The sequence below is a fragment of the Bombina bombina genome, chromosome 7, assembly GCF_027579735.1.
Source record: "Bombina bombina isolate aBomBom1 chromosome 7, aBomBom1.pri, whole genome shotgun sequence".
Classification (NCBI taxonomy): domain Eukaryota; kingdom Metazoa; phylum Chordata; class Amphibia; order Anura; family Bombinatoridae; genus Bombina; species Bombina bombina.
This window is the reverse complement of record NC_069505.1, coordinates 216,886,770-217,030,948: the sequence shown is the minus strand read 5'-3', so window position 1 is coordinate 217,030,948 and position 144,179 is coordinate 216,886,770.

The window sequence follows — 144,179 nt, the reverse complement described above, 5'->3', positions numbered from 1 at the left end:
TATATTAGTGTATTTAGATTAATTTTGTCTTTTCTATGTATATATCATATTGTGTCTAGTATTCATTAACATTCAAAAATTGTATTGAATTAGATTTCCATTTCTTATATCAAAAATTGGTTATTGATGACAATTCATAAAAATGTTCTCTATTGTTGTGCTAGCTAAATCTAGATATAACTCAGTAGGCGTTTCTTTGATTTTACTGCCAATCAGAATTTTGTATGTGTCTTAAATCATCTGTAAGGCACAGCACCTACAGGCTATGATTACGGCTAACCAGCCGAAACACGTAAGCCCAGGTGTTGCGCCTGCTGTGTGTCAATTTTGAAGTTTCTGTATGTATTTTTAATGGAGTAATAAAGTATCGTTTTATCTTTTACAAAGAGGAATCCAGCATTTCTTTATTTCTTATATGTATATACACATAAATATATATGTATATACACATACTAACACATAAATATATATGTATATACACATATTAACACATAAATATATATGTATAAACACATATTAACACATAAATATATATGTAATACACATATTAACACATAAATATATATGTATATACACATAGTAACACATAAATATATATATATACACATATTAACACATAAATATATATGTATATACACATATTAACACATAAATATATATGTATATACACATATTAACAGATAAATATATATGTATATACACATAGTAACACATAAATATATATGTATATACACATATTAACACATAAATATATATGTAATACACATATTAACACATAAATATGTATGTATATACACATAGTAACACATAAATATATACATATATATATATATATATATATATATATATATATACACATATTAACACATAAATATATATGTATATACACATATTAGCACATAAATATATATGTAATACACATATTAACACATAAATATATATGTATATACACATAGTAACACATAAATATATATGTATATACACATATTAACACATAAATATATATGTATATAAACATAGTAACACATAAATATATATGTATATACACATATTAACACATAAATATATATGTATATAAGCATAGTAACACATAAATATAAATGTATATACACATAGTAACACATAAATATATATGTATATACACTAACGGCTAGATTTAGAGTTTTGTTGGTAAGGACCCGCGTATCTAACGCTGGCTTTTTTCTGGCCGCACCTTTAAAAAAACTCTGGTATTGAGAGTCCACAGAATGGCTGCGTTAGGCTCCAAAAAAGGAGCGTAGAGCATATTTAACGCAACTTCAACTCTCGATACCAGAGTTGCTTATGGACGCGGCCAGACTCAAAAACGTGCTCGTGCACGATTCCCCCATAGGAAACAATGGGGCTGTTTGAGCTGAAAAAAAACCTAACACCTGCAAAAAAGCCGCGTTCAGCTCCTAACGCAGCCCCATTGTTTGCTATGGGGAAACAATTCCTACGTCTGCACCTAACACTCTAACATGTACCCCGAGTCTAAACACCCCTAACCTTACACTTATTAAGCCCTATTCTGCCGCCCCCACTATCGCTGACCCCTGTATATTATTTTTAACCCCTAATCTGCCGCTCCGTAAACCGCCGCTACTTACATTATCCCTATGTACCCCTAATCTGCTGCCCCTAACACCGCCGATCCCAATATTATATTTATTAACCCCTAATCTGCCCCCCACAACGTCGCCTCCACCTGCCTACACTTATTAACCCCTAATCTGTCGAGCGGACTGCACTGCTATTATTATAAAGTTATTAACCCCTAATCCGCCTCACTAACCTATAATAAATAGTATTAACCCCTAATCTGCCCTCCCTAACATCGCCGACACCTAACTTCAATTATTAACCCCTAATCTGCCGACTGGAGCTCACCGCTATTCTAATAAATGTATTAACCCCTAAAGCTAAGTCTAACCCTAACACTAACACCCCCCTAAGTTAAATATAATTTTAATCTAACGAAATTTATTAACTCTTCTTAAATAAATTATTCCTATTTAAAGCTAAATACTTACCTGTAAAATAAATCCTAATATAGCTACAATATAAATTATAATGATATTATAGCTATTTTAGGATTAATATTTATTTTACAGGTAACTTTGTATTTATTTTAACCAGGTACAATAGCTATTAAATAGTTAAGAACTATTTAATAGCTAAAATAGTTAAAATAATTACAAATTTACCTGTAAAATAAATCCTAACCTAAGTTACAATTAAACCTAACACTACACTATCAATAAATTAATTAAATACAATTCCTACAAATAAATACAATGAAATAACTAAAGTACAAAAAATAAAAAAGAACTAAGTTACAAAAAATAAAAAAATATTTACAAACATTAGAAAAATATTACAACAATTTTAAACTAATTACACCTACTTTAAGCCCCCTAATAAAATAACAAAGACCCCCAAAATAAAAAAATGCCCTACCCTATTCTAAATTACTAAAGTTCAAAGCTCTTTTACCTTACCAGTCCTGAACAGGGCCCTTTGCGGGGCATGCCCCAAGAAGTTCAGCTCTTTTGCCTGTAAAAAAAAACATGCAATACCCCCCCAACATTACAAACCACCACCCACATACCCCTAATCTAACCCAAACCCCCCTTAAATAAACCTAACACTAAGCCCCTGAAGATCTCCCTACCTTGAGTCGTCTTCACCCAGCCGAGCCAAATTCTTCATCCAAGCGGAGCAAGAAGAGGTCCTCCATCCGGTAGAAGTCTTCATCCAAGCGGGGCAGAAGAGGTCTTCCATCCGATTGAAGTCTTCATCCAAGCGGCATCTTCTATCGTCATCCATCCGGAGCGGAGCGGCAGCATCCTGTAGACCTCCGATGCGGAACATCCATCCTGGCCGACGACTGAACGACGAATGACGGTTCCTTTAAATGACGTCATCCAAGATGGCATCCCTCGAATTCCGATTGGCTGATAGGATTCTATCAGCCAATCGGAATTAAGGTAGGAATATTCTGATTGGCTGATGGAGTCAGCCAATCAGAATCAAGTTCAATCCGATTGGCTGATCCAATCAGCCAATCAGATTGAGCTCGCATTCTATTGGCTGATCGGAACAGCCAATAGAATGGCTGCTCCGCTCCGGATGGATGACGATAGAAGATGCCGCTTGGATGAAGACTTCAATCGGATGGAAGACCTCTTCTGCCCCGCTTGGATGAAGACTTCTACCGGATGGAGGACCTCTTCTTGCTCCGCTTGGATGAAGAATTTGGCTCGGCTGGGTGAAGACGACTCAAGGTAGGGAGATCTTCAGGGGCTTAGTGTTAGGTTTATTTAAGGGGGGTTTGGGTTAGATTAGGGGTATGTGGGTGGTGGGTTGTAATGTTGAGGGGGTATTGTATGTTTTTTTTTACAGGCAAAAGAGCTGAACTTCTTGGGGCATGCCCCGCAAAGGGCCCTGTTCAGGGCTGGTAAGTTAAAAGAGCTTTGAACTTTAGTAATTTAGAATAGGGTAGGGCATTTTTTTATTTTGGGGGTCTTTGTTATTTTATTAGGGGGCTTAGAGTAGGTGTAATTAGTTTAAAATTGTTGTAATATATTTCTAATGTTTGTAAATATTTTTTTATTTTTTGTAACTTAGTTCTTTTTTATTTTTTGTACTTTAGTTAGTTTATTTCATTGTATTTATTTGTAGGAATTGTATTCAATTTATTTATTGATAGTGTAGTGTTTAGGGATAGGCACAGACAAAGGCTGTGGCGGACATTTTCCAAAGTATAGACTTTAGTGAAGGACACCAAGGTACATTTTAAATTAAAAATATTATTTTATAATGCTTGGTGTTATTATACTGATGCAGATACCAATGATCCTATAACCAGCCCTCCTCTGGCTATACCCATGAGCCAGTGTCACTACTGTGTCTTTGTATAGTGCTTGGTGTTATTATACTGATGCAGATACCACTGATTCTATAACCAGCCCTCTTCTGGCTATACCAATGTGCCAGTGTAACTACTGTGTCATTATATAGTGCTTGGTGTTATTATACTGATGCAGATACCGATGATCCTATAACCAGCCCTCCTCTGGCTATACCCATGAGCCAGTGTCACTACTGTGTCATTATATAGTGCTTGGTGTTATTATACTGATGCAGATACTGATGATCCTATAACCAGCCCTTCTCTGGCTATACCCATGTGCCAGTGTCACTACTGTGTCATTATATAGTGCTGGGTGTTATTATACTGATGCAGATACCACTAATTCTATAACCAGCCCTTCTCTGGCTATACCCATGTGCCAGTGTCACTACTGTGTAATTATATAGTGCTGGGTGTTATTATACTGATGCAGATACCACTGATCCTATAACCAGCCCTTCTCTGGCTATACCCATGTGCCAGTGTCACTACTGTGTAATTATATAGTGCTGGGTGTTATTATACTGGTGCAGATACCACTGATTCTATAACCAGCCCTTCTCTGGCAATACCCATGTGCCAGTGTCACTACTGTGTCATTATATAGTGCTGGGTGTTATTATACTGATGCAGATACCACTGATTCTATAACCAGCCCTTCTCTAGCTATACCCATGTGCCAGTGTCACTACTGTGTCTTTGTATAGAGCTGGGTGTTATTATACAGATGCAGATACAAATCCAGTATTTCACTTATATAACTTATCACCCAATATCACTAACAGTCTCTTGACAAGCCACTAACTTTATTCACACTACATATTTTTTTTTCTTCCTATTTTCTAATCAGAAAGAAAATATATACTAAGGTTGTGGCGGACACTGCAAGGGCTGGTCACGGACACCAGTGTCCGTGTACGGACACCTTGCCTATCCCTGGTAGTGTTAGGTTTAATTGTAGATACTTATAGGTATTTTATTTAATTTATTTATTGATAGTGTAGTGTTAGGTTTAATTGTAACTTAGGTTAGGATTTATTTTACAGGTAAATTTGTAATTATTTTAACTATTTTAGCTATTAAATAGTTCTTAACTATTTAATAGCTATTGTACCTGGTTAAAATAAATACAAAGTTACCTGTAAAATAAATATTAATCCTAAAATAGCTATAATATCATTATAATTTATATTGTAGCTATATTAGGATTTATTTTACAGGTAAGTATTTAGCTTTAAATAGGAATAATTTATTTAAGAAGAGTTAATTAATTTTGTTAGATTAAAATTATATTTAACTTAGGGGGGTTTTAGTGTTAGGGTTAGACTTAGCTTTAGGGGTTAATACATTTATTAGAATAGCGGTGAGCTCCAGTCGGCAGATTAGGGGTTAATAATTGAAGTTAGGTGTCGGCGATGTTAGGGAGGGCAGATTAGGGGTTAATACTATTTATTATAGGGTTAGTGAGGCGGATTAGGGGTTAATAACTTTATTATAGTAGCGGTGCGGTCCGCTTGGCAGATTAGGGGTTAATAAGTGTAGGCAGGTGGAGGCGACGTTGAGGGGGGCAGATTAGGGGTTAATAAATATAATATAGGGGTCGGCGGTGTTAGGGGCAGCAGATTAGGGGTACATAGCTATAATGTAGGTGGCGGCTCTTTGCGGTTGGCAGATTAGGGGTTAATTATTGTAGGTAGCTGGCTGCGACGTTGTGGGGGGCAGGTTAGGGGTTAATAAATATAATATAGGGGTCGGCGGTGTTAGGGGCAGCAGATTAGGGGTACATAAGTATAACGTAGGTGGCGGTCGGCAGATTAGGGGTTAAAAAAATGTAATCGAGTGTCGGCGATGTGGGGGGCCTCGGTTTAGGGGTACATAGGTAGTTTATGGGTGTTAGTGTACTTTAGAGCACAGTAGTTAAGAGCTTTATAAACCGGCGTTAGCCCAGAAAGCTCTTAACTACTGACTTTTTTCTGCGGCTGGAGTTTTGTCGTTAGATTTCTAACGCTCACTTCAGACACGACTCTAAATACCGGAGTTAGAAAGATCCCATTGAAAAGATAGGATACGCAATTGACGTAAGGGGATCTGCGGTATGGAAAAGTTGTGGCTGAAAAGTGATCGTTAGACCCTTTTTTGAATGACTCCAAATACCGGCGGTAGCCTAAAACCAGCGTTAGGAGCCTCTAACGCTGGTTTTCACGGCTACCGCCAAACTCCAAATCTAGGCCATAGTAAGTTAACTCATAAATATATATGTATATACACATATTAACACATAAATATATATGTAATACACATATTAACACATAAATATATATGTATATACACATATTAACACATAAATATATACTTATATACACATATTAACACATAAATATATATGTATATACACATATTAACACATAAATATATACTTATATACACATATTAACACATAAATATATATGTATATAAGCATAGTAACACATAAATATATATGTATATACACATAGTAACACATAAATATATATGTATATACACATAGTAACACATAAATATATACTTATATACACATATTAACACATAAATATATATGTATATAAGCATAGTAACACATAAATATATATGTATATACACATAGTAACACATAAATATATACTTATATACACATATTAACACAAATATATATGTATATACACATATTAACACATAAATATATATGTATATACACATATTAACACATAAATATATATGTAATACACATATTAACACATAAATATATACTTATATACACATAGTAACACATAAATATATATGTATATACACATATTGACACATAAATATATATGTATATACACATATTAACACATAAATATATATGTATATACACATTTTAACACATAAATATATATGTATATACATATATTAATACATAAATATATATGTAATACACATATTAACACATAAATATATATGTATATAAACATAGTAACACATAAATATATATGTATATACACATATTAACAGATAAATATATATGTATATACACATAGTAACACATAAATATATATGTATATACACATATTAACACATAAATATATATATATGTATATACACATATTAACACATAAATATATATGTATATACACATATTAACACATAAATATATATGCATATACACATATTAACACATAAATATATATGTATATATAAACATAGTAACACATAAATATATATGTATATACACATAATAACACATAAATATATATGTATATACACATATTAACCCATAAATATATATGTATATACACATATTAACACATAAATATATACTTATATACACATATTAACAGATAAATATATACTTATATACACATATTAACACATAAATATATACTTATATACACATATTAACACATAAATATATATGCATATACACATATTAACACATAAATATATATGTATATACACATATAAACACATAAATATATATGCATATACACATATTAACACATAAATATATATGTATATACACATAGTAACACATAAATATATATGTATATACACATATTAACACATAAATATATACTTATATACACATATTAACACATAAATATACAGGTGGCCCTCGTTTTACAACGGTTCAATTTACACCGTTTCAGAATAACAACCTTTTTTTCCAGTCATGTGACTGCTATTGAAAAGCATTGAGAAGCAGTGCATTTATTAAAATAGCCAGTATTTGGAGCTGTTCGCTTGTGTTGCAGCCAAGCAAGCTGAAATTAATCCGTTTAACCAGATCTGAGCTATCAAGCAGATTTCAAAGGAACAAGATCTTCCTGTCTATAAATCAGATTGGAATACATAGAAAGAACTGTTTGCAGAAAAATGCAAGTGAAGTCTGTGTTGTGTGATTATTTTATTCGGTTTATCATGCTGTTTACCAAATATTTTTGTTCATTTAACTTAGTTTAATTATATATTTTGTGTTGTGTGATTATTTTATTAGGTTTATAATGCTGTTTAGCATTTAAAGTCTTCATTTCAAAGCTTTTAAAATAATGTATTAGGTGTTACTTATGACAATTTTGAGAGGGGCCTGGAACCTATCTCCCTCACTTCCCATTGACTTACATTATAAACTGGGTTTCAATTTACAACCATTCCTTCTGGAACCTAACCCTGGCGTAAACTGAGGGCTACCTGTATATGCATATACACATATTAACACATAAATATATATGTATATACACATAGTAACACATAAATATATATGCATATACACATATAAACACATAAATATATATGTATATACACATAGTAACACATAAATATATATGCATATACACATATTAACACATAAATATATATGTATATACACATATTAACACATAAATATATACTTATATAAACATATTAACACATAAATATATATGTATATACACATAGTAACACATAAATATATACTTATATACACATATTAACACATAAATATATATGTATATACACATAGTACCACATAAATATATATGCATATACACATATTTACACATAAATATATATGTATATACACATATAAACACATAAATATATATGCATATACACATAGTAACACATAAATATATATGTATATACACATACTAACACATAAATATATATGTATATACACATAGTAACACATAAATATATATGCATATACACATATTTACACATAAATATATATGTATATACACATATAAACACATAAATATATATGCATATACACATAGTAACACATAAATATATATGTATATACACATAGTAAAACATAAATATATATGCATATACACATAGCAACACATAAATATATATGTATATACACATAGTAACACATAAATATATATGTATATACACATAGTAACACATAAATATATATGCATATACACATATTAACACATAAATATATATGTATATACACATAGTAACACATAAATATATATGTATATACACATAGTAACACATAAATATATATGTATATACACATAGTAACACATAAATATATATGCATATACACATATTAACACATAAATATAAATGTATATACACATAGTAACACATAAATATATATGAATATACACATAGTAACACATAAATATATATGTATATACACATAGTAACACATAAATATATATGTATATACACATAGTAACACATAAATATATATGTATATACACATAGTAACATATAAATATATATGTATATACACATAGTAACACATAAATATATATGTATATACACATAGTAACACATACATATATATGCATATACACATATTAACACATAAATATATATATGTATATACACATACTAACACATAAATATATATGTATATACACATAGTAACACATAAATATATATGTATATACACATAGTAACACATAAATATATATGTATATACACATAGTAACACATAAATATATATGTATATACACATACTAACACATAAATATATATGTATATACACATAGTAACACATAAATATATATGTATATACACATACTAACACATAAATATATATGTATATAAGCATAGTAACACATAAATATATATGTATATAAGCATAGTAACACATAAATATATATGTATATACACATAGTAACACATAAATGTATATGTATATACACATAGTAACACATAAATATATATGTATATACACATAGTAACACATAAATATATATGTATATAAGCATATTAACACATAAATATATATGTATATACACATATAAACACATAAATATATATGTATATACACATAGTAACACATAAATATAAATGTATATACGCATATTAACACATAAATATATATGTATATACACATAGTAACACATAAATATATATGTATATACGCATATTAACACATAAATATATATGTATATACGCATATTAACACAAATATATATGTATATACACATATTAACACATAAATATATATGTATATACACATAGTAACACATAAATATTTATGTATATACACATAGTAACACATAAATATATATGTATATACACATAGTAACACATAAATATATATGTATATACACATAGTAACACATAAATATATATGTATATACACATAGTAACACATAAATATATACTTATATACACATAGTAACACATAAATATATATGTATATACACATAGTAACACATAAATATATATGTATATACACATATTAACACATAAATATATATGTATATACACATAGTAACACATAAATATTTATGTATATACACATAGTAACACATAAATATATATGTATATACACATAGTAACACATAAATGTATATGAATATACACATAGTAACACATAAATATATATGTATATACACATATAAACACATAAATATATATGTCTATACACATATTAACACATAAATATATATGTATATACACATATAAACACATAAATATATATGTATATACATATATTAATACATAAATATATACGTATATACACATAGTAACACATAAATATATATGTATATACATATATTAATACATAAATATATACGTATATACACATAGTAACACATAAATATATATGTATATACACATAGTAACACATAAATATATATGTATATACACATAGTAACACATAAATATATATGTATATACACATAGTAACACATAAATATATATGTATATACACATAGTAACACATAAATATATATGTATATACACATAGTAACACATAAATATATATGTATATACACATAGTAACACATAAATATATATGTATATACACATACTAACACATAAATATATATGTATATACACATAGTAACACATAAATATATATGTATATACACATAGTAACACATAAATATATATGTATATACACATACTAACACATAAATATATATGTATATACACATAGTAACACATAAATATATATGCATATACACATAGTAACACATAAATATATATTTATATACACATATAAACACATAAATATATATGTATATACACATATTAACACATAAATATATAGGTATATACACATACTAACACATAAATATATATGTATATACACATATAAACACATAAATATATATGTATATACATATATTAATACATAAATATATACGTAAATACACATAGTAACACATAAATATATATGTATATACATATATTAATACATAAATATATACGTATATACACATAGTAACACATAAATATATATGTATATACACATAGTAACACATAAATATATATGTATATACACATAGTAACACATAAATATATATGTATATACACATAGTAACACATAAATATATATGTATATACACATAGTAACACATAAATATATATGTATATACACATAGTAACACATAAATATATATGTATATACACATAGTAACACATAAATATATATGTATATACACATACTAACACATAAATATATATGTATATACACATAGTAACACATAAATATATATGTATATACACATAGTAACACATAAATATATATGCATATACAGATATTAACACATAAATATATATGTATATACACATATTAACACATAAATATATACTTATATACACATATTAACACATAAATATATATGTATATACACATAGTAACACATAAATATATACTTATATACACATATTAACACATAAATATATATGTATATACACATAGTAACACATAAATATATATGCATATACACATATTTACACATAAATATATATGTATATACACATATAAACACATAAATATATATGCATATACACATAGTAACACATAAATATATATGTATATACACATACTAACACATAAATATATATGTATATACACATAGTAACACATAAATATATATGCATATACACATATTTACACATAAATATATATGTATATACACATATAAACACATAAATATATATGCATATACACATAGTAACACATAAATATATATGTATATACACATAGTAAAACATAAATATATATGCATATACACATAGCAACACATAAATATATATGTATATACACATAGTAACACATAAATATATATATATATACACATAGTAACACATAAATATATATGTATATACACATAGTAACACATAAATATATATGTATATACACATAGTAACACATAAATATATATGCATATACACATATTAACACATAAATATATATGTATATACACATAGTAACACATAAATATATATGAATATACACATAGTAACACATAAATATATATGTATATACACATAGTAACACATAAATATATATGTATATACACATAGTAACACATAAATATATATGTATATACACATAGTAACACATAAATATATATGTATATACACATAGTAACACATAAATATATATGTATATACACATAGTAACACATACATATATATGCATATACACATATTAACACATAAATATATATGTATATACACATAGTAACACATAAATATATATGTATATACACATAGTAACACATAAATATATATGTATATACACATAGTAACACATAAATATATATGTATATACACATAGTAACACATAAATATATATGTATATACACATACTAACACATAAATATATATGTATATACACATAGTAACACATAAATATATATGTATATACACATAGTAACACATAAATATATATGCATATACACATATTAACACATAAATATATATGTATATACACATATTAACACATAAATATATACTTATATACACATATTAACACATAAATATATATGTATATACACATAGTAACACATAAATATATACTTATATACACATATTAACACATAAATATATATGTATATACACATAGTAACACATAAATATATATGCATATACACATATTTACACATAAATATATATGTATATACACATATAAACACATAAATATATATGCATATACACATAGTAACACATAAATATATATGTATATACACATACTAACACATAAATATATATGTATATACACATAGTAACACATAAATATATATGCATATACACATATTTACACATAAATATATATGTATATACACATATAAACACATAAATATATATGCATATACACATAGTAACACATAAATATATATGTATATACACATAGTAAAACATAAATATATATGCATATACACATAGCAACACATAAATATATATGTATATACACATAGTAACACATAAATATATATGTATATACACATAGTAACACATAAATATATATGTATATACACATAGTAACACATAAATATATATGTATATACACATAGTAACACATAAATATATATGCATATACACATATTAACACATAAATATATATGTATATACACATAGTAACACATAAATATATATGAATATACACATAGTAACACATAAATATATATGTATATACACATAGTAACACATAAATATATATGTATATACACATAGTAACACATAAATATATATGTATATACACATAGTAACACATAAATATATATGTATATACACATAGTAACACATAAATATATATGTATATACACATAGTAACACATAAATATATATGTATATACACATAGTAACACATAAATATATATGTATATACACATAGTAACACATAAATATATATGTATATACACATAGTAACACATACATATATATGCATATACACATATTAACACATAAATATATATATGTATATACACATACTAACACATAAATATATATGTATATACACATAGTAACACATAAATATATATGTATATACACATAGTAACACATAAATATATATGTATATACACATAGTAACACATAAATATATATGTATATACACATACTAACACATAAATATATATGTATATACACATAGTAACACATAAATATATATGTATGTACACATACTAACACATAAATATATATGTATATACACATACTAACACATAAATATATATGTATATACACATAGTAACACATAAATATATATGTATATACACATACTAACACATAAATATATATGTATATACACATACTAACACATAAATATATATGTATATACACATAGTAACACATAAATATATATGTATATACACATAGTAACACATAAATATATATGTATATACACATAGTAACACATAAATATATATTTATATACACATATTAACACATAAATATATATGTATATACACATAGTAACACATAAATATATATGTATATACACATACTAACACATAAATATATATGTATATACACATACTAACACATAAATATATATGTATATACACATAGTAACACATAAATATATACTTATATACACATATAAACACATAAATATATATGCATATACACATAGTAACACATAAATATATATGTATATACACATAGTAACACATAAATATATATGTATATACACATACTAACACATAAATATATATGTATATACACATACTAACACATAAATATATATGTATATACACATAGTAACACATAAATATATACTTATATACACATATTAACACATAAATATATATGTATATAGACATAGTAACACATAAATATATATGTATATACACATAGTAACACATAAATATATATGCATATACACATATTAACACATAAATATATATGCATATACACATATAAACACATAAATATATATGCATATACACATAGTAACACATAAATATATATGTATATACACATAGTAACACATAAATATATATGTATATACACATATAAACACATAAATATATATGTATATACACATAGTAACACATAAATATATATGTATATACACATAGTAGCACATAAATATATATGTATATCAGCATATTAACACATAAATATATATGTATATAGACATAGTAACACATAAATATATATGCATATACACATATTAACACATAAATATATATGCATATACACATATAAACACATAAATATATATGCATATACACATAGTAACACATAAATATATATGTATATACACATAGTAACACATAAATATATATGTATATACACATATAAAGACATAAATATATATGTATATACACATAGTAACACATAAATATATATGTATATACACATAGTAACACATAAATATATATGCATATACACATAGCAACACATAAATATATATGTATATACACATAGTAACACATAAATATATATGTATATACACATAGTAACACATAAATATATATATGTATATACACATAGTAACACATAAATATATATGTATATACACATATAAACACATAAATATATATGTATATACACATATTAACACATAAATATATATGTATATACACATAGTAACACATAAATATATATGTATATACACATAGTAACACATAAATATATATGTATATAAGCATATTAACACATAAATATATATGTATATACACATATAAACACATAAATATATATGTATATACACATAGTAACACATAAATATATATGTATATACACATAATAACACATAAATATATATGTATATAAGCATAGTAACACATAAATATATATGTATATAAGCATAGTAACACATAAATATATATGTATATACACATAGTAACACATAAATGTATATGTATATACACATAGTAACACATAAATATATATGTATATACACATAGTAACACATAAATATATATGTATATAAGCATATTAACACATAAATATATATGTATATACACATATAAACACATAAATATATATGTATATACACATAGTAACACATAAATATAAATGTATATACTCATATTAACACATAAATATATATGTATATACGCATATTAACACATAAATATATATGTATATACGCATATTAACACAAATATATATGTATATACACATATTAACACATAAATATATATGTATATACACATAGTAACACATAAATATTTATGTATATACACATAGTAACACATAAATATATATGTATATACACATAGTAACACATAAATATATATGTATATACACATAGTAACACATAAATATATACTTATATACACATAGTAACACATAAATATATATGTATATACACATAGTAACACATAAATATATATGTATATACACATATTAACACATAAATATATATGTATATACACATAGTAACACATAAATATTTATGTATATACACATAGTAACACATAAATATATATGTATATACACATAGTAACACATAAATGTATATGTATATACACATAGTAACACATAAATATATATGTATATACACATATAAACACATAAATATATATGTCTATACACATATTAACACATAAATATATATGTATATACACATATAAACACATAAATATATATGTATATACATATATTAATACATAAATATATACGTATATACACATAGTAACACATAAATATATATGTATATACATATATTAATACATAAATATATACGTATATACACATAGTAACACATAAATATATATGTATATACACATAGTAACACATAAATATATATGTATATACACATAGTAACACATAAATATATATGTATATACACATAGTAACACATAAATATATATGTATATACACATAGTAACACATAAATATATATGTATATACACATAGTAACACATAAATATATATGTATATACACATACTAACACATAAATATATATGTATATACACATAGTAACACATAAATATATATGTATATACACATAGTAACACATAAATATATATGTATATACACATACTAACACATAAATATATATGTATATACACATAGTAACACATAAATATATATGCATATACACATAGTAACACATAAATATATATTTATATACACATATTAACACATAAATATATATGTATATACACATATTAACACATAAATATATATGTATATACACATACTAACACATAAATATATATGTATATACACATATAAACACATAAATATATATGTATATACATATATTAATACATAAATATATACGTATATACACATAGTAACACATAAATATATATGTATATACATATATTAATACATAAATATATACGTATATACACATAGTAACACATAAATATATATGTATATACACATAGTAACACATAAATATATATGTATATACACATAGTAACACATAAATATATATGTATATACACATAGTAACACATAAATATATATGTATATACACATAGTAACACATAAATATATATGTATATACACATAGTAACACATAAATATATATGTATATACACATAGTAACACATAAATATATATGTATATACACATACTAACACATAAATATATATGTATATACACATAGTAACACATAAATATATATGTATATACACACACATAGTAACACATAAATATATATGTATATACACATAGTAACACATAAATATATATGTATATACACATAGTAACACATAAATATATATGTATATACACATAGTAACACATAAATATATATGTATATACACATAGTAACACATAAATATATATGTATATACACATAGTAACAAATAAATATATATGTATATACACATAGTAACACATAAATATATATGTATATACACATAGTAACACATAAATATATATGTATATACACATAGTAACACATAAATATATATGTATATACACATAGTAACACATAAATATATATGTATATACACATAGTAACACATAAATATATATGTATATACACATACTAACACATAAATATATATGTATATACACATATTAACACATAAATATATACTTATATACACATATTAACACATAAATATATATGTATATACACATATAAACACATAAATATATATGTATATACATATATTAATACATAAATATATACGTATATACACATAGTAACACATAAATATATATGTATATACATATATTAATACATAAATATATACGTATATACACATAGTAACACATAAATATATATGTATATACACATAGTAACACATAAATATATATGTATATACACATAGTAACACATAAATATATATGTATATACACATATAAACACATAAATATATATGTCTATACACATATTAACACATAAATATATATGTATATACACATATAAACACATAAATATATATGTATATACATATATTAATACATAAATATATACGTATATACACATAGTAACACATAAATATATATGTATATACATATATTAATACATAAATATATACGTATATACACATAGTAACACATAAATATATATGTATATACACATAGTAACACATAAATATATATGTATATACACATAGTAACACATAAATATATATGTATATACACATAGTAACACATAAATATATATGTATATACACATAGTAACACATAAATATATATGTATATACACATAGTAACACATAAATATATATGTATATACACATACTAACACATAAATATATATGTATATACACATAGTAACACATAAATATATATGTATATACACATAGTAACACATAAATATATATGTATATACACATACTAACACATAAATATATATGTATATACACATAGTAACACATAAATATATATGCATATACACATAGTAACACATAAATATATATTTATATACACATATTAACACATAAATATATATGTATATACACATATTAACACATAAATATATATGTATATACACATACTAACACATAAATATATATGTATATACACATATAAACACATAAATATATATGTATATACATATATTAATACATAAATATATACGTATATACACATAGTAACACATAAATATATATGTATATACATATATTAATACATAAATATATACGTATATACACATAGTAACACATAAATATATATGTATATACACATAGTAACACATAAATATATATGTATATACACATAGTAACACATAAATATATATGTATATACACATAGTAACACATAAATATATATGTATATACACATAGTAACACATAAATATATATGTATATACACATAGTAACACATAAATATATATGTATATACACATAGTAACACATAAATATATATGTATATACACATACTAACACATAAATATATATGTATATACACATAGTAACACATAAATATATATGTATATACACACACATAGTAACACATAAATATATATGTATATACACATAGTAACACATAAATATATATGTATATACACATAGTAACACATAAATATATATGTATATACACATAGTAACACATAAATATATATGTATATACACATAGTAACACATAAATATATATGTATATACACATAGTAACACATAAATATATATGTATATACACATAGTAACACATAAATATATATGTATATACACATAGTAACACATAAATATATATGTATATACACATAGTAACACATAAATATATATGTATATACACATAGTAACACATAAATATATATGTATATACACATACTAACACATAAATATATATGTATATACACATATTAACACATAAATATATACTTATATACACATATTAACACATAAATATATATGTATATACACATATAAACACATAAATATATATGTATATACATATATTAATACATAAATATATACGTATATACACATAGTAACACATAAATATATATGTATATACATATATTAATACATAAATATATACGTATATACACATAGTAACACATAAATATATATGTATATACACATAGTAACACATAAATATATATGTATATACACATAGTAACACATAAATATATATGTATATACACATAGTAACACATAAATATATATGTATATACACATAGTAACACATAAATATATATGTATATACACATATTAACACATAAATATATATGTATATACACATAGTAACACATAAATATATATGTATATACACATACTAACACATAAATATATATGTATATACACATAGTAACACATAAATATATATGCATATACACATAGTAACACATAAATATATATTTATATACACATATTAACACATAAATATATATGTATATACACATATTAACACATAAATATATATGTATATACACATACTAACACATAAATATATATGTATATACACATATAAACACATAAATATATATGTATATACATATATTAATACATAAATATATACGTATATACACATAGTAACACATAAATATATATGTATATACATATATTAATACATAAATATATACGTATATACACATAGTAACACATAAATATATATGTATATACACATAGTAACACATAAATATATATGTATATACACATAGTAACACATAAATATATATGTATATACACATAGTAACACATAAATATATATGTATATACACATAGTAACACATAAATATATATGTATATACACATAGTAACACATAAATATATATGTATATACACATACTAACACATAAATATATATGTATATACACATAGTAACACATAAATATATATGTATATACACACACATAGTAACACATAAATATATATGTATATACACATAGTAACACATAAATATATATGTATATACACATAGTAACACATAAATATATATGTATATACACATAGTAACACATAAATATATATGTATATACACATAGTAACACATAAATATATATGTATATACACATAGTAACACATAAATATATATGTATATACACATAGTAACACATAAATATATATGTATATACACATAGTAACACATAAATATATATGTATATACACATAGTAACACATAAATATATATGTATATACACATAGTAACACATAAATATATATGTATATACACATACTAACACATAAATATATATGTATATACACATATTAACACATAAATATATACTTATATACACATATTAACACATAAATATATATGTATATACACATAGTAACACATAAATATAAATGTATATACACATAGTAACACATAAATATATATGTATATACACATATTAACACATAAATATATATATATATCTATACACATATTAACACATAAATATATATGTATATACACATACTAACACATAAATATATATGTATATACACATACTAACACATAAATATATATGTATATACACATAGTAACACATAAATATATATGTATATACAGATAGTAACACATAAATATATATGTATATACATATGCTAACACATAAATATATATGTATATACACATAGTAACACATAAATATTTATGTATATACACATACTAACACATAAATATATATGTATATACACATAGTAACACATAAATATATATGTATATACAGATAGTAACACATAAATATATATGTATATAAGCATATTAACACATAAATATATATGTATATACACATAGTAACACATAAATATATATGTATATACACATAGTAACACATAAATATATATGTAAATAGACATAGTAACACATAAATATATATGTATATACACATAGTAACACATAAATATATATGTATATACACATAGTAACACATAAATATATATGTAAATAGACATAGTAACACATAAATATATATGTATATACACATAGTAACACTTAAATATATATATATATCTATACACATATTAACACATAAATATATATGTATATACACATACTAACACATAAATATATATGTATATACACATATTAACACATATATATGTATATACACATAGTAACACATAAATATATATGTATATACACATAGTAACACATAAATATATATGTAAATAGACATAGTAACACATAAATATATATGTATATACACATAGTAACACAGAAATATATATGTATATAAGCATATACATTTATATTTCAAAATGCTGCCCATCACTGCACTACTTACCCCTTTCGCTGCGCTAGTTCTCATGCTGTGTCTCAAGGCATGAGAACAAGGCTCTAATTGGAGCCTATAAAAGCACACTTTCATGAGAGCAATGATTCCTAGTAATTCAAACTCAAGCTCGATCTTGCAATCATACCCGTGGGACAGATCTTGCCTCACATAGCTGAGTTCCATGTTGTCATATATGTTATGTACCTATGTACCTTTAAGATGATTTCTCCTCCTTCACATTTACCTTTAAAAGGATGTTCATTCCCCTTCCTCTTTGCTTGATAATTAGTGCATATTCAGTGCATCTGTCTCTCACTGCTCTCTGAGCCAAATGGGTCTACTTTGAATCCTGATCTCTTTGAGACGTTTACCTCTCTGCTTCGTGGGACCCTTCGCTACTACAAGTTTGCCTTTTCAACTTGAATTGTTTTATGCATTGATCATCATCATATGTGCTTACTTACTGTTTTCAACTATTTACCAAATACTAAATTGAATCAAGTTTACTTTCAGTTACCTTTGCTACTCAATCTACTTTGCTACGGTCTTATCCGATTCACAGAGATACAACTAAGTTGTGTTGACGTCAAGAGCCTCGCTTCCAACTCCGCTCACTGCCGCAACTTACACAGTTACTCTCTGTTGCAGCAAGTCGGTACATCCGATACAGGTACTCTGCATTCCTTTTGCTTAAAGTGATATAAGTACTTACTGTGAAATACTATTTATGTTCATATTCATATACATCTGGGACAATACATTGTAACTGAATTGAAGTCTTTATCTTGGTACTTGGATTAGGTAAACTTGATAACAAGCACTTAGAACTGCATTAATTCATTATTGTGCTTTCTCTAAATACAATCTGACATGAAGGTATAAGCCATGAACTTAATGAATATGTTATTACAGATAGCAATTGCTGAAAAATCACATTCACTTTATAATTTACTTAATATATTCAAGTCTTTTTTTCCCCCCAACTTCTTGTTAAACCCAGCTTGTGCTGATTACATTTAACCTAATTTTATCTAGAGACTAAATGCTTCTCTTTTTCAAAGTTCAATCCTTCAATATTGAATTTAATAACTTGAGAAGCTACAAAACCATAACTAACCTCTAACTAAAGAGGTTAAAACCTTACACATGTTGAGGTTACCACTGTTGGTTTGTGCTGCAGTTCCAGCTTCCTGATTGGTTTGGTGGAGGACATGTGCTATGGAGGGCTCTGTTGATCGACCTGTTGAGAGAGGAGGTGGAGCACATTCATAGGGGCCTCTCCTGAGCTGGGTCTCCAGAGTTGAAGAAATACGTCTGCTATACACACTCGGCTCTCCTTCTCCATCTTTGCAAAATAATCAATTCCCTTGAGAATAACCTCAAATAGGGGTGTCTATCTGTTTCCAAATGCAAGCTATATGTATTATTGCTGCAAAAATAAATACAGCAGAGAACTTAGTAGGCATAACATTAAATAAGCCTACCTCTGGAACATTCCCAAACTGTGACATAGATCAAATACTTGTATTCAAATTGGTACTAGCTTAGGGCAACTCCACCAAATATAGACATCTGATCCTATTTCGGCAAAATTCCTGCCGCATTTAGAAGAATGAGAAGGAATCATTGGAAAAAGTCTTATGGCTAAATTTAGAGTTTTGTCTGTAACGACCCGCGTAGCTAACGCTGGCTTTCCCCCCCCCCCGCACCTTTTAAATACCGCTGGTATTTAGAGTTCACAGAAGGGCTGCGTTAGGCTCCAAAAAGGGAGCGTATAGCATATTTACCGCCCCTGCAACTCTCAATACCAGCGGTGCTTACGGACGCGGCCAGCTTAAAAAACGTGCTCGTGCACAATTCCCCCATAGGAAACAATGGGGCTGTTTGAGCTGAAAAAAATCCTAACACCTGCAAAAAAGCAGCGTTCAGCTCCTAACGCAGCCCCATTGTTTCCTATGGGGAAACACTTCCTATGTCTGCACCTAACACGCTAACATGTACCCCGAGTCTAAACACCCCTAACCTTACACTTATTAACCCCTAATCTGCCGCCCCCGCTATTGCTGACCCCTGCATATTATTATTAACCCCTAATCTTCCGCTCCGTACACCGCTGCAACCTACATTATACCTATGTACCCCTAATCTGCTGCCCCTAACAACGCCGACCCCATATTATATTTATTAACCCCTAATCTGCCCCTCCCCAACGTCGCCGCTACCTACCTACACTTATTAACCCCTAATCTGCTGACTGGACCTCGCTGCCACTATAATAAATGTATTAACCCCTAATCCGCCTCCCTCCTGCCTTAATAACCCTATAATAAATAGTATTAACCCCTAATCTGCCCACCCTAACATCGCTGACACCTAACTTCAAGTATTAACCCCTAATCTGCCGACCGGACCTCACCGCTACTCTAATACATTTATTAACCCCTAAAGCTAAGTCTAACCTTAACACTAACACCCCCCTAAGTTAAATATAGCTACAATATAGCATTCTATTGGCTGTTCCAATCAGCCAATAGAATGCGAGCTCAATCTGATTGGCTGATTGGATCAGCCAATCGTATTGAACTTGAATCTGATTGGCTGATTCCATCAGCCAATCAGAATTTTCCTACCTTAATTCCGATTGGCTGATAGAATCCTATCAGCCAATCAGAATTTGAGGGACGCCATCTTGAATGACGTGCCTTAAAGGAGCCTTCATTCGTCGGTAGTCCGTCGGGGAAGAAGGATGTTCCGCGTCGGCGGAATGAAGATGGATCCTGAAGAAGAAGATTGAAGACCCCGCTTGGAAGATGACATCGCCAGGATGGAAGACTTCTTCAGCGCCGCCCGGAGGATCACTTCTGCCACTCCGGATCTCCACTTCAGTTCCATCGGTGGCTCGGCTGAGTGAAGACGACTCAAGGTAGGATGATCTTCAGGGGGGTAGTGTTAGGTTTATTTAAGGGGGGTTTGGGTTAGATTAGGGGTATGTGGGTGGTGGGTTTTAATGTTGGGGGGGGTTGTATTTTTCTTTTACAGGCAAAAGAGCAGTTTTCTTTGGGGCATGCCCCACAAAAGGCCCTTTTAAGGGCTGGTAAGGTAAAAGAGCTTTGAACTTTTTAAATTTAGAATAGGGTAGGGCATTTTTTTATTTTGGGGGGCTTTGTTATTTTATTAGGGGGCTTAGATTAGGTGTAATTAGCTTAAAATTGTTGTAATATTTTTAAAATGTTTGTAACTTATTTTTTTTATTTTTTGTAACTTAGCTTTTTTATTTTTTTGTGCTTTAGTTAGTTTATTTAATTGCATTTATTTGTAGGTATTGTATTTAATTAATTTATTGATAGTGTAGTGTTAGGTTTAATTGTAGATAATTGTAGGTATTTTATTTAATTAATTTATTGATAGTGTAGTGTTAGGTTTAATTGTAACTTAGGTTAGGATTTATTTTACAGGTAATTTTGTAATTATTTTAACTAGGTAGCTATTAAATAGTAAATAACTATTTAATAGCTATTGTACCTGGCTAAAATAAATACAAAGTTGCCTGTAAAATAAATATAAATCCTAAAATAGCTACAATATAATTAGAATTTATATTGTAGCTATATTAGGGTTTATTTTACAGGTAAGTATTTAGTTTTAAATAGGAATAATTTATTTAATAAGAGTTAATTTATTTCGTTAGATAAAAATTATATTTAACTTAGTGGGGTGTTAGTGTTAGGGTTAGACTTAGCTTTAGGGGTTAATACATTTATTATAGTAGCGGTGAGGTCCGGTCGGCAGATTAGGGGTTAATAATTATAGGTAGGTGGAGGCGACGTTGGGGGCAGCAGATTAGGGGTTAATAAATATAATATAGGGGTCGGCGGTGTTAGGGGAAGCAGATTAGAGGTTCATAGGGATAACGTAGGTTGCGGCGGTGTATGGAGCGGCAGATTAGGGGTTAAAAATTTTTAATAGAGTGGCAGCGATGTGGGGGGACCTCGGTTTAGGGGTACATAGGTAGTGTATGGGTGTTAGTGTACTTTAGAGCACAGTAGTTAAGAGCTTTATAAACCGGCGTTAGCCCAGAAAGCTCTTAACTACTGACTTTTTTCTGCGGCTGGAGTTTTGTCGTTAGATTTCTAACGCTCACTTCAGCCAAGACTCTAAATACCGGCGTTAGAAAGATCCCATTGAAAAGATAGGATACGCAAATGGCGTAGGGGGTTCTGCGGTATTGAAAAGTCGCAGCTGCAAAGTGAGCGTTAGACCCTTTCCTGACTGACTCTAAATACCAGCGGTAGCCCAAAACCAGCGTTAGGAGCCTCTAACGCTGGTTTTGACGGCTAATGCCAAACTCTAAATATAGCCGTTAGAGAATTATAATGTCAGTCTAGCAAGATTTTTATAGAGAGTTCTAGGGAGTTGGCATGAGGTAAAGTTTTTTTAGTAAATGTGACCACCCAAAGCAGTATCTTATCAGAGATTATGATGTAGAGAACCCTCTCTCAAGTCCCAATCTGCCATACCCTTCCCATTCTCTCGCCCATCATAGAGTCTCATAGTAAATACATAGCGGTCTATACATCTTGATTGCTATCTTCCAACATTTTCCCCAAAATGTTAAATTTTGTAGAGTATCTTTAGGGAAACCCCAGAATAGCAAAAAACTATACAATCTGGGAAATTCATATTTAAACCAATTTGGTGGATGAGGAATATCTGAGTGCAACTGACCTGACTTCAAAAGATAATTCTGAACTTACAACTGGGAAACCAATGGTAATCCCCAGAATCTCTAGTGACTAACATGTAAATGTGATTGGCCAAACAAAAACCCATTAAAATAATGAACTGGTGAAGGGAGGATGCTACCTCTGAGGAATGCCTTAAAGTTTTCCAAATGTCTAGATTCTGTTTAATAAACTCTTTAGGAATCCCTATATCATACCATTTGTTGAAATCCAGGGTAAATCCTGTAATTGTATCCCATTCAGGAGAGAAGCTTGTTCAAGCCTTTTCCACCTTGAAACCTCTCCTATTATATTCCAAACAGTAATATTCTCCTTTTTTTACCTTGCCAAAAATGGCAAAAAAAAAAGGGATTACAATTTTCAAGTATATTAGCAGGTTTATTAATCGGTAAACACCAAAACAGATGCAGAATTTTTTGTAAGATCGTCATCTTAATTGAGGTAATTCTGCCCAACCAAGAGACTTCACGGAAATTCTAAGAGGTCTTTAAGAATATATATATATATATATATATATATATATATATATATATATATATAAAACAATAGTGACACAATTTTGTCTCTACTCATACATTTTGTTTTAGACTCCATTTTAAGATGAGTTCATTATATTTCTTCATAATTAGTGATGTCACGAATTGTTCGCCAGCGAATAGTTCCCGGCGAACATAGCTTGTTCACGTTCGCAGCGGCGGGTGAACATATGCGATGTTTGATCCGCCCCCTATTCGTCATCATTGAGTAAACTTTGACCCTGTATCTCATAGTCTGCAGACACATTACAGCCAATCAGCAGCAGACACTCCCTCCCAGACCCTCCCAGCTCCTGGGCAGCAGCCATTTTAGATTCATTCTGATCCTGCATTGTTAGTGAGAGGAGGGACAGTGTAGCTGCTGCTGATTTTTTTGGGAAATTGATAGCTAGGCTAGTGTATTCAGTGTCCACTACAGTCCTGAAGGACATCAGTCTGCTAGTGTAATCTAATTGCAGTTGCCTGCCTGCCAGCGTGTGTGCCAGGCCCACTTGCCAACTAGTGCCACCACTCATATTTGTTGTAACAGTAGTGCAAATATTAAAAAAAAAACTTTTTTGACTGTGAAACATCAGTCTGCTAGTGTAATCTAATTGCAGTTGCCTGCCTGTCAGCGTGTCTGCCCGGTCCACTTGCCAACTAGTGCAACCACTAATATCTGTTGTAACCGTAGTGTAAATATTTAAAAAAAAAACTTTTTTGACTGTGAAACATCAGTCTGCTAGTGTAATCTAATTGCAGTTGCTTTCCTGCCAGCGTGTGTGCCAGGCCCACTTGCCAACTAGTGCCACCACTCATATTTGTTATAGCAGTAGTGTAAATATTTAAAAAAAAACTTTTTTGACTGTGAAACATCAGTCTGCTAGTGTAATCTAATTGCAGTTGCCTGCCTGCCAGCGTGTGTGCCAGGCCCACTTGCCAACTAGTGCCACCACTCATATTTGTTATAGCAGTAGTGTAAATATTTAAAAAAAAAACTTTTTTGACTGTGAAACATCAGTCTGCTAGTGTAATCTAATTGCAGTTGCCTGCCTGCCAATGTGTGTTCCAGGCCCACTTGCTAAGTGCCACCACTCATATCTGTTGTAACAGTAGTGTAAATATTTTTTAAAAAAACTTTTTTGACTGTAAAACATCAGTCTGCTAGTGTAATCTAATTGCAGTTGCCTGCCTGCCAGCGTGTGTGCCAGGTCCACTTGCCAACTAGTGCCACGACTCATATTTGTTGTAACAGTAGTGTAAATATTTAAAAAATAAACTTTTTTGACTGTGAAACATCAGTCTGCTATTGTAATCTAATTTCAGTTGCCTGCCTGCCAGCTTGTGTGCCAGGCCCACTTGCCAACTAGTGCCACCACTCATATTTGTTATAGCAGTAGTGTAAATATTTTAAAAAAAAACTTTTTTGACTGTGAAACATCAGTCTGCTAGTGTAATCCAAATGCAGTTGCCTGCCTGCCAGCATGTGTGCCAGGCCCACTTGCCAACTAGTGCCACCCCTCATAATTGTTGTAACAGTAGTGTAAATATTTTAAAAAAAAACTTTTTTGACTGTGAAACATCAGTCTGCTAGTGTAATCTAATTGCAGTTGCCTGCCTGCCAGCGTATGTGCCAGGCCCACTTGTCAACTAGTGCCACCACTCATATCTGTTGTAACAGTAGTGTAAATATTTAAAAAATAAACTTTTTTGACTGTGAAACATCAGTCTGCTTTTTTGTGTCAGGCTCACAGCGTATACTGTGCCCACTTGCCCAGTGGCACCACTCATATTTTGTTTAATAGTAGTGTAAGTGTACATTAAAAAAAAATGACAGGCAGAGGCTGGCCACCCCGCAGGTGCCGTCGTGGTTGTGGTGCTGTGATTCCCTTTAACCCTACAATAATGCATTTAAAAAAAAAATAACTTTTTGGATTGTGAAACATCAGTCTGCTTTTTTGTGTCAGGCTCACAGCGTATACTGTGCCCACTTGCCCAGTGGCACCACTCATATTTTGTTTAATAGTAGTGTAAGTGTACATTAAAAAAAAATGACAGGCAGAGGCTGGCCACCCCGCAGGTGCCGTCATGGTTGTGGTGCTGTGATTCCCTTTAACCCTACAATAATGCCCAGTGTTCAGAGGCCACATACCATGAACGCGAAAAGTTCTGAGGAGGACCTAGTTGACTGGCTAACACATGACACCCAATCTTCTACAGCTTCCGCTCGGAACCTTGACACACCATCCCCCTCCAGCTTAGCTTCGGGCACCTTTCAAGTGACCACTCGCCCGCCTGCTACCACCACCAACACTAGCACCACAGCCGCTTCACTTGATCTGTCAGAGGTGTTATTGACACATCAGTTTGAAGAAATGAGTGATGCGCAACCATCATTGACAGAGGATATAGATAACAGTAATATGTCTCAGTCAGGCAGCATTACAGACATGGATGTACGGTGTGATGATGATGATGTTGTACCCGCTGCTGCTTCCTTTGTTGATTTGTCAGATACAAGTGAAGCGGTTGATGATGATGCGTCCGTGGATGTCACGTGGGTGCCTGCTAGAAGAGAAGAAGAAGAGGGGGAAAGTTCAGATGGGGAGACAGAGAGGAGGAGGAGGAGACGAGTTTGAAGCAGGGGGAGGTCGTCGCAAGGAGCTAGTGGTACAGTCAGACAGCATGCATCGGCACCCGGGGTCAGCCAGACAGCACGCCAATCAACACATGCTGTTGCCACCACCAGAATGCCATCATCGCAGAGCTCAGCAGTGTGGCATTTTTTTTGTGTGTCTGCCTCTGACAACAGCGATGCCATTTGCAACCTGTGCCAAAAGAAACTGAGTCGTGGGAAGTCCAACACCCACCTAGGTGCAACTGCTTTGCGAAGGCACATGATCTCACATCACAAACGCCGATGGGATGAACACATGAGTAGAAGCAGCACTCAAACTCAAAGCTGCCATCCTCCTCCTGGTCCAGCATCTCTGGCCACGTCAACCACTGCTGTCCTCCTTGCCCCCTCTCAACCATCCGCCACTCCGTCTCTCTTCCGTAGCAGTTCCTGCTCATCTGCCCACACTCAGGTGTCTGTCAAGGACATGTTTGAGCGTAAGAAGCCAATGTCACAAAGTCATCCCCTGCCCGGCGTCTGACAGTTGGCTTGTCTGAACTCTTAGCCCACCAGCTTTTACCATACAAGCTGGTGGAGTCTGAGGCGTTCAAAAAATTTGTAGCTATTGGGACACCGCAGTGGAAGGTACCCGGCCAAAATTTCTTTGCACAAAAGGCAATCCCCAACCTGTACTCGATTGTACGAAAGGAAGTAATGGCATGTCTGGCACACAGTGTTGGGGCAAGGGTCCATCTGACCACTGATAGCTGGTCTGCAAAGCATGGTCAGCGTAGGTATATCACCTACACTGCGCATTGGGTAAACCTGCTGACGACTGCCAAGCATGGAATGCGTGGCTCTGCAGAGGAGTTGGTGACACCGCCACGACTTGCAGGCAGGCCTGCTGCTACCTCCTCTACTCCCCCTACTCCATCCTCTTCCATAACCTCTTCCTCGGCTGAGTCCTCTTCTGCTGCTGCATTTTGCTCCACATCAATGGCACTCCACCAGCTCCGCAGGTACTATTCCACATCCCGGATACGGCAGTGTCACGCCGTCTTGGGGTTGACTTGCCTGAAAGCAGAGAGTCAAACCGGAACAGCACTTCTGTCCACCCTGGATGCACAGGTGGATCAGTGGCTGACTCCACACCAACTGGAGATCGGCAAAGTGGTTTCTGACAACGGAAGTAATTTGTTGGCTGCATTAAAATTGGGCAAGTTGACACATGTGCCGTGCATGGCACATGTGTGTAATCTGATCGTAGAACGCTTTGTGCATAAGTACCCAGGCTTACAGGACGTCCTGAAGCAGGCCAGAAAGGTGTGTGGCCATTTCAGGCATTCCTACACGGCCATGGCGAATTTTGCAGATATCCAGCGGCGAAACAACATGCCAGTGAGGCGCTTGATTTGCGACATCCCGACACGTTGGAATTCAACTCTCCTAATGTTCGACCGCCTGCTCTAACAAGAAAAAGCCATTAACGAGTATTTGCATGACCGCAGTGCTAGGACAGCCTCTGCGGAGCTGGGGATTTTTTTGCCAAGTTACTGGACGCTCATGCGCAATGCCTGTAGGCTCATGCATCCTTTTGAGGAGGTGACAAACCTAGTCAGTCGCACCGAAGGCACCATCAGCGACATCATACCATTTGTTTTCTTCCTGGAGCGTGCCCTGCAAAGAGTGCTGGATCAGGCCGTAGATGAGCATGAAGAGGAAAAGTTGTGGTCACCATCACCACCAGAAACAGCCTTATCAGCATCACTTGCTGGACCAGCGGCAATGCTGGAAGAGGATTGTGAGGAAGAGGAGTTAATGGAGGAATGTGGCTTTGAGGAGGAGGAGGAGGAGGAGGAGGAAGACCAACCACAACAGGCATCCCAGGGTGCTCGTTGTCACCTATCTGGTACCCGTGGTGTTGTACGTGGCTGGGGGGAAGAACATACCTTCAGTGAGATCACTGAGGACGAGGAACGGGACATGAGTAGCTCGGCATCCAAATTTGTGCAAATGGGGTCTTTCATGCTGTTGTGCCTGTTGAGTGACCCTCGTATAAAAAAACTGAAGGAAAACGATCTGTACTGGGTGTCCACCCTACTAGACCCCCGGTATAAGCATAAAGTGCCTGAAATGTTACCAAATTCCCGCAAGTCTGAAAGGATGCAGCAGTTCCAAAATAAATTAAAAAGTATGCTTTACACAGCATATACGGGTGATGTCACAGCACAATGGGAATCTAACAGGGGAAGAGGTGAAAGTAATCCTCCGACTCCGACGACCACGCCGGCAAGGACAGGACACTTAAAAGACATGTTGTTGATGGAGGACATGCAGAGCTTTTTAACTCCTATGCATCGCCACAGCCCTTCGGGGTCCACCCTCAGAAAATTACTCGACCGACAGGTAGCAGACTATCTCGCCTTAACAGCAGATCTCGACACTCTGAGGAGCGATGAACCCCTTGACTACTGGGTGTGCAGGCTTGACCTGTGGCCTGAGCTATCCCAATTTGCTATAGAACTTTTGGCCTGCCTTGCTTCAAGTGTCCTGTCAGAAAGGACCTTCAGTGCTGCAGGAGGTATTGTCCCTGAGAAGAGAAGTCGGCTAGGTCAAAAAAGTCTAGATTACCTCACCTTTATTAAGATGAATGAGGGATGGATCCCGAAGGGACTGACATTGGGCGATACATTCGAGTAAAAAAGGCCTAATGAGATGATCTGCCTTGGGCTATAAATGGTCCACAAGCTGCTGTATGTTATCTTCGAATGCCGGATGACTTGCGTGACTTATCCTCCACCAACTAGTGTTCAAGCCGCAATGTTTTAGGGCACTTTCTGCCAGGGAAACAAACATCAATTTTTCTGGCCGCTGCTACAGCAGTGGCTGCAATAATACCTAATTTTTCAGGCATGTGTACATGCCAAATTTTTCTTGCCTCTAGTGCTGCACTGTGGCTCGTAACAGGGATTAAAGTGATAGGAATAGTACTACTTAACACACCACTCATATCTGGTGGCACAGTAGATTGCATGTGCAGTGCCCCAAATAGGAGGACCTACCAAGCATCATTTTCCATCTCCCGGTTCCTAAAATCCATGCCATATATACGTCCCCTGATAGGGGACACCGTAGTGGAAGGTACACGGCCGAAATTTCAATGCACAAAAGGCAATCCCCAACCTGTACTCGATTGTGCAAAAGGAAGTAGCCTTACCATGGGTCCCAGACCGCACGTCTTGTAATTCTTTGTCTGGGAAATTATCTATCTATCAAATCTATCTATTTATCTATCAAATCCATCTATCTATCGTATCTATCAAATGTATCTATTGCATCTATTGATCTATCTATCTAATCTATGTATCTATCTATCTATCAATTCTATCTATCTTGTGGCCGGACCGACCAAGCATCTTTTTCCATCTCTCGGTTCCTAAAATCCATGCCATATACACGTCCCCTGATAGGGGACTCCACAGGGATTAAACTGATAAGACTAGTACTACTTAACACACGACTCATATCTGGTGGCACAGTAAATTGCATGTGGTGCTCTGACAAAATGCAGAAGGACATTTGGCAGACGGACATTTGGCAGACAGACATTTGGCCGACAGATAGAAAGCTAAAGAATGTTCCGATTTCAGCCGAGGGCAGATACATTCCAGAGTGCTCTGTTCTAATCAGAGCCTCGGGAACCGCAACTGCCTCTGGGAACCTTACCAAGGGTCCCAGACTGCACGTCTTGTAATTCTCTGTCTGGGAAATTATCTATCTATTAAATCTATCTATTTATCTATCAAATATATCTATTTATCTATCTATCGTATCTATCAAATGTATTGCATCTATTGATCTATCTATCTAATCTATGTATCTATCTATCAAATCTATCTCGTGGCCGAACCGACCAAGCATCTTTTTCCATCTCCCGGTTCCTAAAATCCATGCCATATACACATCCCCTGATAGGGGACACCGCAGTGGAAGGTACCCGGCCAAAATTTCTTTGCACAAAAGGCAATCCACCCCAACCTATACTCGATTGTGCAAAAGGAAGTAACCTTACCATGGGTCCCAGGCCGCACGTCTTGTAATTCTCTGTCTGGGAAATTATCTATCTATCAAATCTATCTATTTATCTATCAAATCTATCTATCTATCGTATCTATCAAATGTATCTATTGCATCTATTGATCTATCTATCTAATCTATGTATCTATCTATCTATCAATCAAATCTATCTATCTCGTGGCCGGACCAACCAAGCATCTTTTTCCATCTCCCGGTTCCTAAAATCCATGCCATATACACGTCCCCTGATAGGGGACTCCACAGGGATTAAACTGATAAGAATAGTACTACTTAACACACCACTAATATCTGGTGGCACAGTATATTGCACGCACAGTGCCCCAAATTTGAAGTTGGAGGACCGACCAAGCATCTTTTTCCATCTCCCGGTTCCTAAAATCCATGCCATATACACGTCCCCTGATAGGGGACACCACAGGGATTAAACTGATAGGAATAGTACTACTTAACACACCTTATAATAATGCAGAGAGAGGCAACGCAGAGAGAGGAGTCTGAAGAAGAGGAGTCAGAGGAGGAAGGTGGCTTTGAGGAGGTGGAAGACCAAACCCAGCAGGCGTCCCAGGGGGCTTGTTGTCACCTTTCGGGGACCCTTGGTGTTGTACGTGGCTGGGTGGAGGAAGAGACCTTCAATGACATCAGTGAGGACAAGGAACGGGACATGGCTAGCTTGGTATCCAACCTTGTGCAAATGGGGAGTTTGTGGTTGTGCAAATGGACTGTTTGCAGTTGTTTGCAGTGCTAGACTGCAAGTCTGTCAAAAGAACTGAAAAAGGGGCAGTTTGCAGAGGCTTAGATACAAGATAATCACAGAGGTTAAAAGTATATTATTATAAATGTGTTAGTTATGCAAAACTGGGAAATGGGTAATAAAGGGATTATCTATCTTTTAAAACAATAAAAATTCTGGTGTAGACTGTACCTTTAAACGGGGAGTTTGGTCTGTCACTGTGAAGCGGGCGTAACCCTTACACTACATGATCGATACAACATCATACCTTATGTTTTAAAGCACGTTATTCCAAACAATTTAGGAATGTTAGGTGATTTATGCCCTTTATGGCTTAAAACCAGACTCTGCATCAACTATGTAATTTTCCATGGGAGTTTTGCCATGGATCCCCCTCCGGCATGCCACAGTCCAGGTGTTAGTCCCCTTGAAACAACTTTTCCATCACTATTGTGGCCAGAAAGAGTCCCTGTTGGTTTTAAAGTTTGCCTGCCTATTGAAGTCATGGGTGGTTCGCCCGGTTCGCTGGTTCGCGAACAGTTGCGGAAGTTCGAGTCCGCCGTTCGCGAACCAAAATATTTAGGTTTGCAACATCACTAATAATGTGTGTTATTCTGCTGTAAGAACATATGCTGACATTAGATTTCAGTTTCAAATGCAACAATTGTATCTCAAGAATGGCCTTGCTATGTCCTGGCGATGCGCTCAGATACAGTTCGAGTCCGCCGTTCGCGAACCAAAAATTTTAGGTTCGCAACATCACTAATAATGTGTGTTATTATGCTGTAAGAACATATGCTGACATTAGATTTCAGTAGCATATGCAACAATTGTATCTCAAGAATGGTCTTGCTATGTCCTGGCGATGCGTTCAGATACACCGTTATCTAAAACTGTTTGTTTCTCAGTATAACTCCTTTTTTTCAATATTTTAACTGTTCTTCTTTGTTCTAATTTATGCTGTGTAGAATGGTGTGATTATGATACTTTATTTGTTTAACCCCATATACTGTAACCATTGTCTATAAAAGTATGTGATTCCTTATAACAAACAGAACAGTGATTAGACTTTACTTGCTCCCTGTCTGATTGTTGTTCCCGAGATCTCGCCAAGTAACCCATTCAGTTCCAGGCAGTAGCTAAGTGTCAAGTGATAACCCCGGTTATAAGATAACGCCTAACAATTCTGGTGTCAGAGCATGGGATTCACACAGGGGTAAGTAGATAAGTGTTTTTATTCTGCTTTTCCCTCTTTGAATCTGAACCCAAAGTCTGGACGGCGTTAGTGATATAAAAGGGTTAAAGTCCCTTTATAAGGGGTTAAACTCCCCTGGACAGGTTTGAGTCCCGCAGTTAAGTGTGGGGTTTGCGTAGGTTTGAGTTCTAGCCCAAGTTATAGTGTGAGTTAAAGTCTCACCTTATTTGAGTCTTGCGTTAACGGAAGTTAAGTCTTTCATTTTAAGGATTTTAAGGGTTTAAAGGGTTAAAGTCCCGTATATAAGCATATAGTATAGTTTAGTTTAAATATCACTGGAGCTGAATGGTCACTTGATGCTTGTTGCTTAATTGCTTATTTCATTGCTAATCATATTGTGCTGTGAATGTGGTGTCTGTTCAAAGGGCTTAGTGATAAGTGCTGTAGCTGTTTGTTGAATACTGTGCTCATGGAGAAAATTTAATGGCTCCATGTACATAATGTTGTAATGTGACATGACAGGATGTATTTTGAAAAATAGCTTGGTATGTGAAAATGTTTTTTTTTAATGGTCTTTGCAGTAATGAAATGAAGATTCTGTGTAATGGAGATTCTGTGTAAGAGGTGTTTGTCTGATGTTTCACTGTGTCTCATGTTATGTGTTAAAGGTTTACTCCCTACTAAATATCTGAGGATTTATTTTCTTGTCTAAATATAATTTGTTAGACAATGGCCATTCTTTGTAATTTCGGGTATTCTTAGATACATTTTAAATTTGATGGAGAGTATATCTTTTTGTGTTACTAATGCCCCTGATATGTTTTCCTTAAAGAGATAGAACGTTAATAAAATGTGTTTCCTGTGTCACTAAAAGTTTGATGTATGTTAAAATTGCTTATGAATAAATGTTGGGTAGTGAATTCAGTGAGTGAAATATTTACGGTATGCAAGTTGAGATAAGTTTGTATTTCTTACAATCGCTGCAAAAGCTGACCTTGGTGCTTCTTTTTTTTATCTGTTTTCTGACTGGTAATTAATTTAACTGTGTATGTATCAGTGTTTCTTAGCTAAGAAATCTGATACTTTAATGATTTGCTTAAAGTGTTATTGCTGTAACTTGTTTTTAAAGTTATTTAATAATAAAAATGTGTACAATGCTTAATTATGTGTGCCAATAATAGGATTGATGAGAGATTTAATGTATCTAAGGCATATAAATATATTGTTTATGCAAGTGAACTAACTAAGGAATTTGTAAGTGTGATGATGTTCGTGATTTTAGGTCTGGAAAATAAAAGTTAATCTTTCTGGCAAGTGATTAATAGGTTGATTTAAGTATGTCTAATATTTATGCAAGGAGTTTGTGAAAAAAGAGAAAAGAAAAGACTATACTCTGTATGTTAAATATTAAATGTATCTATAGTATTTGGGTCTGTTTCTTTTGCAAGTAGAGTTATTCAGTAGACTTTTAATATAAACTGGTAACATATTGCTGTGTAATATTATTTATGCTGTGATCGCTCTCATTTAAATATATGTAGGTTATGATACAGTAAAGAAGTAGAATTTTTATGGTAAATAATACAAGTTTCCCATTCATGGCTAGGTTATATATGTAATATATATGTGATAAATGGTCAGCCCTTAAAGGGACAGTACACTGTATGTTGATGTATTTTTAATGATTTGTTACACCAGCTGTATAGTATTAAATGTAGGAGAAATTACATTTTCAGGTTTATTTGTATATATGAATTAGCTGCTTTTGTGCTTTTAATCCACAGCATATTACAATGGGTTGAGTTTCAGGTAATAGCAAATCTCATTGTCCTTATCTGATCATTGTCTGGAAAACTAAAGCACAATACTTAGACAGAACAATGGAAATTGTAATTTTATTACTTAACTATCCTATACCACACTGAGAGTGTAATTACTTCTTCTGGCTGTGTTTACTTCTGGCTATTATATAGATGAGACTCCAGTATACAAACTTTTACTATAAGTGGGTATACCACAGGCTAAATCAGCTATTTCAAATGCCAAAATAGGGGTGAAGGAGCTACTTGTAAAAAATGAAATACACTCCATCAGGTAAAATGGATCATTTGGAACAATTTAAAGGGGAGAAAAAGGTTTGGGTAAACTGTCCTTTTAATCTATTAGTGTAAATTATTATTATTTTCAGAAATTTCATTTTGTTGTATAAAATTGTTATATTTAGTCAGAGAGCTGCAAAAATGTTAAATATCAAATTATATATACAAATTAAATCAAATAATTGTGTATTTAGTAAAATCCTTATTATAATAAAGTATAGCATAGCATGTAACGGCTATGTGGCTGGTTACTGCCACCAATAGACTGAATTCTAATGGGTAAATTTATCATGGTGCGGACAGACATGATCCACTATAGCGAATCATGTCCACCACAAATCGATAGCGCAGCCATTACAAGTTTTCAAACAGCCGGCTTGTGCGTGCGATATGGTGTTTTTAAGCTCCATAACACACACAATTCAAGCACTGTTTTGACGTGCTCATGCACACTTTCCCCATAGACATCAATGGGGAGAGCAGGCTAAAAAAAAAATGAACACCTGCGATAGCGGAAAGAAAAGCTCCGTAATGGAACCCCATTGATGTCTATGGGGGAAAAAAACTAACGTTTAAACCTAACACTCTAACATAAACCCTGAGTCTAAACACCCTTAATCCGCCCCCCACTGACATCGCCGGCACCTACAAAATGTTATTAACCCCTAATCTGCCGCCCCCAATATCGTGCCATCTAAATAAAGCTATTAACCCCTAATCTGCCGCTCCCAATATCGCCACCACTATACTAAAGTTATTAACCCCTATTCCCCTGCACCCCATTAGGGGTTAATAATATTTAAATAGTGTTTGCTATGTGGGAGGGCAGCGGTTTAGGGATTAATAACTTTATTATAGTGGTGATGATGTCGGAGAGCGACAGAATAGGGGTTAATAACTATTTTAGTGGCGGCGATGTCGGGATCAGCAGATTAGTGGTTAATAACTTTAATATAGTACTGGCAATGTGGGAGGGCCTCGGTTTAGGGGTTAATAGGTAGTTTATGGGTGTTTAGTGTACTTTGTAGCAGTTTAGTTATGAGTTTTATGTTACAGGTTTGTAGCATAAAACTCATAACTACTGCTTTTAGATTGCGTAACGGATTTTGTTGTTTTAGGCTGTAACACAGGTTTTTTAACCTCACCGCAAAACTCGTAATGGCAGCGCTATGGAAGTCCCATGAAAAAACGGCACTTTTACGTGTGCGGGACTGACGCGGTACAGGCTAAAAGGCTTGCGATACAGCTATACCGACAAGACTTGTAATGGCTGCGGTGCTGTTTTAACGCTGAAATTAGCGTTAAAACACAAACACAAAACTCGTAATCTAGGTGTAAGTTATCAGCGTTTACCTTTATATTTTTTGATAAGCTACCTTTTTATAATTTCTAGAGCTCTATATCTGTTTACTGTATTAAATGTTGTACCAGGATAGTGGAAATCCTGCTTTTACTTTTGACCTGGTTTCATATCTGAATGTAACATGGTTTTTACAGATCACAACAGATATGAGTAGTTATTTCACTATGTCAGATATATATTGTGAGTTTTGTTTATTTTATTCAAGAACAGAAATGTTTCATTTCTGCTTTTGACTCAAGCAAAACTTTGCGGTTATTTAACGAGCTACAGACAATTTCAACTTGAAAGAAGACACATAAGCAACTCGATTGAATAATTGTTATATTGTTCTGTATATCCAATCTCAAGGGTCCTACTGTGCAATGTTGTTTTTGCATTATGTATCACTATTAAAATTGTAATACATATATTAAAAAAGTAATATTTTTTATAAATTTGCATGGTATCAATATCATGAATGATCTTCAGTTTGATACATTTTGTTTCTACTATTAAGAAAGATTTATTAATGGCATTTAAATAGGCTTGCTTAAAAGTTTCCAACATGTATGATAATGTAAATATATGATTACTAATTATTTTTAGTAGGAAAATCTATTTTTTAAAATGTTTGTTAAAGACAATAATGTTAAATATATATTATGTTCCTTCTTGTATATATATATATATATATATATATATATATATATATGTATATATATATATATATATATATATATATATATATATATAAAAAAAAATATATATAGAGAGAGAGAGACCAAGGGGGGTAGTTATCAAGCCGTCTACTTTTCTGCCTTCGCCGGCCCAATACGCCCGCCTAAGCTCGCCTACCTTCGCCACCGCGGACCTTGAATACGTTCGCCTAAGTTATCAAAAAAAGCTGTCAAAAAGCCGCGGGGCGATGAGCAGCGGACTGTGAGAGTTATCACTCATCCGATCTCGCTGCCCTTCGGCTTTTTCCCAGCTTTATTGCTAGCCTGTCACTAAGCACTCACACTAAACTACACTGTTCTATCCCTATACCGGCGCCCCCGGAGCCCCCCGCAACTAAATAAAGTTACTAACCCCTAAACCGCCACTCCTAGACCCTGCCGCAACTCTTATAAATGTATTAACCCCTAAACCGCCGCTCCTAGACCCTGCCGCAACTCTTATAAATGTATTAACCCCTAAACCGCCACTCCTAGACCCTGCCGCAACTCTTATAAATGTATTAACCCCTAAACCGCCGCTCCTAGACCCTGCCGCAACCTATATTAAACCTATTAACCCCTATCCTGCCCCCCTACACCGTCGCCACCTATAATAAATTTATTAACCCCTATCCTGCCCCCCACTACGCCTCCGCCACTGTAATAAAATTATTAACCCCTAAACCTAAGTCTAACCCTAACGCCCCCCTAACTTAAATATTAATTAAATCAATCTAAATAATATTTTTATTATTAACTAAATTAATCCTATTTAAAACTAAATACTTACCTATAAAATAAACCCTAATATAGCTACAATATAAATAATAATTATATTCTAGCTATCTTAGGATTTATTTTTATTTTACAGGTACCTTTCAATTTATTTTAACTAGGTACAATAGCTATTAAATAGTTATTAACTATTTAATAGCTTACCTAGCTAAAATAAACAGAAATTTACCTGTCAAATAAATCCTAACCTAAGTTACAATTACACCTAACACTACACTATACTTTAATAAATTATTCCTATTTAAAACTAAATACTTACCTGTAAAATAAACCCTAATATAGCTACAATATAAATAATAATTATATTGTAGCTATTTTAGGATTTATATTTATTTTACAGGTAACTTTGTATTTATTTTAGCTAGTTTGAATAGTTATTAAATAGTTATTAACTATTTAATAACTACCTAGCTAAAATAAATACAAAATTACCTGTAAAATAAATCCTAACCTAAGTTACAATTAAACCTAATACTACACTATCATTAAATTAATTAAATAAATTACCTACAAATAACTACAATTAAATACAATTACATAAACTAACTAAAGTACAAAAAATAAAAAAAGCTAAGTTACAAAAAATAAAAAAATAAGTTACAAACATTTTAAAAATATTACAACAATTTTAAGCTACTTACACCTAATCTAAGCCTGATCTCCTGAGGAATGAAATGAACAAAACATTTTACTTGGCCTGTTATTTCCCTTAGATTTCTTGTCCTGATAGAAAAAAGCTAATTTTCCTCCAGTAACAGTATTATTAATTGAGTCCATATCATAATCAAATAGAATCTTCCCTTGAAGTTAAAGAGTCTTTAACCTATTTTTTCATACCATGTCTGCTGACCATGATGTTAACCATAAGGCCCTTCTTGCAAGGAAAATCAAAGACATATTTGTGACATCCATCTTGATTATATCCATTAGTGTGTTGCATATAAAGGCATTAGCTATTTTAAGGGCCTTAATGCAATTCTAGAGGTCCTCAGCAGAGAATCTAGAGGTCCTCAACAGAGAAACCCAAGCGTCCTTGACTGACTGAAACCAGGTCTTCTGGAAAAGACTTAGTCTGCCCCGTACCATACAGATTCTGGTCTGGGGTGGCACCTTAATGCAGATTTGGTGTGAGTGTTGGAATTCTTGGACTGATTTTTTTTTTCTCAAGAAGAATCAGGCTACCAGGTTAGCTTGGAGGGCTCAGAATTTTGACAAGAAGTGACAAGAAGAGGACTACTGATCTCCTGGGGAATGAAATGAACAAAACATTTTACTTGGAGGCGGAGCAAGCGGCTAACCAAGATGGTCGCATGTAACTGAAGCTCCTCACGCAGGCTGGGCAAATTAGCTCATAACCACAGACAACAACGGGGCACAGAGATATAAAACCTCTAACTGAGGATCGGAATATACAGAGAACATTTGCTGAGATTTTGGTCCCGATCCGTATGCTATTACGGACACTATTTGAGCCGTCTACAACTGCGCCACGAGGCCTTTAAGCTCCGCGCTACAGTCAAGATGTAACACAGACCGCTACTCAAGTCCACATACCGATCCAGATCGCCTAACATAACGGATACAGGTGAAATGTTTAGCTTTATGAAAGAGGCAACAATGCTTACACTAGTTGCTGTTCAGTTTACTAACTGAAAATAAGGAGCAGACAGCGCTTTAAGATCCACCCTATCCACATGACACAAGGCCGAAATTTAGCAAAGGGGATATTTTTTGCCTTTAATATACGCATGTAATTCAATGCCATATTAAGCCCACACACATGAACTGAAATGCTGCATTTGGGCTGAAGTACCTAACTTACATCGTTTCTCAGGCTTATCATATATCTATCTGTGAGACATAGGTTGCAGCCGCTAACCGAACTGACCTATACAGCAAAGTCCATGCTGACACCCTGACTCATCTCAACACACATCAGATGTAGTCTATCTCCTTATAGACAAAAGTAAAAAAATTTATGCAGCTGTAACTTGTTTTCTGTTCTCCCAGTGGTTGGACACCAGACGCTCAAATCTAAAACTGAGCAGCTAGCTGAGAAGAACACCCTCCTATCCCTCTTCCCACTGTTCTAAGTAGCAGTGGGTCGAATCCACCACCTTTTCCCGAGATCGCTCTGTGAGGGCAAAAACCCCAGGGAGAGGTGTTCCGATTTACCTAGTCTCATCATTACTATATAATAAATATAATTGAACACCTGCTATAACCTACCAAAAACCTCTATGATGTCGCAGAGAAAATTGACCAGAAGTGATAAATCTCAAAAACTGCCTTTAACAACCCAGGGAGCCATGAACTCTTTTTTCAAACAAGCCGACAAGCAAAAAAGCAATAAAGCTCTAGACACCACACTAAGCTCACACGATGAAAGCTCTTGTGAAGCTGCAGATCCCATGTCAGACCTACAACCTACAACTGCAAATGTTGGAAAAGATGATATTATCACTTATGGCGCTATGGAAGCTCTGATAGAACAGGTTAAAACTTGCATTAAAAATGAGTGCGCAGGTTTGAAGAAGGATATTTCGGACTTATGCTATAGAGTTGATACTTTAGAAGAGCATGAATACATATCATCTCAGAAGATTGCAAACCTGTCCTCTAAAGCCTTTCAACATCATCATCGTATGACAGACCTAGAGGATAAATTAGATGATTTAGAAAATCGCTCCAGAAGGAGCAATCTACGCTTCAGGGGAATCCCTGAGACCATACAAAACAATGAGATACAAGATTATCTACAGTCCTTTTTTGCAGACCTGGTAAAGAACAACTCTGGCACTCTATCTGACATCATCTTGGACAGAGCACATAGAGCCCTACGTCCCAAGCCATCAGACAACTTACCTCCTAGGGACATTATAGTGCATTTTCAAAACTTCCACCATAGGGAGACTATCTGCAACTATGCAAGGAAACAATCTTCTATCCAGTTCCAGGGTCACCGAATTCAGATATTCCAAGACTTATCTGCAAGAACACTCCAAAAGAGAAGAGATCTTTCCTTTTTCACCTCCCATCTGCGTGCTTTGAAGATCCAGTACAGATGGGGATTCCCAACTTCAGTTATTGCTGTTAAAAATGGAAAAAAAATCGAATGCTCTTACCCACAGGATGCAGAGCATTTCTGCCAACAGTTGGGGATTCCGCTACCTGACCCCCAAACCTCTACTGTGCAATCCTCTACATCAAGTAAACAGGAAACCTCTAAATCGCAAAGAAGACCCTGGACGGACACTACAATCCCTCTAAACAAGCGGCGACAAACCAGTAACGAGGAAGATGAGGTTCAACCACCCTGAAGGAGACACGTAACTATATGTGATTGTCTATGCTGACTATGCAACATTTGTTTGTAGACTTTTTCTCCTTTTATTTCAGGTTTCCACGGAACTGTTTTCAATCACCCTTCAAGCTATATTACACTAGACTTTATGTGCTTAAGGGATCTCTCCTCTATGTTTTATGTTCTATGTTTTGATGTGTTTTGGTCAGTTATTTTGTTATTCTTAGACCATATGTTTTGCACATATATACCTATGTAACTGTATGATAATAGTCATGTTTATATTCAGTAATACGATATAATAGTTTATGATTGAATTGTTGAATGACCCCATAAGCTAGCTGTTAACTGCTAAGACAGGAATAGTCTAAACCATAACTGAATATAAAGTCCCCACTTATTCTCTATCTCACTTATTACTACATCTCAAACAGAGATAGTAGCCCCTTAAATGTCTTAAATTTCTTCAATGTATTAAATGCCTTAATCCCCAGAAACTAATTAGACATTAACCTATCCATTATCTGCACACTCTATTTTGCGAAACAAAACTGCTTTAGATAACAATAGTACAGAGATATCCACTAGATTCACTTGTTTCCCTGAGTTTATAAATGTAAGATATGCACTGTTGAAGCAAATTATGCCACCTTGGTTCCCTAAAGTGGATACAAAAATACAAGAATGTCCTGTTCTATAGAAAATTCTATATTATTCACAATGCTGCTATGTAGATATCTGTTTATATGAAAGTTTTGCTTAGATCTGGACGGATTTGACACCTTACACATAATATACCCCTTATCCCCTCTCCCCTCTTTCCCCCCCCCTTTCCCCAGCTACCCTCTTATCATTCCATGTGCCTCCTACACGCTCATCACAATACACCAGTGGACATTTGCCCAGCTTGCCCAGAAGCCTCCACCAATTCAATTCAATTTAAATTCTCCTACCCCTACTATATACCACCTTACTAAACTCTTAACCATACATTTTCCATTCCATTTTCATACATTGGTTCCCCTGTACAAATCTCTAGTTCCTCTATTTTAGAGGACACACACTCATATCCTTTGCAATGCCTACCCATCCACATGAAGGATCAATATCAATAGCCACCCAAAATGTGAAGGGATTCCTATCAGCTGAAAAACGTTCAATTGCTCTCCATGACTTTTACAAGAGAAATCTTGATATCATTATGATTCAAGAGACACATTTTAAAAGAAACCATGAGCCTACACTCTCATCCAAATACTACGATAAACACTACTTTAGCTCAGGCCTGACCAGACATAACGGTGTATGCACCCTATTTAGACGCAATACTTCTTTTGACCTACTACAACAATTCAATGATCATGAAGGTAGAATTTTAATACTAGTAGGACTCTATTATGGTAAGCCTATTACTCTCGCAAACATATACGCCCCCATCAGACCCACCCCCTGTTTTTTCAGAAAAGTTACCAACAAACTCCTAGATATTGCCAAAGGCCCAATCATATTAGGTGGGGATTTTAATTACCCTTCGGACCCTATACTGGACACTTCAACAGGTCACTCCTACCTAAGAAACTCACAGATTAGGAATAATAACACATCTCTCCGCACACTGAAGCTGTTTGATACCTGGAGAACGGTACACCCCTCCATCAGAGATTACACATTTTTCTCTCACCCGCAAAAATCTTATACCAGACTCGACTACATATTCTGTGACCAAGCCTCATTGACGAATTTGGTCGACTCAAAAATCTCACACACTACATGGTCAGACCATAGTCTAGTTAAATCTATCTTTAAATGGACGAGTAAACCTAGTCACAGTTTAAACTGGAGATTAAACGAGTATATTCTCACAGACAATGAAATCATAGACCAACTCATTAAATTTACAGACGAATATTTTGTATTTAATATATCTGCAGACACGAACACTGCAAACAATTGGGAATCCTAAAAGTGTTATATTAGGGGAGTTATCATACAACTAACAGCGAAACTTAAAAAGCAGAGATCTGCTCAATTCGACACCTTGTCTAACTCTCTAGAGAAAAGTGAAGCTATACATAAAAAAGACCCAAAATCCCCACAAAAATTATCCGCAGTCATGGAAGCTAGGGAAAGCCTTAATAAATTCCTGGTAGAAAATGCACATATGCGCGCCCTGACAACAAAAGCTAAATTCTATGCTGAATCAAACAAAGCCGGAAAAATGTTAGCCAGATCTTTAAAAAAAAAAAAGGCTTTCCTCTCATATTCAATCCATTAAACAAAGCACAGGAGTAGTTTGCACTAAAAACGAAGATATAGCTGACAGCTTCGTTACATACTACACCTCACTTTACAACATAAACAACACAAATGATCAGGGGAGTAGAGACAAGCTACAAACGTATTTAGACTCTATAGATATTCCCTCTATCCCTGAAGAAGACGTGTCTATGCTAGACTCCCCCATCTCTTTACTAGAAGTGGTCAACACGATTAAATCCATGTCCAATGGAAAATCACCAGGTCCAGATGGCCTTACAACCAAATTTTACCAGTTATTAATAGGTAATCTTGCCCCACATTTACAAGAGCTATTTCTCTCTATAGACCAGGGTCTTACATTCCCCCAATCTCTTTTAAATGCTATGATAACAGTAATTCCGAAACCAGATAAACCCAGAGATCTTGTTAACAACTATAGACCGATTTCTCTCTTAAATGTGGATATTAAAATATATGCTAAGATTTTAGCTAATCGTCTTGCTCGAGTCCTACCGAAGGTCATCCACCCTGATCAGGTGGGATTCGTTAGTGGCCGTGAAGCAAAAGACAATACCACTAGACTCCTACATACATTATTAACCTCACACGAACAAACAAGCCCCCTAGTGCTGCTGTCTACTGATGCTGAGAAGGCCTTCGACAGGGTCGACTGGCATTTTATGTGGTCGGTCCTGTCGAAATTCGGCATCTCAGACATATTCTTGTCCAGAGTACAAGCCTTATATCACAACCCTCGAGCCACTATTAAGGTTAATGACATAATATCTCAATCCTTCCCTATCTCTAATGGCACTAGGCAGGGTTGTCCGTTATCCCCTCTTCTATTCGCTCTCACAGTAGAAATCTTAGCTATTCAAATCAGAAACAATCCAAATATTTTGGGAATTAAGGTAGGTAACATTCAACAAACATGTCTCCTGTTTGCAGACGACATCATCTTCACTCTGCAGGCACCACTAACTTCCATTCCAGCCCTGATAAGAGATCTGGAGAGTTATAAACAATTTTCCAACTATTCAATTAACATGAATAAGTCGAGCATTATCCCCATCCACACAATCTCAATGGAAATGGACTATATTTTACATAAAACTCCCTTCCCTGTCGTAAATACCCTTAGATACCTAGGACTAAATATACCAAAGAACCCTAAAAATTTATTCCAAGAGAACTATATTACACTTCAAACTCATGTCTTCTCCCTATTACATACATGGCATAAACAAGGGCACCTTTCCTGGATAGGCCGCATAAACACAATAAAGATGATGATACTCCCTAAATATCTATACATATTCCAAGCTCTTCCAATATCATTACCGAGACACTACCTTCGTACGCAACAAAAGATGCTAGATTCTTTTATTTGGGCTTACAAAAAACCAAGGGTGTCAAAGAATTCTATGTATTTAAGCAAGGAGGAAGGTGGCCTAAATGTCCCAAATTTATTTCAGTATCACAAAGCGACACATTTAACACGAATAGTCTCATGGTCTCACAACCCCTCCTCCAAACTATGGATCCAAATGGAAGCTGCCTCCCTTGGCTTAAGCGGGATGTGAGATCTTTGTTGGCTCCCTAAATCATCCAGACCCCCCATAACTAAGGCTAATGAATGCATAAAAACTACCTTAACCATATGGGACTCCCTTATTCGAAATCCAAACACTCTCTCTACCCCAATCTCTCCAATGACTCCTCTGTTAAATAACACCCTTTTTTTATCCCAACACCAGTTCAAATTTGAACCAGAAGATTCCTCCCTGAAAAATATGCCTATATTTTTACTCACAGAAAACTCCCAAATAAGGGATAGAATTGCCTTAAGGGAATCAATAGGCTCTCCCTTCCATTGTTGGTTTCCCTATCTCCAAATACGCCAAGCAATTATGGATAACCCTCATAAAAATGATTGCCTCCGTCCGCTTATCCCATTTGAGAAGCTATGCAATACAAAAGACACTCAGAAATCCCTTCTCTCTCTCACACATAAACTCTTAAGAGCTATACACACAGTCAAACTACCCTCATATACCACCAAATGGGAAACTGAACTTCGAGTTCAGCTCCCAAAAGACACCTGGCTAAAATGTTTTAACACAGTCCACTCCTCCTCCTCCTCACTCATTCTGACCGAACTTAATTATAAGATCATCTCGCGCTGGTATCTTACACCTCAAAAATTGAATGAAATATATCCAGGAGCTAACTCGAGCTGCTGGAGACGATGTGGGGAAGTGGGCACACTTTCCCACATATGGTGGTCCTGTAATAAAATGTCCACTTACTGGGCTCAAATCGAGCATAGCATCAATCTTACATTAAACACACAAATATCCCTTTCGGCAACCATGATCTTACTAAACCAAATCCCTAGATTGGAATGTGTCTACCGAAGGAAACTCCTTCAACTGATGTTAACTTGCGCTAGACGCGTTGTCCCTCAGTATTGGAAACAAGCTCATCCCCCTACTTATGAACACTGGGTATCAGAAGTCACACACATACTAGCTTTAGAGAAGAGACATTATTGTTTTATAGGAAAGAGAGATTTTATACTAGATATAATTTTCCTATGGGAACAAAGAACACCATGACTCTACAAAACCGACCCTTCTTCACTGCTAAATACCACAGGCTCCATAATTCTTCGAAGTATGTATTTCATTCTTTGCAAGGATTAATTGCAAAGGATTTACATGGAACCACACTATAATATACTATATTATTCTATAATTTATCTTTACATATTTTTATGTTTGTCTACTTCCTCCTATCCCTTACCGTCACCTGTCCGAACCCCTCTCCTACTCCCCCTCAGACCTCCCTCCCCCTTCTCACTTTAAGACACGACAAAGACTCAAGGTAGCTGGAGAATGTTCGCTGATTTTTGCTGTCTAATTATTTATCCAGGTTACACCTAAAAAAAAAGACAAACGCAAGGAAATTACGTTATATTGTATTTTACCATGACATTATGTACCCCTGTATATCTGTATTCTTTTATTTTTGCTGTTTATCACCCGACTGATTTCTATTGCTGCACGCTCTAACCCTTTCCATATCCCTCCTTAACCATCCTCTCTCCCTCTCGTCCCCTATATTCCCCCCCCCCCTCTTGTTACATACCTTTTTACTTTTTACTAATCCCTATTATTATCTGCCCTAACCCTCTCCATACCCGTCCTCTGTCCACCTCTCTCCCTATTACCCAAAGAACTTATTTTTAATTTGCTTTTTGCTTTCCTCAAATAAGGGAAAGAAATGATCACTAAGATATTACAATACCTTACTGTAATTGAAAAACAATTATTGGTTTATGTTTGTTGTTCATTATATGTCTATGTTTTTTCCTAAAAAATCAATAAAAATTATTTAAACAAAAAAAAAACATTTTACTTGGCCTGTTATTTCCCTTAGATTTCTTGTCCTGACAGAAAAAGCTAATTTTCCTCCAGTAACAGTATTATTAATTGAGTCCATATCATAATCAAATAGAATCTTCCCTTGAAGTTAAAGAGTCTTTAACCTATTTTTTGATACCATGTCTGCTGACCATGATGTTAACCATAAGGCCCTTTTTGCAAGGAAAATCAAAGACATATTTGTGACATACATCTTGATTATATCCATTAGTGTGTCGCATATAAAGGCATTAGCTATTTTAAGGGCCTTAATGCAATTCTAGAGGTCCTCAGCAGAGAATCGTTCAGCAGCCATTTTGGATAAGGAATCACACCAGAGAGCCCCTGCCACAGTCACACAGGTAATAGATACTGCTGGTTTAAGTAGAAGAATGTTCTGAAGAAATAGTGAAAATAAATCCATCAACCTTGGTTATGGTTTCTCACAATTCCATGGTATGTTCTGGAATCTGGTACATCCTCCTAAACCTACAAGAAGGAGCAAATTGTATACAGTGTTTTTCCATTCCTTGACTATATGGTAAGAAACCAAATCTTGAACCTGAAATACCTCTGAAATATTAGAAGGAGCTTTAAAAAACAACATTTAATTGAATTACAGGCTTGTTTTCAGCAGGTGTTTCCTCAGAAATTCCCAGAGTTCTCAAAACCTCACGCAACAAGGTGTGAATATGCTTCACTTAAATTCTGAAAACATTGTCAAATTCAGGGTCAGGAGCAGGGCTCTGTTCACTAGATGACACTTCCCCATCTGAACTAAATGAAATTTAGTCTGCAGAGTTAGATCTCTGAAGTAGGACAGGAATTCACGGTTGAGCTGAAGGAGCTTGCAATTTCAAATCAAAAGATTAGGTAAATCCCTATACATACACTGTGGCAGGGCATAATTCCTTAGAGGAAGTAAACGGATGAGACTGATTTGGATGCAAAAAAATTGGTACACAACTATGACAAATTAAGTGTTAATAGTAGTTGACTCTTCCAAAGGGTTTGACATAGTTTCAGTGGGGACAGATTCACTGGTTTCCATTATATGCAGTAGAGTAGAGTATGAACAAACACACATACACTGTTAAATAATAATGATAGCTAGCCCCCTACACTTGCCACACGCTGTCGGTGCCTCTAAAAAGGCATATTCTTCAAAAACATGCATTATAATAAAGTTTATAAAAACACTAATAAACATACCACAAAACTTTCATTTTGTACTGCAGAGCCAAACCACATGTTTGTTGAGATACATTTTGACTGCACAGAGCAATCAGTTGTTTTCTTAAAGAGCCATACCACTATGTTTTGTAAAGCTGAATGGAGGGTCCCAGGACTGCCAAAGGGTACAAAAACGGTGTCAATGTCCTATGTCTGCCCTCCTAATTGAGGTAGGGTAGTCATGTACCTGAAATCAGGAAACAATTATGTCAGTAGGAGAGTAGGCTAAGTCCCATGGCTATTCTGTACCTGTGTGAAAGTACCCTGTGGGCTGTGTATGTTCTGTGATAAGAGACTTACCTGTCGCTCCCCTCCACTGGCTTAACAGGCACCAAACTGCAGCAGTATCATGTAGAGAGCCCATCCAGTGCTTGTACAAGTACCATTATCCCACAGGGAGAGGCTAAGGAACATATCCCCTCGACACCTGAGGGTAGTTATTGCTAAAATCCCTAAGGATATACTGTGCACATAAAAGTGTATTCCTATGTCTCTGTATCACTCAGCATCCTGGAAATCTCTTCTTTCTTCTCTCTGAATGACATGTCCCAAGGATAAAGGGTCTCACATTGATCTGAGCTCCCATATATAAATCCATAAGCAAGTACCTAGAACACGACCTTCTTCTGGGAGGCCAAGAACAAAATTGAGGAGAGATGGGATTTAAGCTCTTCTGTGGGTTATTGGCCTCCTCCAGGTGGCGGGAATTATATCCCACATGTTATGGAGCCCTATGGACTATTGTTATCATAGCACAGAAAAGAATGCTGATTACAACACCCTGATCATATTCAGAAACACTTCAGCTTCTGTCTTTGCCTTCTGTGAAACAAGCATGTGGAACTGCATCATGCAGTCTATGATTGCTTATATCATCTAGTGCCTTGATTTTTTAATTTTTTTAATTTTTATTTTATTCAGGTGTTTAGCAAAAAATCAATTTTAAATATAATTTGCCACAGTTCAATACAAACAGGTATAAGAACAATGTTTGTAATTTAATGAGAAAATATACAAAACAGTGACAACTTGGTGAGAATATAGTCGCCAACTATAACAATATAGGTACTACAATCCAAATATATTCAAATAATAACCTGCAGACCAAGGAATGAAAGGCAAATTCAACCGAAACCTCCTTTTATATATTTATAGGAACCTCCTATGCTATTAGAAGGCCACTCTTGGACCCATGCGTAATATCAAATATTGATGGAGGTAAACTAGCGTGATATATCATTTTATAAACCTCACAAGTAGTGTATGGGCTACTCATGAACCAATACAATAGATCTTAGATGGCTGGAGGTGAAGAAACTAGGGTGATATACGGTCATTTTTGGACCATGGCACATCATTTATAATCTGTAAATAACTAATAGGCGATATTTTGCGTGATAAAATATAATATAGACTTTAAGCCATGTGGATACATAAGAGCTTATATATAATATGGAGCAGTATCAAGCTTACTATGCTGAAATATAAGCAATACAACTATAGAACTACAACATATCCAAACATGAAGTAGCTATTATCATTTTAACTAACATGTCATTACAGAGACTGAATATTTAGTTTGATTACTAGCGACAAGTATAATACAAGAGCAACAGAACTGTGGGGGCAAGTTATATGATATATTAAAAGTTGTCATCTTGCATCTAACAAACTTAAGTCGTTCTGATAGCCTATATTATATATTTTCTGAGTAACCTGAGAAAGACCGCAGATAGGTCATTAATTGCTTTTATAGCACACTATCCATCTGGAAAGGAACCTCAACGAGAATACTAAGGGATTGAGTTACTACTGATAAAATGCACCTCAAGTTATCTCTCTGCATAGATAAGCAATTAATAAAAAAAAATGTTTTCAATTAAAGTTTTTATTATTGAGAACTTCACACATCACAACAACCAAATCAGCCATTTTTTACATGTATAAACCATATAATCCAAACAGTATGGAAGCCACCGCTTCCTATACTTGTGCCGAGTCTTATGGTAAGAGCATCTTACGACACCTGTTCATAATACATAAATACATAAACCCTCTCGGCATTCCTTATTTATAAAATATTTACTGCAACCTTACAAAGGAAACCTTAAAATTTGACATAGTAGTCCCCATTGTCTTGGCCGCTGACACGTGTGCCACCACTAATACGTCAGATGTTGTTAAGTACCTTATTATACTGTTAATAGAGAGATTTCAAAGGTTGTGCATAAACAATGGGGTTTCTATTGTCTTAATACTTTGACTAGCTTACGGCTAGATTTAGAGTTTGGCGGCCAAAGGGGTGCGTTAGCTACGCATGCTTTTTTTCCCCCCGCACCTTTTAAATACTGCTGGTATTTAGAGTTCACAGAATGGCTGGGTTTTCAGTGCGTTAGGCTCCAAAAAGGGAGCGTAGAGCATAATTTAATGCCACTGCAACTCTCGATACCAGCGGTGCTTATGGACGCGGCCAGCTTCAAAAACGTGCTTGTGCACAATTCCCCCATAGAAAACAATGGGGCTGTTTGAGCTGAAAAAATGACGTCATCCAAGATGGTGTCCGTCGAATTCCGATTGGCTGATAGGATTCTATCAGCCAATCGGAATTAAGGTAGGAAAATTCTGATTGGCTGATGGAATCAGCCAATCAGATTCAAGTTCAATCCGATTGGCTTTTCCGATCAGCCAATAGAATGCGAGCTCAATCTGATTGGCTGATCGGAAAATAACAATTAGAATTATAGTCTCTGATCATAAAATAATGTATTGAAGTTAAAGCATCATTAAATAAGTCTCTGTGAGCTTTGGGTTTCTTTATGAGCTGTAACACATTAAATATTGTTTACTGCATTGAGTGAAGTTTGACCCAGTAAATTCTAACATACCATTTAGCTACTCTTCCTCCTATCTGGACTCTTGATAAACTCTATAGACAGTCCATCATATACAAATGAAAATGTTCACAAGCAAACTCACTAAGCAAATAATTGTCATGTCACATTCTGTTTATCTTTAAATAAGGCATTATCTGTGAGTCTTCTGATGTATGACTGTTTAAATAAACATACAAAATATAAACCACATTGAGAGTAACTAAACCTATGATGTCCAGCATGGCAACAAGGAGCTCTATATATTCTACAATATCATTTAAAGGAGTACATTTTTGGGTTCACCAAAGACACAGGTAAAATGTATTAACAAAATGACCTACGTATGAAAAATACAGGCTTTTTTTTTCCTTCAATGGTTCCCAAAATCAGTTTAGTTTAATACAAATAAATAAACCTATAGGGGCATATTTATCAATGTGCGAACGGACATGATACGAAGTGAGAGTATCATGTCCGCCACACATCGATAAATGCAGACAGCATTTATCATTGCAACAGCAGTTCTTGTGAAGTGCTGGTGCAATGCCAACCCCTGCAGATTTGCCACCAATCGGCCGCTTGCACACACACCTCACAACACAGCTTTTTTTTTAACTCACTTGTCTTTTATTTTCACAATCTCATCCCAATGTTTTGGTCCAGGCACTGGACCTTTGTCAAGGGTATTACTTGAATTCACAGCATATTCCTGTTTGAAATATGCTGTGAATTGAAGTAATACCCTTGACAAAGGTCCAGTGCCTGTTCCGAAATGTTGGGATGAGATTGTAAATATAAAAGACAAGTGAGTTAAAAAACAAGCTGTGTTGCAAGGTGTGTGAAGCTGTTATATTAATTTGGATCTCTACTAAAAAGAGGTAGTGCAGTATATATACAGTATATATATATATATACATATATATATATATATATTACACAACTATCAGAGGTATCTATATTCCATGTCAGGAAAAGCTTATCTTATTATTAAGACAATCAGTGTAATTGGAAAGCTGCTGTTCTCCATAGCGGGTGATATTTTTCTTTCTTTTATCATAGACTGTGTAAGAGAAAGCTGTTGTCCTTTTTCCCTAATATCCCAAAATCCATAAATCCCTGTTTTGCACTAATGATATGAGATAAATCAAATGTCTTATTTAAAGACTTTAGTTAAATGGAAAGTTGTTTAAAATGACATGCCCTTTCTGAATCATAAAAGTTTAATTTTGACTAGACTGTCCCTTTATGTAAGACATAAAAATGTTATTTTATTATCACACTGAATTATCTGTTTAAACATGTAAATAAAATAAAATATATGAAACTCTTAATAATATAAGATAACCCAAAAAATATTTAAGTGCTAAATGTGTGCGTAATGAACTAATGTTCCTGTAATGCCATATAATAGGTAATTCAAGTGGTATTGCTCATTTAAATGCATCGAGGCTAAGAAAAAAAAGAAAAATTTGCATTTGTCCGAAGCCCAAATGAACATTTCTACTGTTAACCCTATATGCAAGCTCAAGTATCTTGTTTGCACTTTTTTTCTTAGCCTCAGTGCATTTAAATTGAGTCATTTGAGATACGAACAGCCGTACACTATTAGTTGGAACGGATGAAAAACAACTGACTGATTGACAAAATCGATTTGTTCATGATGTTTGGCACCAAAAAAGGTGCAGGAATGGGGAAGGAGTTACATGGTTGGGTTAAAAAGCTACTTTGTTTGTAATGATGTACAGGGGGTCTTACCATTCATTTGTCCATTGTCCCCTGTCCAATCCTGCAATAATATTACTAATGACTGGCCGGTCAGGCACTAAATGCTGGATTTTAGTAATACAGAAGTTGTATGTTCCTTTATCATTGAAAAATAGGTTCTTTTAATTGTTCCAATCCTATACAGGGTTTTTTTATATGAATTGCCTATATTAGCTGTTTCCATTAAAAATAATGGTAAAAAATCCAAATCCAATATTTGTCTGAACCGACTGTCTCCATGGATGAAATTCATCTGAGCGAAACATTTAAAAAAACTGAAGCACATCTTTCAGCCGAAACTCATTTTTCGCCCGTACTTCAGCTGCATGTACAGTAAAATTATGTAAAAAAAAATAAGAAGTATACTAAATTACCTATGTGAAATATCTTGGTATTCCAAAAATAAATAATAATCAGCTAGATTATGAGTTGAGCGTTATGAGTTAAATAGCAGCGTTGTGGCCCATAACGCATCATTTTCCCTAATGCAGCCATTACAAGTCTTGTCACTATAGCTGTACCGCAAGCCTTTTAGCCTGTACCGCAACGTCAGTAACGCACTCTTAAAAATTACAGTATTACACCACGACAAGATCTGTAACGCCATCTAAAGTCAGTAGTTATGAGTTTTACGCTACAAATCGGTAACATAAAACTCATAACTAAAGTGTTAAAAAGTACACTAACACCCATAAACTACCTATTAGTGATGTCGCGAACATAACATTTTGGGTTCGCGAACGGCGAATGCAAACTTCCACAACTGTTCGCGAATGGGTGAACCAGGCGAACCGCCATTGACTTCAATAGGCAGGCGAACTATAAAAAAAAAGTTGTTTCAAGGGGACTAACACATGGACTGTGGCATGCCGGAGGGGGATCCATGACAAAACTCCCATGGAAAATTACATAGTTGATGCAGAGTCTGGTTTTAATCCATAAAGGGCATAAATCACCTAATATTCCTAAATTGCTTGGAATAACGTGCTTTAAAACATCAGGTATGATGTTGTATCGATCAGGTAGTGTAAGGGTTACGCCTGCTTCACAGTGACAGACCAAACTCCCCGTTTAACGCACCGCAAACAACCGCAAACAATCCATTTGCACAAGGTTGGATACCAAGCTAGCCATGTCCCGTTCCTTGTCCTCACTGATGTCATTGAAGGTCTCTTCCTCCACCCAGCCACGTTCAACACCAAGGGTCCCCGAAAGGTGACAACAAGCCCCCTGGGACACCTGCTTTGTTTGGTCTTCCACCTCCTCAAAGCCACCTTCCTCCTCTGACTCCTCTTCTTCAGACTCCTCTCTCTGCATTGCTTCTCTCTGCATTATTATAAGGTGTGTTAAGTAGTACTATTCCTATCAGTTTAATCCCTGCTACGTCCCCTATCAGGGGACGTGTATATGGCATTGATTTTAGGAACCAGGAGATGGAAAAAGATGCTTGGTCGATCCTCCTACTTCAAATTTGGGGCCCTGTGCGTGCAATCTAATGTGCCACCAGATAGGAGTGGTGTGTTAAGTAATACTTTTCTTATCAGTTTAATCTCTGTTACGTCCCTTATCAGGGGACGTGTATATGGCATCGATTTTAGGAACCGGGAGATGGAAAAAGATGCTTGGTCGGTCCTCCTACTTCAAATTTGGGGCACTGCGCGTGCTCTCTAATGTGCCACCAGATAGGAGTGGTGTGTTAAGTAGTACTATTCTTATCAGTTTAATCCCTGTTACGTCCCCTATCAGGGGACATGTGTATGGCATTGATTTTAGGAACCGGGAGATGGAAAAAGATGCTTGGTCGGTCCTCCTACTTCAAATTTGGGGCACTGCGCGTGCTCTCTAATGTGCCACCAGATAGGAGTGGTGTGTTAAGTAGTACTATTCTTATCAGTTTAATCCCTGTTACGTCCCCTATCAGGGGACATGTGTATGGCATTGATTTTAGGAACCGGGAGATGGAAAAAGATGCTTGGTCGGTCCTCCTACTTCAAATTTGGGGCACTGTGCGTGCAATCTAATGTGCCACCAGATAGAAATGGTGCGTTAAGTAGTTCTATTCTTATCAGTTTAATCCCTGTTACGTCCCTTATCAGGGGACGTGTATATGGCATCGATTTTAGGAACCGGGAGATGGAAAAAGATGCTTGGTCGGTCCTCCTACTTCAAATTTGGGGCACTGCGCGTGCTCTCTAATGTGCCACCAGATAGGAGTGGTGTGTTAAGTAGTACTATTCTTATCAGTTTAATCCCTGTTACGTCCCCTATCAGGGGACATGTGTATGGCATTGATTTTAGGAACCGGGAGATGGAAAAAGATGCTTGGTCGGTCCTCCTACTTCAAATTTGGGGCACTGCGCGTGCTCTCTAATGTGCCACCAGATAGGAGTGGTGTGTTAAGTAGTACTATTCTTATCAGTTTAATCCCTGTTACGTCCCCTATCAGGGGACATGTGTATGGCATTGATTTTAGGAACCGGGAGATGGAAAAAGATGCTTGGTCGGTCCTCCTACTTCAAATTTGGGGCACTGTGCGTGCAATCTAATGTGCCACCAGATAGAAATGGTGCGTTAAGTAGTTCTATTCTTATCAGTTTAATCCCTGTTACGTCCCCTATCAGGGGACGTGTATATGTCATCGATTTTAGGAACCGGGAGATGAAAAAAGATGCTTGGTCGGACCTCCTACTTCAAATTTGGGGCACTGCGCGTGCAATCTAATGTGCCACCAGATAGGAGTGGTGTATTAAGTAGTACTATTCCTATCAGTTTAATCGGTGTTATGTGCCTTTTTTTGGTTTGGTTTTTGAAGCCACAGTGCAGCACCAGAGGCCAGAAAAATTAGGCATGTACACATGCCTGAAAAATTAGGTATTGTTGCAGCCGCTGCTGTAGCAGCTGCCAGAAAATTGATGTTTGTTTCCCAAGCAGAAAGTGCCCTAAAACATTGTGGCTTGAACCCTAGTTAGTGGTGGATAAGTCACGCAAGTCATCCGGCATTCAAAGATAAAATACAGCAGCATGTGGACCATTTTTAGCCCAAGGCAGCTCATCTCATCAGGCCTTTTTTAGTCAAATGTATCGCCCACTGTCAGTCCCTTTGGGATCCATCCCTCATTCATCTTAATAAAGGTGAGGTAATCTAGACTTTTTTGACCTAGGCGACTTCTCTTCTCAGTGACAATACCTCCTGCTGCACTGAAGGTCCTTTCTGACAGGAAACTTGAAGCGGGGCAGGACAGAAGTTCTATAGCAAATTGGGATAGCTCAGGCCACAGGTCAAGCCTGCACACCCAGTAGTCAAGGGGTTCATCGCTCCTCAGAGTGTCGATATCTGCAGTTAAGGCGAGGTAGTCTGCTACCTGTCGGTCGAGTCGTTCTCTGAGGGTGGACCCCGAAGGGCTGTGGTGATGCATAAGACTTAAAAAGCTCTGCATGTCCTCCATAAACAACACGTCTGTAAAGCGTCCTGTCCTTGCCTGCGTGGTCATGGGAGGAGAAGGATTACTTTCACCACTTCCCCTGTTAGATTCCCGTTGTGCTGTGACATCACCCTTATACGCTGTGTAAAGCATACTTTTTAATTTATTTTGGAACTGCTGCATCCTTTCCGTCTTGCGGTAATTCAGTAACATTTCAGGCACTTTATGCTTATACCGGGGGTCTAGTAGTGTGGACACCCAGTACAGGTCGTTCTCCTTCAGCCTTTTTATACAAGGGTCCCTCAACAGGCACGACAGCATGAAAGACCCCATTTGCACAAGGTTGGATGCCGAGCTACTCATGTCCTGTTCCTCGTCCTCAGTGATCTCACTGAAGGTATGTTCTTCCCCCCCAGCCATGTACAACACCACGGGTACCAGATAGGTGACAACGAGCACCCTGGGATGCCTGTTGTGGTTGGTCTTCCTCCTCCTCAAAGCCACATTTCTCCTCTGACTGCTCTTCCTCACAATCCTCTTCCAGCGTTGCAGCAGGTCCAGGAAGCGATGCTGATAATTCTGTTTCTGGTGGTGATGGTGACCACAACTCTTCCTCTTCCTCTTCACGCTCATCTACGGACTGATCCAGCACTCTTCGCAGGGCACGCTCCAGGAAGAAAACAAATGGTATGATGTCGCTGATGGTGCCTTCGGTGCGACTGACTAGGTTTGTCACCTCCTCAAAAGGATGCATGAGCCTACAGGCATTGCACATGAGCGTCCAGTAACGTGGCAAAAAAATTCCCAGCTCCGCAGAGGCTGTCCTAGCACCCTGGTCATACAAATAGTCATAAACGGCTTTTTCTTGTTGGATCAGGTGGTCGAACATTAGGAGTGTTGAATTCCAACGTATCGGGCTGTCGCAAATCAAGCACCTCACTGGCATATTGTTTCACCGCTGGATATCTGAAAAGTGCACCATGGCCGTGTAAGAACGCCTGAAATGGCCACACACCTTCCTGGCCTGCTTCAGGACATCCTGTAAGCCTGGGTACTTATGCACAAAGCGTTGTACGATCAGATTACACACATGTGCCATGCACGGCACATGTGTCAACTTGCCCAAATTCAATGCCGCCACCAAATTTCTTCCGTTGTCACAAACCACTTTGCCGATCTCCAGTTGGTGCGGAGTCAGCCACTGATCCACCTGTGCATTCAGGGCGGACAGGAGTATCCGGGATGTGGAAAAGTACCTGAGGAGCTGGGGGGGGGGTGCCGTTGATGTGGAGCAAGACGCAGCAGCAGAAGAGGACTCAGCCGAGGAGGTTATGGAAGAGGATGGAGTAGGAGGAGTAGAGGAGCTGGCAGCAGGCCTGCCTGCAAGTCGTGGCAGTGTCACCAACTCCTCTGCAGAGCCACGCATTCCATGCTTGGCAGCCGTCAGCAGGTTTACCCAATACGCAGTGTAGGTGATATACCTGCCCTGACCATGCTTTGCAGACCAGGTATCAGTGGTCAGATGGACCCTTGCCCCAACACTGTGTGCCAGACATGCCATTACTTCCTTTTGCATAATTGAGTACAGGTTGGGGATTGCCTTTTGTGCAAAGAAATTGCTACAAATTTTATGAACGCCTCAGACTCCACCAGCTTGTATGGTAAAAGCTGGTGGGCTAAGAGTTTAGACAAGCCAGCTGTCAGATGCAGGGCAAGGGGGTAACTTTGTGACATTGGCTTCTTACGCTCAAACATGTCCTTGACAGACACCTGACTTTGGGCAGATGAGCAGTAACACGGAGTGGCGATGGTTGAGAGGGGGCAAGGAGGACAGCAGTGGTTGACGTGGCTGAAGATGCTGGACCAGGAGGAGGATGGCGGCTTTGAGTTTGTGTGCTGCTTGTACTCATGTGTTGATCCCATAGGCGTTTGTGATGTGCGATCATGTGCCTTCGCAAAGCAGTTGTACCTAGGTGGGTGCTGGACTTCCCACGACTCAGTTTCTTTTGGCACAGGTTGCAAATGGCATCCCTGTTGTCAGAGGCAGACACACACAAAAAATGCCACACTGCTGAGCTCTGCAATGATGGCATTCTGGTGGTGGCAACAGCATGTGTTGATTGCCGTGCTGTCTGGCTGATCCCGGGTGCCGATGCATGCTGTCTGACTGTGCCACTAGCTCCTTGCGATGACCTCCCCCTGTTTCCAACTTGTCTCCTCCTCCTCTCTGTCTTCCCATCTGAACTTTCCCCCTCTACTTCTTCTCTTCTAGCGGGCACCCACGTTACATCCACAGACTCATCGTCATCATCAACCGCTTCACTTGTATCTGACAACTCAGCAAAGGAAGCAGCAGCGGGTACAACATCATCATCATCACAGCGTACGTCCATGTGTGTAATGCTGCCTGACTGAGACATATCCCTGTTATCTACATCCTCTGGCAATAATGGTTGCGCATCACTATCACTCATTTCTTCCAACTGATGTGTAAATAACTCCTCTGACAGATCAAGTGAAGCGGCTGTGGTGCTTTTTTAAATCTACACTACTGTTACACCAGATATAAGTTGCACTGGGGTGACACTGTGCCCTGGCAGGCAGGCACTGAAATGCACACGTGTGAAGGAAACTGACTGCTATTATTTAACACAGTCAAAAAAGTGTTGTTTTTTTTTAAATCTACACTACTGTTACACCAGATATGAGTTGCACTGGGGTGACACTGTGCCCTGGCAGGCACTGAAACGCACACGTGTGAAGGAAACTGACTGCTATTATTTAACACAGTCAAAAAAGTGTTTTTTTTTTTTAAATCTACACTACTGTTACACCAGATATGAGTTGCACTGGGGTGACACTGTGCACTGGCAGGCACTGAAACGCACACGTGTGAAGGAAACTTACTGCTATTATTTAACACAGTCAAAAAAGTGTTGTTGTTTTTTTTAAATCTACACTACTGTTACACCAGATATGAGTTGCACTGGGGTGACACTGTGCCCTGGCAGGCACTGAAACGCACACGTGTGTTGGAAACTGACTGCTATTATTTAACAGTCAAAAAAGTGTTGTTTTTTTTTAAATCTACACTACTGTTACACCAGATATGAGTTGCACTGGGGTGACACTGTGCCCTGGCAGGCACTGAAACGCACACATGTGAAGGAAACTGACTGCTATTATTTAACACAGTCAAAAAAGTGTTTTTTTTTTTTAAATCTACACTACTGTTACACCAGATATGAGTTGCACTGGGGTGACACTGTGCCCTGGCAGGCACTGAAACGCACACGTGTGAAGGAAACTGACTGCTACTATTTAACACAGTCAAAAAAGTGTTTTGTTTTTTTAAATCTACACTACTGTTACGCCAGATATGAGTTGCACTGGGGTGACACTGTGCCCTGGCAGGCACTGAAACGCACACGTGTGAAGGAAACTTACTGCTATTATTTCACAGTCAAAAAAGTGTTGTTGTTTTTAAATCTACACTACTGTTAAACCAGATATGAGTTGCACTGGGGTGACACTGTGCCCTGGCAGGCACTGAAACGCACACGTGTGAAGGAAACTGACTGCTATTATTTAACACAGTCAAAAAGTGTTTTTTATTTTTAAATCTACACTACTGTTACACCAGATATGAGTTGCACTGGGGTGACACTGTGCCCTGGCAGGCACTGAAACGCACACGTGTAAAGGAAACTGACTGCTATTATTTAACACAGTCAAAAAAGTGTTTTTTTTTTTAAATCTACACTACTGTTACACCAGATATGAGTTGCACTGGGGTGACACTGTGCCCTGGCAGGCACTGAAACGCACACGTGTGAAGGAAACTGACTGCTATTATTTAACACAGTCAAAAAAGTGTTGTTGTTTTTAAATCTACACTACTGTTACACCAGATATGAGTGGTGACACTGGGCAAGTGGGCACAGTATACGCTGTGAGCCTGACACACACGCTGGCAGGCAGGCAACTGCAATTAGATTACACAGGAAAAGAAAAAAAAAAGCAGACTGATGTTCTAGCCCTAAAAAGGGCTTTTTGGGGTGCTGTCCTTACAGCAGAGATCAGATGAGTCCTTCAGGACTGTAGTGGACACTGAATACACTAGCCTAGCTATCGATTTCCCTATTAAATCAGCAGCAGCTACACTGTCCCTCCTCTCACTAAGAATGCAGCTTCCTAATGAATCTAAAATGGATGCTGTCCAGGAGGTAGGAGGGTCTGGGAGGGAGGGTCTGCTGCTGATTGGCTGGAATGTGTCTGTTGACTGTGAGGTACAGGGTCAAAGTTTTACTCAATGATGATGAATAGGGGGCGGATCGAACATCGCATATGTTCGCCCGCCGCTGCGAACGCGAACAAGCTATGTTCGCCGGGAATTATTCGCGGGCAACTATTAGCGACATCACTACTACCTATTAACCCCTAAACCAAGGCCCTCCGGCATCACAAACTCTATAAAAAACGTATTAACCCCTAATCTGCCGTTCCCGACATCGCCGCCACTAATAACATTTATTAACCCCTATTCCACCACTCCCCGACATTGTCACCACTATGCTAAAGTTATTAACCCCTAAACCGCTGCCCTCCCACGTGGCAAACACTATTTAAATAGTATTAACCTTTAATCTGCCGTCCACCCACATCGCCCCCACTATACTAAAGTTATTAAGTCCTACACCGCTGTCACTTTAATAAACCTATTAACCCCTAAACTGCAAGCCCCCACAACGAAATATACTAAATAAAACTATTAACCCCTAAACAAAAAGCACCCCACATCAAAATAAACTAAATTAAACTAGTAACCCCTAAAATTAATGCCCCCTAATTTTATATTAAATTTACAATTTCCCTATCTTAAGTTAAACTTAAACTTACTTGTCAAATTAAAAAAACTAAGTTTAAACTAACAATTAAACTAATATAATTATTAAACTAAAATTCAACTAACTACCAATTAAATAAACTAAACTACACATCCTAACAATACTCTAAAAATTACAAAGTATCTAATTACAAAAAAAATTATTATAAGTTACAAAAAATAACAAACACTAATTTACAGAGCATAACAAACAAAATTATTCAAAATAAAAAAGAATTACACCTAATCTAATAGCCCTATCAAAATAAAGGGCATTTAGCTCTTTTACTGCCCAAACCCTATACTAAAAAACAAAAACACCCAAAAAAACATTAAACAAAGCCTAACACTAACCCCCGACAATCCACTTACAGTTTTTGAAGTCCCGCTTGAACGATCTTCATCCAGGCGACGAGAAGTCTTCATCCAGATGGCCTCTTCAATCTTCATCCCGGCGTTGAAGTCCTCATTTAATCGGCAAGAAGTCTTCATCCAGGCGGCCTTTTCAATCTTCATTTCAGCCAATAGGTATGCAAGGGATGCCATCTTGAATCGCATCTCTTGCATTGAAGATTCAGTGTACGGTGGCGACCATATGAAGAGGATGTCTTCAGGATGGACCTGCTCCGCACCGCCAGGATCAAGATAGAAGATGCCGCCTGGACGAAGATTTAAGAGGCCGTCTGGATGAAGAATTCTTGCCACTTGGATGAGGACTTCAATGTCGGGATGAAGATCATTCAAGCGGGACTTCAAAAACTGTAAGTGGATTGTCGGGGGTTAGTGTTAGGCTTTTTTTAAGGGTTTTTGGGTGTTTTTTTTTTAGTTTAGGGTCTGGGCCGTAAAAGAGCTAAATGCCCTTTTAAGTGCAATGCCCATACAAATGCCCCTTTGAGGGCAATGGGTAGCTTAGGTTTTTTTAGAATAAGGTTTTTTTATTTTGGGGGTTGGTTGGGTGGTGAGTTTTACTGTTGAGGGGGTCTTTGTGTTTTTTTTACAGGTAAAACAGCTGATATCTTTGGGGCAATGCCCCACAAAAAGCCCCTTTAAGGGCTATTGGTAGTTTATTGTAGGCTAGGTTTTTTTTTTTTTTTTTTTTAGGTGGGCTTTTTATTTTCATAGGGCTATTAGTTTAGATGTAATTCTATTATTATTATTTTTTTTGTAAGTTTAGGTTTTAGTGTAAGGCAGGTTAGGTTTTATTTCACAGGTAAGTTTGTATTTATTTTAACTAGGTAGTTAGTAAATAACTATATACTAACTAGTCTACCTAGTAAAAATAAATACAAACTTACCTGTGAAATAAAAATAAAACCTAAGCTAGCTACAATATAACTATTAGTTATATTGTAGCTAGCTTAGGTTTTATTTCACAGGTAAGTTTGTATTTAGTTTTAAATAGGTATTATTTAGTTAATAATTGTAACTTTAGTTTAGCTCTAGTTTAATTATGTTAAAGTTAGGGGGTGTTAGCGTTAGGGTTAGGGTTACATTAGGGTTAGGTTTAGGGGTTAATAGTTTAATTTAGATTTTTGTGATGTAGGGGGCTGGCAGTTTAGGGGTTAATAGATTTATTTAGTTGTAGTGATGTGGAAGGTGAGAGGTTTAGGGGTTAATAACTTTAATATAGTGGCAGCAATGTTGTGGTATGCGGCGGAATAGGGGTTAATAACTTTAGTATAGTGGCTGCGATATTGGGAGCGGCAGATTAGGGGTTAATAAATGTATTTAGGTGGCAGCGATATCGGGGGTGGAAGATTAAGAGTCAATAACATTATGTAGGTGGCGGGAGATTAGGGGTGTTTAGACTCAGGGTTTATGTTAGGGTGTTAGGTTTACATGTTAGTTTTATTTCCCCATAGACATCAATGGGGCTGCATTATGGAGCTTTTATTTCTGCAATTGCAGGTGTTAGGTTTTTTTTTGACACCTTCTCCCCATTGATGTCTATGGGGGAAGAATGCACGAGCACGTCAAAACAGTGCTTGTATTTTGGTGTGGTATGGAGCTCAACGCAACCATATCGCCCGCACAAGCCGTTTTTTTTAAAACTTGTAATGGCTGCTCTACAGAGGGTTAAATAACTCAATTTTTTTTGCATTTGTTAATTTCCCTATAGCGCTCAAAACTCGCAATCTAGCTGAATATTAGTAATAATAAATAACAACAACAATAATAATAATAATTTAATTATATCTTATCTGGAGTTCATTATGGGCTGCAAGCAATGTGGTATATGATCTGAGGTCTCTTAGTGCCTACAGGGCAATTGGTCTAATTTGAGTCCAATATGGTCTGCATACAATGAGGTCGGATCTGAACTTCCGCAAACAGCTAACAGGCATATGTTATCTGATCATGTAGACTTCTGCCATTTTCCCTGGGGCACCATCTAATTGCCCAGTACTTTTGTGGAGGGCAATTGGCAACTCTATTTGCATAAAAAGTGTGATTAATAGAATGGTGGCTTAAAACAAAATCCAATTACCTGTTTTATTATATTTAATAAATGAAAGAGATGTTTAGTTAACTAACATATATGGTGTCTGGAGTGTAAAAAGGGGTATAATTATAAGTGCTTAAAACTGTTAAAAGATATATTATAATCTATATTCAATCATTCCTTTATACAGACGCCCACACTACTAGTATAGTGAGTCCAGAGGTTAATTGTAACTGCTAGTGCTATGTGTATATGAATGACACCTACCTACAGCTACCTGGTATCCTGCAGACACAAGATAATGGAAGTGAGGCCTTAAATTAAACATCTTGCCATAACTATGTATCACACAAAATATACTGTTGACAACAAATTTTTAGCTGAGCAGGAAAATTTCATTTCAGACTTCAAATATGGGAAGATTGGAATATACCCCAGTGTTTTTATAAAATGTGTTACATTTTCTTTCAATCATCTTGATTCCCTGCACATTTATCTTTTACGTTTAGATGTCCCTGTCAAGGGCCCAGATTTATCACAAGTATATCAAAATATCACCAAATTCTATGGCATTTTATGCATCTGATTTAACAGGTAGTGAGATTTTTTTTCTATAATAAAAAAAAAAATCAGAAACAATGTAAACAATAAAAAGAAAGGATATTTATGGATGTTGTGAGGTATAATATAAGTAGACTAGATTTGAGATTCAGTATTATTCTATCCCATGTGTTATTTTTGTAAGAAAGACTTTTCACAAAGCAAATTTTAATACTCTGTAATAAATCAGTCTCATAGAATTATATTAGACTTAGCTAATATTTTTTTCATGTGCGGTATAACATCACACTGTTATAAATAGAGACCTTGAACAATTCTTCCATTTCATTCACAGTTACTCTACATCACAATCTTCTCAGACAATACACATTATTCTCAATAGCATAGCAGGTTATGGTAGACTATCAATGATATAATAAGGGCAGAGTCCTGAGCTAAAGTATCTATGTACTGAAAAAAAAAAAAATATATATAGAGAGAGAGAGATAGAGAGATAGATAGATAGATAGATAGATAGATAGATAGATATAGTTAGCGGTTAAAAGTTACTAGCTCCAACAGAAAAAGTTGTTAGCCCTCTCAATGTTAAACATAGGATAAAATCAAATTTCCTACAAGCCTGGGATGAATAAAAAAAAATCTAAGTTTCATAAAATAATAAACTAAAGTATAAAAAAATAAAAAAAAAACACCATAATACCTAGCACTAATCTACATGCCCCGTAAAATACTAAACACACCCAAAACAAAAACCATAACACTAAAATATATTACAATATCGATTAAAAGGACCTTTTGTAAGGCATTGCCCTTAAGTGATTTCAGTTTTTTTACATAAAAAAAAATTACAATCCCCCCTCTAGAATACAAGTAACCCCCCGCAATAAAAAATCTACCTAACAATCCTATACTAGAAAAGAAAAGTAAAAATAAAAATAGCCTACCTCAACCTAATAAACCCCTACCTAACATCAAAAGTATTACTCACCGTTGGGAAATTGGGCTCCTCTTGATCTGGCGTTGGGTCCTCTTCGTCCTGGCTCCTGGTACCAGGGGCACATTTTCCGGCGGCAGAGACGGACTTCAGAGGCCTCTTCCACCGTCTCCACTCCGCAATCTTCATCACTGGCAGGGTCCATCCTCCAGGTGTCGGGGGCCCATCTTCACTGAGACGGGCTTCCGTGGCCTCTTCTGCAACCTCTTCTTTGCATCTTGCATCTTCTTTTGCTCTGCTCTCTTCAGGGAGCCCTCCACTTCATGCGATCTCCGCCGCACACTGAAACCTGAAAGCGCAGAACCCCAATATATAGAGGTACCACTTAATTAAGATTGGCTGATTTCAAATCAGTCATTCCCTATTTTTGATTTGAATCATACAATAGAAATAACTTTTTTGAATTTAAATTCTAATCATCCAATAGAAAAGGATGATTAGAATTCCGAACCTCGCGCAGTGAAGGGGATAAGTAGCGCAGCGATGGGCAGCATATTTTAATATATATGTATATTAATATATATACATACTGTATATTTAAGTGTTACTGTCACCTAGATTATGAGTTTTGCGTTATCATTTTAACGCTAAAAAAATGGCCATTTCAGTGTAAAAGCCTTTACGAGTATTGTCGGTATAACTATACCGTAAGCATTTTAACCTGTAACGCAACGTCAATCCTGCACTCAAAAAAATTATGTTTTTGCGTGGGATTTCCATAGCACCGGTATTACAGGTTGTGTAGTGAGGCTAAAATGCTTGCATTCCAGCCTATAACGACATGATCCATTCCGCTATCTGAGACCAGTAGTTATGAGTTTTGCGCAACAAAACTGTTACAAAAAACTCATAACTAAAATGTTACAAAGTACACTAACACCCATAAACTACCTATTAATCCTATTCCGCCGCCCTCCTGCATCGCAAACACTATAATAAAGTTATTAACACTTAATCTGCCGCTCTCGACATCGCCGCCACTAATAAAAGTTATTAACCCCTATTGTGCCGCTCCCTGACATCGCTGCCACTATAATAAAGTTATTAACCACTCTTCCCCCGCACCTCAACATCACCGACACTATAATAAAGATATTAACCTCTATTCCGCCGCTCCCTGACATCGCTGCCACTAAATAAAGTTATTAACCCCTAAACCTCTGGCCTCCCACATCACCGGCACTAAATAAACCTATTAACCCCTAAACCACCAGCCCCCCACATCGCAAAAACTAAATTAAACTATTAACACTAAACCTCCTAACTCTAAATTAAAATTACAATATCCCTATCTTAAAATAAATAAAAAACTTACCTAGGAAATTAAAAAAAAATTAAGTTTAAACTATAAATTAAACTAACATAACTTTTATACTAAAATTAAAATAACTACAAATTAAATAAACTAAATTACTCATGAAAAAAACTAACACTACTAAAAAAATAAATAATCTAAAATTACAAAAAATAAAAGATACTAAATTACAAAAAATAACAAACACTAAATTTCGAAAAATAACAAACTATCGGCTAGGTTATGAGTTTTGTGTTATGAGGGGTGCGGTGCTAACTTGCAAGTTATTGTCACCGATCACTTCCCTACAGCGCTGGTATTACAAGTTTACAAAAACCCGGCGTTATCAGGCAAAAAGTGAGCGTAGAGAAAAATTGAGCTCCATACCGCACTCCAGTACCAGCGCTGCTGAAAGATGCGGTGAGCTGGTTTTACGTGCTCGTGCACGATTTCCCCATAGACATCAATGGGGAGAGCCGGCTGAAAAAAAAGTCTAACACCTGCAAAAAAGCAGAGTAAAGCTCCTTAACGCAGCCCCATTGATTCCTATGGGGAAATTAAATTTATGCTTACACCTAACACCCTAACATAAACCCGAGTCTAAACAACCCTAATATTACACTTATTAACCCCTAATCTGCCGCCCCCGACATCGCCGACACCTACATTATATTTATTAACCCCTAATCTGCCGCTCCGGACATCGCCGGCACTATAATAAACATATTAACCCCTAAACTGCCGCATTCCTGCATCACAAACACTAGTTAAATATTATTAACCCCTAATCTGCCACCCCTAACATTGCCGCCACCTACCTACATTTATTAACCCCTAATCTGCCGTCCCCAACGTCGCCATCACTATACTAAATTTATTAACCCCTAAACCTAAGTCTAACCCTAACACCCCCTAACTTAAATATAATTAAAATGAATCTAAATAAAACCTACTATCATTACCTAAATAATTCCTATTTAAAACTAAATACTTACCTGTAAAATAAACCGTAAGCTAGCTACAATATAACTAATAGTTACATTGTATCTAGCTTAGGTAGAATAGTTACTAAATAGTTATTAACTATTTACTAGCTACCTAGCTAAAATAAATACAACTTTAGATGCAAAATAAAACCTAATCTGCCTTACACTAGCACCTAACCTTACAATACATTTAAATAAATTACATAAATTAAATACAATTACCTAAATTACAAAAACAAACAATAAATCACACAAAATAAAAAAGAAATTATCAGATATTTAAACTAATTACACCTAATCTAATAGCCCTATCAAAATAACCCCCCCAATAAAAAAAAACCCTAGCCTAAACTACTAATAGCCCTTTTGCAGGGCATTGCCCCAAAGAAATCAGCTCTTTTACCTGTAAAAAAAATACAAACAACCCCCCAACAGTAAAACCCACCACCCACACAACCAACCTCCCAAATAAAATCCTAACTAAAAAACCTAAGCTCCCCATTGCCCTGAAAAATGCATTTGGATGGGCATTGCCCTTAAAAGGCCATTTAGCTCTTTTTCAAGTGCCCAAACCCTAATCTAAAAATAAAACCCACCCAATAAACCCTTGAAAAAACCTAACACTAACCACCGAAGATCCACTTACAGTTTTAAAGACCGGACATCCATCCTCAATGAAGCTGGGAGAAGTCTTCATCCAAGCGGCAAGAAGTCCTCAACGAAGCCGGGCGAAGTCTTCATCCAAGCCGGCAGAAGTGGTCCTCCAGACAGGCAGAAGTCTTCATCCAGACGACATCTTCTATGTTCATCCATCCGGCACGGAGCGGGTCCATCTTAAAGACATCTGACACGGAGCATCCTCTTCAATTGAAGTCTTCTTCCAGAATGAAGGTTCCTTTAAGTGACGTCATCCAAGATGGTGTCCCTTGAATTAGTATTGGCTGATAGAATTCTATCAGCCAATCGGAATTAAAGGTGAAAAAATCATATTGGCTGATGCAATCAGCCAATAGGATTGAGCTTCAATCCTATTGGCTGATCCAATCAACCAATAGGATTGAGCTTGCATTCTATTGGCTGATTGGAAAATAAAAACAAACTTGCCTGTGAAATAAAAATAAACCCTAAGCTAGGAATTATTTAGGTATTAATAGTAAGTTTTATTTAGATTTATTTTAATTATATTTAAGTTAGGGGGTGTTAGAATTAGGGTTAGACTTAGGTTTAGGGGTTAATAATTTTAGTATAGTGGTCGTCGACATTGGGGGCAGCAGATTAGGGGTTAATAACTGTAATGTAGGTTGCGGCGATGTTAGGGACAGCAGATTAGGGGTTAATAATATTTAACTAGTGTTTGCGAGGCGGCAGTGCGGTGGTTTAGGGGTTAATATGTTTATTCTAGTGGCAGCGATATCGGGAGCGGCAGATTATGGGTTAATCATTTTATTTTAGTGTTTGCGATGTGGGAGGGCCTCAGTTTAGGGGTTAATAGGTAGTTTATGGGTGTTAGTGTACTTTTTAGCATTTTAGTTATGAGTTTTATTCTACAGCTTTGTAATTTGTAATTTAGTTTATTTAATTTGTAGTTATTTTAATTTTAGTATTATATTTATGTTAGGTTAATTTATAGCTAAACTTAGATTTTTTTTAATTTCACAGGTAAGTTTTTATTTATTTTAAGATAGGGATATTGTAATTTTTATTTAAAGTTAGGGGGTTGTTAAGTTTAGGGGTTAATAGTTTAATTTAGCTTTTTGCGATGTGGGGAGCTAGCGGTTTAGGGGATAATAGGTTGATTTAGTGGCGGTGATGTGGGAGGCCAGAGGTTTAGGGGTTAATAACTTTTATTTAGTGGCGGCAATGTCGGGGAGCGGCGGAATAGGGGTTAATAACTTTATTATAGTGGCAACGATGTCGGGGAGCAGCGGAATGGGGTTAATAACTTTTAATAGTGGCGGCTATGTCTGGAGTGGCAGATTAGGGGGTTAATAACTTTGTTTAGGTGTTGGCGATGTCGGGGGCAGAAGATAAGGGGTGTTTAGACTAGGTGTTTATGCTAGGGTGTTAGGTTGAAATGTAACTTTTTTTCCCCGTAAAGATCAATGGGGTTGCGTTACGGCGATCGCCATTCCTCGCTTCAGGTGTTAGTTTTTTTTTCTAACATGCTCTTTCCATTGATGTCTATGGGGAAAGAGTGCACAAGCACGTATTCTCAGCCCTTGGATTTTGTGCGGTATGGAGCTCATTTTCACCATATCGCATCCACAAGTCAGATTTTTAAAAACTTGTAATGGCAGTGCTATGGGGGGTGAAATAACGCAACTTTTTGTTGCGTCCGTTTTGCACCCTCTATAGCGCAAAACTTGTAATCTAGGTGATATGTGTATTAACAAATATTAACACATTAATATATATGTATATAATCATATACATATATATTTACATGCGGTCTATGGGAACACTAAATTCGTTAGTAAACATTTGTTTACTTTAAAAGGTAAAATGCTTGCCTACAGCGTACTTAGGAGCCACGACAATCCTGACCCTTTTTTACAAGGCCACACTAATAGGAGACAAAGCACAGTGCAAAGCCTCCTATTAGAACTGTCCTGGGCTCTGTAAAGAAGATTAGCGCGGTTCCTCAGCACGCTAAAGGTTAATATAAAATGGCAGCTGATTCTTTTTCACCTGCAGTAAAGCAAGCTTTTGTTAAAATAAATGTAAATATTACAGAATATTCCATATTCATTGTGTTTTAAAGGAAACAAACACTGAATTGTGCAGCAAACGAATATTCTGAAAACCTTCAGAATATTCACAATATTCATTCCAAATTATTAGTCCGATACAAATTATTTAGTGCTGCACAAGTCCACTATCACTTAAAGTGCCAGTAAACCTAAAAAATAATGTTATATAATTCTGCACATAGTGCAGAATTATATAACATTATTTTTTAGGTTTACTGGCCTTTTAATATTGTGGTGTCTCTTATAGGGTGAATAGGAAAACTGCTACCGTGTTTCCTAAATGTCCTCCTTATTGTTTAAAACAGTGCAAAAGAGAAAGTAGCCCTTGTATGGGCTGTCTAGTATAGTATCTTAATATGGAATCATACAGCTTTATCTAACCCATCAGCTTCTTAAATAGAGCAGTCTTGGTTTAATTGGGCCCAATGATTTTAATCTCTCTGTTAAGCCCCCAGACATTTTTGGGGGATTTCTCTCCATGCCGGCAAGTTTTTGTTTATCAGTAGGCCCTTTGTGAGCTGTATTCTTAAATAGACATGAAACCCAATTTGATAAGTCATGGAGAACATGCAATTTTTTTTTATTATTTTTTTATTGAGGCAAATATTGCATAGATACAAAAAAAACCCAACCGGGATGGTTCAAGAAGAGAAAAAAAAAACACATTCAAGCAGTAAACAACTTGCTTCATAATCAACTTAAAATTAACATGTAGTAAATAAGCCTCTTGTTTTCCATTGTACTCTTGAAATCTTATACAGATTCTTCCTCTAGGCTAATTATTGCCTGAGCAGCATAACTATAATGGCTAGGAAGCAGGGAGGGAGGTGGGAGGGAAGATAAGGAGAAAAAAAAAGAAGGATAGGGGAAATTGAGTATTACCAACGATCTAATAAAATTATTTCTAAAAGGGTAAATTAGTTGATCTATTTCCTCTGGGGGAAAGATCTTAATAAATGTAGACCATTTTTTTAAAAAAAGAGTCACCTCCCTTTCAGAGGTTAAAGTTGTGTCCATCTGTTTAATAATGCATTGTTTTTTCATATAGTTTTTAATTTCTTGTATGCTAGGGACCGAGGAGTCTCTCCATTTCTTAAAAATTAAATTTCTTGTTGCCAGAATTGCCATATTCCTAGCTTTTTTATGTTCAGGAATTATAGGGGATTCTATGAGGAAAACAGCCTCTGCCAGTGAGAGAGAGAAAGCGGGTAACTTCAGTACCTTGATCAACCAGAATTCTATTTTCCGCCATAATTGTTTTATCTGGGGGCATGCCCATATCATGTGAACTATATCAGCTGCCGGGTATGCACATTTAGGGCATGTATTAAATTTACGATTATGCCATTTAAACCCCTTTAATGGGGTATAATAAGATCTATAAAGTAATTTAATATGTGATTCTCTCAAGCTTGCAGATAGTGTGGTCTGCACTATTATGGCTATAGATTTTTCCACCTGATCTACCTCAATGTCTTATTCTGGAGATAGAAGGTTCCACTTTTGTGTTATCTGATGTAGATTAGAATCTCCATGTTGACTAATCATCAGATCATACCAGACCGAGATGGAGGATAAGTCATTTTTGACAAGGATAGGCCAGTTATCTAACTTCCCCCAGGACCAAGACCAACCAAATTTCTCAGTGAGAGAGAAAAGATAGTGTCTGGCCTGGAGGTAAGCAAAAAAATCTTTATTACTTAGATAAAATTCCTGTTTCAGCCTATCAAAGGTTTTTGCAGATAGGGTGTCTTGATCTATAAATTCAGTCATGAAAGTTAAACCCTTCTCATGCCAGACCTGAAATATTTGAGATTGGGTACATTATTGAAATTCTGGATTACCACATAGTCCTTGGAATTTTGGAATGGTGAGATCAATGCCTAGTTTATGCCCAAGCTTTTTCCATGCCTGTATTATCATGTATACTGAGCTGAGACGCTTCACTTCCTTCGGAATTAGGTGGGCTGGACAGTGAATTAAGGCTATAGGATTATAAGGATATATAATATTCCTTTCAAGTTTATTGTTAGTGAAATAGTCTTTATTCAGAATCCAGTCTATCACGATACGAGAAAGGAAAACCAAACTATATTTACTAAGGTCAGGGAGAGCCATTCCCCCATATCTTTTGGGAAGGTAAAGTTTATTAAATGAGATTTGAGGCCTTTTGCACTTCCAAATGAAATATCGGAGGGCCCTGTTCAGGCTTTTCCAGTCTTTAGCTTTCAGAATGACCAGAATATTTTGTAAGGGGTAAAGAATTTTTGGAAGAAGAACCATTTTAAATAAGGCAATACGTCCTGATAGAGAAAGTGGAAGGTTTTGCCAACTACTCATATACTCTTTTATTCTAACTAGAATCGGAGAGATATTAAGACTATACAATTCTTGAGGGTTAATTGCGATGTTAATTCCTAAATACTTAAAATGAGTCAGAACTTCCTTAAAAGGTATCACAGAAAGAAAAGCCTCATTTTTTCTGATCCACATTAGCTCTGACTTAGAGATATTAATCTTGTAGCCTGTAAAAGTTCCAAAAGAATTAATAATCAAGAGTAGTCTTGGAATATTAGTTCTTGTATTGGACATATAGATTAACACATCATCTGCATATAGAGCGATTATTTTGTTCTAAGGAGCCGATTTTTATCCCCTGTAGTGATTGCCTGATCTTAAGGGCTAAAGGCTCCATTGCTAGGTCAAATAAGAGAGGTGATAGCGGGCAACCTTGTCTTGTGCCTCTCTGAAGGTTAATAAGATTAGATTCTAATTTATTAATAGTCAGTTTTGTTGAAGAATTTATGCAGAGGTTATTAATTAAGGAAATTAAATTAACTTTAAAGCCAAAGTGAGACAGAGAAGTCAAAATATGCTGATGATACACTGAGTCAAATGCTTTTTCTGCGTCAAGCGCAACAATTGCTATATCTATCTGATCTTGAGAGGTACCTTCATGAGAGTTATAGAAGTAATCAAGGACTAAAAATAGTTCTCTGACTTTAGCTGCTAAGTTGCGCCTGGACAAAAAAGCCTGCCTGGTCCTTATTAATAAGAATCCCTATCTCTCGCTGAAGTCTCTTAGCTAGAATTGATGATAATAATTTATAATCGGAGTTAAGTAGTTAGTGCGATGGGCTGATAGGACTCTTTTTTCAAAGGATCTTTCCCCGGCTTCAAAATTAGTGATGTAGTAGATGCAACAAAAGTTGAAGGAATAGGTTTACTTTCTATATAAAAATGATTAAAAACATTTTTTAAATGAGGAGTAATAACCGGAGCTAGAACTCATTGGGGAGAGAGTCCGGACCAGGGGCTTTGTCCAGGCTCAACTCTTTACTTGCATGAATGATCTCTTGATCAGAAATAGGGGCATTAATTTTGATTACTGCTTCGTCGTTCAGAAGTGGGTGATCAAGCCCTCTCCAAAAAAATTCTGATGCTTCTGCATCTGATTTCCTAGAAGAATAAAGATCCCTATAATAAACAAAAAAATCATCAAGAATGTCTTTTGGATTTTGAAGTAAGATACCTTGTTCCAAAAGCGAATCGATAGAAGAACTCCCCTGTACATTCTTAACTAAATTTGCCAGCAGTTTCCTTGCCTTATCACCATGTCTGTAGAATTTAGCTCTGGTTTTGAAATCAGCTTGAACTGAAGTATGCATTAGAAAGGTGTCTCTCTCTCTCTCTCTTAGCCGAGGTGTATCTCCTCCAATTTGCAGATGTAGGTTGGGCTAGATACTTGTTATATGTATTGGTAAGTGATCTCAGTGCTTCATTTTCTCTAAGAGCAGCTTTCTGTTTAAAATCAACCATGTATGCAATAATGTCACCTCTTATTACCGCCTTACCTGCTTCCCATAATAGACTTGGATCATTAACTGTACCAATATTTAAAGAAAAAAATTCAGTCATTCTAGCGATTAGCCAATTTTTAAATATTAAATTTTTCATTAAGAATTTAGGGAAAAAACGTGAGGTATGTAGTTTAATATTTAGTGGGATATCTAGTATGATTGGGGCATGATCTGAGATGGTAACTTGTGTGATTTCAGTTGTAGTACCAATTTTTTTATAAATTCTCGCTAACTAGGAATAAGTCAATTCTGGACAAAGACTTCACATTTTTAGCCTTACATGTGAACTCTCTTTGGTCTGGGTACTGAATCCTCCAGATATCTTTAAGAGCCAGGTTCCTGAACAAAGTTTTGTACATTTTACCTTCCAATTTATCTCTCTTGGACATACCAGTGATATGTACTTGTCTGAACCTGTTGAGGGGAATCTGTGGGGCCACATTGAAATCCCCTGCTACAATTATGTTACCTTCACCTACTTGTAGAATTTTAGATTGTAAAAATTCCCAGAAACTTGTCTTAAATTTATTAGGAGCATAGAGGTTACAAAGCGTAAATACAGAGTCAGCCAATTTAATTTTTAGAATCAGAATTCTGCTTTCTGGGTCAGAAAATTCTAATAAATCTACATATAAAATATTCTTCCCTAATAAAATAGCCACCCCTCTTTTCCTTCCTATGCTTGGTGTGAAGAACACCTCCTTAACCCAAGAGGATCTCAACTTTAAGGATTCTTCTGTGTACAAATGCGTCTACTGGATTAAGGCGATATCCGAATTAAGCTTCCTCAGTTGGGAAATCATTTTACGCTTTATTGGAGTTGAGATGCCTCCGACATTCCAAGAGGATAAAATATTTTTTTTTTACTTTAGTCGTCATTTAACCCAAATAAAAGGAGTAACAAACAAAGAAGAGGAGAGGAAGAAGAAAAAAGAGGAAGAGAGGGGAAGGGAAAAAAAAGGGGGGACCTCGCCCCTCTGTCCCTATCCCCCTGCCTCTATTAATCAATAAAGCCTGAAAAAAAGCAACAGGTACATAGGGCTACCATACATTAGTGGCAGCATCATCCAAAGTGAAAACATATTATCACAAAATTTAACATCTTACTTCGAATTACTTAACACATTTTTCAGAATAAAATTTTTCTGCCTCAGAGGCAGTTTCAAAAAAATATATATGACCCGGGACTTCTACCTTGAGCCTAACTGGATAGACAACTGTAGCAAAGAATCCTTCTTTAATCAACCTGCCACAGATTGGGGAGAGCTCCCTTCTTTTCAGAGAAGTTTCATAGGCAAAATCCTGGAACACCAGGATTTTGGTTCCTTCTAACAGGATAGGTACATTTTTGCCAGATAATTGCATGACCCTGGCTTTGTCCTGATAATTTAAATATCTCACTATTATGGGTCTAGGTCTAGATTTCTCACCAGCTGATAGAGGAGACCTCCCCAATCTGTGAGCCCTCTCTACAGCTAGGGGTAAAAATTCTTGGGAAATATTTAAAAGCTGAGGAAGAGTCTCAGCTGCAAATTTCAATAAATCTGTATGATGCAGAGTTTCAGGGACCCCAATTATTCTGACATTATTTCTTCTGGATCGGTTTTCTAAATCCTCGATCTTGTTCTGTAATTCTCTCAGGGTGAGGAAGTGTGCCTGTAATTTAGTGTTATGTGTAACTGTAAGATCTTCAAGGTCAGATACTCTCTGTTCAGCCTCTTGAATCCTAGTTGAGAACTGCTTAACCTCCCTAGAGAGTGTGTGTAGATCTTGTTTTATCTCTAATCTAAGAGACTCGAATTTTGGGTTCAGGGCTTCTATGATTTTATTCACTAGTGTCTGTGAATTGGTGGCATCATTGGTCTTGAAGCAGAGCCAGGTTCAGGGTGTAGTTCAACCAAAGTTTCAGCTACTGTTTTATTCCTCCGTCCCTGGGTCTGGAAGCCATGGTTGGTGGAGTGGTTTTATATTGAGTCGGTGAGTTTAAAAATGTATCCATAAGTGAAATAAAAAAAAAAAGGGAGTGCGACGCAGGAGAAAAAAAAAAAGAAAAAACGTGAGTGAATTATCTAGGTGCTTAATTTGTGACTGGGGAGAGAGAAAAAAAAAAGGGAGGGGGAGGGAGGGAAAGAAGTGAAGGAGTGGGGGAATCATGTGAGGAAGTGCCTAATCATATTCAGTGATATGGGGGGTGTTTAAGACCACCAGAGATTCTCAGTCCCAGAGGATAGGAGATTACCTCTATGTCAATTGATGCCCACCGTGAAGTCCCTGGGCTGCTAGTTTAGATCTGCTGCAACTATTTCTATCTAACCCTGCTATCAAGACAACTCCTTACAGAATAATGCTTTATTAGGCTGATATATTACAAGGCCTGTTTACAACTACTAATTCCAGAACTTCCTGGGTAGTGTCACTTCAGCCTTAATTTAATCTAAAAAACTAAGTTTTTTAGTTAGATGTACTCTGTAGTTCTTATCTAAGATCAAAATTCAATACAAATTTGATCTGATATGAGACCCAATTTTCAATTAGTTACACTCTAAAGAAGTCTAATCCAGCTTCAAGAATCATTTCATAACTGGGCTAAGTAACTCAATTCAGAAGGATGCCTAAGGGAAAACGTATACAAAGGTACCAAGGCCCCCTTCTGTGGAGCAATATATTACACCCAGAGGGATCAGTGAATTTCAACCCAGATTCAGACCAATCTAAAGTGTTCAACTAAATACAGAGCCTAAAAATATAAACAGATATATCCCCTTTTTTGATTCAGAGGGTTTGCGAATCAGGAGAGTCCACAAAGTTCACCCTCAGTTTCTAAGCGCCCAATTCCTATGTACCTAAAAAAGAGAGAAAAAGGGCGTTCTTTTGCATAGAAACACAAAGAAGAATGTCCAGCAAATTATATTCAAGCTTATATACTGCTTATATGATCACCTTCCATATAACAACCTAAAAAAAAGAAAATGAAAACAAACATTTGAGTTAGGCTAAGGAAAAAGAAAATAGGGGAGTCCAGAGGTTAATTATGCCTCCTGGTGACTGCATAAAGCTGTATGGCTAAAAATTAGAAAGAGGATAATGGAGTGATAGTCAATTACACACAGTGTTTTAAGCTCATCTCTCTGTGCCGGAAAACTCTTCAGAGTCCCCCCTTCAGCCCTCTTAGTGGCACAGATTCCTTTAACCGACTACCCTGGACTGAATCTCAAGGCTTATCCAGCTCTCAGTCTCTGATCTGCAGTATCTTGTGAAGGAGCCGTACATGCCCCACCATAGGTACAGAGTGCTGGGGCCTTGAATCGAGGAGCCATTCAAACCCTATAGCAGTTCTTAAAGCAAAAAATTCCTTATTCAGCACTCAAATATTGCAAAATCTCTTTTTCTCTCTCCTTTTCCTTCTTTTTTTTTATTTTAATTTTTTCCCCTTTTACCTTACAGTAGCTTCAAACTTGATGGTCGTAACAGGGGGCATGTGCAGCCGTCCCAACTCACCCAGCCAATACCATCTCAGTTGCAAAGCCAGTTGCTCCCCACATGTAGCCTCCGCGATGTACAAGCAAGCAAAGCCGGGAACAGCTGACAGCATGACGATGGGTGGAGCAATAATCCAATGCTCTCAGCCTTGAGCTACGAACAAAGCAGCCGTTTCGGGTAGGTGGATAGAGAGTGTGTCTCACCAGCACTTCTTACTTCCTCCTGTTACAGCTGTCTACCCCCCAAACACTTCAGCGGTGGAAGGGGGGGACTGCTTCCAGTATCTTATAGCCTAGAAGATTTTTAGCTTTCTCGGGCTATCTACCCCCCTCACGCAGCACCGGTGGGAGGGGGGGACTGCCGCATTTGGTCTTTACTCTTTGGGTGACTTCTACACGAGATGTCCTACGTGGAGCCCAGCACACGTGTGTTGTAGTGTAGTGCAAGCTGCAAATAGCGCTGTGGGGGTCCCTCAAGGCACAGACAGAGCCGACTGCAATATCTTTCCCTCGGCTGTTGAGGTTCCAGGCACGTAAGCTACCGCCAATGGATAGTGATGTCCCGAGCTGTTCGCCCGCGAACGGTTCACAGCGAACATAGGTTGTTCGCGTTTGTGGGCGAACACATGGCGATGTTCGATCCGCCCCTATGTGTCATCATTGTGGAAACTTTGACCCTTTATGTCACAGCCGCCTGACACATTAGAGCCAATCAACATCAGACACTCCCTCACAGACACTCCCAGCTACTCGGAATCCGCCATTTTAGACTCATAACAACCTTGCTTTTTTAATGAGAGGACGTGTTGTGTTTTTGCTCCTGACATTAATAGGAAAAACATAGCTAGGCTAGTGTATTTACATTTACAGTCCAGAAGGACTCCACTCATCTCTGCTGCAAGCACAGCACCCCAAAAAGCCCTTTTTAGGGCTATATTTCGTGCCGTTTTTTTTCTTTTTTCTTTTATTAGCATTTGCCTGGCTTTCAGCTGTGTGTTTAAGGCTCACAGCATATGCTGTGACTACTGCCACCACTGATATCTCCCTAACAACATTAGTTTAAATTTAACTAACCCAAAAATATAATTATTTTTCTAGTGTAATTTTTTTTCATTTTCTATCAGGCCAGGGTCACACAGCATATACTCTGGTTCATTGCTCTGTGCCAGCCAGCAGCCAGCAGTGTTAATATCCGTTTATAACATTATTTTTAATTTAAAAAAAAAACACAAATAAATATTTTTCTAGTGTAATCTAATTACATTTACTATCATGCCTGTGTCTGTCAGGCTCACTCAGCATTAATATACCTCTTTTTTTCAGTCTTTTGGTTAATTGGTCTGTGCCAGGCAGCCACCCAGCACTCATATCTATTTTTCTTTCACCTTAATTTTAATATAAAAAAAAAAAAGTTTAAATTTGTTTGCTAGTGTAATCTAATATAATTTTCTATCCGGCCTGTGTGTTTTGCTGACATAGAGAGCCTACTGTGTTTACTTGCTGCCCTCCCTAGTCTATGAGCCACGACTCATATGTGTTTAACCTTTTTTTAATTCCCCCCCCCCCAAAAAAAATAATTTCAATCTTTTTTCTAGTGTAATCTAATAGTATTTTCTATCAGGCGTGTGTGTATCCGACATACAGAGCCTACTGTTTTTAATAGCTGCCCTTCCAAGGCTATCAGCCACGACTCATATGTATGTGCTTAACCTTTTTCTTAAAATTTCCAAAAAAAAGTCTTTAAATCATTATGCTAGTGTAATCTAATTGTATTTTCTATCAGGCCTGTGTCTAACTGTCTATCTGACTTACACAGCATACTGTTGTTATAATTGCTGCCCTACGTAGCAGCCAGCCAGTGCGACCACTCATAGAGTCATATGTGCATTGCACTTCTTAACATAATTTTAATATTAAAATCTAAAATTGTAAAATATTTTGCTAGTGTAATGTAACTTAATTTTCTATCAGTCCTGTGTTTTTGTCACTTACACAGCATACTGTTTTAAATTGCTGCCCTACCTAACATCCACGACTCATATCTGCCAGCCTGTCTGCCAGACCCAAGTAGCCAATTAGTGGCACCAATCACAATTCTTGTAACAGTAATAAAAAAAAAAAAACATAATTTTTTGGACTGCAAATATTCAGTCTCCTAGGGCCATTGAATTTCATTTACCTCCTGCCTGCCACTGCCAGCCTTTTGTGCCAGGCCGTCTAGCCAACTATTTACACCAATCATAATTGTTGTCACTGTCAGACAGTATAGTTATTAATTTAAATAAAAAAAAATTTTAGTGTTGATCTTAACCCTCAGTTTGCTCGTGCCTTTGAATTGCACTTTTCTACAGCCTTCCAAGCCTGTGTGCCAGGCCTACTTAAAAAATATTTACACCAATCATATTTGTTGTGACAGTATTCTAATAATTAAAAATTAAAATTTTTGGTAATAGTTGCTGTGATTTGAATCGTCAGTTTGCTGGTGCCATTGAATAGCACTTTCCTCCTGCCTTGCAGACTGCTGTGAGCCAGGCCCACCTAGCCAATTGTTGTCAGCAATCATATTTCTGTTAACAGTATTGCAAAAATTGTCAATCATCACTGTTTAGACTGTCAGTAATCAGTCTCCTAGTGTCCTTGAATTGCATCTCCCTCCTGCCTGCCATCCTTTTGTGCCAGGCCATCTTGCCAACTATTTACACCAATCCTAATTTTTTGTCACAGTATAGTTACTAATTACAATTAAAAAAATCTTTATTGTTGATCTTAATCCTCATTTTGCTTGTGCCATTGACTTGCACTTTTCTACTGCCTGCCAGCCTGTGTGCCAGGCCCAACTATCCAATTAGTGCTAGCAATCATATTTCTTTTAACAGTATTGCAAAATTTGTCAATCAACACTGTTTTGACTGTCAATCTGCAGTCTACTAGTGCCCTTGAATTGCATTTTCCTCCTGCCTGCCTGCCTGTGTGCCAGTCCCAACTAGCCAATTAGTGCCACCACTCATATTTATTGTAACAGGATTGGAATTTTTGTTAATCATAACTGTTTTGACTGTGATTCTTCAGTCTCCTAGTGCCATTGAATTGCAGTTTCCTTTCTCCCAGCGTGTGTGCCAGACAGGCTCATTTGCCAAATAGTGCCAAACAATCATATTTGTTGCCACAGTACTAGTAATATTTCAAAAAATTTACAATTTGTGATTTTTAAAACATCTGTCCTTTTTGTTGTTGTCAGTCTCACAGCGTATACTGTGCCCACTTTCACAGTGCCACCACTCAATTGGTGTAATAGTATTGTTAGTGTCCATTTAAAACAAAATGACAGGCAGAGGCAGGCCACCCCGCAGGTTCCGTGGTCGTGGTTGTGGTGCTGTGATTCCTTTAGACCCTACAAATATGCACATTGTTCAGACGCCGGGTGCCAGGGGGGATGCAAAAACTTCTGAGGAGGACCTAGTTGAATGGCTAACACAGGAAACCCAATCTTCTTCAGCTTCCGCTGCTAGTCCTCCTAACCTTGACGCACCTAAGTCCAGCTGTGCTTTGGGCAGGTCTCAAGTGACCAGTGCCACTCTGCCGCCTGTCGCCACCACCAACACTAGCACCACAGCCGCTTCACTTGATCTGTCACAGGAGTTATTGATGTTTCAGATACAAGTGAAGCGGTTGATGATTATGTGTCGGTGGATGTCACGTGGGTGCCTGCTAGAAGAGAAGAAGAAGAGGGGGAAAGTTCAGATGGGGAGACAGAGAGGAGGAGGAGGAGGAGACGATTTGGAAGCACGGGGAGGTCGTTTTAAGGAGCTAGTGGCACAGTCAGACAGCATGCATCGTCACCAGGGGTCAGCCAGACAGCCCGCCGACGGCCATCAACGCATGCTGTTGCCACCACCAGAATGCCATCATCGCAGAGCTCAGCAGTGTGGCATTTTTTTTGTGTGTCTGCCTCTGACAACAGCGATGCCATTTGCAACCTGTGCCAAAAGAAACTGAGTCGTGGGAAGTCCAACAGCCACCTAGGTACAACTGCTTTGCGAAGGCACATGGTCTCCCATCACAAAGGCCGATGGGAAGAACACATGAGTAGAAGCAGCACACAAAGTGAAAGCCGCCCTCCTCCTCCTGCTCCAGCATCTTCAGCAACGTCAACCAGTGCTGTCCTCCTTGCCTCCTCTCAACCATCCTCCACTCAGTCTCTCTTACGTAGCAGTTCCTGGTCATCTGCCCACAGTCAGGTGTCTGTCAAGGACATGTTTGAGCGTAAGAAGCCAATTTCTCAAAGTCACCCCCTTGCCCGGCGTCTGACAGCTGGCTTGTCTGAACTCTTAGCCCGCCAGCTTTTACCATACAAGCTGGTGGAGTCTGATGCTTTCAAAAAATTTGTATCTATTGGGACACAGCAGTGGAAGGTACCTGGCAGAAATTTCTTTTCACAAAAGGCAATCCCAAACCTGTACTCTGTTGTGAGAAAGGAAGTTATGGCATGTCTGGCACACAGCGTTGGGGCAAGGGTCCATATGACCACGGATAGCTGGTCTGCAAAGCATGGTCAGGGCAGGTATATCACCTACACTGCGCATTGGGTAAACCTGCTGACTTCTGACAAGCATGGAATGCGTGGCTCTGCAGAAGAGTTGGTGACACCGCCATGACTTGCAGGCAGGCCTGCTGCTACCTCCTCTGCTCCTCCTACTCCATCCTCTTCCATAACCTCTTCCTCGGCTGAGTCCTCTTCAACTTCTGCGTCTTGCTCCACATCTATGGCACCCCCCCAGCTCCCCAGGTACTATGCTACATTCCGGGTACGGCAGTGTCACGCCGTCTTGGGGTTGACTTGCCTGAAAGCGGAGAGTCACACCGCACCAGCACTCCTGACCGCCCTGAACGCACAGGTGGATCAGTGGCTGACTCCGCACCAACTGGAGATTGGCAAGGTTGTTTCTGACAATGGAAGTAATTTTGTGGCGGCATTGAAATTGGGCAAGTTGACACATGTGCCGTGCATGGCACATGTGTGTAATCTGATTGTACAACGATTTGTCCATAAGTACCCAGGCTTACAGGACGTCCTGAAGCAGGCCAGGAAGGTGTGTGGCCATTTCAGGCGTTCCTACACGGCCATGGCACACTTGTCCGATATCCAGCGTCGAAACAACCTGCCAGTGAGGCGCTTGATTTGCGACAGCCCGACACGGTGGAATTCAACACTCCTAATGTTTGACCGCCTGCTCCAACAAGAAAAAACTGTTAATGAGTATTTGTATGACCGGGGTGCTAGGCCAGCCTCTGGGGAGCTGGGGATATTTTTGCCAAATTACTGGACGCTCATGCACAATGCCTGTAGGCTCATGCGTCCTTTTGAGGAGGTGACAAACCTTGTCAGTCGCACAGAAGGCACCATCAGCGACATCATACCATTTGTTTTCTTCCTGGAGCGTGCCCTGCGAAGAGTGCTGGATCAGGCAGTAGATGAGCGTGAAGAGGAAGCGGGAGAGTTGTGGTGTCCATCACCCCCGCAAACAGCCGAATCAGCATTGCTTGCTGGACCTGCGGCAACGCAGGAAGAGGATTGTGAGGAAGAGGAGTCAGAGGAGGAATGTGGCTTTGGGGAGGATGAGGAGGAGGAAGACCGAGCACAACAGTCATCCCAGGGTGCTCATTGTTGTCACCTCTCTGGTACCCGTGGTGTTGTACGTGGCTGGGGGGAAGAAGATACCATCAGTGAGATCAGTGAGGAGGAGGAACGGGACATGATTAGTTCACTATCCAACCTTGTTCAAATGGGTTCTTTCATGCTGTCGTGCCTGTTGAGGGACCCTCGTATAAAAAAGCTGAAGGAGAACGACCTGTACTGGGTGTCCACGCTCCTCGACCCCCGGTATAAGCATAAAGTGCCTGAAATGTTACCAAATTCCCGCAAGTCGGAAAGGATGGAGCATTTTCATAATAAATTAAAAACTATGCTTTACACAGCGTATAAGGGTGATGTCACAGCACCACGGGAATGTAACAGGGGAAGAGATTAAATTAATCCTCCTCCTCCTCCCACGACCATGGCGGCAAGGACCGGGCGCTTTCCTGACGTCTTGTTGATGGAGGACATGCGTACCTTTTTAACTCCCATGCACCATCAGAGCCTTTCGGGATCCAGCCTTAGAGAAAGACTCAACCGACAGGTAGCAGACTACCTAGCTTTAACTGCGGATCTCAACACTCTCAGGAGCGATGGACCCCTTGACTACTGGGTGTGCAGGCTGGACTTGTGGCCTGAGCTATCCCAATTTGCAATGGAACTTCTGGCCTGCCCCGCTTCAAGTGTCCTGTCCGAAAGGACTTTTATTGCAGCAGGAGGTTTTGTCACTGAGAAGAGAAGTCGCCTAGGTCAAAAAAGCCTTGACTATCTCACTTTTATAAAAATAAAAGAGGGCTGGATCCCGAAGGGACTGACATTGGGCGATACATTTGAATAAAAAAACTACTGATGATGATATGAGCTGCCTTGGGCTACAACTGGTACACAGGCTGGCCTTTTTTTTTTTGGTTATAAAGACGGAGGACTTGCTTGACTTATCCGCCAACAACTAGTGTTCAAGCCACAAGCTTTTAGGGCACTTTATAAATGTTTTACAAACATCGATTTTTCTGGCCGCTGCTACAGCAGTTGCTCCAACAATACCCCAATTTTTCAGTCATTTGTACATTCCTAATTTTTCTGGCCTCTGCTGCATCTCTGTGGGTACAAAACTCAAATAAAAAAAATAATGCACATAACACTAGTGATTAAACTGTTATGAATTGTACAACTTTACACACAACTCATATCCGGTGTACCATTCAATTGAACGCAAAATGCAACAAATTTGAAAGAGTAGGACTGACCAAGCATCTTTATCCGTCTCTTGGTTGCTCTAAATTATCTCCGTGTTCCATCTATGACAAACCTGTACTCTATTGTGCAAAAAGGTGGCATATGTTGTGTTTCATGCTGTTTTGCCTGTTGCGGGTCGTGGCCCATGATATAAAAAGGCTGAAGGAGAACGACCTGTAGTAATGGGTGCCCCATCCAGTTTTTAGAAAAATGTTCCTGGTTCCTCTCAATTATCTTTGGGTTTCTAAAATGGATGCCATACCTGTACTCACTTGTGCAAAAGGATGGCATATGTGGTGGTGTTTCCTGCAGTTGTTTCTGTTGAGGGTGCTGGACCCTCTTATAAAAAAGCTGAAGGAGAACGACCTGGAGTGGGAGTCCAAGCATGGTTTTTGGTGCTATTTCACTTTTACAAACAATTATCTGTGGGTTTCACAAATCAATGCCGTACCAGTACTCTATTGTTCCAAAGTATGCCATATGTTCTCTTTCCTGCTGGTATTTTGTTTGAGGGTCCTGGACCTTCTTATAAAAAGGCCTAAGGAGAAAGAGGTGTACTGGGTGTCCACTCATTTTTTTTTCTATTGCACATTTGACCAAAATTATCTCTGGGTTTGTAAACTTAATGCTGTACCTGTACTCTATTGTTCAAAAGGATGACATACGTCCTCTTTCCTGCTGGTGTTTTTTTTGAGGGTCCAGGACCCTCTTATAAAAAGGCCTAAGGAAAAAGAGGTGTACTGGTTGGCCACTCATTTTTATTTTTCTATTTAACAATTGACCAAAATGATCTCTGGGTTTGTAAAATCAATGCTGTACCTGTACTCTATTGTTCAAAAGGATGCCATACGTCCTCTTTCCTGCTGGTGTTTTTTTTGAGGGTCCAGGACCCTCTTATAAAAAGGCCTAAGGAGAAAGAGGTGTACTGTCTGTCCATCGAATCATTTTTTTAATTCAAATTTACATTTTAAAAAAAATTTCTATGGGTTTCTAAAATCTATGCCTTTCCTGTACTCTATTGTTCAAAAGTATGCCATATGTCCTCTTTCCTGCTGGTTTTTTTGTTTGAGGGTCCTGGACCCTCTTATAAAAAGGCCTTATGGATCAAGAATTGTACTGGGTGTCCATCCAATCATTTTTTTTTTATTAAAATTCACGGTTGCAACAAATTATCCCCGGGTTTCTAAAATCAATGCCTTTCCTATAATCTTTTTTTCACAAAGGATGCCATATGTCCTCTTTCCTACTGCTGGTTTTGTTGAGTGTCCTGGAGCCTCTGCTAAAAAGGCCTAAGGATAAAGAAGTGTACTGGGTGTCTATTCAATGTTTTTTTAGATTTCCCGTTTGTAACAAATTTTTTCTGTCTTTCTAAAATCAATGCCTTTCCTGTAATCTATTTTTCAAAAGGATGCCATATGTCCTCTTTCATGCTGTTCTTTCTGTTGAGGCTCCGGGACACTCTTCTAAAAAGGCCTAAGGATAAATAAGTGTACTGGGTGTATAATATATTTTTTTTTTAGATTTCACGGTTGCAACTAATGATCTCTGTGTTTCTAAAATCAATGCCTTTCCTGTAATCTAATTTTCTAAAGGATGCCATATGTCCTCTTTCATGCTGCTGGTTTTGTGGAGGGTCCTGGAGCCTCTGCTAAAAAGGCCTAAGGATAAATAAGTGTACTTGGTGTATAATGAAAGTTTTTTGTGATTTCACGGTTGCAACTAATGATCTCTGTGTTTCTAAAATCAATGCCTTTCCTGTAATCTAATTTACAAAAGTATGCCATACGTCCTCTTTCCTGCTGCTGGTTTTGTTGAGGGTCCTGGAGCCTATGCTTAAAAGGCCTAAGGATAAAGAAGTGTACTGGGTGTCTAATCTATGTTTTTTTAGATTTCATGGTTGCAAAAAATTATCCACGGGTTTCTAAAATCAATGCCTTTCCTGTAATCTATTATTCACAAGGATGCCATATGTACTTTTTAATGCTGTTGTTTCTGTTGAGGCTCCGGGAGCCTCTTAATCTTATTAAAAAGGCCTAATGAAAAATAAGTGTACTTGGTGTCTAATCAATTTTTTTTTTCTATTTACCATTTGCAACTAATGATCTCTGTGTTTCTGAAATCAATGCCTTTCCTATAATCATTTTTTCAAAAGGATGCCATATGTCCTCTTTCCTGCTGCTGGTTTTGTCGAGGGTCCTGGAGCCTCTGCTGAGCATAAAAAAAAAAAAATCTATTTAACTTGACTTAATAACTGAAGCATGACTTCAGGAGTCAGGTGTGGTCATAGGTAGTGGTTGTTGTTAGCAGATTATTTTTATTGCAAATTGCAATTGCCACAGCGTGCATAAAATGTGCGTCACTAGTTCAAATTAAATTTTTTTTTTTTCATTCAGGATTAGTTTGGGGTACGGCGCAATATTGGAAAGGCAAAAAACAGGTCTCGGTACCCGTTGATATAAGGGGTGACTACTACTGCTTTTACCAGGCTCCTCTTGGATAGCCCCAGAAAGTGTGACTATGAATCCCAAAAAGAAAATTAAATTAAGGTTGAAAACTAACTCCAAAGTAACTTGTAAGACCTGGAGCTCCTCAAACACACGTCCTACCTTAACAGCTATAGGCTCCCCAACCCACAAATCTTAACTTTTTCATGCCAATTGATATTGCCACAGCTGGAACAACAGTAAATAACATGTGCGTCACCACAGTCACCGAAGCTGTTGTCGGATGTATACAAAAACACTGATAAAGTATTCCTTTATGAGCGCAAAGAGATGGCTACCGGAACACTCCAGGAACTTCACAAGAGTGGATGTATTGTGTTTCTGGTGATGTTTGAGTCTGGGCAGTGTACAGGGAGGGCAAAAATCGTCTCCATCTCTGTGCACCAAAGGACATGACGTCCTTGTCATCCATAAGCACATGAAATTGCTGGCATTTTTGTTGCTTCAAGAAGTTCATTTTTTGTGGTGATAGATAGTACAGAATTAAATAAACTTTGGTTTCCTACCATACTCAAGACAATCTTGTATTTCAAAATTCGTACTTGCTGTGGGAAACAGTGGTCTGTCCATACCAGGAAGATGATTTAGACAGAAGTAACGAGCTCTGCTTGAAGGTAACACATGTTTATCGTCAATCATCAAAGGGGTTGCGTGCAGAATATGGCTGATGGCCCCTTATTCACATGTTTGTCCAGAGCCACAACATTTGCAAACAGCCAGAAGAAAGGTTGTTTCTCATCAGCCTTAAGTTGAGCTTCATTTACCAAATGCTGATATTCAAAGAAATAGACAAATAGTGCCTTAAATAACACATTTGTGATATGGATTCACCAGAGCAAGGTCATTGCAAGTACTAAGTTCCCACGATAACAAAATTAAAATGCCACAACTATGCAATCTTCACCTTCAGATTATTATTGTCACACTCCATTGTACTCCTATGCCCAGCTCCCTGCTCTTGTTTTTGTTGAGGGTCCTGGAGCCTCTGCTGAAAAGGCCTATGGATAATAAAGTGTACTGGGTGTCTGTTCAATGTTTTTTTTTATTTCCCGGTTGCAAGTAATTATCTCAGTGTTTCTAAAATCAATGCCTTTCCTGTAATCTATAATTCAAAAAGATTGACATATGTCCTCTTTCATGCTGTTGTTTCAGTTGCGGCTCCGGGACCCTCGTATTAACAAGGCCTGAGGATAAATAAGTGTAACCGGTGTCTAATGAATGTTTTTTTCTATTACACGGGTCATATAAATGATCTGTGGGTTTCTAAAATCAATGCCTTTCCTGTAATCTTTTATTCAAAAGGATGACATATCTCCTCTTTCATGCTGTTGTTTCGGTTGAGGCTCCGGGACCCTCGTATTAAAAAGGCCTGAGAATAAATAAGTGTCACGGCTGTCTAATCAATGTTTTTTTCTAATTTCACGGTTGCAAATAATGATCTGTGGGTTTCTAAAATCAATGCCTTTCTTGTACTCTTTTATTCAAAAGGATGACATATCTCCTCTTTCATGCTGTTGTTTCGGTTGAGGCTCCGGGACCCTCGTATTAAAAAGGCCTGAGAATAAATAAGTGTCACGGCTGTCTAATCAATGTTTTTTTCTAATTTCACGGTTGCAAATAATGATCTGTGGGTTTCTAAAATCAATGCCTTTCCTGTACTCTTTTATTCAAAAGGATGACATATCTCCTCTTTCATGCTGTTGTTTCAGTTGAGGCTCCGGGACCCTCGTATTAAAAAGGCCTGAGCATAAATCAGGGCTGTCTAATCAATGTTTTTTTCTAATTTCACCGTTGCAAATAATGATCTGTGAGTTTCTAAAATCAATGCCTTTCCTGTAATCTTTTATTCAAAAGGATGACATATCTCCTCTTTCATGCTGTTGTTTCGGTTGAGGCTCCGGGACCCTCGTATTAAAAAGGCATGAGCATAAATAAGTGTCACGGCTGTCTAATGAATGTTTTTTTCTAATTTCACAGTTGCAAATAATGATCTGTGGGTTTCTAAAATCAATGCCTTTCCTGTAATCTTTTATTCAAAAGGATGACATATCTCCTCTTTCATGCTGTTGTTTCGGTTGAGGCTCCGGGACCCTCGTATTAAAAAGGCCTGAGCATAAATAAGTGTCACGGCTGTGTAATCAATGTTTTTTTCTAATTTCACGGTTGCAAATAATGATCTGTGGGTTTCTAAAATCAATGCCTTTACTGTAATCTTTTATTCAAAAGGATGACATATCTCCTCTTTCATGCTGTTGTTTCGGTTGAGGCTCCGGGACCCTCGTATTAAAAAGGCCTGAGCATAAATAAGTGTGACGGGTGTGTAATCAATTTTTTTTTCTAAATTCACGGTTGCAAATAATGATCTGTGGGTTTCTAAAATCAATGCCTTTCCTGTAATCTTTTATTCAAAAGGATGACATATCTCCTCTTTCATGCTGTTGTTTCGGTTGAGGCTCCGGGACCCTCGTATTAAAAAGGCCTGAGCATAAATAAGTGTCACGGCTGTCTAATCAATGTTTTTTTCTAATTTCACGGTTGCAAATAATGATCTGTGGGTTTCTAAAATCAATGCCTTTCCTGTAATCTTTTATTCAAAAGGATGACATATATCCTCTTTCATGCTGTTGTTTCGGTTGAGGCTCCGGGACCCTCGTATTAAAAAGGCCTGAGTATAAATAAGTGTCACGGCTGTCTAATGAATGTTTTTTTCTAATTTCACGGTTGCAAAAATGATCTGTGGGTTTCTAAAATCAATGCCTTTCCTGTAATCTTTTATTCAAAAGGATGACATATCTCCTCTTTCATGCTGTTGTTTCGGTTGAGGCTCCGGGACCCTCGTATTAAAAAGGCCTGAGCATAAATAAGTGTCACGGCTGTGTAATCAATGTTTTTTTCTAATTTCACGGTTGCAAATAATGATCTGTGGGTTTCTAAAATCAATGCCTTTACTGTAATCTTTTATTCAAAAGGATGACATATCTCCTCTTTCATGCTGTTGTTTCGGTTGAGGCTCCGGGACCCTCGTATTAAAAAGGCCAGAGCATTAATAAGTGTGACGGGTGTGTAATCAATTTTTTTTTCTAAATTCATGGTTGCAAATAATGATCTGTGGGTTTCTAAAATCAATGCCTTTACTGTAATCTTTTATTCAAAAGGATGACAGTACTACCAAAATACAGCCAATGAAGGGCCTTAGGAAGACTGAGCCAAGGTTGGATTGTAGTATTTGGTTAGGCTAATCATGATGGCCATGTAGACCACTACCACCGAGAGTCCTGGAAGTAACAGGGATGATGAGATGAAAGAGCTAAGAATAGTAGAACTTGAAACAACAGAGTTAGCCATGGGTTTTAGTGCAAAACCGCTTGGCTTTTTTTTGCCTTTGGGTGCGGCTATTCATGCAGGCCATATAGAGCTGAAAACATTCGTTGTCGTATCAGCTATTAAACTAATAAGAACAGTACTTCCAAAATACAGCCAATGAAGGGCCTTAGGAAGACTGGGCCAAGGTTGGATTGTAGTATTTGGTTAGGCTAATCCTGATGGCCATGTAGACCACCACCACCGAGAGTCCTGGAAGTAACAGGGATGATGAGATGAAAGAGCTAAGAATAGTAGAACTTGAAACAACAGAGTTAGCCATGGGTGTTAGTGCAAAACCGCTTGGCTTTTTTTTGGCTTTGGGTGCGGCTATTCATGCAGGCCATATAGAGCTGAAAACATTCTGTGTCGTATCAGCTATTAAACTAATAAGAACAGTACTACCAAAATACAGCCAATGAAGGGCCTTATGAAGACTGAGCCAAGGTTGGATTGTAGTATTTGGTTAGGCTAATCATGATGGCCATGTAGTCCACCATGTAGTAATAAGAACAGTACTACCAAAATACAGCCAATGAAGGGCCTTAGGAAGACTGAGCCAAGGTTGGATTGTAGTATTTGGTTAAGCTAATCATGATGGCCATGTAGACCACCACCACCGAGAGTCCTGGAAGTAACAGGGATGATGAGATGAAAGTGCTAAGAATAGTACTACTTAAAAAACAACAGAGTAAGCCATGGGTGTTACTCCAAGACCGCTTGGATTTATTTTTGTATTGGGTGCAGCTAATCATGCAGGCCATATAGAGCTGACAACATTCGGTGTCGTATCAGCTATAAAAATAATAAGAACTGTACTATCAAAATACAGACAATGAAGGGCCTATGAAGACTGAGCAAAGGTTGGATTGTAGTATTTTGTTCGGCTAATCATGATGGCCATGTAGACCGCCCGTAACAGGGATGAAAGTGCTAAGAATATTACTAATTGAAACAACAGAGTTAGCCATGGGTGTTAGTCTAAGACCACTCGGCTTTTTTTTGGGTTTGGGTGCAGCTAATCATGAAGGCCAGATAGACCTGCCACCATTTGGTGTTGTAACAGGTATGAAAATGCAAAGAACAGTACTACTTAACACAACCTACTTACCATGAGTCCCAGAGCATATGTTTGGTTGTTATATTTTGTAAGGGTAATCATGCAGGCCATATAGACCTCCACCGATAGGGTGAGTATGAGTAAAAGCTATTAAAATGCGAAGGACATTACTAATTAACACAACATAGTTACCATGGGTCGCAGACCAAGAGCAGATGTCTTATTATTATATTTTGTATGGGTAATCATCCAGGCCGTATAGACCTCACCAAATAGGGGGAGTTACAGAGATTAAAGTGCTAAGAATGGTAGTACTTAAAACACAACCTCGTTAAAATAGGTAGCAGACCACATGTCTTATTATTATAATTTTTCAGGGTAATCTGGCAGGCCATATAGAACTCCCCCGATAGGGGGGGGGGAACAGGGATTAAAGTGCTAAGAAAAGTACTAATTAACACAAGCTAGTTGGGTCCAAGAACACATGTTTGATTATTAGAATTTATTAGGGTTATTATATATCTAACAAATCTATCTATTTCTCTTCTATCGATTCTATCTAACTATCAATCTATGTATATCTATCTATCCTATCTATCACTATCAATCTATCTTCTGTCCGGGATGTTTTGAGACAGCCACTTTGGGAATGTTAGTTGATTTAGACACATTATGGCTTAAAAGCAGACTCTGCATCAACTATGTAATTTTCCATGGGAGTTTTGCCAGGGATCCCCCTCCAGCATGCAACAGTCCAGATGTTAGTACCCTTGAAACAACTTTTCCATCACTATTGTGGCCAGAAAGAGTCCTTGTAGGTTTTAAAGTTCGACTGCCTATTGAATTCAATGGCGGTTCGCCAACAATACCAGAAGTTCGAGTCCGCGGTTCGCGAACCGAAAATTTTAGGTTCGCGACATCACTACCAATGGATTGCCTGCAGGGAGCAGAGCTTGTGCTGCACAGCCTGTACACAAGCTCCTCCTCCGGAACTAGCCTCAACAATCGGAGAGCATGCAATTTTAAACAACTTTACAGTTTACTTAAATTATCTAATTTGCTTTGTTCTCTTGGTATCCTTTGTTGAAAATAATACCTACGTAGGTTCAGAAGCTGCTGATTGGTGGCTGCATATAAAGGCCTCATGGTATTGGCTTATCCATGTGCATTGCTGTTTTTTCAACAAAGAATATCAAGAGAAGGAAGCAAATGAAATAATAGAAGTAAATTGGAACTTTGTTTAAAATTGTATGTTCTGTCAAAATCATAAATGTCTAATTATGACTTTACTGTTCCTTTATTTACAAGAAAAGGAGAAAACAGTATATTGCATTGTTTTTGTTACTCAAAGGGACAGTGAAGTCAAAATTAAACTCTCATGACTCAGATCATGCAATTTTAAACAAATTTGCGGATTACTTATATTATGTAATTTTCTTTGTACTCTTTGTATCCTTTGTTCAAAAGCATACCTAGATAGGCTCAGGAGCAGCAATGCGCTTGCTCTCAATAGTGCATTATTGCTCTTTAACAAGGGATAACAAGAGAATGAAGAAAATTTGACAATATAACGCCTAGATTTAGAGTTTTGTCGGTAAAGACTCGCGTAGCTAACACAGCTTTTTTTCCTACCGCTGCTTCCAAACAACGCTGGTATTGAGAGTTGTCTGAGGGGCTGCGTTAGGCTCAAAAAAGGGTGCGTTGAGCCGAATTTACTGCCACTTCAACCCTCAATACCAACGTTGCTTACGGTAGCGGTAAGCTGGCAAAATGTGCTCGTGCGCGATTCCCCCATAGGAAACAATGGGGCAGTTTGGGCTTAAAAAAGCCTAACACCTGCAAAAAAGCAGCGTTAAGCTCCCAACGCAGCCCCATTGTTTCCTATGGGGAAACAGTTTCTAAGTCTGCACCTAACACCCTAACATGAACCCCGAGTCTAAACACCCCTAACCTTACACTTATTAATGCCTAATCTGCAGCCCCCACTATCGCTGATACCTGCATTACACAATTAACCCCTAATCTTCCGCTACAGACACCGCCGCCACCTACATTATCCCTATGAACCCCTAATCTGCTGCCCTTACACCGCCAACACCTACATAATATTTATTAACCACTAATCTGCCCCCCCAACGTCGCCGCTACCTTACCTACACTTATTAACCCCTAATCTACCGACCGGACCTCGCCGTTACTCTAATAAAGTTATTAACCCCTAAACCGCTGCACTACCGCCTCGCAAACCCTATAATAAATAGTATTAACCCCTAATCTGCCCCCCCCCCCAACGTCGCCACCACCTAACTTCATTTATTAACGCCTAATCTGCCGACCGGACCTCGCCGCTACTCTAATAAATGTATTAACCCCTAAAGCTAAGTCTATCCCTAACCCTAACACCCCCCTAACTTAAATATAATTATAATCTAACGAAATAAATTAAATCTTATTAACTAAAATATTCCTATTTAAAACTAAATACTTACCTGTAAAATAAACCCTAATATAGCTCCATTATAACAAATAATTATATTGTAGCTATTTTAGGATTTATATTTATTTTACAGGCAACTTTGTATTTATTTTAACTAGGTACAATAGCTATTAAAGTACCTAGTTTAAATGATTACAAATAGACCTGTAAAATAAATCTTAACCTAAGTTACAAATAAACCTAACACTACACTATCGATAAATTAATTAAATAAATTACCTACAATTACATACAATTAAATAAACTAAATTAAATTACAAAGAAAACCAAACACTAAATTACAAAAAATAAAAAAAGATTTCAAGAATATTAGGCTAATTATACCTACTCTAAGCCCCCTAATAAAATAATAATTAAAAAAATAATAAAAGTCCCTACCCTATTCTAAATTAAAAAGTAACCAACTCTTTTACCAGATTTTTGTGGGGCATGCCCCAAAGTAATCAGCTCTTTTGTCTATAAAAAAATACAACCCCCCAACATTAAAACCCACCACTCACATACCCCTACTCTAACCCAAACCCCCCTTAAATAAACCTAACACTACCCCCCTGAAGATCTCCCTACCTTTAGTCATCTTCACCCAGCCGGGCCGAAGTCTTCATCCGATGGGGCAGAAGAGGACATCCAGACTGGCAGAAGTCTTCATCCTAACCAGGCAGAAGAGGACATCCACACCGGCAGACATCTTCTATCAGCCAATCGGAATTAAGGTAGGAAAAATCTGATTGGCTGATTGATTCAGCCAATCAGATTCAAGTTCAATCCGATTGGCTGATCCAATCAGCCAATCAGATTGAGCTTGCATTCTAATGGCTGATCAGAACAGCCAATAGAATGCAAGCTCAATCTGATTGGCTGATTGGATCAGCCAATCAGATTGAACTTGAATCTGATTGGCTGATTCAATCAGCCAATCAGATTTTTCCTACCTTAATTCCGATTAGCTGATAGAATCCTATCAGCCAATCGGAATTTGAGGGACGCCATCTTGGATGACATCACTTAAAGGAACCTTCATTCGTCGGGTAGTCGTCGGAGAAAAGGGATGTTCCGCGCCAGAGGTCTTGAAGATGGAGCCGCTCCTCGTCAGATGGATGAAGATAGAAGATGCCGCTTGGATGAAGATGTCTGCCGGTCCGGATGTCCTCTTCTGCCAGGATAGGATGAAGACTTCTGCCAGTCTGGATGTCCTCTTCTGCCCCATCGGATGAAGACTTCGGCCCGGCTGGGTGAAGACGACTCAAGGTAGGGAGATCTTCAGGGGGTAGTGTTAGGTTTATTTAAGGGGGTTAGAGTAGGGCTATGTGGGTGGTGGGTTTTAATGTTGGGGGGTTGTATTTTTTTTTACAGGCAAAAGAGCTGATTACTTTGGGGCATGCCCCGCAAAAAGCCCTTTTAAGGGCTGGTAAAAGCTGGTTACTTTTTTTTTTTTTTTTTTAAATTTTCAAAAGAGCTTTATTGATATTTGTAAAATAAAACATTAACAACGCTCCAGAAATTCTCACAATAAAGTTAACATTCAATTAACAGATTTTTTTTTTTTAACTTTTTCTATCTATCTTATTTGACATATAAATCGTTTTATCCAGAGAACGAAAAAGAAGTTCCTTCAAATAATTGATACATTTCAGCTGCTGAAAAGGTTGCATTCTAAGAGAAAGAGTAAATAGATAATTCACGAGAGTGAAGAGAGAGAGAGAGAAATGGAGAAAAAAGGAAGAGAGAAGAGAAAAAAAAGGGGGGAAGAATGAGGAAGGAAGGAAGAATCCTTACAAAGTTCCCTTCTAAGTTGCCAAGATCGTTTCATGTGTGTCTAGTTTTTCAATTTTGAGGTAATGATATCTCTCCAGGGTAATGAGTTTGGAAACTTGTTGTTTCCATTCCACTATAGAAGGAATGTGTTGTGTCTTCCATCGTTTAGGAATAAGTCTTTTCGCACTCATTATCATGATCAGTAGGAGAGCTAGTTTTGCAGGGTCCAGAATTTTGGGGAGTCGAATAAACAGTATACTTTCGGGTGTATTTGGTATGTTGATGCCCAGTATCTCCGAGATGTGAGAAAAGATTCCCTCCCAGAATGTTCGCAATCTAGGACAACCCCACCATATATGAAGGATTGAACCCTCCTCCCCACACCCTCTCCAACAGCTATCACTCAGTGTGGGATATATTTTATGCAGTCTAGTAGGAGTGAGATACCAGCGGCATAAGAATTTTAAGTGTATCTCTTGAATGGTAGCCGATACCGAGGATCGTTTAGTGAGCGCGAAAGCTTGTGCCCAAGAATCGTACTCTACTTCCCGGGTTAGCTCCCTATTCCAAGCAATGGTGTATGATGGCAATGTTTTGAGATCTGTCTCAGAGACTAATTTGTAAAAGAGGGATATTAGGTGCCATGGGGTAGTTGTTTGAGTGCACAATTTTTCGAATGCAGTGGGTTCTCGTCCCATGTCCTTCCTATGTTTGTGGTGTGAGATATAATGTAATAATTGGTTGTATCTGAGCCAAGATCAGAAAATTTCTCCATGAGTCTCGGCTAGCTGGGTTTGTGTTTTGGTTGTGTTGTTCTCCCTTAGGAAATGCATGGAGCCTGATCTAAGGTTGTAAGGTGGGAAAACTCGGTATCCCATCTTGCAGTATGGGAGAGCCGCATTTTCTATGATAGGAGAGAGGGGGGAATGATAAGATGAAATATGTGTGCTGGTTGCTATAGTCCTATCCCAAATAGCCAATGTTTCTGCAGTAATTATGTATCGGTGTACTGTTCTCGGCCTCTGAGCTGGGTGCGTCCAGGCCAGAGTACCTACATTTTTGCGCTTAAAGATCTGCCTATCTAGTTGTATCCATGCTTTGTTTGTATCATTGCGAGCCCATTCGATTATGTGTTGAAGGAAGATCGCTTTTCTGTACACTAACAGGTGAGGGACGCCCAAGCCCCCTTGATCCCTAGTCATGTACATAGTCTTCCTTGGAACTCTAGGCTTTATATTTGCCCAAATATATTGTTCAATTAGTGTTTGCAGTTGTGTAATGAATCCGTCCTGCAAAGGTATTGACAGTGCTTGGAGAATATATAAAATCCTTGGCAGGACATTCATCTTAATTACCCCTATCCTCCCTAACCAAGAGAGGGGTTTGTTCTTCCATGTTGATAGGTCTCTACATATTTCATTTCTCAGCTGGATATAATTTTGTTTAAATAGGTCTTGTATGGAAGGGGTTAAGAAGACTCCTAGGTACTTGAGTTTATGTTGGACTACTGTTATGTTCTGCTTTTAGTTTTTGTATATGGTAAATCTGGGTGTTAATGTTCAGTAATTCTGACTTATTTAAATTAAGGAGGAAATTAGAAATTTCCCCGTACTTTTTAAGCTCCCTGAGCAGTTCAGGTATAGATGAATCTGCCTCTGTCAAGGTGAATAGAATGTCATCTGCGTACAATGATTGTTTAAACTCAGAGTCCCCTACCGTAAGTCCTTTAATTTTGGTGTTTTTCCTAATTTTCTGAGCTAGCACTTCAATAGATATGGCGAATAACAGGGGTGAAAGTGGACACCTCTGCCTCGTCCCATTTGAGATGGAAAAGGCGTCTGAAAGAGCTCCATTGACTCTTACTTTTGCATTTGGGGCTGAATAGAGAGCCATGGCCATGTTTAGAAAAGCTCTCGGAATACCCATCTCGGTCATTGCCCTCTGCAGAAAAGGCCATCCCACCCTATCGAAGGCCTTCTCCGCATCGGTTGAGAATAGGACCAGAGGTGTTCCCGTCTCCTTGGCTTGATGAATTATCTGTATAACCTTTGTTACATTATCCCTGGCTTCCCTCCCTGGAATAAATCCAACTTGATCATTGGAAATTAGGCTAGGTAGCAGTTTATTTAACCTGTTTGCCAATATTCTAGCTAGTATCTTCATATTCGTATTAATTAAAGATATCGGCCTAAAATTTCCCGGACTTGTCGCAGATTTACCTGGTTTGGCCAATACAGTAATATGTGCTTCTAAAAGAGATTTTGATAAAGAGGGTGCCTTTTTGAGATCGTTAAATAGTTGTAACATATGTGTGGCTAAGGCCTCCTCACATTTTTTATAATACTTAGAGGAGAACCCGTCAGGGACGGGGCTTTTGTTTGAGGGGGAATCTTTAATCACTTGGTGTAATTCGTCTTTTGTGATAGGAGTGGCCAGGGAGTCTGCCGTCTTTTTGTCAATAGATGGGAGTCCTAAATTTAAGAAATATTGGTTAATTTTGTCTTTAAATGCAGGGGTTTCCTGTACTCTGTCCTTATCTAAGTTGTATAGCGTTTTGTAATAACTCCTAAAAGCTGCTGCTATTTTAGTGCTATCTTTGACTGTTTGTCCGTCCGGTGTTGTTAAGGAGTAGATATATGTATGTAATTATTTCCTCTTCAGGTTTCTGGCTAGTACTTTCCCTGGTTTATTTCCTCCTTCATAATAATATTGCTTGAGGAATAACGCTTTTCGTTGGTGTATTTTGTTCAAGTGTTTCTTAAGTTCAAGTCTAGTGTCTACGAGTTCTTTGGTGATTTTAGTGTCTGAGGGTGTTTTCTTGTGTTCAGACTCTAAGGAGCCGATTTTATGTAATAGATTAGCGTGTTTCTCCCTAGCTTGTCTGTTAAGTTTAGATTTATATTTTATTAGTAACCCTCTGATCACTGTTTTGTGTGCCACCCATTCCTCCTGGTGGGAAGTGGAAGATTGCAAGTTGATTGTAAAGTATTCTTGGATTTCTTTATGTATTGTTTCTAACAGTATTGGGTCATTCAGTAAAAGGTCGTCCAATCTCCAGATCCTATTCGAGGTAGGAATGTCTGGCCACAGCACTTGGCAAGTTATGGGAGCATGGTCCGACCAAGTGATCGGGCCAATCTCGCACCCGGCAGTAATTGAGAGGCCATGAGAGGCCGTAAAAATGTGATCTATCCTAGTATAGCAATTGTGGGGATTAGAATAAAAAGTATAATCCCTATCTAGGGGGTGGAGGGTTCTCCATATATCATGAAGGGTGAGACTTTGAAGAGTGTTTTTAATGGATTTCAGTGTAGCACTGGCAATGCTAGTAGTTCCCCTGGAGGAGTCAAGAGAGGGGTCTAGGGACAAATTAAAATCTCCTGCCAGGAATATCACACCCTGAGAGTGGTCCAATAGCAAGTTGGCAATTTTTCTGAAAAACCCTGACTGTGCAGTGTTGGGGGCATATATATTTAGTAATGTAATGTGGTGGCCATACAGAGTGCCCTTTAGAAGAATAAATCTTCCACCTTGGTCTTGGATTACTTGTAATGGTAATGTTTTATGGATAAGTATGCCTACACCTGCTTTTTTATTTGGGCCCGATGCAAAGTAAGCTGTGGGATATTGAACATTATGCCATTAGGCTCTTTTCCCTTTTGAAAATGGGTTTCCTGAAACATTAAGATGTGGCTATTTAATTTGTTTAGATCCCTGAGAGCGATTGATCTTTTTCCTGGGCTATTTAAACCTTTGGCATTAATAGATGTCACTGGGAGCGAGTGATCTTGGAATCTACTAACCTTGGATTGCATCTTGGCACAATGGAAGGGGGGTTGGGGGGAGGAATAAAAAAAGGAGATAGGTAGAAAGAAAGACTAGTCAAACAGAGAAGGGTAGTTAGAGAGAGGGGAGGAAGGAAGAAGAGAAAGTTTCAGAATGTCTTAGTACTGCAACAAATAAAAAAGGAGACAAATTCACAGAGCAATATAATGTACAGCAATGTATCAAATCTCTGAGTAGGAACCTAGACTAATAGGGGTAGGATACCCAACTTCAGCAAATAACAGATATTAATTAAGCATTTACGAAAAACCCAGCATTTTTTTTTTTTTGAGGGGGGAAGGGGTTAACTTGTTTGGGAAAGGGGGGTGGGGATGATAGGGAGGAGGGGGGGAGGGAAGGCGGGAAGGTATGTATGGATTGGCAGGAGGACATTAGTGATGTACGTACTACCCAAGTGCTCCATATAAGGATCAAGATCTTTTCCCATTAACTGAGGTAGATCATTTGATGGTGCAGGGGGGGGGAGATAGGGGCGGGTGCGGTTTGATTTATCAAAGGAGAGGAGTGGAGGCATTCTGTCCACCAGGATTCTACTTTTTCTTTAGAGAGGGCCATGGGGCACACATATAGCAATTGAACTTTTGATGAAAAACCCCGGCCCTTTAACACCCTTAATAACCTGTAATGCTAATTGGAAATATAACAACTATGACATCTATCTATCATCTCTCACTATGTAGAACACCTATAACATATAAGACCCCTATGGTTGTGAACATATAACATATAACATGCAAGTACCATATGCTTGTTAACAGTGAACACATTTTCAAACTGTTGTTGAACCTGACATTCTATGAGGTAGCCCGGAATACCAACAGCATAACAAGTCTGTAATTTTTAACTGTCCCCTTTCCCACACAGGTGTATAGGGTCCTCTAAAAGGAGCTAAGATTATAAGCAATACAGTCTCCTAAGACAAAAATGTTACTTATTTATGTTTAGGGACTAGAGTCCCTGATGCCATCAGTAGGTCCGTCTGTCGCTCTTCCTGAAGTAGATTCCTGGATCTTATCTGCGTTTCCACACAGGTTCAGTTCTTTGTAGAAAAGTTGGGGGTCCGTGCCCGGTCTGTAAATGGTAACCTTATTGTTATGGTTAACAATTATTGAGACCGGAAATCCCCAACGGTATTAGACCTTATTGGATCGGATGTGGGTGGTGATATGGGAAAGTTCTCTGCGCTTCTGGAGCGTGGCGTGGGACAGGACCGAAAATATCTGAATCTATTCGCCTGTATGTAGAATTGGATGCTTCAGTCTAGCACACTTTAGGATCTCCTCCTTATCCCTGAAGCTGAGGAACTTAACAATTATGTCTCTTGGGGGTGCCTTGGGGGGGGCTTGGGCTTGAGTGCCCTGTGTGCCCTCTCTATGGGAATTTCCTTAGCAGAGGAAGCATCTTTCATGACTCTAAACAAGGCCTGTAAGTACCCCTCAATGGCCGGAGGGTGTATCGTCTCTGAGATATCTCTAAATCTGAGGTTATTTCGCCTGCAGCGATTGTCCAAATCTTCCATTTTCTCTGACAAAAGTGCAGATGTTCTGTATGATCCTGAATTTCTGTGGAATTGGCCTGGAGTTTAGTATTGATATTTCTATGCTGTTTCTCCATCGTTAGAACCCGGCGATCTAGTGCAGGTCCTTTCTCAGGTCTCCAAATAAAGATCTCATCTCTTGAAGTACTACTTTTATGTCTTCCTTTGAGGACAGATGCTGTATGTCCTCTTTGGTGACAAATAAGGACTGCATGTTATCTGCTAGATTATCTTGGTCAATTGAAGAAGCCCGGCTGGTAGCCGTTGTATCACCAGTACTGTCAGATTTGGGATCCATTGGTTTGAGATAATGGCTCATAGAGTTGTTAGGTTTTCCGGACTTATTTTGCCTCTTGCAGGGCATTACACTGACAGCTGAAGAGATTAGATTAAGACCAAAGTCCTGCTCTCGTGAGATTCAGCCCCAGTATATATTTATAAGTGTTTAATTATTGCATATATAGTGGACTGGTCTATAAACCGTAGGGAGGCTCCTGTAGAGACAATGAGCAAAGAGGAAGGAAAAGGCGGGTGTGTCTTTGCATAATACTTAGGCCCACCACTTATGTACAGTAGTGTAGTCCTTTGATCTTAAAAATAAACGTTTTAATCCTCCATGAATCCGGGTAAAGTTGCAAAAAGATACCCCCAAATGTGCTGGTGTAGTACCGGAGCAAACCCCTGTTTTGTAATATGTGGTTTGGTGCTGTACTCCCTTGATTCACCCCCCCTGTGCTGTGGTTAAGGTCTGGTACTGACGGACCTGGTGCGTGACGGTCCTTGTAAGCGGTATGTCCGCCCGATTAGCCAGAGGGAGGAGGGGACAAAGCCCCGCTTATCAGAGGCCCAGTAATAGATATTTGGGGAAAGAAGCAAACTCGGCTTACCGTTGCACTTGCTTAGTCCAGAGCAGTCTAACAATCGCTACCTGTGACGCAGCTCTCTCAGGGCCCGTCTCACTTCCCGGTAAGCCAAGGTCTGGTGTAGGGGTCAAATCTTCTCTCAGCGTTGGGTAGTTCGGTTTGAGGGCGGGTGAAGCCCGTTATTATCAAAAGTCGTTGAGGCGCAGTGATCCCTCTAGCAGGGTAAGTCTATGGGGAATAGACATTGTCTGGTTTAAGTACGGCGGTTATGCTAGGCCCCAAAGGCGCATGTAGCAGATTGTTGTTCCTACGGTGTTTCTGTCCTCCTCACACCATGTCGTAAAGGGCTCCTTCACTGCCGCAAGCTATTTGTACAATTTTAGGTTGTGGAAGAAGGGAAAATGCTGGGTTTTATCAATTTTTGCCTATTTGGGTATTGAGAGCCCTCCTAATGTGCGGCCACCTCCCTGCGTGGCCAGGCTCCGCCCCCGAGCTGGTTACTTTTTAATTTAGAATAGGTTAGGGACTAATTATTTTGGTTTTTTTTTATTTTATTAGGGGGCTTAGAGTTGGTGTAATTAGCCTAATATTCTTAAAATCTTTTTTTATTTTTTTTAATTTAGTGTTTTTTTTTGTTTTTTTTGTAATTTACTTTATTTTATTTAATTGTATGTAATTGTAGGTAATTTATTTAATTAATTTATTTATAGTGTAGTGTTAGGTTTAATTGTAACTTAGGTTAGGATTTATTTTACAGGTAATTTTGTAATTATTTTAACTAGGTAGCTATTAAATAGTTTATAACTATTTAATAGCTATTGTACCTTGTTAAAATAAATACAAAGTTGCCTGTAAAATAAATCCTAAAATAGCTACAATATAATTATTTGTTATAATGGAGCTATATTAGGGTTTATTTTACAGGTAAGTATTTAGTTTTATATAGGAATACTTTAGTTAATAAGATTTAATTTATTTTGTTAGATTAAAATTATATTTAATTTAGGAGGGTGCTAGGGTTAGGGTTAGACTTAGCTTTAGAGGTTAATACATTTATTAGAGTAGCGGTGAGGTCCGGTCGGCAGATTAGGGGTTAATACTTGAAGTTAGGTGGCAGCAATGTTAGGGAGGGCAGATTAGGGGTTAATACTATTTATTATAGTGTTTGAGAGGCGGTAGTGTGGCGGTTTAGGGGTTAATACATTTATTGTAGTGGCGGCGAGGTCCGGTCGGTAGATTAGGGGTTAATAAGTGTAGTTAGGTAGTGGCGACGTTGGGGGGGGGCAGATTAGGGGTTAATAAATATTATGTAGGTGTCGGCGATGTTAGGGGCAGCAGATTAGGGGTTCATAGGGATAATGTAGGTGGCGGCGGTGTGCGGTCGGCAGATTAGGTGTTAAAAATATTTATTATAGTGGCGGCGATGTGGGGGGACCTCGGTTTAGGGGTACATAGGTAGTTTATGGGTGTTAGTGTACTTTAGATCACTGTAGTTAAGAGCTTTATAAACCAGCGTTAGCCCATAAAGCTCTTAACTACTGACTTTTTTTGGCGTTAAGAGTCTTGTCGGTAGAGGCTCTACCGCTCACTTCAGCCAAGACTCTAAATACCAGTGTTAAGAAGATCCCATTGAAAAGATAGGATACGCAATTGGCGTAAGGGGATCTGCGGTATTGAAAAGTATCGGCTTGAAAGTGAGCGGTAGACTCTTTCCTGCCTGACTCTAAATACCAGCGGGCGGCCAAAAGCAGCGTTAGGACCCCTTAACGCTGCTTTTGACGGCTAGCGCAGAACTCTAAATCTAGGTGTATGTAAATTAGGGCTTTGTTTAACATTGTATACTCTACATGTATCATGAAAGAAAAAAATTAGGGTTTCATATCCTTTAAAATATTTTAAAAACATTTATTCTACGTATAATTAAAACTAATAGCTAAATCCAAATAACAAAACATATATTTGGAAACATTTTTAGCAGTTATTTTTTACTCTTAATTCTATCAGAGCTAGCACTTTTTGTATTATTTAAGATTTTAGCATTAACCACAATACCTATTTTCTTAGTCAATTTCCAACCACACCATGTAGCACAAAAAAATCTGCTCATATTAAATGCTTTGCAGAAATTGTGTTTGTTTACTAAGCCACAATAAAGAGTATAGGGTTAATAAATATAAGATCATAGCATTAGACACATCCTATAGAGATCTGAAGAATTGTGAAGCGTGCAGAGGTGTATCTGTAGCTGTTCATTAACCGTCGGTATCAGCTGCACAGGAGATTAGAGCTTAATGCATTGGTAAAGTGTGTGTCCGTATCACAGTGGCCATGCAGGAATAACTTGATGTAATGAAACTGAATCACTAGCCATTGAAAGTTGGAAAATATATTGATTTCTCAGTGCTTGATCACCCGGGAGGATTTATCAAGTATGTATACTTGGGAACCATCTGGTAATTCAGTAATAGCATTTTTTTAGGATTTGTGACTGCAGCAAAAATAAAAACAGGTTAGAATATACAAAATGAAGCTTCTCTGCATCATAAGAGATTTCGCCTCTCGTCTTTTTTCTCAACTGATATTGATTTGTTAGGCTTCAAAGTGAGATCACAAAAGCAAACTAAAATTAGTAGATTTAATTTCTTTGACTTCAAGGCAGCATAAAATAATTGGTTTACCATAGAAGAGCCTATTTAGAACAGTTGCTAAGGGTATATGTCAGAAAAAAATCTACATGAAACACTCTCCGTTTAGCAGCTGAGCTAAGAAAAAAAAGAAAGATTTTTTTTAGCCGACTGCTTGATATGCATAAGAATTAATCTGTGAGCAATTTGATAGATCACTATAAACAGAAGATGATGGTTTGTCTTAGGGTTCCATTTTGAAACTGTGTTCACATCTTCGCAGCACCAGCGTTGGTTGGATGGAGGAGTTAAATAATCCCAATCAGATCCAATCAGGATAATTGAAAATCCCTGTCCTTGAGCGACTGGTTGCACGAGAGCAGGGGGCACAGGCACAATACCAGACGGACAGGTTCCCAAGAGCAAACCTGGTCCTCTCAACAGTTAAATGGGGCCCTTTAACTCAATTGGTTGTCATTTTTCTCTAAAATAAAACTGTATGCATTCAGGAAGAATATGTAAAGATATGAGATATGACAAACATTAGACTAAGGAGACAATTTACCAAATGTCGGTGGGACATGATTCGCTATAGTGCTATAGTCCGCCAACATCGCTAAATGTCGACAGCATACACTGTCGGCATTTAATTTTGTTGTTTTCTTGTCTTATGAAGATGTTTTAATACATTTTCATATTGGAACTTTTTGGTCTGCTGCCATTATCACTTTTTGGCATTTAACATTGCACAAGCATTTCTAGTGAAATGCTTGTGCAATGCCGCCCCGGCACATTCGCGTCCAACCGGCCGCTAGCAGGGATTGTCAATGCTCCCGATCGTATCTGATAGGGTTGATTACAGTACGCCACCTAAAAGGTGGCAGACAAGTTAAGGAGCAGCGGTCTTACGCTACAGAGAATCATGTCTGTTTGACCTTTAGTAAATCTACCCCAAAGACTCTACTGCAACAACAGAATTATATCTGTACATTTAAAGGAGCCGGAAATATTTTTATATATATATATACTAGTTGATAAGCCTGACCAGAGGGCAGTCTATGTTTTGAAAATACAACCCCACAAGCTAAAAAAAAAAAAAAATACAAATACAGAAAAAAATAAACAAAGCTATCAAAAATAATGAAATTAAACCTAAACTGATACCCTTATAAAAAGTAGAAAACCCCCCAAAATAAAAATACCCCCTAATTTAATACTAAACTACCAATAGCCCTTAAAAGGGCTTTTTTGTAGGGCATTGTCTTAAATTTAACAGCTCTTTTACATTAAAAATAAACAAAATTCCCCCTAACAGTAAAAAACCCCACCCACCAAACACCCCAAAATAAAAATAAAAACCTAATACTAATAACCCTAAACTACCCATTGCTCCTAAAGGGGCATTTCTATAGACATTGCCCTTAAAGGGGCATTCAGCTCTTTTCACTGCCCTTAAAAGGTCATTCAGCTCTTTTGAAATTTGCCCAAAAAAACCCTAATCTTAAAAAACAAAAACCCCAAAAAATGAAAAACAAATAGGTACTCACGGTTTCAGAAGTCCGGCAGAGAAGGTCTTCTTCTAGGTGGATCCATCATCTTCATCATCTTCATCCACAGTGAAGGTGGAGGTCCGAAGCGGTCATCCCAGATGTGGCGATGCTTGGCGGTGGTCATCTGTGGCGGTGGCGGCGGTCCTCAACAGCGGCGGGGCTGTCCGCGGCAGTGGCGGTACTTGCCGGTGGTGGTCCTTGGCGACATGGAGGTTCTTCTTCATCCGATGCCCATGGTATACTGAATATTGAATGCAAGGTATCGCAATCAATTTGGGGTACCTTGCATACCTATTAACTGAATTTTTCAAAACAGACAATAGGATTAGAGCTACTAAATATTGGGTACCTTGAATTCAATCTTCAGTGTGCGGCGGACGATTGTGTGAAAAGGAACATCCAGGCTTTTGCCAAGGACTGCTGCTGCTGAGGAGCGCCACTGCCGCCAATGACTGCCACAGAGGATCGCTATTTCTGTGAAGACCGCTCTGGATCTCCGCTCTGAGCTGCCTTCACTGTGGATGAAGATGATGGACCCGCCTGGATAAAGACCTTCTTCGCCGGACTTCTGAAACCGTGAGTACCTATTTATGGCTTTAGTGTTAGTTCGGTTTTTTTTTTAAGGGGTGTTTGTTTATTAGATTAGGGTTTTTTGGGCAAATTTCAAAAGAGCTGAATGCCCTTCTAAGGGCACTGCCCATATAAATGCCCCTGTAGGGGCAATGGTAGTTTAGGTTTATTAGTGTTAGTTTTATTTTTTTTATTTTTTTGGGGGGGGGGGGGGTTGGTGGGTGTGGGTTTTTACTGTTAGGGGGGACTTGGTTTATTTGTAATGTAAAAGAGCTGTTAAATTTAGGGCAATGCCCTACAAAAAGTCCTTTTAAGGGCTATTGGTAGTTTAGCATTCAATTAGTGGGTTTTTTATTTTGGGGGGGCTTTTTTATTTCTATAGGGATTAGGTTTAATTTTTTTATTTTGGATAGTGTTTACTATTTTTTGTAATGTTAGTGTTTTTTATTTTCTGTAATTAGATTAATGGGACAGTCAAGTCCAAAAAAAACTTTCATAATTTAAATAGGGAATGTAATGTTAAACAACTTTCCAATTTACTTTTATCACCAATTTTGCTTTGTTTCCTTGGTATTCTTAGTTGAAAGCTAAACCTAATAGGTCCATATGCTAATTTCTTAGCCCTTGAAGACTGCCTCTAATCGTAATGCATTTTGACCACTAGAAGGCATTAGTTCATGTGTTTTATATATATAACATTTAGCTCATGCATGTGAAGTTACCCTGGAGTGAGCACTGATTGGCTAAAATGCAAGTCTGTCAAAAGAACTGAAAAAGGGGGCAGTTTGCAGAGGCATAGATACAAGGTAATCACAGAGGTATAAAGCGTATTTCTATAACAGTCTTGGTTATGCAAAACTGGGGAATGGGTAATTAAGGGATTAGCTTTCTTTTTAAACAACAATTCTGGTGTTGACTGTCCCTTTAATGTAATGTAATTTTTTGTATTTTGTATTGTAATGTAGTATTTTTTTTAAATTGTAATTAGGGGTTCATTTTTGGGGTGTTAGGTTAGGGGGCTTAGTCATTAAATTTTTTTTTTGCGTTGTGGGGGTTGGCAGTGTAGGAGTTAATAGGTAAATTAGGTTTAATGCATTGTGGGGGGTTGGCGGATTAGGGGTTAATAGATGTATTAGGTAGTTTGCGATGTTGGGGTTTGCGGATTTAGGGGTTAATATTTTTATTAGGTAGGTTTTTTTCTTAATACTTCGTGCGGACCATTAGCATATTTTTTTTTCTTAATACTTTGTACGGGCGGGAAGGTTTTTTTTTTTATTACTTATTGCGGGCGCTTAGGTTTCTTTTTTTAAATACTTATTGCGGGCGGTTAAAAAAAATTAATACTTATTGCGGGTGGTTAGGTGTTTTTTTCATACTTATTATGTGCGGTTCTTTTTTTTTAATACTTATTGCGGGCGGCTAGGTGTTTTTTTTCATACTTATTGCGTGCGTTTTTTTTGGGGGGGTTTAATGTTCTGTTTGCCTTCGCTGCATCCTGGTGGATTCCGAAAATGCCATCACCAATCTGCCATTTTCCGAATCCACCTAGATGCAGATTCTTTTGGCTGCGCACCTTTGAGGATGCGTGCACAACTGCCGACGGCGACAGACATTACAAATGCAATTATAGTATAGATATATATAGTAAGTAAAAATATTTGCAATATAGTATTTATTTTTTATCGTTCTCTTTAAATTTAACTCTGAACATTGGAAGTGCTTTACAAGCCTAACCCTAAAATAAAGCTGTCCCTAATTCGGATTCTGGAAAGAAGAAAAAGAGGAGGATTTTTAGTTGTTAGATTGACGAAAAGAACAAAAATGTTTAGAATCTTTAGAATTATCCTTAGACTACGAATTCTGAGGGAAAAACCTCCTTTTTTCCAAACAATACCTTCCCCTTAAAAGGAAGAGACAGACGTCTTGATTTAGACACCATGTCAGCAGATAATGATTTCAACCACTAGGCTCTTTTAGTCAAAACTGCTAGTGCCATATTCTTAGGATTGATCTTAATAATATAAACAACCACATCACAAATGAACGCATTAGCTATTTTCAAGAGTTTTAATTGCTTAGAAAACTATTCACCAGCAGATTTATCAGAAAACTGCTCAGATAAACCCTCACACCAAAAGGTAGAAGCTGCAGCTACACAAGCAATACTAATTGTTGGCCTAAAAAAAAACCTGCTTGCTAAAAATCCTTTCTATAAAAAGACTCCAATTTCTTATCCATAGGGTCTTTAAAAGAGGTCCTATCCTCTAGAGGAACAGTAATACGTTTAGTTAAAATAGAAATAGTCACATCCACCTTAGCAATAGTTTCCCAAAGCTCCAAATTAGAAGGAGGCAAAGGACACATCCTTTAAAATCTCTGAGCTGGAATAAAAAGGATACCAGGCTTGGACATTTTGGACAACTCTTTAGAAATTATCTCAGAGATAGCATTAGGAACAGGAAATACCTCTGGAGATTAACAGAGGGTTTAAGATGCAAATCCAGCTGCTTAACAGACTTTTAAATCCTCAAACCTACATAAAATGTTTTTTAAAAGAGAACAAATAAGTTCAATATTAAACAAAAAAAGAGGATAATTCCGTTTCTTGATCAGAGACTGACTCTTGATCATCTGAAAAAACATCACCCTCAAAGAATAAGTCAGAAGAAGCAGGACCTGAAATGTTTATATTAATAGACTTAGACTTACTTAAATCAGAAAAGCTAGTAGAGCGACCACTTTTTTACGCTTTCTTGGAGGTGACATAGCTTCTCAGATATAGTAGAGCGTACAAAATCTTTAAACCCTTGGAGCAAAATCTAAAGAGCTCCCCTGTGTAGTACAAACAGTGGGAGGACAGATACCTTTAGAAGCAAAAGCAGTATTAGATTGGTCAGAATGCATAAGGCGATCCGTACATGATTTGCAAAGCTGAACTGAGCAAGGGGGATGATATCAACCAGCTTGGAAAAGATACAGAATGAGTATTAAAATGAAAAGTGTTGAGAGGATCTAGCCTCTGAGGTTCAAATATTAACAGAAGAGGAGAAAGAATCAGTATGTTCCATAATGAATAATAGATTAAGCACGCAGGTAATGAAAACATCAAGATACAGATAAGGCAGGATAAATAAAGTATCCTTACACCCAAAAAAGCAGCTCTTGGAAACAATGAAATCTTACCCCCTCACCAGAGGGAAAAGCAGGCTTTAGGAGTTATAACGATACACAGTGCATCAGATGAGCACTAACCTGACATAAGGCCGGTCACACAAACATGCCCATAATTAAAAGTGCATGCAAAAATTAGCAAGCTCAAACAAATCCGGTGCTTGAAAAAATCTAAAACTTAATGCACCTCATGACCTACATATGCACCTCAAGGCCTACATATGCACCTCAAGGCCTACATATGCACCTCAAGACCTAAATATATACCTCAAGGCCTACATATGCACCTCAAGACCTACATATGCACCTCAAGGCCTACATATTCACTTTAAGGCCTACATATGCACCTCAAGGCCTACATAGAATAAGGTACTTATAGATCAATGCCTGACATAATAGTCCCCAGGCTATGATATACTCATAAGTGAGTAGATACTTATAGCATATATGCTAAGCAACAACTATCACACTTACCTGATAGGCAGCTATACTACTTGACTTACCATAAGCAGAAGAAAACTGCTTACAGTATATATCTACTCCAGTGCTGTACATGTGACAGCAGGGGATCTATATAACTGGTGTATAGCATTTAACCGACAGGAGGGGGCTAGGGACCGGTCCCTACAACACATGTGGTAGGCCTCCCATAAGGTGTTCTTGTGCCACTACCCATATTCCAATGACATTACTCTGTCCCGACTGTAACTCTCTGAGGGGAAACTGGACCTCAAAGCGGTCTGAGAACCCTTCTCACAAACACTTGGATCACCTTTCTTCTTCACCTTCCTCCTACAAAGGCAAAGGCATGAGTAGTTTCCAGTAAGGTGGGAGGGGTTTTAAGGGCTCTTGGGGACTTTGACTCCTCCTAGTGGCCAGGGGTATAATTCCCAAGAGTAGTGGATCATGGACTCTTACCACCTTTATGAAACAAATTTTACATATATACATGATATCTTTTGCAGCAAAGAAGATCTGCAGAAAACACAAGAAAACAGAGATCAGAACCTCAACATTTAGGAATGCAATTTAGCAGTCTTGTTTGTTTTTATTTCACATTTCCGTGATTCTAAGTTTCAGAAGTTTTACCTTATTAAAGGGATATGAAACCCTACTCCTATTATCAATTGTCTTTTGTTCTCTTGGTATCTTTATTTGAAAAGCAGGAATTTAAGCTTAGGAGGCGGCTCATTTTTGGTACAGTACCTGGGTAGCACTTGCATATTTGGTGGCTACCTTTAGTTAATGACAATAAAAAATATTATTAACTATTAATATTTCATAAACATCTCTTTTGGAAAACTCTCTTGAAATCTCTTTTGAGACTCATGTGGGACCACTCTCTTTATGAGAAACTCTTTGGAGAAAATCTTGGAGCTAACTCTTTGAGCTGATCTTTGTGGCTGTAAACCCTTGTTCTGGCTGTAAACCCTTGTACTGAACGTAAAACTTTTGGTATAAAGACAATTCTCAGATAATGTATAATAGCAATTCAATATTGTAATAATCACTATAGCTAACATTTCTTTTTAGCAGTAGTGTAATATTTGAAGTATTATTATAATTTAAAAGTGTGTCTTATAAAAAAATAATTTAATATTTCCTAGACAATTATCTTCTAGATAATAATTATACTTGCATTGTGAAAAATTTATATTGAAGGGGGTCTTGTATTAAATACTTAAATTATTATAAGATATTTTCAACACTGTATTTAAAGTTTAACCATATTGTATTCATTACTGTTGCATTTATTGTTTAATATTCTCATAGAATTTTACTAAAAGTGATTTGTAACTTCCTGCTTATAAGTATATTTTATATACCAGCTTGATATTTTACATGTGACTGTCCTAAGAAATGTATCCATTGATGCTAAATGTCTGATAACTATATTGCTGAAGTATTTTAAGTATTATAAATTGTTCTAAGATAATACTTTATTGGGCTATATTTGATGATTAATGTTGGATAGTTGGTAAACTGAACTTATATTAGGCTATTTTGGCTAGACAGTTAAATTGTACTTCCTGGGAACGCTATTATTTTGTGGAATTGTAGCTTGGATTGTAATATTTGGCTTATATTCACTAACTAAGCATTGTTAAGTAAGCCATTTTGTATATTTGTTAATGCTATGGGCTTATTCTGAATTGTTTTTAGTAAATCTACTGTGAAATTTGACATTCAGGGGCCTATCTATCAAGCTCCGAACGGCCCGTGTTTCTAGCGAGTCTTCAAACTTGCCAGAAACACAAGTTATGGAGCAGCGGTTTAAAAACCGATGCTACATAACCCTGTCCGCCTGCTCTAATGAGGAATCGCCACAATTCAACCCGATCGGGTATGATCGGGTTTATTGACAACCCCCTGCTGGCGGCCCGTTGGCCGCGAGTCTGCAGGGGGCGGCGTTGCACCAGCAGCTCTTGTGAGCTGCTGGTGCAATGCTGAATACAGAGAGCGTATTGCTCTCCGCATTCAGCGATATCTGTCGGACCTGATCAGAATATTCCTACCTTAATTCCGATTGGCTGATACAATCCTATCAGCCAATTGGAATTTGAGGGACGCCATCTTGGATGACGTCATTTAAAGGAACCGTCATTCGGCGAGTAGGCGGCGGTTGAAGAGGATGGATTCGCGTTGGCTGGGAAGAAGATGGCTCCACTCCGGAAGAAAGAGGATTGAAGATGCCGACTTCATCCCGATGATGGACTTCCGACTTCAGCCCGATGATGGAGTTCTTCAGTCGCCGCTTGGATCAAGACTTCGGACCCTCTTCTGGACCGATCGCTGAACACGGTGAGGTGAAGACAAGGTAGGGAGATCTTCAGGGGCTTAGTGTTATGTTTATTTAAGGGGGGTTTGGGTTAGATTAGGGGTATGTGGGTGGTGGGTTGTAATGTTGGGGGGGGTATTGTATGGTTTTTTTTTACAGGCAAAAGAGCTGAATTATTTGGGGCATGCCCCGCAAAGGGCCCTTTTCAGGGCTGGTAAGGTAAAAGAGCTTTTCTATTTTAATTTTAGAATAGGGTAGGGCATTTTTTTATTTTGGGAGGATTTGTTATTTTATTAGGGGGGTTAGAGTAGGTGTAATTAGTTTAAAATTGTTGTAATATTTTTCTAATATTTGTAAATATTTTTTTTATTTTTTGTAACTTAGTTCTTTTTTATTTTTTGTACTTTAGTTAGTTTATTCCATTGTATTTATTTGTAGGTATTGTATTTAATTAATTTATTGATAGTGTAGTGTTAGGTTTAATTGTAGATAATTGTAGGTATTTTAGTTAATTTATTTATTGATAGTGTATTGTTAGGTTTAATTGTAACTTAGGTTAGGATTTATTTTACAGGTAATTTTGTAATTATTTTAACTAGGCAACTATTAAATAGTTATTAACTATTTAATAGCTATTGTACCTGGTTAATATAATTACAAAGTTGCCTGTAAAATAAATATTAATCCTTAAATAGCTACAATATAATTATAATTTATATTGTAGCTATATTAGGATTTATTTTACTGGTAAGTATTTAGCTTTAAATAGGAATAATTTATTTAATAATAGTTAATTTATTTCATTAGATTTAAATTATATTTAAGTTAGGGGGGTGTTAGGGTTAGAGTTAGACTTAGCTTTAGGGGTTAATACATTTATTATAGTAGCGGTGAGATCCGGTCGGCAGATTAGGGGTTAATTATTGTAGGTAGGTGGAGGCGATGTTGTGGGGCGCAGATTAGGGGTTAATAAATATAATATAGGGGTCGGCGGTGTTAGGGGCAGCAGATTAGGGGTACATAGGTATAATGTAGCTGGCGGCGGTGTACGGAGTGGCAGATTAGGGGTTAAAAAAATGTAATAGAGTGGCGGCGATGTGGGGTGACCTCGGTTTAGGGGTACATAGGTAGTTTATGGGTGTTAGTGTACTTTAGAGCACAGTAGTTAAGAGCTTTATAAACCGGCGTTAGCCCAGAAAGCTCTTAACTACTGACTTTTTTTTGCGACTGGAGTTTTGTCGTTAGATTTCTAACGCTCACTTCAGCCACGACTCTAAATACCGGCGTTAGAAAGATCCCATTGAAAAGATAGGATACGCAAATGGCGTAGGGGGATCTGTGGTATGGAAAAGTCGCGGCTGCAAAGTGAGCGTTAGACCCTTTCCTGACTGACTCCAAATACCAGAGGGTGGTAAAAACCAGTGTTAGGAGCCTCTAACGCTGGTTTTGATGGCTACCGCCCAACTCTAAATCTAGCCGTTAGTTATTATTCATTGGGCTTAAATATCAGGGGGATCTGCGGTATGGAAAAGTCGCGGCTGCAAAGTGAGCGTTAGACCCTTTCCTCACTGACTCCAAATACCAGAGGGCGGTAAAAACCAGTGTTAGGAGCCTCTAACGCTGGTTTTGATGGCTACCGCCCAACTCTAAATCTAGCCGTTAGTTATTATTAATTGGGCTTAAATATCAATATTTAATAATAATTTTGGTTAGCATTAATTATTAATATTCATAAACATCCCAACATGTATTATTTCGAGGCACACTACTGAAGATAGTGAAATAAGCTCCCCAGTTAGACAATTACCTAATGCTGAGAGGTCAGAAAATTGCTACATCTGACGAGGAAGGGGAAAGTTATTATAGTGAGTCAGAGGGCGGGGCTAACTATTCAGATAGCCCATATCAAAAGAATACACATGTAGGGACTCCCAATATTAAAACCACACATACTAAGGTCCCAAAAAGAACCCAAAATATATCTATTAAAATGTATGATACACCAAAAATAATTAAATTCTTAAAATAAACAGTACACACATTCTCCAAAAGGGGGCATATTAGCATGATTGATTCCCTAATTACTGCATGAATATAGTTGCTGTGTCTATAATATTTATACCTGTAAGAACTGCCAGATTACGAGTTTTGCGTTATGAGCTGTGTGGTGCTAACGTGCAGTTTTTTCTCACTTACCTGCAGCGCTGGTATTACGGGTTTTTACAAACCCGGCGTTAAAAGGCAAGAAGTGAGCGTAGAGCAAAATTGAGCTCCACACTACACTCCAATACCAGCGCTGCTTAAGTCAGCGGTGAGCTGGTCATACGTGCTCGTGCACGATTTCCTCATAGACATCAATGGGGAGAACCGGCTGAAAAAAAGTCTAACACCTGCAAAAAAGCAACGTATATCTCAGTAACGCAGCCCCATTGATTCCTATGGAGAAACTACATTTATGTTTACACCTAGCATCCTAACATGAACCCCGAGTCTAAACACCCCTAATCTTACACTTATTAACCCCTAATCTGCCGCAGCTAAAATAAATACAAATTGACCTGTAAAAAAAAAACTAATCTATGTTACAATAACACCTAACACTACACTACAATTAAATCAATTCCCTAAATTAAATACAATTAAAAAAATTAATTAAATTAGCTAAATCACAAACCCCCCCCCCACTAAATTACAGAAAATAAAAAACAAATTACAAGATCTTTAAACTAATTACACCTAATCTATTTAATGTAGGGAATTGATTTAATTGTAGTGTAGTGTTAGGTGTTATTGTAACATAGGATAGGTTTTATTTTACAGGTCAATTTGTATTTATTTTAGCTAGGTAGTTATTAAATATTTAATAACTATTCTACCTAGTTAAAATAAATACAAACTTGCCTGTAAAATAAAAATAAACCCTAAGATAGCTACAATGTAACTATTAGTTATATTGTTGCTAGCTTAGGGTTTATTTTATAGGTAAGTATTTAGTTTTAAATAGGAATAATTTAGTTAATGATAGTAATTTTATTTAGATTTATTTTAATTATATTTAAGTTAGGGGGTGTTAGGGTTAGACATAGGTTTAAAGGGTTAATAAATTTAGAATAGTGGCGGCGACGTTGGGGGCGGCAGATTAGGGGTTAATAAATGTAGGTAGGTGGCGGTGATGTTGGGGCAGCAGATTAGGGTCTTAATAAGTATAATGTAGGTTGTGGCAATGTTAGGGGGGGCAGATTAGGGGTTAATAATATTTAACTAGTGTTTGCGAGGCTGGAGAGCGGCGGTTTAGGGGTTAATATGTTTATTCTATTGGCGGCGATGTCCGGAGCTGCAGATTAGGGGTTACAAATTTAATTATAGTTTTTGCAATGCGGGAGGGCCTCGGTTTAAGGGTTAGTAGGTAGTTTATGGGTGTTAGTGTACTTTTTAGCACTTTAGTTATGAGTTTTATGCTACAGCTTTGAAGCATAAAACTCATAACTACTGACTTTAAAATGCGTTAGGAATCTTGGAGGTAGAGGGTGTACCGCTCACTTTTTGGCCTCCCAGGACAAACTCATAATACCGGCGCTATAGAAGTCCCATAGAAAAAAGGGTTTACAAACTTTATGTAAGTCGGTTTGCGGTAAGGCCAAAAAAGTGTTAACCTGTTAACGCTGCTTTTTCAGCTTACCGCAAAACTTGTAATCTAGCTTTAAATATTAATATATATAACTTTATTATTTCTACGATCCTTTCAAAGTAATACTGTTTATTTATTTTTTTATATTATTGGACTATAGCGCTTTGAATCTTGTTATACATACAGTTACTGGTTATTCATATTTAATGGGTGCAGACTGGTAATAGTGACACAAGAAAGGCATTGTTAAAAGTACAGTAAAGTCAAAATTATTAAACTTTCATGATTAAGACAGAGCATTCAATTTTAAAATTTGTAATTTCCTTTTATTATTAAATTTGCTTTGTTTTCTTGGTATCCTTTGTTGAAGGAGCAGCAATGCACAACTGAGAGCTAGCTTACCACATTAGCTGTTCCAATGACAAGAGGCATATATGTGCAGCAACCAATCTGCCTCTAACTTAAAGTAGTGCATTGCTGTCCCTGAGCCTAACTAGGTATTCTCTTCAACAAAGGATAGCAATAGATTGAAGCAAATTTAATAATATAAGTAAAATGGAAAGCTGTGTAAAGTTGCATGCTGTATCGAAATCATGAAAGCCTAATTTTGATTGTACTGTTCCTTTTAAGTATATACATAAGTATCATCAGTCTATAAATTTAAATACAAACAAAAAGACAAGCAATCTGCCAGGAATGAACAACAACACAGTGGCTTTTTCTTTGGCCCTGGGAGTAGAATCTTATAGCCCAATTGTACTTTTCACAGAAGTATATGAGTCTTATTCCATCTAACAAGGTCAATCCAGCCCTGAAATACAAGGCAATTCTCTGAACAAGGGAAATGGTAACCTCAGACAATCATTTAAGCCTAAAGGCTTATAAGACTTTTACAAACTGAATACAAACAAAAAAATTCTGATCTATCATGACTAGTGGAAAAAAACTAACTTACCTTTATAGGGAAATAAGCTTCTTTGAACTTTAAATTCAGGTATTTTAATGTCATCAAAGACCAAAAAGAGCTGGGCAATATGAAATATATGCAGGCAATCATTTACATACTTATTATTTTATTCTAACCATCTCTTCCACATATGCAGTGCAGGAATTATATTTTTGCATGTGCACCAGCAACTTACTGCTCAATAACAATTCTGTGCGAGAGATAGGGAGATGTATGAGTGATGTCACCAACGACATCAGCGGCTCCGATTGTGCATGCACAGCATTGTAACTTTGCCACCATACTTCTACCCAGGTAGACCCGCCTAATAGGAATTGTATAGTGTGTCCTCCAGGGGGGTTTGGAAATGCAACATGTTTTAATAGGAAAAAACTGAAAAAGTAAAGAAAATAAAAACGTTCTTTTCATTTTTAAGACATCGTTATTATTAATATTATAGCTCCAATACTTGCACATTATTGGCTTAGCACACCCTCTGTTTATCACACCATCAAGTTATTGTTCAAGCAGTATCCAACATGAATTGTTTCTGTTTTGTCTGTTACGTTAGGGATTTAGCTTCACTGTGATGGCTAACCTTTCAAAACAAGATGTTTTGAAACTACATTTCCCATGATGCTTAGGAGCTCTGTAGTCTAGTTAAGTATAATGGGAATTGTAGTTCCAAAACATCAGAGGTGCCAAGGTTAGCCATAACTGCCTTACACTTACACAAAAAAAAATAACTTGCAATATGAGCAAAAAAAAGAACTATTTATTGTCCATGAGTGATGTTAACTCACAATCGAGCTAATATATTTACTAGACATGTGCAACGCTAAAAAAATTGTTTTGTTTTGTTTTCATCAGTTAAATAAATAATTTTGTTTCGGGAAATTAGTTAAGTTAAATCGTTTTTCGGATCCATTCGTTATTTTGGACCCGTTTGTTATTTCAGATACGTTTATTCATATTCATTATTCTATTCTATTCTAAAGTTTACAATAGAATAATGAATATCTGAATAAATAATGGATCTGAAATAACGAACGGATCCGAAAAATTATTTAACTTAACACATAACTAATATGCCGAAACAAAGTGATCTAATCCTCCGTTCCCCGACAATAAATAAAGCTATTAACCCCTAAAATGCTGCCCCCACATTTCCAAATCTAACTAAACCTATTAACCTCTAAACCACTGTTCCTCGACATCGCTGACACTAAATAAAGCTATTAACCCCTAAACAGCAGCAGCCCCCACATCACCGACACTAACTAAACATATAAACCTCTAAACCCCCATTCCCCGACATCGCCAACACTAACTAAACCTATTAACCTCTAAACAGCCGCCCCACACATCGCCAAATCTAAATAAACCTATTAACCTCTAAACCGCCACCTCCCACATCGCAAACACTAAATAAAATAATTAACCTCTAAACCACCATCCACCCACATCGAAACAAACTAAATTAAACTTTTAACCCCTAAACCTAACACCCCCTAACTTTAACATATTTAAAATACAGGGAGTGCAGAATTATTAGGCAAATGAGTATTTTGACCACATCATCCTCTTTATGCATGTTATCTTACTCCAAGCTGTATAGGCTCGAAAGCCTACTACCAATTAAGCATATTAGGTGATGTGCATCTCTGTAATGAGAAGGGGTGTGGTCTAATGACATCAACACCCTATATCAGGTGTGCATAATTATTAGGCAACTTCCTTTCCTTTGGCAAAATGGGTCAAAAGAAGGACTTGACAGGCTCAGAAAAGTCAAAAATAGTGAGATATCTTGCAGAGGGATGCAGCACTCTTAAAATTGCAAAGCTTCTGAAGCATGATCATCGAACAATCAAGCGTTTCATTCAAAATAGTCAACAGGGTCGCAAGAAGCGTGTGGAAAAGCCAAGGCGCAAAATAACTGCCCATGAACTGAGAAAAGTCAAGCGTGCAGCTGCCAAGATGCCACTTGCCACCAGTTTGGCCATATTTCAGAGCTGCAACATCACTGGAGTGCTCAAAGCACAAGGTGTGCAATACTCAGAAACATGGCCAAGGTAAGAAAGGCTGAAAGACGACCACCACTGAACAAGACACACAAGCTGAAACGTCAAGACTGGGCCAAGAAATATCTCAAGACTGATTTTTCTAAGGTTTTATGGACTGATGAAATGAGAGTGAGTCTTGATGGGCCAGATGGATGGGCCCGTGGCTGGATTGGTAAAGGGCAGAGAGCTCCAGTCCGACTCAGACGCCAGCAAGGTGGAGGTGGAGTACTGGTTTGGGCTGGTATCATCAAAGATGAGCTTGTGGGGACTTTTCGGGTTGAGGATGGAGTCAAGCTCAACTCCCAGTCCTACTGCCAGTTTCTGGAAGACACCTTCTTCAAGCAGTGGTACAGGAAGAAGTCTGCATCCTTCAAGAAAAACATGATTTTCATGCAGGACAATGCTCCATCACACGCGTCCAAGTACTCCACAGCGTGGCTGGCAAGAAAGGGTATAAAAGAAGAAAATCTAATGACATGGCCTCCTTGTTCACCTGACCTGAACCCCATTGAGAACCTGTGGTCCATCATCAAATGTGAGATTTACAAGGAGGGAAAACAGTAATAATGGAATCTTTCCAAGATTAATGTGTTCTTTACTTGTTCGATCCATTGATTCAGGTTTGGGACTTGGGGTTTTTTCCAGAGTAAGGGAATGAGACGTTTGGCAGCATTTATTAGAATTTGGTAGAGATGTTTTCTGATTTTACAAGGGGATGGGAAGGTGGCATTAAAAAGAATAACCTCTGGGGAAAGCTCTGTTTGGATGCCAGTTATGGTGCAAGCTGTTTCGTGAATCTGGGCCCAGAAAGGTTTTATCGCATCTCAGTCCCACCAAATATGACACATAGTGCCTACTTGTCCGCAACCTCTCCAGCATCTGTCACTGGCTTTTGTAAACATATATTTCAGTTTGCTTGGGGTTAAGTACCATCTAGTGGTTACCTTTAAATTAGTCTCCAACCCCGATGCTGAATGGGCTGACTTGGCTGTGGCTTTAAACCAGGATGACCATTGTTTAGCTGAGAAGCATTTGTTAAGTTCCTTCTCCCAGCTAAGCGTGTAGGTCGGTTTTGTGGAATAAAAAGACTTAAGAAGGCATCGATACATTAGGGAGATTGTTTTTTTAGGGGGGGTTGGTGATGAGCAAAGGGATTCAAAAACTGTGAGAGGTCTCACAGCAATATTTCTCTAGAGGACAGCTGGCCTTTAGTTACTAAAAGATGTATAGGCATGTGGCTTCTCAGGGAAGTTGGGTTTGGACTGATGATAGGGATTCTAGGAGCGTCTACTGAGAATTCTCTATTCGGGTGTAATATTGAGAGTGGAGAATAGTGAGAGGAGATGAGGTGGAATTTATTTCTTATCAGCGTCCAGTCTGACCAAGTCTCCTTGAGTATTGGATATGCAGCTATAGTGTTTGTACAGGGTTTTTGGGGGGCCCAGCAAATGCCACCCAGACATGGGACACCTAAGATTTGTTGTTCTAGCTGGACACAACTCTTGTAGGAATTATCTCCTTGTCTACACCAATCTATTATTCTGCTCAGTGAAGTCGCAAGTTTATATAGGTAGATGTTAGGGACTCCCAGTCCCCCATCTTCCCTATGGGTATACATGGTGCTTTTTGCTATTCTTGGGGGTCTTCGATGCCATATATATGTATCTATTATTGCCTGCAGTTTCTGGATGTAAGTGTTGGTGCCAGGGATGGGCAGAGCCTGAAGGACATAAAGGGCCTTTAGTAAAAGGGTCATTTTCGTTGCGGCAATTCTGCCCAACCAGGAAATATTCTTTGGAAGCCAGTAGGAGGTCAATTGGGAGAATTCTTCCAAGAGTTTGCCATAATTTAATTTACGTAAGTCATCTAACTTGGGTGTAAGAAAAATCCCTAGGTATTTTAAAGCATGGTTTTGAATTTTGAAGGGGAAGTGGTGTTTAATTAATGAAAGCTCTTCTTCCGGCATATTTAAAGGGAGGAGTTCTGATTTATTCAGGTTAATTGAGAAATTTGAGACCCTACCGAATGTTTCTAATTCATCTTGGACCGCTGACAGGGATTGTTGTGGAGAAGACAAGGTCATAAGGATATCATCGGCAAACATTGCCAATTTGTAGGTCTCTCCTTGTAATGTAATGCCGAGTACATTCGGGTTGTTGCGGATACGCTCCGCCAAGGGCTCCAGGGACAACACGAACAGCAAAGGGGAAAGAGGGCAGCCTTGACGGGTTCCATTGCCAATTTCAAAATAATCAGAAAGAGTCCCATTGACTCTGACTTGGGCTGAGGGGTATGTATATAGGGCAAAAATTTTGTTGATAAAAATAGTGGGGAAGCCGAACTTTTGCAGGGTGGACCGAAGAAAGGTCCAGTCCAGCCTATCAAAAGCTTTCTCAGCATCAGTTGATAGAAATGCAGAGGGGATATTAACTTTTTTAGTGTATTCCATGAGGTGTACTACCTTGCACGTGTTGTCCCTGGCTTCCCGGGACGGCACGAACCCCACTTGATCATGGTGGATCAAATTTGGTAAGAAATTGTTTATCCTATTCACTATTATATTAGCATACAATTTTAGGTCGACATTGAGCAGGGAGGTGGGTCTGAAGTTCGCCGGGGAGGTGGGGGGTTTGCCTGGTTTTGGGAGGACGGTAATGTGAGCCTGTAGCATAGTGTCCGGGAATGTATTGTCGTTGGGGATATTGTTAAACAGGGTAAGGAGATGTGGGGTCAGTTGGGCTTTAAAGGTTTTGTAGTATCTATTAGAGAAACCATCTGGGCCGGGGGCTTTCTCCGGCTTCAGGTCTGTTATAGCATCCAGGATCTCTTTACTGGAGATTGGTGCGTCCAGTGAGTCCCTCTCTATAGCGCTTAGTTAGGGGAGTGAGATGTCTTTGAGATATTCATCGCATAGGGTCTTGTGAGATTCCAAGGATCTATTCGGAAATAGATTGTAAAGCTTATGATAAAAGGACTTAAAAGTGTCGCCTATGGTCTTAGTATCCTCAATTACCTTGCCGTGCTGTGGAGTAAGAGAGTGGATGTATGATTGAAGTGATTGTTTCTTTAATGCCCTGGCCAGGAGCTTCCCGGATTTGTTCCCTTCCCCATAATATTTTTGTTTTATATGTAGTTGTTGTTTTTGGGACTCTATTTGCAAGAATTGATTAAGATTATTTCGCTTATCCGTTGTGGCAAGTAGGGTTTGGTCTGTTGGGTATAATTTTAAAAGATAGTCAGCTTCGGAAACTTCCTGTGCTAGCCTGGTGTAGGATTCTAAGGATTGCTTTTTCTTAGTTGCCTTAATCTTGATAAATTTGCCCCTAATGAAAGCCTTATGGGCTTCCCAGACCATAGCTATGTTGGAGTCAGGAAGGTTATTGATAAAAAAGTAGAGATCTAACTGTTTGTTCATTTTTTCCACTGTCTGTGGGTCAGAAAGTAAGGAATTATCTAACTTCCAGGAGAAAGGCTTTATCGGGGTAGATGGCCATTCTAGTTTACACTCTACTAGTGAATGGTCGGACCAGGATGTATGTTTTATTTTAATGTCTTTGACTAGGGAAAGGGCAATGAAGGGCAATGTGGTCTACCAGGATGTAGTCGATTCTGGAGTAGCTTTTTTGTGGGTGGGAGAAGAAGGTGTAGTCCCTCATTGAACTTATTTCTTTTAAGGGCCATTGGCAGTTTAGTTTAGGCTAGGGTTTTTTTATTTTGGGGGGGCTTTTTTATTTTGATAGGGATAGGTGTAATTAGTTTAAATATTTGATAATTTCTTTTTTATTTTGTGTAATTTAGTGGGGGTTTTTTGTAATTTATTTAATTGTATTTAATTAATGTAATTTATTTAATTGTAGTGTAATGTTAGGTGTTAGTGTAAGACAGGTTAGGTTTTATTTTACAGGTAAATATGTATTTATTTTAACTAGGTACTTAGTAATAACCTTTTACTAACTAGTCTACCTAGTTAAAATAAATACAAACTTACCTGTAAAATTAAAATAAAAACTAAGATAGATACAATGTAGCTATTAGTTGTATTGTAGCTATCTTAGGTTTTATTTTACAGGTAAGTATTCAGTTTTAAATAGGAATAATTTAGGTATTAATTGTAATTTTTATTTGGAATAATTTAAATTATGTTAAAATTAGTGGGTGTTAGGGTTAGGGTTACGTTAGGCTTAGGGTTAGACTTAGGGTTAGGTTTAGGGGTTAATAACTTCAGTAAAGTGGCGGCAATTTTGGGGGCAGCAGATTAGGGGTTAATAACAGTAATGTAGGTTGCAGCGATTTTAGGGACATTAGATTAGGGGTTAATAATATTTAATAATATTTAACTAGTGTTTACGATGCGGGAGTTCGGCGGTTTAGGGGTTAATATGTTTATTATAGTTGTGGCGATGCCTGGAGCGGCAGGTTAGGGGTTAATAATTTATTTTAGTGTTTGCAATGCAGGAGGGCTTCAGTTTAGGGGCTAATAGGTAGTTTATGGGTATTAGTGTACTTTGTAGCACTTTAGTTATGAGTTTTATGCTACAGCTTTGCAACATAAAACCCATAACTACTGACTTTCAGTTTACGGTATGGATCTTGACGGCATTGGCTGTACTGCTCACTTTTTGGCCAGACAGGCAAACTCGTAATACCGGCGCTATGGAAGTCCCATTGAAAAAGGACTTTTTGAAAGGTGCGGTAGCTATGTTGCGTTACGGCCACAAAAGTGTGCGGTACAGCTGTACCTGCAAGACTCATAATACCAGCGGTAGTGAAAAAGCAGCGTTATGAAGCTTTTTCACTCATAACACAAAACACGTAATCTAGCCATTAGTTAATAATTGTAACTTTACTTTAAATGTATTTTAATTATGTTAAAGTTAGTGGATGTTAGGTATAGGGGCTAATAGTTTAATTTAGCTAGTTGCTATGTGGGGGGATGGTGGTTTATAGATTAATTATTTTATTTAGTGTTGGCGATGTGGGTGGACGACAGCTTAGGGTTTTTTAGGTTTATTTAGTTTTGTGGGGGGACGGCAGTTTAGAGGGTTATAGATTTAGTTAGTGTTGGCGATGTGGGGGGTGGCAGTTTAGAGGTTAATAGGTTTAGGGGTTAATAACTTTAATTAGTGTTTTAGTTAGTGTTGGCGATGTTTGGAAACTGCGGTTTAGATTAGAACAATGAAGAATTCTGAATATGAATAAAAAATTGATCCGAAAATTCGGAAACTGATTTATTTGTTTATTTGTTTTTGGAATTTTCGTTATGGTGCCGATTCGGAATTTCAGATTCATCCGAAACTCTGAATCAGCCAAAATTCGTCCGAAATTTAAATTCAGCCGAAACGAATTGCACATGTCTAATATTTACTCTCCACTTGTAAGCCAGGCCAGGATATAGTGAATTAAAGTTTGTAGCTTGTGTTTATAAATTAAAAAATATGATTAAATAATTTTACCATTTGTACTGTCTAATTGTTTGGTCTAAAAGTCAATCTTACATTATCCCTTACTTCTCTCACAAACTCACTGTGGTTTAAAGGACAAGTAAATACAGTAGATTTGCATAAACAACAAATAAATGATAAAAATACAATGCAATAACACGTAGGGGCTGATTTACCATTGTGTATGCGGATATGATCCGCTGCAGCGGATCATGTCTGCCACATTTCGATAAATGCTGACAGCGTACGCTGTCAGCATTTATCATTTTATCGGCCGCTAGCAAGCAGTGTCAATCATCCCAATCGTATCTGATTGGGCTGATTGCTGTCCTACACCTTAGAGGTCTGCTTCTTAACTTCCACTTCAGGCAGACCTGTAGAGGAGTGGGTCGGAAGCAGCATCCGCTGCTTGATAAATCGACCCCTAAAGCTTTTCCCAAATTATGTGTGCCAAACATGATTCTTTAACAGTGGGTTGACCCCTTAGTCTGAACTTCAAATAAGTAGTAAGTTTTTTTTCTGACAAATCTCAAAGTTATGTATATTTCCACAGCCAATCACAAAAGCACATATGTATGTTCTGTGAATTCTTGCACATGCTCAGTAGGAGCTGGTGACTCAAAAAGTGTAAATATAAAGACTGTGCACATTTTGTTAATAGAAGTAAACTGGAATCCTGTTCTGGATGTCCCCTTTCCTCCCTACTATTTAATTTAGCACTGAAGCCTTTGACTGTAATCTGCAGAAGAGAGCTGAGGGGTTAAAGTCCAATTAAATGGCGAACATATTTTAAAATTAGCCTGCTGACCTTCAAAGCCTTAAACAACCAAGGCCCACAGTACCTGAAAGAGCTCCTGACACCCTACATCCCATCCCGTTCACTGAGGTCAGCCAACACATCCCTCCTCTCAGTGCCAAGAATAAGGACAAACTCAGGCTCCAGAGCATTCGGCCACGCTGCCCCTACTTTCTGGAACTCTTTACCGTGCACAGTCAGAGAGGCACCGTCCTTACAGACTTTTAAAAAAAAGCTAAAGACCCACCTCTTCCATCAGGCATTCAGTCCGCCTATCTGACCTTAAGAAACTCCTAACTTTTTAACTTTCTTGTGTTGGTATATTTGTAAAGTGCTTTGAGTCTCACAGGGAGAAAAGCGCTATATAAATCGCAAATTATTATTATTATTATTATTATTATTATTAAAGTCAATAAAAGACAATTTACACTCTCCCTATACTCTTTTCTATATGACTAACACAAATAGAAATATCCCAATTCTCCTTAATATAATCACCAATTATAGTTCCTTTTCCGGGTATAGGATACATTTTAAAAAGTCAGAAATCTTATGGATAAATAAGCATAAGGACAGCTATGTAAATAATAATTTTATTCAAGTTGATATTAAGATCAAATACCTGGGGATTAATCACACTAATAATCCTCATGATTGGTTTTAAAGTAATTTTCCTCCTCTATGGCAAAAATGTAATATCACACTTAAAGTGATGATAAACTTATCCTATAATGAACAAACCGAGCATTTCTCAATATTACATTTAATGTAGTTGCTAAGTTCTTTTTGAGATCACTGCTAGATTTGGCACCAAAAATATATTGCAAATTCCCTACCGTTCGGCTCCTGACTCCTCCCATGACCTACTTCCTTGTTCTGCAAGTACTGACTTCTTCAGCGGTCTCACCCGCTCTCAACATCACAGAAAAGTGTCTTCATAAATCTGACTTAAAATGCACATGTGCTGCTTGCCGATGCTGCATTCAATCAGCCGAAAGACGTTGTATGGGATTCCTACATGTTAGGAGGACGCATGTGCTACACTGGAGCGCCAGTGGTTTCCCATCTTCAGAAAAATTTAATAGCACATGCGCTTATTACTAAAGGGGCGGATGATGTAGAGTAATGGCTGCCTAACAGCCGACATTTCAATTGTTTTATATAAAAACGTGACCCAAAAAGAAAAAAATACGGGTTGCATTTGTGCAAGTCCCAAAATTGATTTATAAAGGTGAGAACTTGATTAATGCTGAAATATATAAAAATTGATTAATTAAACTTATATTTTTTTAGCTACATAATGCTATACCGTATCGACATCACTGTAACTTTTCCATCATTTTAAGAATTGTGGCAATCTACCTTTATCTCTCACAGCCAAGATCACACTGATCAAAATGGTACTATTCCCTAAGATTTTATTCTTCCTACAAAATATACCTGTATTTGTACATAACAAAGATATCTCTAACTTCAACTCTCAATTTTCGATATTCCCTTGGGGAAAACGAAAAGCTCACCTATCAATAGCCAATCTATCTATTCAAAAAAATCACGGAGAATTTTCACTTCCTAATACAAGATTATATCATTTAGCTTGTTTAGCAAAGAATGCTTTGGATTGGCTTTCAGGAGCAAACTATATCAATCATGGTGCTGAGGAGGAGGCCCTAATCTTCCCTCTATCTTTAAAAGCTTTGCTACATAAAACTACCGTACAATCCTACAAGGGAAAATTCTTAAATATACCATGCTAAACATAATATCGACATGGAATAAAATATGTGGAATTCTGCACATAAATAATTTAATCTCAAAACATCTCCCAATAAGAGGTATCCCAGATTTTTTATTTGGATCATGCTATTATATTTTTTTAAATTTGGGACCAGAAAGGTCTCCAAAACATGATTCAACTGTTTGATCCCCAAACCAAAATTATTAAATCATATATGAGTCTCACTTCAGAGTTTGGGCTAAACAACAAACATTTCTTTGCCTATCAGCAAATCTGTCACTTTATCAACTCACAAAAATATTCGCAAGGTCATACATGGGAACTGGGGGAGATAGAAACAATAATTAGATATTACCGTGCTGGAATACACTCCACTATCTCTATGATTTATAATTAGCAGAATATAACTCCAGAGCTAGGCTGGAGGTTTATTTCTCAAATGGGTTAATGAGATTCAGGACTTAGATCAATAACGGTTCAGTAAAAATGTTATACTTGCAGCTTAATATACTAAATGTATCTCTATGAGAGAATCACATACAAAATTGATTAATAGATCTTATCTTACTCCATATAATATGGCCAAATTGAGCTCTGGCCAATCTAAATATTGTCCCAGGTGTCATCTCCAGAATTCCAATATGATACATGCCTTTTGGTCATGTCCAAAAATCCAAAGATTCTGGCTCTCGATTGAATATTGGCTTAATAAGTTGCTAAAAAAGGTAAAAGAAGCTGAAGTGTGGTAGATATAGCGGATTTATTTTCTTCACAACAGGTGATAAAACTGGCAAAAATTATTAAAATTAATAAAAGATTTGAAGAGTTTATGATAGAATAGCCTTCCTATTACTAATAGCAGCTATATCTGACATATAAAATAAATGCACAAGAATACGTTGCCGTTTCTAAAATTTGAAATGAGTCATACAGTGTTAAACATTTTAAATATGTGCAATTACAATGTAAGTGGAAATTAGAGTGCATCTGTCCTCAAGTGTCCACAAAATGTGTATCCATCTTATGATAAAACAGTCTCACCTACATTACGAGTTTTGTGTCCGTGTTTTAACGCTAAAAAAGGGCCAATAGAAATGAGAGCTGCTTAAATCCTATTGGCTAATTTCAACAGCCAATAGGATTTAAGCAGCTCTAATTCCTATTGGCTGATTTAAAATTTTCAGCCAATAGGAATGCAATGGTACCCCCAGTATAAAAGGGGTACCTTGCATTTGAATCCTCAGTGTGCCGCAGATAATCGCATGAAGAGGACCTCCACGTCGGATCGATGGACCTCCGCCTGGACCTCTGCCTTGAACCATCGCCTGGACCTCTGCCTCCACGCATCAACTGATCCGCCTTCGCAGGGAGGAAGAAGATGCCTGTCCCTTGATGGATGAAGATGGAGCCGTCTGGATGAAGATGAAGCCGTCTAGATGAAGATGGAGCCGCTGGGATGAAGATTGGTTAAGACGGACTTCAACAACTGTGAGTACCTAAAGAGGGGTTAGTGTTAGGTTTTTTTTAAAGTTTTTTTGGGGTGTTTTTTTTATATGATATTTGTCTTAAAAGAGCTGAATGCCCTTTTAAGGGCAAGAAAAAGAACTGAATGCCATTTTATGGGCAATGTCCATACAAATGCCCTTTTCAGAGCAATAGATAGATTAGGTTTTTTGAGTTAGGTTTTTTTAATTTTTTGGGTTTGGGGGTGGGGGTTTGTAATGTTAGGGGGAGTTTGTTTTTATTTTGTAGCAAAAAGAGCTGATTTCTTTAGGGCAATGCCCTACAAAAGGCCCTTTTAAGGGCTATTGGTAGTTTATTTTAGATTAGGGTTCTTTTATTTTGGGGTGTTTTTTTTTTTAAAACGGGGTATTAGAATATGAATCATTTTTATTATTTTGTATAATTATTTTGTTATTTTGTGTAATGTTTTTTTTTCTTTTTGGGGTGTTTTTATTTTTAGAATAGCCATTTTTCATTTTTAATGGGCAGCAAAAGAGCTGAATGTTTAAAGGCAATGCCCCTACAAATGCCCTTTTTAGGGCAATGGGTAGATTAGGTTTAACTTTATTTTTATTTTTGGGGTTTGGGGTTGGGGGTTTGTATACTGTTAGGGGGTGTTTGTTTTTCTTTTGTAGAAAAAGAGTTGATTTCTTTAGGGCAATGCCCTACAAAAGGCCCTTTTAAGGGCCTACAAAAGGCAATTTTAAGGGCCCTTGGTAGTTTATTATAGATTAGGGTTATTTATTTTGGAGTGTTTTTTTATTTTATTTTTTTAAACAGGGTATTAGAATAGGAATAATTTTTATTGTTTTGGATAATTCCGTTTGTTATTTTTTTGTAATGGTAGTTTTTTTTATTTTTTGTAATTTTAGTGTTTTTTATTTTTTGTAATGTTAGGTTTTAGTGTAAGGCAGCTTAGGTTTTACTTTTATTTCACAGGTAAGTTTGTATTTATTTAAACTAGGTACTTATTACATAGTTAATAACTAGTACCTAGTTAAAATAAATACAAACTTACCTGTGAAATAAAACCTAAGCTAGCTACGATATAACTATCAGTTATATTGTAGCTAGCTTAGGTTTCATTTGTATTTCACAGGTAAGTTTGTATTTAGTTTTAAATAGATATTATTTAGTTAATAATTGTAACTTTAATTTAGGTATATTTTAATTATGTTAAAGTTAGGGGGTGTTAGGGTAACTGTTAGGGTTAGCTTTAGGGGTTAATATAGTTTAATTTAGGTTGTTGCAATGTGGGGGCCGGCAGTTTAGGGTTTAATAGGTTTATTTAGTCGCAGTGATGTGGGTCTGTGGATATAAATATATGTTTTTTTTTAATTAATAAATTTGATTAAGTACATCTTTTTTATAAGAATAAATAGGTAATTTGTTCATTTTAGTAGTTGGAAATAAGTATAAAGAGTTGGCTTTTTAAAAAATAGATTTCTTAAAATTCTTAAAATTTAATTAAGTGCATTTGTTTCATAAGAATAAATAGGTATTTGTCCATGTTATAAGGCTGAATTTGATTAAGTGCCAAAGTGATGAATATAAAATGAAATGTGGTAATAGATTTTATTTATTTAATGCCACTATTATCTCATGTCTAACGTATGATAATTTTAACTTATATTATGTGTAATATGCGGCGCTGTAAAGGCGTGAGGTAAACATATGATTAAACAGCTTAAGATACACATATGTATCAATACAGGATGTTAGTAACTATGTTGCTTTTCTCCCTCCTAATCGCCTGATGAACTGTGCAAGTGGGCGTGAGAATACCAGAGATCTGATTGGTTTACGTCAGATCTGAGGGAAGGAGTAACTTACTTTTAAATCATGGACCCCCGCGAAAACATTATACCTTGCCCAGAAGTCTTGAAAAAGTCAGCAGAAGACGGACGAAACACGTAGACGCACAGGAGAACAGTCACTAAAAGCACCGCTACAAGGAGACAGTGATTTGTAAGACGCCTACTTTTGTGAAGTCTGACAACGGAACTCACACGCCTGAAAAGAATAACAGCAAAAGGCTGGAGATTATTGCCGCAAAAGCAAGAACTCGGGACTGAGTAGGAATAAAGAGGCGTCTGTTTTTATTTTAATGTTTGTAAGTGCAATATGTGTGAATGCGCAAAGAGGAATTATTAAAACTTTTACCGTGAGTCGTGGCTGCGCTCTCTCTTCTTTTGTGTTTGCAATGTTCAAAAGAATGTAAATAAAATTAAAGTAAAAATAAATTTTATCCAGATTCCTCTGATGGGATAAGTGAAATCTTCAAAGCAATGTATCAGTTATCCTCAATGTAGTATAAGTCGATCTCCCTATAAGAGATAAAAGTACATGGTGCAATACTGCTAAAAAATCCTGAAAAAATAAGTATTATGCTTACTGATCAATGAACCTGAGCCATTAAACGGTTGAAGCGTCTACACGTTTCGGCCTTTAACAACACCTTTTTCAAGACTGATTCACACTGACTCAGTCTTGAAACAGGTCTTGTCAAAGGCTGAAACACGTAGAATTCAATTGGATTCATACCCTACATTCTGGTGACACTCTTTTTTTTTAATATGAATAATATATTTTTTTACAATATATATATATATATATAAAAAATATTTTTTGTTTGTTTGTTTTATTTTGATATTTAGGGGGTGGGAGTGCTTTCATGAAAAAACAGTATCTGTTGTTACATTTGACATTTTTTCTTTTGCTAGGTTAATTGCAGACATATTTTTGTCTGATCTGGTACACCTTTTTCCCAATGTCAATGATGAAATTTTGTACAATACGATCATTTGTATATTTGTATATATCGCTGTATTGGCAATGGTATGACATGTTTTTTCTGATATGTGGATTGCACACATATTTTTGTCTAATTTTTTTCATTTTTATCAAAATGTCAATGATGAATTTATGTACATTGAGATTATTCATACATACTTTTGTATATAAATAAATGTTAAAAAAAATAAAATTGGAAACTTGTTAAAAATCGCTGCTCTATCTGAATCATTAAAATTTAAATTTGACTTGAGTGTCTCTTAATTTCAATCTAGGTGTCTCACCCCTTACTCCAAGTGGCCTGTTGTGGCTAGGGATGGGTGAATGAGTTTATTATAAATGGTAGAATTTTTTTTATTGTTGAAAAGAACGAATATTCCTTAAAATTCGAATCGACAATTTAAGGTTTTCTAAAGTAACTTTCAATTTCAAATGTTGCTTTTGATTTTGAATTTTGAATGTTCATAATAGATATTCATTCAAATTTCAAATGTGTATATTCAATCTATTATGAACATATGAAATCTAAATGGATTTGCATTATTTTGAATTCATTTTTAAAATTAAAAGATAACTCGAAGAAATATTTTTGAATGTTCTTTAAAATTCAAAAATAAAACATTTGCCAAAAGAATGTTAGAATGTTTTATGTATCAAAATTACTTTAAATTTAAAATCTTGCAAAACATTCGCCCATCCCTAGTTGTGGCTAATTACTTCTGCACTCTGCAAACATTGGTTAACTTTAAAGGGATACTAAACCCAACCTTTTTCTTTAATGATTGAAATAGAAAATACAATTTAAACAACTGTCCAAAGTATTTATATTATCAATTTGACTTCATTCTCGTTATATCCTTTATTGAAAGAGTAACAATGCACTACTGGGAGCTAGCTGAACAAATCAGTAAGCCACCAATCCAATCAGCAGCTAGCTCCCAGCTACTGAGCCTACCTAGGGATGCTTTTCAACAAAGGATACAACGAGAAAGAAGCAAATTAGATAATAGAAGTACATTGGAATTGTTTAAAATGGTATGCTCTATCTAATTTATGAAAGAAAACATTGAGGTTTCATGTCCCTTTAACATTGAAAACAAATGCCTAAGGACTAGTGTACATGGAGAACCTAGGCCTTAAATCATTCTTATATACAAATGACACTGTTATATTCAATTCCTTAAAGCACAGAAATTAAATTTGGGAAGAAAGACAATAAAATTGGCTACAGACCATTTCAAAATGCTTGCTGATATCTGTTTCTTGGGAAATGTCAATGCTTTCAAATACCCATTAAAATCCCCATGTAATGTGGGAATAAAACTAGAAATTGTACCAGTGAGATTTTCAATATAAAAACTAATTAATGCAGCCATGCTTCTCAGTAACTCTTTCCTTCCCATGTTATTATATATTCTAAATGACTATATTGGTCATTTATTTAAGGTTACGGAATATTAAAATGCAGAATAAAATAAAGAGGAATAGATATTTCTATAAAACACAATTTATACATTATATTAATGGTTTTTTTGTTGTTGTTTTTTTCTTATTATATAAAATTGTAGAAACAGCTTCAATGACCAAAAAGCTTCAATGACCAAAAAAGCTTCTCTGGCTTCAGCTAGTGCATCTGATTCACTAAAACTTCCTTATCTCTCCGCTATTTAGTGAATCAGATACAATAAAATGGTGATGCGTGAAAGACCTCTTAAAGGAACACTAAAACCAAAACTAAACTTGTATGATTCAGACAGAGCACACTATTGTAAACATCTATCCAATTCCCAACCATTATCATAACATCCACAATCATTTTATATGCACACTTTGTGAGGCACCAGCTCCTACTGAGCATGTGCAAGAATAAGTAGTATATATTGTGATTGGCTAATAGCTGTCACATTATGCGGTTGGATTAAACTAACTCAAACTTGTCAGAAAAAAATCTACTGCTCATTTGAAAATCAGAGTAAGTGCTTTTGCATTATCTTTTTTACTATACATTTGTTGAATATGCATTTCTGCTGCGTTTAATGGTCTTTTAATGAACGTTTACCAAATTGTATTACATTTTTGATCTACAGCATGTCCAACAAAAAAAGAAATGTTTTACTTAGCATGTCACAAGCTAAGTAATCTTTGCTGCTACTATTATTATTATTTATATATATATATATATATATATATATATATATATATATATACAGTGAGTGCAGAATTATTAGGCAAATGAGTATTTTGACCACTTCATCCTCTTTATGCATGTTGTCTTACTCCAAGCTGTATAGGCTTGAAAGCCTACTACCAATTAAGCATATTAGGTGATGTGCATCTCTGTAATGAGAAGGGGTGTGGTCTAATGACATCAACACCCTATATCAGGTGTGCATAATTATTAGGCAACTTCCTTTCCTTTGGCAAAATGGGTCAAAAGAAGGACTTGACAGGCTCAGAAAAGTCAAAAATAGTGAGATATCTTGCAGAGGGATGCAGCACTCTTAAAATTGCAAAGCTTCTGAAGCGTGATTATCGAACAATCAAGCGTTTCATTCAAAATAGTCAACAGGGTCGCAAGAAGCGTGTGGAAAAACCAAGGCGCAAAATAACTGCCCATGAACTGAGAAAAGTCAAGCGTGCAGCTGCCAAGATGCCACTTGCCACCAGTTTGGCCATATTTCAGAGCTGCAACATCACTGGAGTGCCCAAAAGCACAAGGTGTGCAATACTCAGAGACATGGCCAAGGTAAGAAAGGCTGAAAGACGACCACCACTGAACAAGACACACAAGCTGAAACGTCAAGACTGGGCCAAGAAATATCTCAAGACTGATTTTTCTAAGGTTATATGGACTGATGAAATGAGAGTGAGTCTTGATGGGCCAGATGGATGGGCCCGTGGCTGGATTGGTAAAGGGCAGAGAGCTCCAGTCCGACTCAGACGCCAGCAAGGTGGAGGTGGAGTACTGGTTTGGGCTGGTATCATCAAAGATGAGCTTTTGGGGCCTTTTCGGGTTGAGGATGGAGTCAAGCTCAACTCCCAGTCCTACTGCCAGTTTCTGGAAGACACCTTCTTCAAGCAGTGGTACAGGAAGAAGTCTGCATCCTTCAAGAGAAACATGATTTTCATGCAGGACAATGCTCCATCACACGCGTCCAAGTACTCCACAGCGTGGCTGGCAAGAAAGGGTATAAAAGAAGAAAATCTAATGACATGGCCTCCTTGTTCACCTGATCTGAACCCCATTGAGAACCTGTGGTCCATCATCAAATGTGAGATTTACAAGGAGGGAAAACAGTACACCTCTCTGAACAGTGTCTGGGAGGCTGTGGTTGCTGCTGCACGCAATGTTGATGGTGAACAGATCAGAACACTGACAGAATCCATGGATGGCAGGCTTTTGAGTGTCCTTGCAAAGAAAGGTGGCTATATTGGTCACTGATTTGTTTTTGTTTTGTTTTTGAATGTCAGAAATGTATATTTGTGAATGTTGAGATGTTATATTGGTTTCACTGGTAAAAATAAATAATTGAAATGGGTATATATTTGTTTTTTGTTAAGTTGCCTAATAATTATGCACAGTAATAGTCACCTGCACACACAGATATACCCCTAAAATAGCTATAACTAAAAACAAACTAAAAACTACTTCCAAAACTATTCAGCTTTGATATTAATGAGTTTTTTGGGTTCATTGAGAACATGGTTGTTGTTCAATAATAAAATTAATCCTCAAAAATACAACTTGCCTAATAATTCTGCACTCCCTGTATATATATATATATATATATATATATATATATATATATATATATATATATATATATAAATATATATATATTTATATTTACTTATTTATATATTTATGTATTTTATTATTGGTTTAATATTATTTATTTATTTTATAAGTCCCAGGATATTCCTTAGGCTATAATACTGAGTGCATGATTACAGAGTACCTTTTACAAGAAGACACAAAATATCATTACAATCTGATGTATAACGTCTTTACATGAGGTGATTTATAGGGCAAGGGATTACAGAGGGAATAGCTGAGAGTGAAGCTAAGGGGTCTGAAGTGAGAAACCAGATATAGGTTAAAGGGACAGTCAACACAAGACTTGTTGTTGTTTAAAAAGATAGATTATCCCTTTATTACCCATTCCCCAGTTTTGCACAACCAACACTATTATATTAATATACTTTTTACTTCTGTGACTAACTTGTATCTAAGCATCTTCTGACCGCCCCTAATCACATGACTTTTAGTTATTTTGCATATAGTTGCATTTTAGCCAATTAGTGCAGTGTCTGCCACTAGCCACGAGCATGATCACAATGCTATCTATATGGCCTACATGAGCTTGCTCTCCCCTGCTGTGAAAAGTAAATAAAATAGAGGCGGCCTTCAAGGGCTTAGAAATTATCATATGAGCCTTCCTAGGTTTGCTTTTAACTAGAGTACCAAGAGAACAAAGCAAAATTGTTGATAAAAGTAAATTGTAAAGTTTTTTTAAAATTACATGCCCTATTTGGAAAATGAAAGGTTTTTTTGGACTTGACTGTCCCTTTAATGTAGCAGGTTGTATATACCCCAGAACAAGTGTGTTTATAGAGAAATCTTGAACCCCTGAGAGTATAAGATTGAGGTGAAGAATTAAACTGCAGTTCTTAAAAGTCCATTAGACAGGATAGTAAGGAAGTAATAAACGGGAGAGAGAAAGTGGTAGCAAGGAGAGTATTTTCAAAGTAGTCTAAATACATAAGGAGAAACAGTATTATAGAAGGCTTTGTTTGTGAGAGTCACAGTTTTCATGTTGTATTTTAGGGACTAACAGAAAGATACAGCAAATGAGAAGAGTATGTAAGGAAGATGCATCTGATAAAAATATGCATTAGAATCAGGAAGGTAGGTTGGGAGACCGACGAGGACAGAGTAGTAGTAGTCATGGATATGATGAATGAGTGTAATAAATATTTGTTGCCTCTTGTGTGAAGAACATCTGGATTTTAGAAATATTTATGGTGTAAGAGGAATTAGGCAAAGACTGAACATGATAAGTGATTGGTAATTCTAAATTCAATGTGACCAGAAGCCAGGGGGCATTAGGGGTTGAAGAGCATAAGAAAGGACACATGCAGAATCTGATATACAGCTTTTAGTATGAGAAAACAATGAAGAGTATATGTCTTGTGCTTAGAGATACATTGGATATTATCAGAATGCAAGACTTAATGAGAGCACACAGGACTTTGTTACGGAACCTTGGAATGATGGTTAGGCTGAAACAGAAGGAAGCCTACAGCTTAGCCTTGAAGCACCCCCAGCAAGAAGCGATAAAGGTGCAGGGGATGTGTCAGAGAAGGAAGGATATGCTGATGTTACACACAGGTACTATTTAATAGATGTAACAGGTTCAATATGAGCAGAGTTTGTGGGTGAAGGTGGGCTGATCTATAATGTACATTTATTTATTTGTGAGAGAGGATATTTTAGATTACAAGTGGAGACCAAAAGTATTAGCACTATTTTATTCTATTTTTGCACTCAGTACTGTATTTCTCAACTCCAGCCCTCATGTCCCCCTAACAGATAAGATTTTCATGATATCTTAACTTGAGCACAGGTGAAACAATCTTCTGATGGGTGAGAACAGGTTAGTAACCATGAATACTGTTCTGCTGATTATTTCACCTAGTTCAGATATCATAAAACTTGTCCTGTTAGGGCTACTTGAGGACTGGAGTTGAGAAACACTGATCTATGGCCCACTAACATCTGCATGTTGGATAACACTGGTCTACGGCCCACTAACATCTGCATGTTGGATAATACTGGTCTACGGCCCACTAACACCTGCATGTTGGATAACACTGGTCTACAGCCAACTAACGTCTGCATGTTGGATAACACTGGTCTACAGCCAACTAACATCTGCATGTTGGATAACACTGGTCTATGGCCCACTAACACCTGCATGTTGGATAACACTGGTCTACGGCCCACTAACATCTGCATGTTGGATAACACTGGTCTACGGCCCACTAACATCTGCATGTTGGATAACACTGGTCTACGGCCCACTAACGTCTACATGTTGGATAACACTGGTCTACGGCCCACTAACGTCTGCATGTTGGATAACACTGGTCTACAGCCCACTAACATCTGCATGTTGGATAACACTGGTCTACGGCCCACTAACATCTGCATGTTGGATAAAACTGGTCTACTGCCCACTATCATCTGCATGTTGGATAACACTGGTCTAAGGCCCACTAACATCTGCATGTTGGATAACACTGGTCTACGGCCCACTAACGTCTGCATGTTGGATAACACTGGTCTACAGCCCACTAACGTCTGCATGTTGGATAACACTGGTCTACGGCCCACTAACATCTATATGTTGGATAACACTGGTCTACGGCACACTAACATCTGCATGTTGGATAACACTGGTCTACGGCCCACTAACATCTGCATGTTGGATAACACTGGTCTACAGCCCACTAACGTCTGGATAACACTGGTCTACAGCCCACTAATGTCTGCATGTTGGATAACACTGGTCTATGGCCCACTAACGTCTGCATGTTGAATAACACTGGTGTATTGCCCACTAACATCTACATGTTGGATAACACTGGTCTACGACCCACTAACGTCTGCATGTTGGATAACACTGGTCTACGGCCCACTAACATCTGCATGTTAGATAACACTGGTCTACAGCCCACTAACATCTGCATGTTGGATAACACTAGTCTACAGCCACTAACATCTGCATGCTGGATAACACTGTTGAACTAAATCCCTCACATAATAGACTTCTACTGGATTGCAGTAAAATGTATATAGGATATTGCTAGATTAACACTGGTCTAGGGCCTACTAACATCTGCATGTTGGATAACACTGGTCTACAGCCCACTAACGTCGGCATGTTGGATAACACTGGTCTACGGCCCACTAACATCTGCATGTTGGATAAAACTGGTCTACGGCCCACTAACATCTGCATGTTGGATAACACTGGTCTAAGGCCCACTAACGTCTGCATGTTGGATAACACTGGTCTACGGCCCACTAACGTCTGCATGTTGGATAACACTGGTCTACAGCCCACTAACGTCTGCATGTTGGATAACACTGGTCTACGGCCCACTAACATCTGCATGTTGGATAACACTGGTCTACGGCCCACTAACATCTGCATGTTGGATAACACTGATCTACGGCCCACTAACATCTGCATGTTGGATAACACTGGCCTACGGCCCACTAACGTCTGGATAACACTGGTCTACGGCCGACTAATGTCTGCATGTTGGATAACACTGGTCTATGGCCCACTAACGTCTGCATGTTGATTAACACTGGTCTATTGCCCACTAACATCAGCATGTTGGATAACACTGGTCTATGGCCCACTAACATCTGCATGTTGGATAACACTGGTCCACGGCCCACTAACATCTGCATGTTGGATAACACTGGTGAACTAAATCCCTCACATAATAGACTTCTACTGGATTGCAGTAAAATGTATATAGGATATTGCTAGATTAACACTGGTCTAGGGCCTACTAACATCTGCATGTTGGATAACACTGGTCTACAGCCCACTAACATCTGCATGTTGGATAACACTGGTCTACGGCCCACTAACATCTGCATGTTGGATAACACTGGTCTATGGCCCACTAACATCTGCATGTTGGATAACAGTGGTCTACGGCCCACTAACATCTGCATGTTGGATAACACTGGTCTACGGCCCACTAACATCTGCATGTTGGATAACACTGGTCTACGGCCCACTAACGTCTGGATAACACTGGTCTACGGCCCACTAATGTCTGCATGTTGGATAACACTGTTCTATGGCCCACTAACGTCTGCATGTTGAATAACACTGGTCTATTGCCCACTAACATCTGCATGTTGGATAACACTGGTCTATGGCCCACTAACATCTGCATGTTAGATAAAACTGGTTTACGGCCCACTAACATCTGCATGTTGGATAACACTAGTCTACAGCCACTAACATCTGCATGTTGGATAACACTGGTGAACTAAATCCCTCACATAATAGACTTCTACTGGATTGCAGTAAAATGTATATAGGATATTGCTAGATTACAAGTGAAGTGCAATCTAGAACACTGGGTATGTTATGTTTTGCACAACATCATGCAAAGAATAAAGCACAATCTGCTTTATGGTGGAGGGTTAAATATTTTAACCAAAGCAACCTTACACAGCTGAAACTTTCTTAGCCTGCCCTATACTTTTCATGGACAGAGCAGGGAGCACTATTTGCGTGCTCATAGCACTTATATTACAAGTGGTGAGGTAATTGCTCAAGTGCAATCCAAAATACCACTGGATAATGTAGAGCTTTTAAAGACCTGAAGTAAACTATTATAATTAACAGTACAGCACAGAACAACATCAAGAACTCCCATAATCACACTGCCTTAGCTTAGTACATCCTCGGCTTAGCATATCACCAGCTTAGTGCTCGAGCGATAATCTTTCCTGCACCTCTATAGAAGACAATTATGTGAGGGACTTTGAGTACCTGCACTATCCGACATGCAGATGTTGGCGTGCCCTAGACTATTGTTCGATTCACAATAGCACCCTACGTTATTGTCGTTAAGGGCTTAAATTATCAGGAAGTGCATACTTGTGTGCAGCTGGGTCTTGGGTTAAAGGGATAGTAAACACCAAAATTGTTATAGTTTAAAAAGAAAGATAATCCCTTTATTTACCATTCCCCAGTTTTGCATAACCAACACTATTATAGAAATATACTTTTTACCTCAGTAATTACCTTGCACCTAAGCTTCTGCTGACTGCCTCCTTATCTCAGATCTTTTGACAGACGTGAATTTCAGATAATTAGTGCTGACTCTTAAATAACTTCACGTGCATGAGCACAGTGTTATCTATATGAAACACATGAACTAATGCCCTCTAGCTGTGAAAAACTGTCAAATGCAGAGGTGGCCTTCAAGGGCTTAGAAATTAGCATATGAGCCTACCTAGGTATAGTTTTCAACTAAGAATAACAAGAGAACAAAGCAAATGTGATGATAAAAGCAAATTAGAAAGTTTTTTAAAATAACATGCCCTGTCTGAATCATGAAAGTTTAATTTGGACTTTACTATTCCTTTAAGAAAAAAAAAAACGGTGTATTCAGCACAGGTGCATCCATTTAAAAAACAAAAAACAAAACACTGATACATTTTGAAAAATTCCTGCCGATATTGAGGTATAATCTGCCATCAGAAGCAGTCAATAAATGAAATTGTTTCCGACACCATATTTATCGGTTTGCAACCTCGCCCAAACCAAATTACGACTCAATAGAAGGCCATACAAGTTACATCAGCTGTTATTAAGGGGTGAACTATATAATTTAAACAGCTTTTACATAATCTTTCTTTCATGCAAAAAATAAATAAGTACGGGGCGATGAGCATCGGACTGTTGTTAATTAACCAGTCATTGATCTCGGATCTATTCGGCTGTTTTCAAACTTTATTTATACCATTTCACTAAACGCTGCTACTATACTAAAATGTTTAACCCCTATCCCGCCGCTCAACGACACCGCCGCAACCAAAATAAACTTATTAACCCCTATCCCGCCACTCCCCGACCCCGCCACAACCAAAATAAATTTATTAACCCCTGTCCGCCAGTCCCCGACCCCGCCGCAACATCAATAAAGTTATTATCCCCTATGCCGCCGTTCCCCAACACCGCTATAACATAAATAAAGTTATTAACTCCTAAACCTCTGGCCTCCCACATCACCACCACTAACTAAACCTATTAACCCTTAAACTGTCAGCCCCCCACATCGCAAAAAACAAAATTATGCTATTAACCCCTAAACCTAACAACCCCTTAACTTTAAATTAAAATTACAACATCCCTATCTTCAAATAAATTAAATCTTCCCTGTAGAATTAATATAAACTAATGTTAAACTATTAATTAACCTACCCTAACTATTATACTACAATTAAATTAAACTACCAATTAAATAAACTAAATTACATATTAAAAAACCTAACCCTACTAAAATTAATTAAATATACAATTAAATATTATTACAAAGTCCTAAAGTACAAAAAAAAAAAACATTGTTACCAAGAAACAAACAAACACTGAATTACAAAAAA